We start from the raw sequence: 108,013 nt of genomic DNA on the forward strand, positions 1-108,013 counted from the left end.
ATGGAATTGGAACTGGAATTCCTAGGCTAGAATCTCATTACCATGGAAGCAAGACAAAATGGGTGTTACAAGAAATTTGTTGTTGTTGTTTATTACCTTCCCTTTACTATGAGGTCCAGCTTAATAAAATCTCACTGAAAACTCTAGGGTTTATTTAAATAAGAGAATGGTTTGGATCTTGAATTTGATCTAGTAAGCAGGAGTTCTAAGATCTGCTCCTCGCTCACAGAGGAGGAAACCATTGCCAAACAAAGAAACAAAAAACACCTGATCCAGAAGGTGGGGGAGAGGAGGGAAATCAACAAAAAATCTCTACCCCTACCCCATCAAATCAAATACATTCCATGACTAGAAGCAACACTTCCATTCATGGAAGGCTAACTTAGCACCCAAGTCACTATTTGGGACCAACAGTTAGGGGAAAATTGTAGCTGGGAACACTGCATTGGTTTAAATGCTGATGGTCCTATCCCAGCATATGATGAAATTATTGTGGAAATCACCACATTTTCTCACAACATTTACAACTAGGAGTTGTTTTTTTCATATGCAAAGTGACTAACCATATTGGGCAGAGCACTCCTCTGAAGATCTTTGGAGAAGAGGTGACCAGCTACCTAAGCCTTGTGTCATGAACTACTGACCTCTGTTTCATGTGCACAATTGTAGTTTTTCAGGGAAAATGCTACCCATTGACTTTTCTGGGGCAGGAGAAGTAGAAGAGGGCTTCCTGTTTCAATGGTACTTTGCCTGAGCAACAAGGTCTTCCTGAGCTCTGGTTATCTTGGGTCATCTCTCTTGGCTTTTCCTCTCATCCTGCCTTCTGGTTTGTTCTCTGTTTGCTCTTCAGACTTCTGATCCCAGCTCCTGACTCACTCCACTTTTAATGATCTATCTGATGGTGGCAGGAGACAACTTTTTATTTTCTCTATACTTTAGTTCTCCCTGCGCTGTCAGGAGTTCAGCCTACAGTCAAGTAGAACCCTGGCAGAGACACATGCCCAACTGGCATGTTCTCTCCCTCCTGTCAATCATTTGGGAGCTTCATAACCTATCTTCAGCCTGAACATCACAGCGACTGATGCCAACCGACACTGGCACACTTAGGGATCCGCAGAGTCTTCGCAACTTGCGTGACAGACCTCAGCAACTCAGCATTTTGGCTAATCTACTTTATTTACATATAAACACACACAGAGCACTGCAACATGGCTCCCTCTCTCTCTAGCATCAGACAGCAAAAAGAAAAAGAACAAAGGACAATAGTCCCACTTCATGGAACACAGTAACACAAACATCCTTCCCACTCTGTGGAGTCAAAACATATAACGTCATGTGAAAGACAACAATCCTTTGACTGCAATCACGGATCAGAAATTCTAACAGTCCTCCCTGCCCTGCAAATTGATCACAATTGGGGAAAATTAACTAGGCCTGCTGCATGGTGCAATGGTTTTGCTGAGTCCCAGGGGAATGAGAGGGCTTTGGATCCTGTGGTTCAAGCTCTCCCCATTATGTCACTTTTCATCCCCTACTGACAGTAGAGTAGCAAGGGTGAAAGAGGCTGCGGTCCCACTGTATTGAGGAGGCCTCTGGTGGTAGACCTCCTTCTCCAAACACAGTCCTCCTTCTCTGACCATGGAAATGGAGTCCTGCAATCTCCTATGGCCCCTAAGCCACCCTTCTTGGGGTCTTAGTCCTCTGAAGGACTAAACTGAATGGGAAAAAAATATTCAAAGGGAAAAGGGAATTTCGTTGGTGTTTTTTCTTATAAGTCACAACCCAACATCTTTGTGAAAAGTAAGCCTTCAAATTAGTGTTTCATTTCTAAACTAAAGACGGCACAGCTCAGGAGGTCTACTGAGGAATCCGTACCCTAATTTTAGATGTACCGAAGGATTGGTTATGGTGACTAATTGGAAAGGCAGTCTGTATGTATTCTAAGTTAATAATCCTATGCACACTTTCCAAGAGAGGAAGTCCTGAACACACTGTGATTTAGCTCCAAATAAAGATGCAAAGGATTGTGTTGTAAAGCACGGGGGGGGGGGGTTCTTACTACTTTACATGTCCTAGGGTTAGGGTTTGTCATAGCTGAATAGCTAAGCTCTGGTGAACCCTGTCTCAAAGTAAGCCCAAAGCAAATTGCACTCTTCACACCCATGTGATCTATGAACTGGTCTGTTGATTGTCAAGGCCAATTCCTGCAAGCTATTGACAGCTCTGAACTCAATATTCACTTCATCCGCAGAATTTGGATCAATCCCTACGTGCATTGTTCAGCTTATCAATTTACAGAACCCAATTTAGTAATTGCCTGAATAAATCCTCTAGTGTAATAAATCTGAGAAATTGTCATTCATAGCTCAGCAATAAAACTGTTTGCTTTGATGAGATATTATACAATTCTAACTCTGAGTAAGGCATGGTACATTAGCATTAGTACATCAGCTTAATGGGCATGTAGAGTCATAAAATGAATCAAACAAACAACGGGGGCATTAGAATGTGTTAGGGAATTTGCCACAGTGCAGCCATAACATGATTCATTGAGCAGATTTCTTTTAAAGCTTATTAGCGTCTTGGTAGAACAAGGATTTATACAAGTATTTATTTAACTGCCAAGAGGGTGAGAAGCAGTCTTCCAATGTAGCATAATAATTATCACTACAGTGATATTACAACAGAAACAGACAAACTGAGTGATAACACAGCTTAATCTCACATCGGAGTTTATTGTGTCCTTTGTGAGACGACTTATTAATGTATTGTTGCAGGAATAGCATAGGTCAGTGGCATCAGTCAGCAGCAAGCCTAAAAACTGCTTCCCTGTGGGGTGGAAGGGAATTATATTTTTACACAGCTGCCAATGATAGTGTTTGACTCCTAGCATATTACTACTGAGGAAGGAAAATGTATGGAGAAACTGGCCAATCTGTTCAATGGAATTAGTACCCTACAAGGCAACTATAGTGACATGCTTGGATTTAGGCTTGGATTTTGTGCATGGTAGCAACACAAAAATAAACCAACAAAACACCCCAGACTAGGGGTTCCTAAACTGTGGTTCATGGACCACCAGTAGTCCACAAATATAATCCAGGTGGTCCATTGAGTGTATGTGTAGAACACTTATATTCTGAATTAGATCAAATTCAAATTGTACATAAGAAAAGAAGCAATAAAAATACAATTAAAAAACCACACAGCATCAAGCACAGCACATTACAATTGCTACAACAGGCAGAAAAATAATTAAGTGGTCTTCCAATGGGGGGGGAACGTTTGGGAATCACTTAGAATGAAGAGCTGGCTAGTTCACATGAGGTATTGTTTGGGGCTCACATGCTGATTTTAGGGCTGCCATATTTCAAAAAGTGAAAATCCAGACACAAAAGTTGTTGAACTTTATTGGCAAAAAAATTGAGGTTTTTGAGCTATTTTTAAGGGAAATTGCCAAAACCTCCGACATGGATTGTCATACGTCTGGATTAACCCAGATATTTTTGCCCAGACACTGCTTCTGACTGCAGTATTCTGGCTATGCCCAGGAAATTCTGGACATATGGCAACCCTAGATTCATACTGTCCCTACAAGGACAAGGCTACAGTACTGTCTCTATTTATATCTGCAGAGGGCATTGAGAAAATTGTGGAGTCTTCAACATGGCAATCTTCCTCACATAATATGTAGCGATGAGCCAATGGAAAAAATCTGCATTACAGAATGGGACTAAAGATTCTGAGTGGGTTTTTATGGACAAATCCATATTAATCCTTAAAAATCCACACAGAATCGTTTAACATAAATATTAAGGTGGGGAAACACAAGGTGACGTGGGTTGTGAGTCCAAAGGCTGCTTGTCGTTCTTCTTTTTGTTGGTTTTTAAAATTTCAGCCACCTAAAACAGGCTAGCCAGTAGCACCACTGCACCCCATAAACTTCCCTGGGAGTGACAGGTCTTGATACTCAAGGAAAATTTTATGTACACTTTATGTATTCTATTTTCAAGACCTCCTTAAGAGTCTCAGGCAAAATCAAACATTAAGCATGGTGTCAAATGGCTGCGGCTTCCGGCACCATCTTGTGAGATGTCTGTGAGAACTTGCCAGAACCTGGAAGCTTCACCCACTTCTCCTTGCTTTGGAAGTCGTGGCAGGTGGGCAGGGCACACCCACCCACCCCTCCACAGGAGAAATGGCAGCAGAGGCAAGTTATTGTGAGAGCGCCACAAGATCTCATAAGGTCTCACCAAAAGCCACTGCTGCTCCTCACTTCTCCGGGGGCAGTGACAGTATTGTCTGATACTCCACTGCAGCCCCTACGGACATAGCCTTCCCATAGTTATTCATGACTGGTACAATCCAGACTTGATCGCTGCTGTAGGCTGTCTGCGGATTTGCCCTTCAGAAACTTCTGGTAGTTCAGAATATGGCAGTCAGATTATTGAGTGGCAGTGATTGCTGGCTAGGACCAGTGGGAGTTGTCACCCACAACATATGGGGGGCAGCACGTTAGCTAACTCTGTGCTAGCTCCTGTTCTAAACACACATATAACCAGAATAAAAGCCATTGAACTCGGGGGCAGGGGTCCAAACCAAAGTATTGGATACTAAACACACAGCTGAGGGCAAACAACACATTTAAAACACATCCAATGCACATTTACAGCACACAACTTCTCCCCAAAAGTTATGATAACTGTAGTTTTTTAAGGATGCAGGGAATTTGTAACTTTCTGAAGGGGAAACTGTGGTTCCCAGGATTCTTTAGGGGAAATCATGTGCTTTAAATGTCTGTTGGATGTGCTTTAAATGTATGGCGTGGGGGGGGGGATGAACAACATTGAAAGTAGGATAAAGTGTATAAAGTTTAAAACATTTTTCTTGCTTTTTCTTGGGGTTTATTTAAACTTATCTTTAGCTATAAAAGGCAGAAAATGAAGTAGTATTCCTAGTGCAATGCAGGCTTTGGGTTTTCTGACTGACCAAGTTTTGCTATCAACATTACTGGAGTTGTATTGTTGATTGTAAGGGGGAAACAATGTTGTAATTTTTCCAATCATTAAGTCTTACAGCTGTACAAATAGCATAGGAATGTGTATTCTTTTCCCTCTTGGCCTTAAAATTATGCATGCCCAGCAAATGCTGGTAACAATTGCTTCTTAAGTCACTGAAATTTAAAACCATTCAGTTTCCCTGTAAAGAGCTCCCGGCGCCTTTTGATGTGAAACTTGGATAAGCTTAAATGTGGAGAACTAATAAAATAATAAAAAGACCCCAGAGGTGTTTATAGATTTCAATTATCTCTTGCTTTTCTATCCCAGGCCTGGACTAGGTCGGAATGTGTTGCTCTCTCAAGTACTACTTGAGTCTAGGCTGCATTTTTATGCTGGCTGGTTTCACATTCTCCTAGGCTGCTTCTTTGTAGCTGAATCGCCTTAGTGGGGTTAGTGTACAGAGGTGCTAAGGACTCCCCTAGACAAAGCAGGCATGCTTCACAAAAGCAAAGGAGCAAAAGGAAACAAAATTGAATCTCTAGCACCCAGCTCCTGAGCAAACAGACAAAACTAATGGATCCCCTCTTGCTCCTCCCATCCAATTACTGTGATCCAGTAGAGAGAATATGGCAACATCAGTTCACACAAATTCTAATGCTCTTAATCCCTTCCATACATATAAACCTCACATTCACCAACATTGCTTCATTACCAAGCCACCCAGGCAGACTGAGTGTCGGAATGGACCCACCAGCTGCAAAAACCTGCCTCCTTCAGGTTTTAATCAGCTAATGAGGGATATGCAAATGACAAGCTTATGGGATTATGGCTTGTCTAACAGCAGTCCTCCCCACAGTGATACAGTACTAATACAGGTGTTAGTAAACTGGTTATTCGGCCCCAACTAATTTAGGTCCATTCATGCTGCGATTGTGCTTGAGGCCTTGTCATTTGTACCAATGTTTGCAGGCCCAGTGGGAGCTCTGTTAGTACTGTGGTGGGTCCGACATGAACTCCTGGTTGTCAGATATGATGTTAATAAATCCTATTGGTTTGGTATTTATGATGTTTCTTTATGGCCCCCCTGCCTCCTTTGCTTTGCCTGAACCAGTCCATGGGAAATAGCCATGGATCAGTCAAAGGGGAATTTAATTAAATGTTACTTACCATTTATATGGACTTTTCACATACTTCGTTGGGTAAAGGGTGAACCTTAGCAATAACTCATTTAACCTCCATTTTCTCTTGGCCACAAGGAGCCAGTTCTCAGTTGTCTGAGAAGGGGAATATAGTTAAAGTGGCAGCACTAAGGAGAAGAAATGTAGAGCAGCATTGGGTTAAAGAGGAATAACTAATTTAAAAAATGAGCAGCACTTTTGTAATACAACTTGGGCTGTTGATTTCAATTGCAGAGCACAGCTATCATTCATTTTGTTTCCTTAAAAAAGCTGGTGGCTGTTTAAAAAATGACAACACTGGGAAATCATTGTGGAAAACACACAAAAATAGATGTCAGAGGAAGAAATCTAGAAAGGCATACAATATAGTATGAAAGTATGAACTGTTGTCCTTCAAGTCTCATATATCACAACTTGGACAAAATAGATTGAGGTGAAGGAGGGATGTTTGGTGATCAGTAGGCTAACTGCTTAAGTCTGCAACCCTCAGTGTAAGTCCACTGAAACATTAGCCTGTTGAAATATTTGTTCATTTGCTTATTTTTTTAGGATTACTTAAACCCTGTACTTCAACCATAGAGGTCTTTAGAATCAATAAAAATAAAATAAAAGCAATTACAAAAAAGACTTTTCCATCATTAAAAATAAAAGTAGCATCAAGAAAACCAGCACAAATTACAGATTAAACAGAATAAGTAAAGAAACAGCAGATATCAAACTAGAAAAGGGTACTCATATTAGTGCAACACTTTTTCATATCTGATATTGGAAACAGCTGATAATCCCCTACAAACAGGCAAAAAACTGAGGTAATTTGCTGGTACATACAATTAATACATGTAACAGTATAGATGACTCTCAGAAGGATTCATGGTTGAAATCTATGGTGAGGAGAGGTAAAAACACAAGGGTATGTGAACAAGCAAATTTGTATATTTTATAAAATAGAATACTTGGTCCCTTCAAATGTTAATCACTTAAAGGCCTCCACCCTATCACAGGGACAGTGAAGCATCACCTCTATCGCTAACTGAGTGGCTCCTAACTATGTCCCAACCAATGTCCACATATTGAATGTGGACATCTAACAAGAAGAAGCCTATGTATGTGGACCTCTATCAGAGCCAGAACTCTTTGTTCATAACTGGGAAAATTATTACTTCACATTATTTTCCAGTGCAGCAAATAATTCCAATGAAAACCATAGAACCTTTGATTCTGCAGTTGCAGGACACCTCAATACATCCAAATGCTGACTTCGAACGCTGCTGCTGATTTTGTTTCATTGAACTCAAGAGGAATTATTTCCAAGTAGGCATGCATAAGATTGCACCATCAGGCATCTAACTTGCTTAGGTATACTTGAGAAGAACAATTGTTATTGTTGTAGAAAGTAAAAAGTATGTGTTCTAAGCTACAGTTTAAGCAATGAGTTGAAACAGCAGAAAGGGAGAGTTACCTTTAGAAAACCTTGAGGTCCAATCAGACAACTAGCATACTTATTGTATGCCTTTCCCTAACAGAATCCCACATGCTGGTATAAAAGGTCAAAGGTTAACTACTGGCTAACTCTGAGGGCAAGGTATTATTCAAAATTAGCTCCTTAAAACATTTGCTGGAGGACTTATCTGTTAGCCTTGTTTGGAGTCGGTATGTTTGCCAACAGGGAAAGTATTTAGAAAGGGTAGGGGATGGGAGGAATTTGTAGAAGAGCATTCTACAGTCTCTTGTCACTGTAACAACTGAAAGGCACCAGTAGTTTGGGATCTTCTTCCTAAAAAACAAACAAACAAAAACCACCACAGCATTGCAATCCTAGACATGCCAACTCAGAAATGAATTCCATTAGGTTCAATGAAACTTGCTCCCAGGTAAGTTCATATACAGTTGCAGTCTTAAGGAGTAGGATTCCCTGTAAACAAAGTTTTAAAGGAAGTTTTCAGTTCTGCTTAATATTTTATGGGCTTTAATAAAATAAGGGGTGGAAGGCACCTTCCATTAATAAAATGAGGAACTGAGAAGCAAGACCCAGAGCCGACAGGAATGCTGCACCCTGGCTGTGAGGGACCATTGCTGCCCAAGAGTCTGAACAACTAAAGGGATGTAGGCAGTAGGGTCTTGCCTAATAGCCTTACGCTTGGCTATTAAGCTTGGCTATATAAGCCAGATCAAGGAAATGGGCTTCCTACCAGTTACCATGAATTGGAATTGGGCACCCCAGCTGGAGTACTTAACTTTACCCTATTAGTCTTTATGTTTCTTGCATACCTGCAAATGGTAACCAGACTACACTAATTAGCTTTTTTGTAAGCTTATTGTGCAATTTATGCTTTAGTATGCTTTATGCAGCTTAGTCCTGTGCTTTATGCTATGAGCTGACTATGTGCATTTTGTGCTAATTCCTGCTGTATATGAAAAGAAAGTGTATGAATAAAGCCGAAGACATTTTGCCGCCTGAGGCAAACTATAGAATGCACCCCACTACCATGCCTCACTCCTTCAAAAAAACAGGGCTTGTCACATGCACCCAAGCACATGGAAAGAAAAGTCAGTGGCATCCTACTATGCATGCACTTACTTGGCTTATTTATTTGTCGTTTAGGACATGGGTAGGCAAACTAAGGCCTGGGGGCCGGATCTGGTCCAATCACCTTTTAAATCCGGCCCACGGACGGTCTGGAAATCAGCGTATTTTTGTTAAATTCCTGCTCCATGATTGCAGTCATGGGATTGTTGTCTTTCACATGATGGTATATGTTTTGACTCCACAAAGTGGGAAGTGATGGAGACAGGATGTTTGTGTTACTGTGTTCCGTGAAGTGGGACTATTGTCCTTTGTTCTTTTTCTCTTGCTGTCTGATGCTAGAGAGAGAGGGAACCATGTTGCAGTGCTCCGCGTGTGTTTATATGTAAATAAAGTAGCTTAGCAAAAATGCTGAGTTGCTGAGGTCTGTCATGCAAGTTCCGAAGACTCTGAAGATCCCTAAGTGTGCCGGTGTCTGTTGGCATCGGTCGCTGTGATGTTCGGGCTGAAGAAAGCTTTTGAAGCTCCCGAAGGATCAACCAGCAGGGAGAGGACATGCCAGTCACGCATGTGTCTCTGCCAGGGTCCTACTCAAGTGTAGGCTGAGATCCTAATAGTTTTTACATGAGTAGAATGTGTCCTTTATTTAAAATGCATCTCTGGGTTATTTGTGGGGCATAAGAATTCATTCTTTTTTTCCTTTCAAAATATAGTCTGGCCCCCCCACAAGGTCCGAGGGACAGTGGACTGACCCCCTGCTGAAAAAGTTTGCTGACCCCTGGTTTAGGAGAATGCACCACCAGCTCCACACAGACACACCCATAGCCAAAAATGTCCTCTCGGTTTACTGACCTAAATGCAGTGCACTACACAATCGTGAGAAAGGGAGGGCAAGCGAGCTCAAAAGCAAGACTAAGACACCCAAAGCGAAGCTGTTCACCTCCACTCCATACATTCTGAGCAAGAGTAACAGCAAAAAGTGGGGAAACCTGCTTATTCCCCCTCTTTCTGGAACGTGTCACTTCCTTCACCTCTTTAAACCCCTAAGGAGAACCAAGACTGCAACCACACATTTACCACTAGGTTTCTTTGGATGTAAATCCCTGCCCCCCAGCGATTGCAGCCAAACTTGGAAGCAAAACTCACTTTCTAAACAAATTCATACAGCACGATTAGCCCTCAGGAACTGCTTAGCCCCACATCTCTAGCCCATTTGCAAAGAGCGCTGCTTTGTTTTCCTGGCAGCAGCAGAGGTGGTGTATGTGTGTGATGGGGCAGAGAACTGGAGAAGAAACATAAAGGGAAGCCCAAGTGGAATCTCTGCAGCACTCCTCCAAGGTACTGTGGAAAATTAAGAATGTTGCCTCATAGCTGCCTACTCCTGCCATTAGGGAAGAGAGGCAGAACCAAGGGCACTTTGTCAAGGGCTCTCTCAGACCTGGAGCCAGCCCTGACTAGGCCTCCGAAACATCCTCTAGTGCAGCATGAGTAGCTACTTTTCAAGGAACAAAGGTGAGAAAGCCAGTGTGTGCACGCATTCACTTGTGTGAGCCTAAATGGGGTCTTTGGACTGGAGCCACAGAGTGCCAGTCAGGAATGCTTTTAACGTAACGTTGTAAGCATATGAAAAGTTTTGGAATTCTAACCTAAGCAGTCAGTGAAGTCTCTGAACAGAGGATAATAGGAAGCTTTTAAAAGGCAAACAGGATTCGAGGACTGACTAAACAGAGATAAATTGATCTGATCTTAACAAATAATTTAAGCTTTTCATCTTTTTCTTTTTGCTATTATATTTTGCTTCCTAGAAAACAACTTCTATGGCACCAAGAGATCCTCTAAAGTACTTATTCCTGAAGAATCAAAACAAAGCTAGAACATAGAAAATTGAGTTTTAAAAAGTACACTTGAGGTTGGGATATACAAACCAACGTGCAAATGTTTCTTACTAGTGAACATTGGGATAGGGTTGTTCATACATAAGTAATATATATTTGGGATCAGTGTTATTCCTATACTTCACATGAGCAGCACACAGCATAATTAGGAAAGACCTGTCAAATTTTTAATTTATTGATCTTGCTGTCAGCTGCATGACAACCATTCCTTACTCCTGGTCACATATTAAACTGGTGAATAAACGAAACACTAAGGCTGCAATCTTTTGCTCACTTACATGGAAGTAAGTTGTGTTTAATTTAGGGGGATGTACTTCTGTGTAAACATGCTTAGGATTGTGCTGTAAACTTTACTCAGTTTGCTGCTTCCAGAATGTACCTTCTTTTCCCCAAATTTTGAAATAAAATATGCTTAGATTTGCTTTTTAATGTTTTACAGTCATTTTCATGGGTTTAACAACTACAGTATAACCAACAATCTCTTAGTCAGGGACAGGAGTGAGAATATAGAATTACACTTGCTCTATTGGGGGGGGGTCCAAAAATCTCTTTCAAAGTGACACATCATTATAAAGAAAAGTATAACTATTCAGCCTAATCCTCAGCATCATCACTCAGAAGGAAATCCCAATGAGTTAAATGAAATTTGCTCTGCAGTAAGTGTGCTTATGATTGCAGCCTTACCTAAAAATGACTCCAAAAAATCCACTAGTTCAGGAGCCTCTTTAATTTGCCAAAATGAATAAATCAGGGTGTTTGCTTTTTACAGAATCCGATCTCTGCCAATCACCATAAAAACACGAATAGGAGGATTTCTAATATTTTTTCAGTAACGAACAATTCTTCAACCTTTATATACACTGCCTTGTCAAAGCCAAATTACTATGTTAAGTAAGCAAATATATATCCATGTAATATTTTATAGTTTATTAATATCCCATGGCCTCTAGTGCACCTTTGGTCGTTATCTGGAGGAAGATGGGTTTGAAATGAAAGGAAATAAATAAAAAATATCCAAATGGAAATACTGTTGCTCCTCAGAACGAACAGTTAAATAACAATTTATGCCATGTGCAGTAGTTGTAAACCGTCTCTCATTTCTCCCCACCTCTCTCCATAAACAAGAAGCTGGAAAATCTCTTCTCCCAATTCCCTTCTCTAAGTCCTAAGCTACTCAAATTGGGCATTTGTGACTACCTTCTAAGAAGATTATCAAGCCAGATGACCTCAAACAGCAGTGGCACCAATTAGCCACCATTCAATATTAATAAACAGTATGATGATAACAAATAAAAAGATTGATTCTTCAGATGCAGGAATCATTTTAATTAATTTAATCCTTGCTGAAAGATCAGCTGTGCACAGTGCTGCTTGCCAGCGGGCGCCATTTGTCCCTACCTCTCCCCATCACCTCAAGCCAGCGAATATGATCAGTAGCCAGCACTTAGGGAACAATAAGAAACAGATTGTACTGTCAGGCTTCATTAAAGATCATCATTAGTATTCCAATTTGGAAACAGTCAATCTATCCCAACCTTTTAGCCATTCTTTGGGGTTGCTTTTGTGGAGTTTGGTTCAGCTGCTGAACGTAAAAGGTGGCGGGGGCGGGGAATACCACCAGCCCGAGATTTAGAGAGAAGGATGGATCTCCTTGATGCCTGTCAGTCAAAAGCTTAAAGGTAAAACTCTGGGGATAGAAATATTATGCAAGTGTTTTTTAAACGATATCATGTGCAGCTGCTTGTCACTGTGAGAGATTGTACGGGCAATGAATTTTTTCTTAAACAAACCCTTAATGATTACGTGTGGGAATGGAATTGACATGGGTGATGCTTTCTTTTATTCCACTGCTGAGTTCTTTCAGGGCTGGAGAGCCTGAGATGGGCTGTGTGTATTTCATTTCGGTCTCGCAGCAATTGGCATTTTGAGCAAACTGTTAGAGGGAAAGAGAGAGAGCACAACTTGTGGTCTGAGGCAGTGCACGAAAAATGGGATGGGAAACCCTGATCCCATCGAAGATCTGTGGAGGGAGCTGAAGGTTTGAGTAGCTACACATCAGCCTCGAAATCTTACTGACTTGGAGAGGATCTGCAAAGAGGAGTGGGACGAAATACCTCCTGAGATGTGTGCAAACCTGGTGGCCACCTACAAGAAACGTCTGACCTCTGTAATTGCCAACAAGGGTTTTGCCACCACGTACTAAGTCATCTTTTGCAAAGGGATCAAATACTTCTTTCACTCATTATAATTCACATCAATTTCTGACTTTTGTCTTCTGGGTTTCTGGGGGGGGGGTTTCCTGTTGTTATTCTGTCTCTCACAGCTACAATAAACCTACCATTAAAATTATGGACTGGTCATTTCTTCGTCAGAGGGCAAACGGGCAAATGTAGAAGGGGATCAAATACTTTTCTCCCTCACTGTAACTATTCTCAAGTACAACAATAAATATTAGATGAAAGGTAAATACTGGAAGCAAAGATGGTATTTTACTGCAATCCTGAGCTGCGTGCACCCCAAATATCTAAATTAAGGTGGCAATGCTAAACATACTTACTTTGAACACAGACTTCTGAGTAAACATCTATAAGATTGTGCTGTAAGGGTAACACTCTGGGAAGCGAATGAAGGTTTGTTTCCTCCATGATTCACAAATTAGACCAGGGCAAGGTGGAGAAAATGTGTTGGATACAGATGGGACAAGTTAGTTAGATTCCATTGATTTCACTGAAAATTTAGTGCAACAATCTTAGCCTTGATCCAACCCAATATTAGGCATAAACCCACTTTTTATTCTTAAAAAAGAGAAATGTACCGTATATGTATTGGTGGGACTCAGAGAAATACCAGTGGAATAAATTCTGGTGGAAGTGCTATTCTGTGAACTGTTATAGAAGATCTATTGAAAGACTTAGTGCAAGTGTGCATCACAAAATGTTTTGTGAGAGATTGTGCAAGGCCTTATACTAACAGAAGATCACCACTGGATTTTCGTTTTCTTCCCTCGAACAAGGAACCTGCAGTAATTCAGCAAGAGTCTTTCTGCTCATGGAAGATACCGGGTATGTTCCGCTTACAGGACAGATCTGGAGTCAACCCATATATAGTCCATATGTAAACACACACACAAGTATGCACAACATACTTGTCATTACCACTTTACAATTTGATTTTAATATTTTCACTGTTATGCTAACATTATTGTAAGTTGTCTTGGAATTGTTAACAGAATGCATTTTAAATGAATCTGTAATATCATTATTATTATTATTATTAAAGTATATAAGCAGTTTAAGCAGCTTTCTTATTTTTTATCTTTCGCTATTTGCATTGATAACTGACTTTGAATATAAGGAGATCATTGCTTAGTTTAAAGGCACTTGTGATGAAAATTAACCTGAGTTGGAAAAGTTGCTCTATATTTGAATTCTGGAAGGAGCTCCAGCTCATAGCTGTCAACATTTCCATTTTTTAAAGGGAAAGTCCCTTATTCCGAATAGGATTCCTCGCAAGAAAAGGGAAAAGTTAACAGCTATGCTCCAGCTGATGATAGCCAGCTGTAGGGCCAAAGCTGGATAAGGCCTCACTGAAATCTGCAATGATATCATCTGCAGTAGAAGTAATCTCTTTCTCTGGCTCAATTAAGGAGGTGCATGTCAACACAAATCTGGATTTTGCCTAGCTGCATAGCCTTTGGACCATTACTGTTGGGGAGAATCAAGGGTAGGACCTTCTACTTGCTCATCAATTCTAAGCTCTTCTTGATACAGTGGTACCTTGGTTTAATCCATTCTGGAAGTCCATTCTTAAACCAAAGTGTTCTTAAACCAAGGCGTGCTTTACCATAGCAGCAGGGGACTCAATTTACACTCAACAGGAAGCGGAACATGTTCTGCTTCCAAGGCAAAGTTCACAAACCAAAACACCTGCTTCCGGGTTTGCAGCGTTCTTAATCCAAATTGTTCATAAGCTAAGCTGTTCTTTAACCAAGGTACCACTGTATTTTAATTCTTCTTTGATTTTCTGACATGGATGGGAATATGTCTGGGTGGTAGGCTCACTGACTTAACAGTGTCAACAATATGAAGTTTAAATTGCTTTAAAAAAAAAAAAGGTTTTCAATTCCTTGACACATTTTCCTTCATGAGTTTAGAGGGTTTGAGTCGTCTGTCAACAGTCTGTTTAGGCTAGAGCATTCTGGAATCCTGGTTTGGATAAAGGAATGGATCTGCCATAGACATTACAACAGGGCTGCTCAGCTACAAAAGAGGACTGATTTTCTTCCATTGACTTCTGTGAAAAACACGCTTGTTTGCAAATAAACATGACTGGGATCAGACTACGTGGCTAATAAACACAATTAGCCACATTGCCTGAACCTAGGTATGTTTATTGCAATTCTTCTTTCTTCTTTCTTTGGCTATCACTCCTAGCCGAGTAAAATTGTCTTCCGTAAACATGGTTTTAACAATGAGTCCGTGACTGTGGAGGCCAATTCTGGACCCACACGTCCTTCCACAGTGGGGACATTGGTTCCCGGGTAGGAGTTGATCATGGTGTGGATTTACCAAGTGTGCCTTCCTCTTAGCACGTTTCTCCCTTGCGTTCTGAGTTCGAGTGTCTTCAATGTCCATGACACCTTTGGTAAAGGCTGTTCTCCAACTGGAGCGCTCAGCCAGTGGTTCCCAGTTGTCAGTGTTATACTACTTTTTTATATATAAATTTGCCTTGAGACAGTCTTTAAACTTCTTTTGTTGACCACCAGCATTACGCTTTCCATTTTTAAGTTCACAATAGAGCAGTTGCTTTGGAAGACGATAATCAGGCATCTGCACATGACTAGTCCAATGAAGTTGATGTTGAAGAATCATTGCTTCAACACTGGTGATCTTTGCTTCATCCAGTACACTGATATTAGTTTGCCTGACTTCCCAAGTGATGTGTAAGATTTTTCGGAGACACTGTTGATGGAATCTTTTGAGAAGTTATTGCAATTAGCCCCACTGGCTTCAATGGTACTTAAGCTGCAGTCCTATGCACACTTACCTGGGATGCACATAAGCTCCACTGAAGACTCTCTTCCAAGTAAACGTGCATAGAATTGCACTGTTACTTCTTAATATGTTCACATAACTTTGAAGTCAAACTCAGACTACTTCTTCATTACTTGCTATATGAAAAGGGTTTCATTAGGAGGCAGGAATTCTGCACAGCTACTCAGAAAGTTCATTTAAGTAAAAAAAAGGGGGGGATATAAATTTTCCTGTGTGTGAAATTGTGCTTTTCTGCCCTTCTAAGAGACGTTTTAAATTTTTGTTTTTGTAAAAAGCAGCAGGGATGCATTGGGAAGATCAGACAAAAGATCAGCAGAACATTACTGAGCTGAAAAGACAATGTAAAGTTTCAAGTCAGTAATTTCAAGATGCCTTATATGCAATACTTTTTTCTCTTTAGAAAAGGTTTGTCAGTTTCACTCAATGTAACTAAGACTGATGCCCTAATCCTAAATATGTTTACTCAGAAGTAAGTACCATTGGTTCGGTGGGACTTACTTTTGAGTTGGAGCAATGAAGGCTGTATTCTGAGACTTTTCTGAGAAAGAGTCCTTCCAGTTATAGTTGAAAATATATTTTCTCAGGTTAGGACCGCACTGCCCTCTTGTGCTTCTAATTGGAAATTGCAGGCAAACAATACTAAAGTGGGGTGCTACCGTTTAAGAAACGCAGGACTGCATCTGACTAAATTCTACTCAGAGCTCAGCAGACCCATTAAAATTCAGTAAGTTATGTCCAATAATTTTAGCTGGACTGCTGTGAGTATGCCTAACGTTGGACACAACCCATGGCTTTGGAGCAGACGGTGGTTCAAGAATGAAGTTCATTGTCGAATCTGTGCTGCTCATGCAAGTATGTTTTTCATGGCATGCACATGATGACATCATCATCAAAACATCAGCTTGTATTTTTTTAAACATATAAATATGCAATAAGTGGGACACAAGTGGCGCTGAGGGTTAAACCACAGAGCCTAGGACTTGCCGATCAGAAGGTTGGCGGTTTGAATCCCCGCGATGGGGTGAGCTCCCGTTGCTCGTCCCAGCTCCTGCCAACCTAGCCGTTCGAAAGCACGTCAGAGTGCAAGTAGATAAATAGGTACTGCTCCGGCGGGAAGGTAAACGGTGTTTCTGTGTGCTGCTCTGGCTCGCTAGAAGCAGCTTAGTCATGCTGGCCACATGACCTGGAAGCTGTCTGCGGACAAACGCCGGCTCCCTCAGCCAATAAAGCGAGATGAGCACCGCAACCCCAAAGTCGGTCATGACTGGACCTAATGGTCAGGGGTCCCTTTACCTTTATGCAATAAATAAAAATAATCAATGACACTTCCACAGTCATTGCTGGTGAGGAAGCTGATTTTTTGGCCATGGATGCTTTAGTTGAGATTCCTGCATTGCAGGGGGTTGGGCTAGATGACCCTCAGGGTCCCTTCCAACTCTAGAATTCTATGATTCTATGGTGGGCAGCTTGTCATGTATTTAGTAATGTTTTGGTGGGTGGTCTCTATTGCTAAACCCCTACCTGCATTTGCTCCTCACCTGAGCAGAAGATGGCCATTTCCCCCTCCTGGTAGCTCAAGAAATATGAGCATATCTATTTCCACCAATTCCTGCATGCTGAAGGCATATCAGAATCTCAGCAACTGCGCTCTCAAGATTTCCCCACAGTACATGTAAGAGATTACCTTGAAGGTGGTAATTACAGTACGTAGATCAAGGTGTTCGTTTTTTTAAAAAAATAATAATTAGGAAACTTGTGCAAGACCTTTTTATTACTCTTGTGCCAGTCTTATACAAGTAAATATTTCTATTACACAAGAATTCAGTTTTTAAAAAATAAAAATGGACTTGGATATGTGCATGCATGCCCAGAATGGAAATAGAGAGAGTGAAGGAAGAATGGCCGAGGGAAAGGACAAAAGAACATAATGCAGATACTTTTCATCAAGTTCTGCCCACTGGTGTTTACAGCAAGCAGTAGAAGATCAACAACTATCCATGACTGGACAAAAAAAAGGAATGGGGAGAAGCTAATGTGCCAAATGTGCACACAGAAAAATCAGAGCCGAATGACCCATTTGTGTTTTTAGGCCCCCATCTGGAAGCACCCACACAATGCTAAGATTCTAGGTAGAGAGGTGCTGCGGCTGAAGCCATGCCAGGAATCTTAAATATGATGAAACAGACTGTGGCACAGGCTTAGATTCTATTCCAGCTACTCATCTCTAGAGTTGAAACAATTCTGGAGTAAAGCCCCAGGTTCCTGAACACTGGAACAAATTAAGTCTTTGGGATATCCATCCTTGTAACAGGAGCACGATCTTTGGAAAGCAATCTATTTCTATTTGGTCGGGTTTTTTGTGGTTGCTGAATGAATCATTCCTAAGTTTCAGAGAACTAAAAAGGGCCTTCCTCTTAAATCATGAGCAAGACTCTACAAGAAAAGTATTAGGATCCAAGTAATTCAAGAGCTTTATAGGTTATTTGCAACACCTTGAATTCAGACAGGAAGCACATTGGAAGCCAGTACAGTGGTACCTCGGTTTATGAACTTAATTTGTTCTGGAAGTCCGTTCTTAAACCGAAACAGTTCTTTGGACCGGGGCACGCTTTCCCTAATTGAGGCCTCCTGCTGCTGGTGCCCTTCCACTGTTCAGCTTCTGTTCTTAGGTCAAGGTAAAATTTGGTAACCGGAACACTACTTCCAGTTTTGTGGAGCTCTTAAACCGACTAATTCGTAAACAGGGCTGTTCTTAAACCGAGGTACCACTGTACAGTTCTTTCAGAGCAGGTTTAGTATGGTACCAAGGACAGAGTAAGGATGGGGAAGAAGTTTGATACACAGGCATTGTCCTGGCCACCCCACTCAGAATGTCTGCCTCTGAAGAAGGATCCCGGCAGCCCTTTTTGAAAAAGGTGACACAAGGAGGGAGGAGGTAGAGAAGCTGCTGGTAGTGCTGACACTGCTAATGTGATGGTGAGGCACATGGCCAATGGAGCTCATTTCGTTGAGGGAGCTGAGCTCGTTTCAATCCAGCGCCTCATGGGCCCGAACCCAATGCACCTTGTTCCTCCCTCTGCTTTTCAACATCACAATGTATCACTATATTGTTTGGCTGGTGATACATCACGATCTTGAAAAGCTGATATTTCCCAGCCCTAGTCCTTTTCAAAATATTATATAAGACTGTGGTCCTATACACATTAATTTGGATCTTAAGCTGCTTCTGTGTGGTGACTAGAATTGGGGGCAACTTCCACTACATGAGAATCTTATTTCAAATTCCCAACAAAATGGAGCTGGGTGTCATCTGCGTAACAGTGGCACTATGTTACAAAAACAAGTTCAGGTATCTTAATTTCTTATTTTTCCCAACGCAAACACAACTTTTCTGTTAGAGCATTTTTTTAAATGTGAAATCAACATATTAACTTTATTTGACCTATTTACACCTATTGCTATCCATGGAAGTGCAGGTCAATTCTGTGTCCAGGGCAGCTGTCTACCAGCTCCACTTGCTACACTGGCTGAGACCCTACCTGCCCACAGATTGTTTCGCCAGAGTGGCACATGCTCTGGTTATCTCCCGCTTGGACAACTGCAGTGTGCTCTATGTGGGTCTACCTTAGAAGGTGACCCGGAAACTGCAACTAATCCAGAATGAGGCAGCTAGAATGGTGACTGGGAGTGGCTGCCTGGACCATATAACACTGGTCCTAAAGGATATCCATTGGCTCCTAGTATGTTTTCAAGCACAATTCAAAGTGCTGGTGCTGACCTTTAAAGCCCTAAATGACCTCAGTTCAGTATACCTGAAGGAACATCACCACCATCACTCAGCCCAGACACTGAGCTCCTCCAAGGATCTCCTATTGGTTCCCTCACTGCAAGAAGCAAAGTAACAGGGAACCAAGCAGAGGGCCTTCTCGGTAGTGGCACCCTCCCTGTGGAATGCCCTCCCTTCAGATGTCAAGGAGTTTTTAATGTTTGATGCTTTATTATGTTTTATATATTCTGTAAGCCACCCAAAGTGGCTAGGGACACCCAGCCAGATGGGTGGGCTAGAAATAATAAAATTGTTGTTGTCGTTGCTGCTGCTGCTGCTGGTTGGCTTGAAAACCAGTTGTGTCTTGTGCAGCTCTAACTGCTTTGCATTTAACATGTGCCTCAGAGCACAAGGAAGCAGGTGGAAAGAATGGAAAGAGCTGTGCTGTGCAGGGACTGGCCACAAATTGCAGGGAAGTGTACCTAAAAGAAGCTGCAAGTGGATAAGTTGCATCTCTACTAGGAGTACTCATAGCACTGGGTAGATACCCATATTCCCATAAGACCACAGGCTTGAACAAAGATTATTTGGGCTGCAATTCAAACTTCCCGCTACCCACTGCTAGTGGAGCTTCGTGGAATAGAGGGGTCACCACCACTTCTGCAGTCCTGCTGTGAACAGTGACCAGGGAAGAAAGTTGAGTGCAGTAAGACTGTAGCACCAACCAGGCCTAATGCTGTCACACAACAGCAGTGACACCAGCTTGAGATCCAAAGGAACCTGGGCTCACTCAGCCCTGCCTCCAGAATGCCCCGTGTTTGGGCTTTCCACTTCCACCAAGAAGCTCAGTGGGTGGAAACAGGAGTGTCACACTGATGAGAAGCCAGCCTAGCAGAGAGAGCTATGTGGAAGGACATCTCCACCCAGTTCAACCCCCCTCCAGTCCAGGACAAGGGGGTTTGGATTTCTCTACCTGGCTGCAATCCAAGACTCACTTGTTTCAGAGAAAGCCCCAATGAAGTCAATGGGAGTTACTTCTGAGCAGACATGTACAGGATTGCACCACTGGCACAAGTATCTGGCCTAAACTAGTTTTGGATTATATCCTGTTTGGTTATACAGCTTCCTGTTACAATGTACATGAGCTCAGGTTTTATGCACTGCTCAACTTTGCCTTAGTGTTTCTCCTTCTAACATTGAAAAAGAACTATCGTAGTAGCCAGATAATTTGCTGCCCCTGAAAACTGCCCTGAAGTAAGAAACATATGAAATTGCCTCATACTACCTTTACCTTTACCTTTTTACCCAGCTCATCATGTTTCTAAAAGGTTTTGGACCCTTCCAACCCACTCCAAACTCTACCTGGAGACCTTTTGTTTTCAGAGCATCCACCACTGAGCTATGGACCAACCCTGGCCATTGATGATGCCGTTATTCTAAATCTCTTTTTTTTACTTAATTTACCCTGTGACATTGAAGAGTTCTGGAGTAATCTCTCATGTTCACCTTGTTGCATTTTTTGGTTTGTGCATTGGTTAAGTATAGCCAATATTTGAATATAGTTGATGTTTGAGTTCACTGTTTCTAACTATGTATTTTTTTACACCTCCACATATAAAACTGGTTTTCAAAATGAATCTATAGTATAACAGACTTGCCATTTGCATTAATGGCAAGGATCATTTTGATGCTTCAGACCCCTTTAAGATAAATATGGAACTTTTCTCCGATTAGAAAGCCTTGCAAATAGAATCCTACTGTGCTGGCACTTGAAAAGACGGTGAGTTTGTATCAAAAGCCCTCCTTGCGTTTGTTAAATCTTTGCTCCCATATCATGATATTCTATCTCCAAAGAAGTTACTTTTTCTGGTGCTCACCGGCAAAATGCAGCAATAAAGGGCAGCCTACCTTTCGTATTTGAAGCTTTCCTTTCCAGCTACAATGATCTGGGCATCGCATGGCGAGGAAAGAGAACAGAGGAAATAAACCAGCAGAAATTTAGCATCTTAAAAGAACAAATGTTTATAATCAGTTTGAGTGCTCAGTGGATTTGTGAAATTGTTTGGGATTAACAGGCTATTGATAGCTCATAAAACAATATTTAGCTTTGTCTGGGGAACAGCAGTGGAGAAAGGTGTGGGCACCTTGTCAAACGGGACCCATTGAGGGAGGATGATGGGTTAAGTGTGGGGGTCGACGTGGCAGCGTGGGTGCCCATTCTTCAAGGAGAGCTTGTCAGTTGTTAGTAAGACTAATGAAAAGAAGGACGCCAGCATCTGATGGCTGGGGTAGTATTGATGCAAGTTAGCTGACTAATCAGATTGAAAAAGTCCCATGGTATTTATGTCACTTTAATTTGCCTCAAACAATTGAAGACGACAGAACTCTATTAAGGAAAGCTTGATCCAGAACTAAAGCTAAATAAATTAGGGTCTCAGTTTAATCAAATTATCCTTTTACTGGCCTTGGATTAACTCAGAAAGACAGCGTCGGTCTAGGGACTTTTGATTGGCTGGCTAATTTTTAAGAAGCCAATATGAAGAATGAGAGATTTTACACACAACTACTACATATAATACTTCAAACAGTCCCCTCCTTTTTCTTTTAAAAACTGGAAATAATGCATGTGAAAAGAGAATTAGTATTTTTGTAAGGAAGAGAGAGGCTTCAGCTTTTTCTAAAGTATAATTTGCTTGAATTAATTCAATTTAGTTGAATTAAATAAGCTTAAACTATAGCTTTCCCCACTTTTTGTAAGGAGCTGTTGCTTTCCCATTAAGGCAACAGGAATTCATCAAAGCAATATAAAATGTATCCAGACTGCCACAATCCCAAGACTGTAACAAAAGTCTGGTGAAACTTTCTCTTATCTTTACAGAAGGCTCTTTTACATTTAAAGTGTAGTATGATTAAGAAAACAAAAAGTAACCACAAGAGATCGAAACTAAATGTTGTCGGTGTTTTCATAGTTCATTTTACTGTAAGTTTTGCTTTAAGATGATCAATTCATTCTGGGTTTTAAGAGCCATGCTTGCTAGATACTACAGTGACAGTGCAATCCTATACATCTCTAGTCAGAACTACGCTCCACTGAGATCCATGGGTCTTGCACTCATTAAAATTTATATAGGGATGCATTTCAATCCATCATTTATATAGATTTCTCTATCTGAGATATTCTTTCTATGCCCATATGCCTATATAACACACTACAATATTCAGGAGATAGGGAAGAAAAGTCTCAAAGTAGCAATTAAATGTTAGATGTAAATTGCTCCACAGTCAACCCCAGGCAATGGATAGCACCTATAATTAGACATTAAAACTAACTCAAAATGCTAAAACAAGTTAATAATTGCACACCTCCAAACATATATATTACACCATGAATATGAATTTGGAATAATATAGCAAACAACAAAACATTTGGCACAGCTAATCAACTGCAAAAGAGAACCCAATCAATCTACACAAATCAACAGGCAGACAATTAACACTTGTCTTCCCAGCACTACAGGACCAGTATCCACTAGGAACTTGATTATCACTGTTGTAACGGGTGCTGCACTCCCGCCCCCAGCAAGTAATGGAAGAAAAATTATTGGCTAGCAGGGGTGAGTGACATTTCAGAATAGGATCCAGGCACCTTCTCCGTTCTTCCTTCAACCTCTCCCTTCCCAAAGAGATGGGAGTGCAATGTACTCAAATGCACACAACTATCGTGATTCTCCCATTTCCTCTCTGTGATTAATATGAACTCTGTGCTGGTTTGAAATGTAGGTAAATTCCTAGAAGGTACCGGTAATTGTGTATAGGGTGTTAGGGGAGGGGTAGTACGTCTAGCAGGGGACATGCCATGCTCCTTCTGAGGTAGTTTGTCCACCTTTGGTCCCCACCCTGCACTCAGCTCTCACCTGTGACTCCTAGAAGCTGTCAGCATGCAACAGCGGCCATCCTGAGAACAGTTTTGACTGGTCAGTTAAACCAGGTGAAAGTAGCCGATGAGTCTCAAACCCTTGGTGCGTTAGGGACTTCCCCTGCATGTGAAGACAGGCTCCAGAGGATTGAGAGGATGAGACCAATAGTGGACCCAACAGTCAAGAAGGCGGTTTCTGCACATGCTGTAGAGAGGAAAGTGAGGGGCAGATGGGACTCATCAACCTGGGAAGCCCATCTAAGAGAAGGAAAACTCTGATCCTATACCTCTGCTGCTTTCTGGGATATCTTTGGGAGAAGAAAAGGCTACAGAGTAAACCCTACAAAAATCTGGAGTGAACTCCCTAAGATGGTTGGATGGCGTCCTGAACACCTCCTTTCTGCAACTCCTGAAGCCTAGCTGGTGCCAAACATATTGCTTTGCTTTCGTTTGGACCATACCAGCGAGGTTGAGAGTGGGATCTTAGCAGCCCAGAACCTCCATATCCACTGCCCAGGCTTGCACCCAGGGAGGTCACTTCAGTACTGCTAACACAGTGGTTTGGCTTCACCCCTGGAGAGGTACTCCATTGTCTCTTGAGACATAAGGATACCATCAACAACAAACCCTGTGATGACAATGGCAGGATAATCACATTCTTGCATGCTTGCAACACAATCCTCAACTGGGCAGGCCACCACTTTCAGCAATAGGGGTCGCTGTTTGGTAGTACCCAATTGGTTAGCTGTCAGATTCTAGAGCTCCCTATTGGTGGCTCTTAGGTAATTCCAAAAATACAGAGTCCATTAAAAAAGCACAGTATTCATCCATAAAACAGTAACATAAATCTCCATTGCTACATATTGGGTATTTCAGCAGTTGAACGTACAGCTTTATGGCCATGCTGCAGTGTAGTGCTTATACGACTGTGAATAAAAGGTGGCTGGGCTCATCGTCCCGGGGTTTGGGGTGGGGGGAGGTGACAAAACTGATTTCCCATAAGTGCCCCCCCTTTATTTCCATTACAAGTCCTTGAGTCTGTACTCTGAATAGTGACACCAGGGACCTAGAAGGTGCAGGGCTTGTCAGTCCAACCCCTGTGCAGACTCATCAGGGCTGACCTTAAGGCAAGTGGAACAACTGGGCCAAATTGGGCCCTGTGGGCCGCTCCTAAGGGCAATCTAGATGGATTTTATTTATATCTATGAGATTTTGCAGACTTTGGCTGTGAACTGGGGCCCTATAAAAAAAACCAAAATTGGGCCCCACTTCTTCCAATTGGGCCCCCACTGGCTAGCCCTGAGTCTCATAGTTGCTGGGCCTGAGTTTCCCTGCCCTTGCATGAAGTCTTGGGTTTCCAATTTTGGGAGAGGGGAGACTGCGGCACAGGGGAGATGGCAGGCTGGCAAGGCCCCCTAGATTTAGAGGCCCAAGTTGCCCTGCCCTCGCATGAAGTATTGGGTTTGCAATTTTGGGAGAGGGGAGGTTGCCTGCTAGGGAGTGGGCAGGTTGGCGGGCCCCCCTAGATTTAGAGGCCCTAGGATTCAGCCTACTTAGCCTGTACATAAATCTGGCACTGGCTATATCCTATACAGGAACAGGGCCGTCTTAACCGCTGGCACTAGGGGTGCACAGCACCAGGGTGCCAGGCTTTGAGGGACACCAGGCCGAGAGTCTGGGGCCAAGCGTTGGATTCTGGGGAAGAGCCACCGACAGTCGAGCGGAGCAGAGCCCGTCGGAGCGTTGCAGGCTCTTCTGCTGCAAGCGGCTCTTCCCCGGACTCTAACACTCGCCCCCAAACTCGCACCAAGCCACAGCAGCAGAAGAGCCCATGGTGCTCCAACAGACTCGGATCCGCTCGGCTGTTGGCTCTTGCCCCAGCTGCATGGCAGCTAACTATTTTGGTGCCACGCCCAGAGCCCCGTGTAATGTTGTGGTGGGATCCGCTGCACACCGACAGCACCGAAGGCAGCAACAAAACCCAACGAATAGGAGCACACGGATCCTGTCCAGAGATGTTGCCTCCGATGCCGCTTGCATTCCCCATCGTTCTGCACTGGCACCCCACGTTGGACGGCGCTGGGAGTGTGCGCCGACAGCAGAAAAGCTAGCAAAGGAACCCGCAGCTTGGCGCATGCAACAGGATGCGTCGCACAGTGGCCATGTTACATGGCACTACGTGTAATGTGCGCGCAGCCAAAACAATTAACTGCCATGTGGGGGGGAGGCAGCGGGCGGACAGCACAGCGACTGTGTGTGCTGCCCGACATTTTGTCCCCCCCCCCAGCATGGAACCGCACCCTTCGTACGCCCCTGTGCGTGGGGTGCTGGCACCCCTTTTGGTTGGCACTGTGAGTCCCTGTGTCCCACAACCGTTCTAAAGGTAAACAACTATTTTCTTTTTAAAAAGCCAACGACTTTGGGGTCCCCCTCCCCTAAAGAAAGGTCAACAACTCTGGGCAACCTAGGGGCGCCGGATGGATCTTTGCACCCCAGCACTGCATATGCTTAAGACAGTCCTGTGAATGAGCTCAGTAGAAGGCAGTTCTCTCCTCCTGTTCTACTTAGAGTGTCTCCTCCTTTTCTCTTTACAGACTGTAGTTTCAAGGATGGGACTGGGGCAATGACAAGAAGATCGTCACCTTCACTTGAGTTGACTGTGTGCTATAAGCCTGGTCTCATACTGCTGGGTCTTCCATTTTAGAGTGTACATTCAAGAAGGGGAGGGGAGGGAAAGTGCCCTGGTGCAGGAATTCCTTTCCTCTTCTTATATGGCATTTTTGAGGGACGGGCAAAGACAGTGCCATCCTGTTTCGTCACCCGATATGAATGGGAAGGTGCCGTCCCAACTCAAGCATCCCTTTTTACATATATAAATTTTTAATTTATTTTACAAATATAGAATTATAACAATCCAAATTACATATCCCTATTTAGAGAGTTCTCCAAATCTCTGGACTTCCCACCTTCCCCTCCGTGGATCCTACTGTCCACCTTCTCAACTGCATAATATTTCATAGTCTATATTTCATATCTTTCCATATTATCCATAATATTCGCTACATTACAAGTGTTATTAAAATCCTGCTCAGGTTTTCATCTGCTTACAGTGGTCTCCTAGATAAATTATAATTTTCCCCCATTTTTCATTGAAGTTTGGTTCTTCTTGGTTTCTGAGCCTTCTGGTCAGTTTTGTCATTTCGGCATAGTCCAACAGCTTAGTTTGCCACGTCTCTCTGGTAGGGACTTTGTCTTCTTTCCATCTCTGGCCTAGTAGCATCCGCATTGCTGTTGTCACATACATGCAAAGTCTTTTCTGTTCCTTTGGAATGTCGGTACCTACAATTCCTAATAAAAGGCTTCTGGGTTTGTTTGTTTTTACAAAAGTTATTTTAAACATTTTCTTTCAATTCATTATGTTTCTAGTTTTGCTGTGCCCCACAAACCAATCATAAAACACCAAAAAAGTCACACGAACCAGCACTGCAGATTAACACCGATTAACCATAGCTGTCAACGTTTCCCTTTTTTTAAGGGAAATTCCCTTATTTCGAATAGGAATCCGCGCAAGAAAAGGGAAAGGTTGACAGCTATATTAACAGCAACAGAAAACCCTAAGGTATTTGTTTCTGCCACACAGCTTTAAAATGAAGTCGTAGTATATTTATATAGAGCAGTGTTTTTCAACCACTGTTCCGCGGCACACTAGTGTGCCGCGAGATGTTGCCTGGTGTGCCATGGGAAAAATTCGAAAGATTAAAAAAAAAAGTCAAATTTTCGCCCACTAGGCGGGCGCGGACTGTGTCCACCCTATTTCCCATCCGTCCTGGGTGGGGATCAGATCGGATGGGATCGGATGAGAGCGGACAGACGGTCCGCTCTCATCCGATTCCCCATAGAGAGCAGCGGGGCTCTGACATCTCCCTCTCCGCACACAGTGGTGGTGTGCCTCGTGATTTGTTTCATGAAACAAGTGTGCCTTTGCCCAAAAAAGGTTGAAAAACACTGATATAGAGTATATAAGGGATTTTTTTTTTGTCATGTTTACCAGTCGAAAAGCCGACGTCGTTCATTGGACGAGCTCTTTCAAGCCGCTGTTTGCGGTTCAATGTTATTTAACCGCAAGCTAGTTAAAGGCTTGGAGCGGGGAAATTGTTTATTAAACCGCGAAATTTTAGCAATTTATGCGTGAGATTGGCCGCCTCAGGCCTTCCTTTCAACGGTCATCTCTCTCGTCGCGGACTTAAACCATGGAAACAACCCCCTCCGCTGCCCGCCTGACTTCATAATCCTCAAGAGTTAGGGATGCAGGGCAGTTTATCGGGGCCTCCCCTCAAATCCCACCGCGGGTACAAAAGTAAAACAAACACTCGCGCACTTATCAAGTTTGGCTCACTAGGCCCGCCGTAGACTCCCCCTTTCCTCCCCCGCCTTCGCACACGCCCCGCCTTCTAGCTGCCGGAAGCGCCAACCCGGAAGTTTGGGTGCTCCCGGTAGCCGCACGTGCTCCAGTCCGCCTCGCCGGGAAGAGGGGCGGAGTTCCAAGGACCCTCCCGGCCGACCATGAGCTCCCGGGCAGCTGTGGTGATTGGTAGCTTCCTTCTTTCCTCCGTCCGAAGATCCCGGCGGGGCTGAACCTCCAGGCCCTGCGGCTCATCCCTCTTCTCGTTTCCTCGCAGGCGAGATGCAGGCGGGGGATGGTCCGGACAGCGAGCCTTGCTCGTCTGACGACGGCGGCGGCAGCGACGGCGCCTGGGAGGAAGACGACGAGTCGAAGGCGCCCGCGCTGGCCTCGTGCCTCTTCTGCGACAGGTTCGGTTCCGTTTGCCTCGTGCCCCCGGGTCGGAGGGGAGTCTCCGCCTCTCCACCCCGACAAGCCTCTCAGCTCTTGCTTTGATCTCAGCAGTGGCTCCAGCAGCTCTACATCTTTTTCTCATTCCCCCTCCCCCGCAGGAGCTTCCAACAACAGTAATTATATAGGTCACGGAGCAAGCTGCCTTTGCTCGGACCATTGGCCCATCCAGCTTTGTCTGCACTGATCGGCAGCAGTTCTCCAGGGTTTCGTGCAGGAGTCGTTCCCCCAGCCCTGCCTGGAGATCCATTGGGTGGAATCCGGGATCTTGTGCATGCAAAGCGGGTGCTCTGCCAAGAAGTGAGATCCCTTGCAAATCCGAATGAATACCTGTAGTTGTTAAACTTGCAAGGAAGAAATCTTATCAGAGCAAGATGTCGTCTTACAAAACGCCTTCAGCTCCCGGAGATATAATGGATGTCAAAGCATCCTGTTGTATTTTTTAAGCCGCCCCCCCTTTTTTAGTAGAGGGGTGCTGGTGCTGTCTAAGTCAATAAAAAAGAATCCAAGGAGTGCAAAGATCTAAGTTTTATACTTGTTGCTATAATGTAGATGGGGGGCTGAAGTTGTTGGGGATGATGGGAGTTACACTGCAGTAACATCTGAAGGGGCACAGGTACCTCCATCCCTGATGTAAAGGCAAACTGGTCAGCTTCTCTGTTCACTTTCGTGGTAACTGCCAGCATTATAACTCTAATGACTTCCACAAAGTTGGATGGGTTTGTGCAGGGGAATAGCTGTTTAACAGTAAAAATGGGAATAATGATTGCTCTGGGAAGGGTTTGTCAAGCAAGAAAGGAGCACAGGCAGCAGCCACCTGCTGAACTGTATCGTTCTTAAATGCCACTAGTTTCCATCCATCTCTCCTTGCTTTTTTCCTGTTAATTTTTGAAGTTTTTACTGCAATACAATAATATGTTTCCAGTTTCTATTCAGCATTTATTATTCACTTTTATACTCCTGGGCTCAATCTACTGATAATTGTCCAAACCACTATCTACGCAGCTAGATTTTTCCCCACTTTTCGGGAGCTTGTAGTTTGTTTTCTGTTGCTGTCAAAGTCGTATTTAAAAAGCTTAACATAACATTTGGACAATTTCTACAACATTTAAACTGTGTTTTCCAAGATTTTTCAGTTCAGCTGAAGATACTTTTTGCCATTGTACATCAGATCATGGGTTCAATATTGGAAATCTGGCTCATAAACACAGTAAGTTTATTTTGTGTTTTGCTGCAAGTTTACATTTTACAAATTGATGAATGGGTCTTAACCTGTGAAATAAAACCCAGATTTCAGAGCACTGGGAAACGATTTTACGTATACAGTGGTACCTCAGGTTAAGTACTTAATTCATTCCTGAGGTCCGTACTTAACCTGAAACTGTTCTTAACCTGAAGCACCACTTTAGCTAATGGGGCCTCCTGCTGCTGCTGCGCCGCCGGAGCACGATTTCTGTTCTCACCCTGAAGCAAAATTCTTAACCTGAAGCACTATTTCTGGGTTAGCGGAGTCTGTAACCTGAAGCGTATGTAACCCGAGGTACCACCATACTTTAAGTGTCCTTAGTTAAACTGTTTTAAGTGCTTGAATGAATTTCTTACTGTTTTCTGTTTCAGTATGATTGAAATAATTCTATCCAGTGAAGCAGAAAGAGAGAATAAGGGAAGCTGAATAGCATTATTTGAAGCATCTTAATCTAAATAAAAGATTGGTTCATTAGCACTACAGTATAAGTTGCCAAACACAGAAACATGCAAAATCTACCATGTAGGGTGTGACAAGCAAGATTGTTGGTGTTAGACATTCAACAGATCTTGGAGGCTAAAGATGAGCAGTCTACAGTTCCATGTACACAAATGGGTTTGTCATCAAGTCTATGTGGATTAGCTCTGTATACATACTGGAACTTTTGAGCCTGAGAGAGATGTCTGGATCTGGACTACAAGAAAATTGCTTAATACTATTGTAAATGGTATCTGTGAGCTATGAAATACCTTTTGTGTGGTGGCAAACTGCCTGCTATTACAACAGAAAACACTCAAATGTATTGTAAGTGTGAGCCAGTAAGAGAGACTTGGCAGTCTTCTATAGGGTGATATTAAAAAAAGTCTAGAGGTCATAATATGGAATAAAATAGTTCAGCAGAAAGAAACAACCATGTTTGAATTCCAGTGGTAAATAGATTAAAATGTTCACCGACTTTTCAGCTTGACCAAACACACTACTTCTGTTTTCCTCTCTCTTTTCTAGGACTCGATTTCTATGGTTACATCAAGCTAGTGAACTTTATTAGGCTGGAAGTAAGTTACCGAGTATTATCTGACTAAAGTTAAGTTATACTATGCTATGTCTCTTCAAGGGGACACGGGTGGCACTGTGGGTTAAACCACAGAGCCTAGGACTTGCCGATCAGAAGGTCGGCGGTTCGAATCCCCGTGACTGGGTGAGCTCCCGTTGCTCGGTCCCTGCTCCTGCCAACCTAGCAGTTTGAAAGCACGTCAAAGTGCAAGTAGATAAAAAAGTACCGCTCCGGCGGGAAGGTAAACGGCGTTTCCTTGCACTGCTCTGGTTCGCCAGAAGCGGCTTAGTCATGCTGGCCACATGACCCGGAAGCTGTACGCCGGCTCCATCGGCCAATAAAGCAAGATGAGCGCCGCAACCCCATGACTAGACCTAATGGTCGGGGGTCCCTTTACCTTTATGTCTCTTCAAAGCCATGCTAGTCAGCATTGGTTTAAAGTTTAGAAATAGGTTTATGAGGAAACGGTGCACTTTTTTCTAAACATGCTATTACTATCCATTGTTTACATATTTACAATTTGTCTAGTTAAATTTGTATATGTAAAATATATTAAGGCTCCAGATTTGGGTATGGTAAGATGTGCTGTGGGAAGAGAGAATGGGTCTGTTAAGCTGTAGAATGTACTGCAAATGTGTATCATATATACTGTTTTTTGTCATTTTATGCTACTGGTAGGGCTTGAATACAGTTTTAAGAACCCTCAGGGACAAAAGAAAAGAATAAGGGAAAAATTTGATAAAACCAAGGGTTAGGATTTGCTGAAATAAGTTTGGAAATTGGGATGTAGAAAGGGGAGGTATGGGGAAGTCGGCGAAGTAAGGTTTAAGAAAAAAGGATATGAAATTATACCTGTTTGTTTGTGTGTGTGTGTGTTTGTTTGTTTTATGTATTGTTTGTGTTTATAAAAACTGTGTAAAACCAATAAAAAATTTTATATAAAAAAGAACCCTCAGGGACAGCAAATTCTGATGTCAATTTCCACAAATCCCCTTATTCCTGCTGTAGTTCTTCCCTCACCAAAATGGGGGGCACCATTTTCGGATCCACCTCAGGTGGGTGCCAAAATGGATTGGGCTGGTCTAGCGTACAAATAGCAAGAAAGATTCAGCATTTTGGAACACTACAGTTACTTGCCCAAGCTTTCAGTTAATACTTGTTAGAGTTAAGGTTTGATACCAGACTTTCCATTATTTTCCTTCTGTGGTGACTATAAGGATATTTTTACAACATTAAGTATAGTTTAAACATGTTAAGAACGTTATACAGAATATTCATTTTTTATTTCAGAAACCAACTGTAGAGTATTTTAGTTCTATCAGTACCCCATTTCCTTGGGAGGAAGAAAAATATCTGAAGCCTGTCCTGGAAGATGATCTCTTACTCCAGTTTGGTAGGGTTCTTTTTAATTTTAAATGTGTATACTTATAGATGATGAAAATGTGCAACTTTATATACTGATGGTTTAAAGGGCGGGTATATTCTAGGCCAAGAAAAACCTCTCATATCTTCAGATGAACACAGATGGCATTCTGTGTTTAGATTGAGCACCTTAGAGGAAAGATGGGATATAAATAGACTTACAAAATGTAGTAATAAATATAGCCTTATTGGCGTACAGAACAAGTCATGCAGTTATTTGGATCCCAAACACTCAGTAACTCTTAATATTTGCCCACTGTGTGATAAATTCTCTTGGTTCATTTCCAGATATAGAAGATCTCCTTTACTCCCCTGACATCTTTTGTTCTAATGGACTAACTGAGACGTCGTCTCCCATTGAGCGTTTGAAACATGCAGAGCACAAAGCAGAGCTGGCAGAAGCAGCATTGGCCAGAGCCCAAGAAGATCTTCAAAAAATGAGGTATGGCCAGAGAGCCTTTTACTCTAGTATCTATTAGACTGAAGCATCTTTTAGCGCTTAGGCCACTAGAAACTCAGCAGGATGATGCTTCATCTGAATGGATTAGAAAGAGGTTAGTACGTTCCTTATGAAATTCGGATATATGTGTTGACAGAGAAACCGAGTCTCTGGCTAAGTTGTTGAGAAGCAGGCTTCTGCAAACAAATAGTACAGCTGCCATTCCTATTCCACAGTGTAGGGATGTCACAGACATGGCAGTTCCTGCAGTACTCTTTCTATTTTGAAAGTTAAAAATTCTTATAAATGGGGGATTTGGAAGTAACATTCGGCGCTTACTGTTAGAGAAGAAGAGGAAGAAGAAGAAGAGTGAAAGTGCTTGCACAAAATTTAAAATAAAATATAAATAAATAAATGGGGGATTTGCACATCATGTTTCCTGAGGTGTTATGTGGAGGGGTAAGATGCATTTTACTTTATTTTTAGTTTTTAAAAGATCTACCTCTCCTGTTTATCCAAGGGAGAGCCAAGGCAGCTAAGATAAAGTAGAATAAATGGAGCAACAGGTATAATCCCTAAAAGCCGATTCGGCAAAATTAACACAAGTAGGGAAATACCTTTTTTGTAGAAAAAGACCAGGCCTTCACCCGCTGCCTGAAGCAGTATAGTGATGGGGCCTGATGGATTTCCTTGGCAAGGTATTCCATAGGGTAGGAGCCACAACAGTCCCTACCTTTAGCTGGCCTACCAGCCTTGTCTTCCAAGTTTGAGGGATTTGCAGCGGGACCCCAGGTGGCAATTGGAACATGCAGGAAAGAACATACAGTAGAAGGCAGTTCCCAAGTTGTTACGGGGTTTAAATATTTAGACCAGTGCTTTTAACTAAGCCTATAGAAATGCCATGATAGAATCAAAACACCTAGCTCATGCCAGCATTTTGACTTTTGTGATTTTGCAGTAATTGAAGTGTCCAAATGCTTTTTCAAGAATCGCCCCGCATAGACTGTCAGAATTACATGTGTCTAAACTGCCGGTCACTAGAGCATGAACCATGAAGGCAAAGCCTGTTTTGTCTGGAAGGACTGTGCCTGGCACAGCAGCCAAAGCTTGAAAAAGGACACCCTTAGTAAATAACTCCATGTGCAACAAATGTGAGATCTGGATTGAGGAATACCTCCCTATCTTCCAAATATGCATACCTGGTCATTCAGAGAAAAAACTTCATGCAGAATTGGCTGTGAACTCAGTGCTGAGTCACACAGTCAACCTACAAATAGTTCTGTTTTGTCTGCATTAAGTTTCAACTTCTTTGCAGCCTATCCAGTCCTTCAGAGTTACAGCACAATTCAGCCTTGCAGCTCCTTCCCTAGGATCAGATGAAAATGAGAGGGCGAGTTGGGTATATGCTGAGGACTTTGCAACCCAAATCTCTGGATTTGTAACACCAGGCCCACCAGACAGATTCCTTACTCTACTGGCAAACTGGAGTCCAAGTCAAAATGGATCTGAACAATTTTGTCTGCAAAGTTCTTCACAAACAGATCACAGTTGGCTTCCATGGCTTCTTGTAACTTTCGGAGGACCATGATGTGAAAGGCTCTGCTAGATGGCACTGAGCAACATCAGCCAGGCACCATAAACATAGCTCGTCAGTCAGCCAAGGAACTTTTGGGAATCATTTGGGGGGGGGAGGCCTTAGGAGCGCCTGCATTAATCCGTGAAGCACAGAAGTGATCAGGCCATCAGCAGAATGGCCAGCTATAATCCCTCAGAGGCATTAGAAATCCCTTTCAATCCATCAGTCTCTAGGGGTTGACCATTTTAATTGGCCTCCCACCTCTGTGGTTAACCGGATTCTAAACCAGCATGTCTGCTTTACACCACTGGAAGAAGCTGTTTAAAAACGTTCTACTTGAAACTCCAAAATTAAGTGTTTTGATGAGGTATTTCCTAGTGAAAGGTGTAGTTGCTGTTCCTACAATCCATGGTTTCAATTCATAATGCACTGATCACAGCTACTCTAGTCTCTTCTTCAACTTATTGCCCCCTTCTCTTGCAAAAACCCTGGAACTTAATGGAGAAATTAATTCTACAAAGTAATTATATTCACCAACACAGAGGAATTGTTGGAGATTTAGAGCTCCACTGGCAGACTTTATACACATATATAGGAAATATCTGATCATTTAGAACACATCACAGAATCTAATCAGGAAAAGTAGTAGATATTTATTATTTCCACAACCTAAAAAAGTTCTATTAGGTTATTTAAAACCTTTCATTTTAGGCATTGATTTGGAAGTGGTAGCAGATCTTCTCACTGCTTTCAGATTTGTTCAGCAAATAAATTGGGGGGCAAGGGGAGTATTGCCACATCAGGTTCAGAATGGCTTTACAGAATCTGGACTGCTGCAGTAATGTCTAAACGTTTTTATAGAAAAATGAACAATGAAAAAGCAAATAAGCATTTAGAGTGATGGACTGCCCATCCCTAAAATGTGGACCTTCTCTCTACGGAGAGGGAGGTCCATGGATGGTGAATGAGATTCACTTTTACACGCCTTCACGTGGTGGGCATGGAAATGGCCACCATACTGTCATTAGTTCTCCAGTGGTGGTGACAGCAAAAAGATGTTTTGGAGTAGATCAGGGGGGCATTGGGGACCCCAAGCCCTCCCATGTTCTTTGGATCCAAAGACCTCGGGCAACATTCTCTTGGGGTGGGGGTATGCCAGTCCCTTGCCATCATCTGTCGTAGCTGCATAAAATCAGCAGGGCTTTGAATTTGGCAGTTTTTCTGCCACAGATCCTTTGTCCCCTGCTGCTGTAGGATTGCGCTGTTAAAGTGAGTGAGCTGTTCTTCCAGCTGCATACTACAGTCACTTTGAAAACATGGTACTTTTATGGCTGCCTTTTCTTTTCCCATAGCCGATTGCTTGTCCTTGAAAGATCATTTTCTGTTTTATTGCTAATTATTTTCAATTATACGTAATAAGGACATCTTGTACTATACCATTTGGGTAATTGGGGGATCTGTATCCCTGGCTTCTCTGCTTGTTTGCCTGCCTTTTAAGAACACCTTCAAAAGTGCGTCCTCCTTGGTATAGTTGTGGCTTTTAAGGTTAACGATAGCATCTACTTTAAATGGCTTGATGTGGAAGGCTTTTTATCTTGAAGGTATCTTGTGAAAATAGCAAGTCAGGATTCCAAATCATGAGTTCTAGGGAATCTGAAATGTGGAAAAATACTGAGGCTAGCATGCAAAGAGAATACAAATTTTGTACGCTGCAGCGTCTTGCACAGCAGCCAGCAGGGGGAGCTTCAGCATGCTTCAGATCCACGATAGCCCCGTGAAACTTGCATGCTATCTCTCTTCACACACCCTCCCCGCATTCCTTTTTATGGTCTCCTTAACGTGTCTCAAGGGTATGTTCCAAATTGATTACAGACAATTTGCCCAGGATTTCGTGATGAACACAGAAGTCAGAAGTGGCGCTATTGCGGACCTAAAAGAGGATGAGGAAGATGTTTACTTCAGCTCATATGGCCACTACGGGATCCATGAAGAGATGATAAAGGTCAGCAAACCAGTAGAAGCATGTCTTTCTCGCCATAAAGATGGAAGCCATGGGGGTTTGTCCATAAGTACACTGCAGCATAGTTAGCTGCATTTTTAACCCTGACTGTACTTCCTGGTTGTTGCTCTGTTCAAAGCAAAGGTAAAAAATAAAATTAAAAATTCACAATAAAAGCATGAAGGGGGGAACACTACGGAAGAATAAGCACCCAGGCTCAAGATGCAAAGGGGCATGCACAGTCTAGCCTCCCTTTACACTGTCCAGAAAGCCAGTCGTAAAGGTTTGTGGATTCCCTGCAGAGGGATGCAGTGCAGCACCAAAACAATTTGGCCAGGAATGAAAACCGTCAACTCTGTTTATCTCCATAATGGAAGATACTTTGGATATAATTACTTTTGGCTCATTTGGATATGGTAGGTCCTTGTGGCTATAAAAGTAGATGGTTGAAACGGAAAGATGAAAGTACTGATGGCCTGAAATGTACTTTGTTCATGAGAACAATTCATAGCTTTGTCAGAAATGTTTTTGTTCAAGAGATTAAAAAAAATACCCTGTGTGTGTGTGTTATGCTACCCCGTTATCAGAATTTTATTTCGTGGGGGTTTTACAATAAGATACAACAACATATCTATTCTCTATAATTGTAATATAGAAAAATCCACGTAGGATTAGGCAGCAGGTGAAACTTGTGGGACGTAATCCCCTGAGACCAGTCAAGTACAACATTCCTTGTTTTCCTAGAGTGGACATGCAAGGGAATTTTTCGTCCAGCTAGTCGAAACTTCCTATTCCTCCCGGCCTGGAGCACCCTTCCTTGCATGTGACTAGTGGGTGGCTGTGACCTTTCCACACCTGGTAAAAGGCCAAGGCATGCTGCCACTCTCTCTCCTCTTTACCATCTTCCTTTTGTCCTGCAAACTTCTGGACTGCTAACTGCAGTCATTAGGTCAACCCACATATGGGGTAAACCTCTTTGTATATGCTTTTAACTTTAAGCTTGCCTTCAGGGATCACACTGTGCTCTGCCTGATCGTGAGTAAATTTTCTTTTTATTGCTTATGAACAAGACTGTGGTGTCTTTATTCTTTTAGGAGGGATTCAAGGGCTCTTACTAGGAAATTGGAACACATTTCAATCTGGACAAGCCAGATTGAATTGCGTATTGTCTTAAGAAACTCGCGTGAGTTTGCAACTAGTTTTCTGCTCCATAAAGGGGAATTCACTCTGCTAAGTAAAGGAACTTGCCTATGCAAGTTAGGAAGGATATTAATAAGCAATATATCCTCTCCTGCCACCCTGAACATTCCCACAAAACTGAAAGCACTTAACATGCTAGGTTCTGTTAAGTCACTAGAACTCTAGATTCTGATCTATGTTATTCTTTGCTCTTATACTACTCAGTTGTATACTACAATGGAAAATATTCCACCTCTTCCTTCTGGGTCTTGTAGATCCCTGCTTACACAGTTCATTTATGTGCAGGGCCTATTGTAGGTTTAGATCTTCAATATATACGAAAAAGATTGGGGTAGTGGAGCCTGTCACTCTCTAGGTGCTGTTGAACTCGATCTTCCATCACTCCCAGTCAACATTGCCCATGGTCAGGGCTGATGAAGAGTGCAGAGCAGCAACATCTGGAGGACCCAGGTTCCCGGCTTATTATTATTGTAGATCAGGGAATGCTTGAAGGCAAGTTAGCATGGGATCAACATTCCAGAAGTCTGAGCTGAGGTTGTCATCGGTATCTGGATGACATGCAGCTCTTTTGCATCTGTCAGTTCCAAGACAGTGAAAGAAGCCCTGAGCAGATGTTTTGGGCACCTTGGAGATAGATGGTGGTAAACAAATGTACAAGACAAAGACATCGTGGGTCAAGAAATCTGCTGATCTGGGTGGTAGAACAGAAGTGATCCTGGACAGGCTTGCGGTCCTCCTAAAGGGCTAACTTACATAACCTGGAAGGCTATTGGATAGACCACCTGTACTCACATACCTGCCCAAGCCTTAAGGCTGGCATCAGAGGCCCCAATATCAGATCCATCGGTGAGAGCTGCTAGGCTGTCCCTGCAACTCTGAAATATCCTTCCTGAGAAACATGTTCAGTACCCTTACTTGCAAGTCTTTGGAAGAGCTCTGAAGTCCTACAGTGGTACCTCAGGTTAAGAATTTAATTCATTCCGGAGGTCCGTTCTTAACCGTAAACTGTTCTTAACCTGAGGTACCACTTTAGCTAATGGGGCCTGCTGCTGTGCTGTTGCCGTGCGATTTCTGTTCTCATCCAGAAGCAAAGTTCTTAACCCGAGGTACTATTTCTGGGTTAGCGGAGTCTGTAACCTGAAGTGTCTGTAACCTGAGGTACCACTGTATTTATTACAGTCTGCATATAGATAACTTTATGTTGCCATCTTTTAAAAACTGTTCAGTTTGGTGTTGAAGTATTAATCTGTTGGTTTATCTAATGGTTATTTTTGCTACTTCCGTTTTGTTTATTATGTTTTAGTGTTTTGTGATCTTACTGGATTTTTAAAAAAATTGACTATACATAATACCTCAAGAACCGCCTCTCCCCATATAAACCTGCCTAAACTCTGTGTTCATCCTCTGAGGCCGTTCTTCATGTGCCTCCTCCATGTGAGGTCCAATAACACGGGAACTGGCCTTTTCTGCAGTGCTCCCCATTTTTGGAATGCTGTTCCCAGGGAGGTTCGCCTGGTGCTTTCATGATATATCGTTATGTGCCAGGCGAAAATGTTCCTCCTCGACCAGCCCTTTGGCTGATTAATATTCTACAGTCTTTTTACATGTGTGTGGGAAGGGGAAGTTATTGTTTTTGTTTAAATTACTTGTGTTTTTATCTTGTGAAAAACCTTGAGATCTTTTGATAAAATGCAGTATATAAATCTAATAAATAATATGTAAACCACCTTTCGAAGATGACTTAGCCTGAAAGGCAATTCAAAATATCCATTCTATATAGCCCTTTATAAGGCTTCTGAGGACTGAGCGTAAGACCTTTTTCATGCAAAGCATGTGGTCTGCCATTGAGCTACAGCCTTTCATGTGCAATTAAGGGGTGATTAAGCTCCACATGGTCTCAGATGTGTTAATTTAGATGTGTTAACTCAGTGTTAATTTTATATATATATCTTGGAGGGGAAAGCAGGATTAAATGTTTATACATGCCTTTTCCATTGTTTGGGAGGGCGGACTTGTTAACACTGGATTTGTCAGACTATCGTTTATATGTTTGAAATGGAAAATATTGCTTATGTTTTAAGCACTTCCCTATTTGTTCTGCACAAGGACCCAGGTTTGCCAGTTTTTTTTGGTGTTGCAGCATTGCAAATAGTCTGTTTTTCTACTTGAATTTGGGCTTTAACATATATAATGGATTCCCTGTCTTTCCCCCTCCCGCTTTTTACTGTGTAGGAATATTATTCCTTCACAGAAGTAGAGGGGGCAGTGGTTGATGAAGGGGGGAAAGAGGAGTTAACAGTGCCCCAAAATAAATGACTAGAGGTTTCATGGGCAGCCGTGCATGTAGTGAAGACAGCAGTTGGAAATCTATTGATTAAGTTCAGGTAGCAAAAAGTAGTGAGGGTGGAAGTCTGAGAGATTCACAGTTGACTGCTCTTGTGACAGACAAAGAGAATTTTAATCTTAGGCAGTCTCACGTAATAGAGTGTCCAAGTAGTTGATGCAAATAAGTAAATAGCTCCTAATCCTCAAAAATGAGCATTAAAAGAGACCCAAATGAATCACTTCACTTCAGATGTTTGCAGTAAGCAATACAGAAATGCTCTGTTTTGTTTTGTTTATAACTTGCACCTTCCACCCAAGTTGAATCCTCAAGATGTCTTACAATCAGTGATACGAAACAATAATTAAACAACAATTTGAAATTGGCAAGGACCATAACTAAGTGGCATAGCTTAGTTATGGGACTGTTTGCACACAGTACCTGGCTTCTGCAGGTTGGACTGGGGAAATGTCTTACCCGGTCCTTGGGGAGCTGCTGCCAGGCAGCATAGACTCTTGAACTAGATTGCCTTATACCAGGTCAGGCAACTGGTCAGTTTTCCAGCAATAGTATAAAGTACATAGCATCAAGAACACCACAATGCGCTATAAAATGCACATTCAACCAAGGTTCTTTTTACTTGCTATCTGCATATGCCCAGTGAGATAGATATCATAGGGCAGTAAGTTCCATAAACCTTGCACTGCTGATGGGAAGGACCAGTTCCACGTTTCCATTCTCTGCATTTCACATGGCACAGAGATGCATAGCATGGCCTTTCCTGATGGCTGCAGCTCTTGACAGCACCTGGGTTCATGCAAGAGGTGGTCCTTTTAGATATCTAAAGCCCTATATAGGGTGTTGGGAACCTGTGGCTCTCCAGATGTTGCGGAACTACAACTTCCATGAGCTCTAGCAACCCTGGCCAATGGTCAGTGATGATGGGAGTTGTAGTTCAGCAACTTTTGGAAGGACAAGAGTTCTCCACACCTGCCATAGAAGATTTGTAACCTAAAGGTTGCTTGTTTTTTCAATATGTTAAAATCTCTATAAACAACCATTTCATGTTGCATTCTCAAATTCTTATTTATAAATTTACAGAAGCTTACAGATATAGTAGTCTAGCTCTAGTTGTTATTTTGCTTTTACAAACTCATGCTCTGGAATATTGGTTGCTGCAGAGAATTGTACTTTCAGCGTTTTAGCATTGCATCCAGTGCTGCAGTGTCCAATTTGTATGCAAGCAAAGGTTCTTGCCTTTTTTTAGCTGTTCTCTGCGCACTTTATACTCCCTTCTCTTCTTTTTTTGACCGCTGTCATAAGGAGCTAAAAATAAAAACCTTTGCTTGGCTGATTGGTTCTCTAGCCATTTGCAGGGATAGTAAAGCATATGGCTTGCTGGCAGTCTTTCTCCCTGCCTACGCATATTAAAAGGAGTGATGTTAGTTGGTTGCAGAGACAAGCTACATAGCCAGATCACGTACCGATGTACTACATCAATTCAGGTGCGCGAACTGGAAAAACACCAGTATATCTCTAGTCACGCTGAGTGGGCACTGGAGGCTTTTTCTGAGCTTGGCATTTTGTAGAGTGACTTGCACAGCTTCTGAGATTCACTTGGCTATGTACCTTTCTTGGTTTATATGCATTTGCTGAAAATAAGATTTCTCCAAGAACAGCATGCTTTGCTACCTAGAGCTGACCAGTGGCCTTATTTACAAATAGAAGCCGTATATTACTTTTCTCGTTTAATATGACTTCAATCATTCATACCCCAGGTACTAATATTCAATAAGATTTGTGTTGGACTGCACTCAAGAAGCAATGTGGGGGAAGATATATATGAACCATACATTAAATATTTCCTTATGAGTAAAAGGGACGGGTTATATCTTGGTACAACAAAACTTCAGTATTTCATTTATACCCACTAACTTTGCCAATGCTGTCATAACAGGGTAGACATGAATTTGCTACTTCCTGATTGATTTATTTTTTAAAAAGGACCGTTAAACATGTCTCTGCTTAGAAAATTCCAAAACTTGGTTTGTTTGTTTTTTAAAAATGGAATACGGTAGGGGACATTGGAAAGGTGACAAAAGCATTTTATTCTACTGTAGTAAACTGTATGTGTGCTCTGAACACATCTTTTTTATTTTAAATAGGATAAAGTACGCACAGAAAGCTATCGTGACTTCATATATCAAAACTCCCACATCTTTAGAGATAAGGTAAGTGGGCGAGCTTTAAAGCTCTTAATGTTCTTGCAGTATGGGACTCTCTGCGGTAATAAAAGCCTCTTGGATTGCATTCTTTCTAGAATTGGGAGACTGATGCTTTGACAGGGCTTTGATTCAATGTACTTGGGTTCTATTACACAGAGAGTATTATTATACTGCTGGAGGGTGCAGAACACTGATAAGAGAAATTGCTGATCAGCATTGTCATTGTTCAGTGTGCTGTCTTTGAGTGTTCATTAATTATGATGGCATCGTTTTGTTAAACCTTTCCTTGTCTACTGTTCTTTAAGTGGCATCTGAAATAGGCCACATATACACTTATTTACAGTAATTCAAGGTAATTTCTAGCCTGTATCTTGCATGATAAAGGCGTCATGGCCATCCCTAAGGAATTGGGTTCTGGAAATAGTTCAGATTCCATTGTTTTCTTACGACTGATACCCACATAAATTAGGCTTTCCTGGGCAGTGTATAAAAATCCATTGTTGCTGTTATCTGTCTTTGCTGGGGACTGTATTCTGCTGTTATATGGTGCTACCAAGGAACAAGGATAAGTGCATGAAAGAGAAGAATGCTCTAAATACGTGGCACAATCTGTTCCCCCTAAACACATACAGCAGGGACCCACTGCTGGGCCTTTTCCATTGTCTCCTTCATTGGCCCTTGGCAGAGCATATATAATGTCAGTGACGTGCCCTCAATGAAACGCCTGTCCATATATTCCATACAGACACATATTGGCACTACACTTCTATGCCCCGGTTAAAATACGTTAAAGAACAGATTCCTGATTCCCCCCCCCCCATAATGCAAGTTAATTTATTTGGGAACATTTCAACAACATATTTATTCTGCGTTCACAGTTTTTGCCTGGCCTTGTTAAGCAACCAGAGTCCTTGGATGGGGAGCAGTTTGTTGTCCTCAGTCTTGTGCTTTGCCTCTTTGAGAAGTCCACTCCTGTCCTCTGCCTCGGAGCTGGAGAGGGAGCAAGGTTCATCCTCATAGTTGTGTGGATTTCTAGTGACAATCTCATGTTTCCTTCTCCAACTGCAAGCATTTTAATTTTGCCAATGTTGTAAAATTGGCAGAAGGAAGTAAGCAGACCAGTTCCAGCAGCCACCCATTCTACTTTATCTGCCACTTCCATAATTAAAAAATATATATACTGAGTAAGTCTGAATATATTTCAGGTGAATTAAGAAACATAGAAGTAGCAGTGCCAGCTATCTTGGGGCTGACCAAAGGTGTGAAGAACAGCTTGCCTACCCATTGGTTTAAGGACTGTCCTTGGGGGGGGGGGCGTTGAGAGAGGGTTTTTTGATACCTGTCAGAACAAAAACCTGGAACAACAGTTTCTCTGTCAAGACCCTGTTGATGTTTTGTCACTGACCCTACATAAATAATGATTAACATTACCATATTTGAGGGTAGCCTTGCATTCAGAAATGTGAGGCTAAATGTTCAGGGATTTCATGCATTTAATAGGATGAAATTGAATGTAATTTTGAACTTTTCAACAACAAACTTCTCCCCAAAGCCAGTCTTTATATACTTGATTGACAGATGACATGGGTTGCTTTACCTTTTACATGGTGATGCATCCAGTTGCAGTATCATTCTCATGATTCTTGAGGCAGTGTATCATCAGCTACCATTAGCTGTTGTAAAAAAACAAACATAAAGGATTGAATGAGATACCGTGCTATACAGTGGTACCTCAGGTTAAGAACTTAATTTGTTCCGGAGGTCCGTTCTTAACCTGAAACTGTTCTTAACCTGAGGTACCACTTTAGCTAATGAGGCCTCCTGCTGCCGCTGCGCCACCGGAGCACGATTTCTGTTCTCATCCTGAAGCAAAGTTCTTAACCTGAGGTACTATTTCTGGGTTAGTGGAAGCTGTAACCTGAAGCGTATGTAACCCGAGGTACCACTGTATATTGATACATGTTGTATTTATATTTATAATGGAGTGTGTAAAGAACAAAGCAGTATATAAGCAAGAAGATAAACTAGCCAGACAGTTAAGAGTGCTGCAGTCATAATACCTAACCTAAATATCTAGGTACTTCTTCAGATCTTTAATCTACACTTGGAAGTTCACTGCTGTAAGCAAACTGCTGCTTTATGCCTAACCCAAATGATCTTCCTCTCTGATTTTTTGTGATTATTAAAAAAAAAAAAAACCTCATCATAGCGTTTGCTATTCAGCTTGGAAATCGCTCTGGTAAAAAAAATCACTGAAGGGTCTATAATGAAAAAAAGCTGACAGGCCTTTAATTACAGACCTGTAAATGGCACCACTGGAATACAGTCAGAGCCCTCCATCAGATGTTGGCAGTCTGAATAATTATCTGGTGGCTGAACACTTGTGTGTCCGGTTATCTGGGCATCTGTCTTGTATTCCCCCCCCCCATGCTCGCCAGCTCAACTTGTTTTCAAATGAATATAGGTGGGTGTTCTGTGGGAGGAATTTAGTGTTGCACTCTTCTAATCGTTTCATCAGCGCAAGCATTTCTCCTTTGCCAGGCAGAACAATCCTCCCTCTCCTACATGTTATTCTGGGGGTTCTTCTGGCTCTCCAGAGCATATTTTGGGGGAGGCACATGGGAGGGAGTAAACCCCATTGCACTAGCAGGAGCCCTTACACTGGTTTCTCCTAATGTGCCAGGTTAGTTGAATTTAGGCCTGTGTATGGACATGCACATACATATGTATTATACATAGTCATGTTAACTCAGTATTGGACCACATATTCTACATAGATGGCTTGAATTTATCATAGGAATGATATGCTTTATTGTACTGTCCCAGTATGTTGGACAAGTAACATTCTTACCTAGCCATTCTTACCTAGCTGCACTGTGGTTCTGGTATTGCTGATTTTGAATGTTTTGGAATTGCAACGAGATTTCAGAGGCACCATAAGTATATTATTTGCCTGGGGGTTGTGTGGGTTCAACCTGTGAGACATTGAGATGTGTTTTTTGAATATTGTTTAATGCCAAGGTGTTCAGATTTCTCAGTATAGCTTGCGACCTGTTTCAATAGCTGCATACGACCTGTGTGGCAGGAAGTGAAGAACCTGTAGATGTCTGAATGTTGGGAGACTAAAATTCCCATTATCCCTGACTGCTGTCCATGCTGGTTGGGGCTGATGGGAGTTGGGAGTCCACTTGGACGAATACAGGTTCTCTATATCTGCTATGAGGTGTACAGTGGATGCTCGGGTTGCGAACGTGATCCGGACGGGAGGCACGTTCGCAACCCGCAGCACCCGCGCTTCTGCACATGCGCAAAGCACGATTTAGCGCTTCTGCGCGAGCGCCAAAACCCGGAAGTAGCCCATTCTGGTACTTCCGGGTTTGACGCGGTGCGCAACCCAAAACTACACAATCTGGAGCGTCTGTAACTCAAGGTATGACTGTATTCTTTGCTCTCCTGAGAATTTAATCCATTGTGTTTCTTATTTACTTTTTACTGGAAACTTGCACACTTTCACAAATAGGATTTGGGGCTCCATACTTGTAGCATTGCCAAGTATTGTCACACTAATTCTTTCTTTCTTTTTTCTGTTAGATTGTCCTGGATGTTGGTTGTGGAACTGGAATCCTTTCCATGTTTGCTGCCAAAGCAGGTGCAAAGAAGGTGATAGGAGTAGACCAATCTGAAATTATCTATCAAGCTATGGACATCATTAGGTAAGAGAATTTTAGAAACTTGAATTCCCTGCGTTAATATTCTTCACTATGTACGCACCCATTTTTGGGTGCCCATCTGCATTTAAGAGTGTAGCACTTTATATTTTTAAGTAACACTAATTGTCCCCTGTACATTGCTTGGCTTACTGGCAAGGGATGCTGTTGCGTAGTTCACTTTCTGTACTGTCAGCAAAGCCTTTATTTAAATTCACCATTAAGTCATGGGCGGCAAATTATGGGATCCAGGGACATGGCCCAATGTTTAGGTGCCTCTAGCGCTCACTCTAGTGCCTTTCCTCACTTAATGAGGAAAGGAAAACAACATTTGCACCTAAAGTGGCAAAACAGCTGCCTTTCACAACATTGCAATTAGACTTCAACCCTGTTTTTTATATTGCTTGTATTCTAAACCCACTTTGGGATATTGTAAAGACCTTGGCAAATAAGCTCATATATGGACATCTGATTGCATGTATTTCTAGCTCTAAAGGTGCAAGATGTAGAAAGTACTACTATTGCAGTTAAGGCAATTAATTTTTTCAGATCCTGTTCAAATTGGTGGGTTTGAGCACATTACATGATGTGTGCAATACCTCTATCATGGAACTGCAGTTTTTACAAAGAGCAGTTATCTAGGCTTATCCTTTTTCCGAGGTGCTGCAGGCAGCTGTTGCATTAAGAAACTGCCATTTGGACTAATTTTTTATTCCTTCATTACGGAGTACAGGAAGACCTTGCTACACTTTGTATCTGAGATAATTATGAAAATACCTGTCAGCGCAACAGTTTTGGAGTTGTTTGATTTGCATGCCATGGTAGGGGCAAAAGTGGGATTAAAAGAACTAATCTTATGACAGTGATGAATGATTTCTAGGAGTACCCAGTGAACAGTTGCTCTAAGGTTACATCTGCTGATCGTAAAATTGTTTCATTTGTCTCTAATTCACATTAAAACAATTTGTAAGAGTCTTGTTACAGACTTTCAGAGTAGCTGTCACAGCCACCTATTTTGAATACATAGTATGCATTCAGAAGATCTTATCTTGGCTTAAGTTGAGATATATGAGTGCACCTTCCATGCCCCCATTGAATCACCACACTTTCCCTATTGTGTTCGTGAGTGAACAAGCCCAGAAGTATTCAATCCATACTGGGAAACTATGGTTAATGGCTTCAGAGCAAGCCATGATATGAAGCCATTGTTAAATTGTTTTCATATCCTGGCTTGTTCCAGGGCTGTTGGCCATGATTTTATTGTTCAAACTGAGGATTTCCTGGAATGTCTGCCTAAGCTGAGAAGTGATTGGCAGTGAAGGTTGGTCAATCCCCATTGATCAGTAATCAGTCACCAGAGGCCAAAGTGCCTTGAGTGCCGCCATGAATATACTTTAATTTACATGGAGGGCAGAGACTGGGTTCATAGTTTTGCATGTACAGTCCCCCTAGGTGCTGTATCATTGTTCACTTCTGCGATGCCCTGTGTCACTGGCTATGTGTAAAATAAATCATTTTGATATCTCACATGGTAAAAAGTCCATTGCTAAATTCCTGAGCATCATTACTGCCGTTTCCCCCCTTATCGTTATTTTGTGGGTCTGTTAGGGTAATGCTATTGTTGGAGCACTTGTGAATCTTGACCAGAAGGCGTGTAACATTCTCAACGTTGTGCTTGCAGACTCAATGGACTGGGAGATACTATTTCTTTGATCAAAGGAAGAATTGAAGAAGTTGATTTGCCCGTTGACAAAGTGGATGTTGTCATATCCGAGTGGATGGTGAGTGCACAAATATGTTCTCTTAGATTTTATCAGCAATACTTGATCTGATTTTAGTGAACTTTGTCACTGTGCGTTTAAATTATATATATTGTCAGATGTTTTGGCATTATGTCTGGATATGCCAAGGGGAGGGCATAACTGTGGAGGCAGTAATGCTTTTGAATGCCAGGAGGCACGAGTACTCTTCTGCTCTTCTCCTGCCTGGTCACTGTGAAATTAGGATGCAGGACCAGATAAGCCACTGGCTTCATCCAGCAAAATAGTCTTATGTTCTTAATGAACAGCCGATATTTTAATTGTCTGTTCATATGTGTTCAGCTTCTACTTATACAAATTAGCCTGAGAAACTGATGCAAATTATGCGTGATTTTGTGTGTGTAAACAATCCAGGAAGTGTGGCTTTGTGGACCCACACACAAATTCATGTTCTAGAGCTTTCTATTAACATGACATGCTGCATTTCCATAACACAATGGGTAATGCAGTGTAAAAGGAACTCTAGAAACCAGGACAGAAGCGCTGTGATTGGGGTGAGATCGATACCAAATTGCATCCATAGTTGTTTCATATAACTTTCTTGTTTGAACAGCCTGGTAATTATAATTGTGATGGCGTATACATCTGGAAAAACTTCTCAGAAATAGAAATAGTTGGTGAGTGTTAGAAAAGAAGTCTTGCTATTTTTATAGATATATTTGGGCATCAGATCTTGCTTCTCTAATGGTATTTCAGCATGGAAATTTGAGACTTGCATAAAGCCAAATATCCTTGGAAAAATAGAGAGACTTGTGGTAGCAGGCAATGTTCTGATCCATTTATTTGAGGAAGATGCTTCTTCAAAACAGTGGAATGAAGTGGTGCATCATAATGAAAAGGTCAGAAGTATTTTTTTGGGGGGGGGGGTGGAGAAGATCTACTTGCTTCCTTCTTCAAACTTAAAAGTGAATGAATGAATAATCACTTGCCAGCAAATGTATTTATGTTTCTTGGATGGCTAGCAGCCCTGTGATGATAAATATTGTAGGCTGATTCCATTTTTCATACCATACATAATTTATGGAAGTCTAATAAAAACCTACGTGACCTACTTTAAAACCTAACATCTTTTGAAGACACTGTGTTGATATACTCCACAGTGTTTTCAAAAGATGTTAGGTTTTAAAGTAGAGCTTTCCTGCAGAAATTTAGGGAATAAGGCTGCTTTTTGAACATAAGATTCTGTGTTGTAACAACATTAGACTGGAATAGACACCTGCTTATGTATTTGATTATTAACTGTTTCACTTCTGTGCTATTCTAGCTTTTCTGTTTTACTTAAATACTCCCATTGCACACTTGTACCTGAATACAAATCCTTTGTTTGCTGGCGAGATCTCAGTGATTGTGTTCAGATGTACTGCTAAATGTTGGTTTAGCGCTATCCTCCTCTCTAGTTCATGCACTCTCTCTACCCTCATGGCTGAGAGGAGAAGTTTGGAAGCTTTTGCTATTACTTTTAGCTAACTACAGCCTGTTACCTCCAAACCAGAAAACGTTGTTTAACACTGTGATTGGTCTCATAACCCATGGTTTGAAGCAGGCTTCTTCAGAAATTGACCACAGTTGGTTTTGAACTTTGTTTTCTGGTTTGAAGGAAGCAACAAGCCATAGCTAAGCAAAATCTGAACTTTTCCAAACTGTACTGGCAAGAGTGCAGGAACCTTGAAAGGAAGAAAGACTTGCATAGCACTAAACTATGGTATAGTTTTTTTGTCTATCTTAGTGCTAACAGAGGTATTTTAATTATCTTAAGTTGCTTGTACTGTATGTGAGAATCTATACAACATGAACTTTTTTGGATGAAATCCTTTCCACAATTATTTGGGAATTAGTCCTGTTGGAAATAGGACTTTTTACACGCAAAGGATTGTACTGTTAAGCAGCTATGTTAGCAAATGAACAATAATGTTAAAAATCTGCTGCTTTTAGAATACATGGCAACAATACTGTTAGGAAAACAGATATGAAATAATTGGGGCTAATATTGTAGCAATAGTTTCAAAGGCTTTACTCGTGCACTAGAATGGCATTTAGAAGCGCTTAGAAGCATGTGTCAGTGTTTACACACAATGCGAATATTTTTGTGCTAGTTGGAAGCTAAGAAATGTGTCTTGGGTATCGTTCATATTGCAGGAGCAGTGGACTATATATCTTAGGTGAGCAGGCTTTGTGAACAAGGCTGCTTTGTATGCAGTCAGAATTGTGCTTCTGTTCCCTCGAGGTACAGAATTTTAAGAGGTAATGCTGTTTTACAGTAATTAGGGTAATTCTACATTCAGTAGTTAACTGAAATGAGAACGGCTGTGCAATATGCTGGTGCTAGTTTTTCAGAACATTCATTTTATCAGTTGAGGGAGATGATTCCATGTGTATGTACACCTGGGAGGAAGCTTTTCAGCACAGGCTTCACATTTCACCCCATGTCTAGATTCCTTAAACATTCCTACTGGAAATAATGAGTGCAGATAGCAGAACAAGCAGAATGCCTTAGGGTAATGGGCTGATTCTACCCCCCCCCCCCCAATTTTTTATCATGCTAGTCTTGAAAGGGGAGACTTTACCTTTGGAAGCATGTTGTAGAATCTAGGACAGTTTGCACCTATGTTTGATGCATCTCTCAGGAGGGCATAGAGTTGGCAGAGTCCATGACTTTTGTCATATTTGAGGTAGACCTCCTCAAGCAAGTTCTCCCATGGCAAAGGGGTAGGCAGTGCCAGGCAGCAACAGGGATGGGCAGTGGCACTTCTCCATCCTCTTGGTACGCCTGACAACGAGAACTACTGTACAAGACATAAGAACATAACCAAAGGGATGCTGGATCAGATGAGGATAACTATCCAGCATCCTATTTCCCATAAAGTGCAAACAGATGCCAGTGGGAAGCCCACAAGGAGAAGGGCAAATAGGGCTCTACCACTGTTACTTCCAGCAACCAAGCATTCAAAAACTTTATACCTCTGGTCCTGGAGGTCCAAATAGCCACCAACTGCATCTTTGTTTCCTCAGGGTGTATGTGGCCTTTGAGGCAGTTGCTGTCTTTTAAGATGGAGATGACTAACCTATCCCTTCAGCTAATAGCCAGGGCAGATGGGAATTAGTTCAACATCATCTGGATGGGCGCAGGACGACCACTCTTGCTTTAAGAGTGGCATATGTTTCCCCCATGGCTTTTGTTATCACTGCAGCATTGTTTCAACTAGGATGGAGGTGGGGAACCTAAAGTTGTTGGACTCCAACTCCCATCAGCCCCAACCCAGTATATCAGTGGTCAGGAATTAAGGGAGTTGGTTTCCAGTAACTACCTAGAGGGCCATGGGTTCCCCATCCCTGAACTTGGAACAGATAAGCAGGAGGAGTAGGTTAAAACTAATTGAAACTGATTTGAACTAAACAGTCCTTGGGATGTGGATTTCTTATATAGACAGTGTTAAAATGATGACCTTCAATATATTTCAGCTTCTGATAATGTCGGGTGTAACCAGTTTCTTTTGAGAGATGTGATTTCTTGTAAATTGTTATAGCCTACTTCAATTTTGCCTATTGTGTCTTTTATGATATGAGCTTTCATTTGAAGCAAGAGGCTTTCCTTCCTTGACAAAAAGACCCCCTCCCAATTCTATTTAAAAGTCAAATTGGGCACAGTAACCTTTTTTCCACCAGCCAGGACAGTCTAATTTGATTTAAATTTTCCTGCTTCTTGATGTAGAACAATTTATAACTACAGGAATACGCCTCAAACAATCCTTTTTATTGCTTACAATAGTGTGCTTCTATAAAGAGAAAATGATTTCCTCTTTTTAGTTCATCTGATTGGATGATATTCTGCTAAGTCATACTTCATAACTTACATCCATAGATTTCATTGGCTCTACTGGAATAGGAATGAGTTGAATATCACCCAGAGTGAACATGTCAATTGCATGCCATGGTTTTGCTGCTCACCTAAGTCATTAATATTCTGCTCACATATCTGTTCAGTACAGAAGCCTTTGCTGTAATTAATTTTGAAGGTGCTAATGCGAGGTTTTTATTTTTTAAAAAATCCTGAACCTTGTCAGTGTAGAATCAGGAGAGTGCCTGAGTATCATAGGAGAAAATGTCAGGTATAATTCTCTTTCCAGATGGCACCCCTACAGGTGAGGCAGCAGCCTGTGAAATTACATTCTAAATTATACCAGAGATGAGCACCACACATAGAGCAATGCATTCAGAGGTTAGTAATAAATGACTTGATTCAATATGAGGGATAGTTTGTTAGTGAGATGCAAGGATGTGATATTTCATGAGAAGTAAAACTTGCAGGACCAAATGCCAGTGAGAGAACACAATGTTTATTGAAAACCAGAATAGCTGTAGTTTGACTCACCTTTTCATACAGCACCTGACAGCATAAAAACATTGTGTTGCAGCCAGTAGTGGTTTTAGGCTAGTGGGTAAAGAAGATCAGTAGGTGATCTGAGAGGCCAAAAATATATGTGGTGGGAGAGCTGGCGGTTCATTACCCCTGCCATAGATTATAACAATAAAAGTCAGAATCAATTAAAAAAAAACCACCCCAAAACAAACAAGCAACAAAAGATCTCTCAATGCAATAGTCATAAACAGTCATTTAACCAATTAAAGATCATTTGCGCTTGTGTACATTCTTGCTGGGTTGGATAAAGTGATGCACATTTGGTCAAAAATCCTAATTTTGCATATATGCTCACATAGTATGAACTGATGGTGACTGACCAGGAATGAGACCTTGGAAATGAAGAGGATAGCTTCATGAAGATTTAGATCTGGATCATTAGGAAAGGGATTGAAAATAAAATAGCCAAGACCAATGCCATTACACAAACCTATGGTGTAAATAAGTTCTGATCACCTCACCTGAAAATCATAGAATAATAGACTTGGCAGGGATCTTGGGGGTCATCTAGTCCAACTCCCTGCAATGCAGGAATCTCAACACGCCATCTCCCATCCAATATAATACCATACCAACTCCTGCTTAGCCTTGCCAATGTGCAAGCAGTTTTATTGCTGCACTGGGTGAGTACTGTAGAGCTGAAAAGGGTTTAAAAAAGGGCAACCAAAATGATCAAGAAGCAGTTTGAATAACTCCCCTACAACATTCGGGGCTCTTTCGTTTAAAGAAAAAATGTTGGGGGGGGGGGAGACACAGGAGACATGATCAGAGGAATTTAAGATGATGCCTGGCATAGAGAAAGTAGATAGGGATAACTTTTTCTTTTTCTCCCATGATCCTACAACTCTGGGACATTCAATGATGCTGATTATCTGAATATTCAGTGTATAGTGAAACTATGGAGTTTGCTTCCACGAGAGGCGGTGGTTGCCCAATGGCTTTAAAAGAGGATTAGACAAATTCATGCCTACTAATGGCTGTGTTCCGTCTCCACTTTTAGAGCCGCTATGCCTCTGAATGCTAGCTCAGTTGTCGGGAATAACTTGTGGGAAGAGCACCGTTGCACCCAGGTCCTGCTTCCAGGCTTCCCACAGGCGATCTGGTTGGCCACTGTAAGAACAGAATGCTGGACTAGATGAGCCTTTGGTCTCATCCAGCAGGGCTGTTCTTACACTAGCTGAGGGCTAGTGTTTCCTCTATGTAGCAGGTAATACTTTCTGACAGCATAAACATTGTGCACACTCACAGTCCTCTGACTTGCCACTTTGGGGGGAACAAGAGGAACATATACTGAGCCTCTGTTCTGCAAAGGCAGGTAATCTCTTCAGAGACCTACAATTTTATTGCAGTTTGGAATGTGGATGGGGAAACCTACACTAATGGCAATAGTAGTGGGAATTTATTTCACAACACTGTGTATTGCACAGCACTAACTGTTAAAGCGCTTCTGGAAGTAATTGTTAAATTACAGCAGGCATCTGCAATAGAGTGGAGAACAGAATAACTTTCAAAGGGTCCTCCAGTACTTGTGCTTTGAAAAACAAATTTTAAACTGAAAAATGTATTCAAACATGGAACCTGATTAAATTGATATGTAGCATTATCTCCTTTTCATTGTGGTGCTTTTTTCTCTCCTTCCTCTCATTTTCCCAGGGCTATTTCCTTCTCTTTGAGTCAATGCTGGATTCTGTCATTTATGCAAGGGACAAGTACCTGGCAAAAGGAGGCTCAGGTTAGTTCTAGAATTCTAATAAATAATCAAGCTCTGGGGAAACCTAAAAGATTTAGATTCTGCTATGCATGACTAAGAAAGTTCTTACCTGCGATGAAAAATGTTTCCATTAGTGGAAGCTCCAAGGCATTCATCTCATAGTATGGGTAATACAAAAGCATTAATGGGATACTTGGGCCTTAAACGAAATAGCGTTTTCAAGAGCACTTTGACTTCTTCAAGATATTGAAGTATAAACCTTGAAAGTTTATCTTTAAAAATCAGTAAATAGTACGGCAATAAGGTATTCAGAAACGTGAGCATTGAAATAGCTGCATTTATCTAACTCAGTGGGGTAGCTGACTAATCTGGCTAATTTCTGAGCATGTAATGTTAAACCCTGGTTTAGCACTCCTCCCATACATTTGGGAGGAGGAGTTTGGCAGTGTTTGTTTCACTTTTACTGAAGCTTGGCTTGTGATTGTCTGAAGCAGTATACCTCTGAATACCAGTTGTGGGTAGGGAGAGCTCTGTTGCACAAAGTGCTGGACTAGAAGAAACTTTGGCCTGATCCAGCCTGGTTTTATTGCAAAAACCAACTCTAGTAACTTCAAACCATGGTTTATGAAGCTGCCATGTTAAATTTGCCAGAGTTCATTCTAAACTAGGATCCCTGGTTCAAGCATAACAAGTGAAACTAAACTCATACAAAGCCTAGTCTTCCGAACACGTGAGAGAGTGTGTCAGGAGTATAATGTATGCAATCTCTATACTTAGGTTGTGCTCATAGCAGCTCATCCACAGGACACTAAACTGTGCTTTTGGCATTGCATGTAGATGCAGCTACTGTATGACTATAGAAGCCCACTTTGCCCTTGAAAGGATGACACCATTTACCATGTTGACTAGTTGCCTGGGTTAAGAAAGAATTAGAGGAGTACTAGGGATCTCATGCCTGGTAATCTGCTTTGGTTATCTTTTCCATTCATAAAACCGTCTTGTGTGCCTTAAAAGTGCCACATAATACTCTTGTTGCTCTTGCTGTGAGAGGCTAACACTGTGACCCCTCTGGAAGTTCACTTGTTTGAATAAAGACCCGATTTTCCTTCTGTGGTGTATTCAAGGAAGTGGGAACCAGAGAAGATTGTATGATGTGGTGTTGCTGTTTTATGTATCTCTTTAATTCTGGGTTTGTGTTTACCTTTTCATGCCACCCTGGAAATGGAAAGATGAATTAATACATACGTATGCAGGGTTTTTGTTCTAAATTGCACATTGCTACAGAATCACCTGCCGTAGTCATATAATAAATTTGATAAATTATAGAAACCTAGGCATGCCATTCCATATCAATAGTAGTCTATGGGTGTTCTAATATATTTCTTCCCTTCTAATTTTTAGAGTCCCATGCATTCATCACATTTTATTTTACACTAGTCCTTTTTCAGTGCCTAATACGCAGGCTTTTATGAAATTGAAATCTGAGTATATTTTAGATTTTGTTCTTTTTTCCTGTACACTTCTCTAGAACTCCAAAAAACTTTGTTGGAAAACCAGTCTCTGTATTAATGATAAAAAGTGATCAACATTGGCAGTGCTTGTTTCATACTGCAAAACCACTGGCTAGCTTTCTCTTCCTAGTTTATCTATAGAAACAGTTCAAAACAAGCTGAAATTCTGACCTGTGAGTTTCTCCTTTGAAATACCTACATTCTCTACTGCTGTTTCAGCTGTTCTTCTCCATGACTAGGTCAAGGACTCAGGCAGAATTTTATGCCCTTTCAAGTTGGAGCAAACACCTGTTTGTGTTGTTTCCTGGTGGGAAATTGGTTTCGTATTAGAGACCTAATAAGCACTTAGATGGGACGTGGGTGGCACTGTGGGTTAAACCACAGAGCCTAGGACTTGCCAATCAGAAGGTTGGCGGTTCGAATCCCCACAACGGGGTGAGCTCCCGTTGCTCAGTCCCTGCTCCTGCCAACCTAGCAGTTCAAAAGCACGTCAAAGTGCAAGTAGATAAATAGGTATCGCTCCGGCGGGAAGGTAAACGCCGTTTCCGTGCACTGCTCTGGTTTGCCAGAAGCGGCTTAGTCATGCTGGCCACATGACCCGGAAGCTGTATGCCGGCTCCCTCAGCCAATAAAGCGAGATGAGCGCCACAACCTCAGAGTCGGCCACGACTGGACCTAATGGTCAGGGATCCCTTTACCTTTTTAAGCACTTGGATATAGTTTGGCCCAAACCAAAACCCGCTTCATATGTATTTTCATTCCTTCTTCCTGCTTACAGAGTTAGATTGTGGAACATCTAATTCTGACTTTCTGCAATAGGAATTGTTGAGTCATCTGTGCTCACTGATCCACCTACTAGCAATATGCACAGCTGGATGGCTTAATTATAAATGGTGCTTAGCCAGGGGAAATATTTTCAAGGCAGACTGCAGCATTTAAAGCATCCTCGGAATTTGGACCTTTGCCCATCTTGTAGAATCATAGAATCATAGAGTTGGAAGAGACCACAAGGGCCATCGAGTCCAACCCCCATTATAAAGCTGCCAAATATTGCTGCTTCATGTTTTATATTTGGCATGTCTCTGTCCAAAATAACAAAAGAGTTGCTCTTTTACTCTACTGTCAAACCATGGGAAATATTAGTGGGGAAAGCACTGTGTCTGTAAGTAAGCACAGAGGGGAAATAGTAATTTGAGTTGCTTGAGAGAAACACGGATGGTACAACAGGTTGAAGTTCAATAAAATTGAATTATTTTCTACAGCCTGCTTGCTTTTCCTCTTGGGTGAATATATAGTTTGAATATATAGTTTTGCAGAACCTGAAGAAAACAATCCTTACTCAAGTTGCAAATGGTACAGCTGTGCATTTTTAAGTTTTTCCATCTCCAGTTCTTAGCACTAAGCACTAAGACATTGCAGCCAGGAAATTAACATATTGTCTAAGACAGGATTAGGTAACTGGCAGCTTAAGAAGCAAATCTGGCATTTTGTAGTAGTGGTGTCATTTCACAGCCCCAATGGGCTGTTCCTGTTTGTCTGTCAGTGGAGCTGTAGGAGGAGGAGGTGGTAGACATCAAGTTGCATTCACAGAGGACTTCGATTGAGTGGGTGCTGCTGTTCTATGTGTCCTCTCTCTGTTCTACTTTTCAAGCAAGCAAGTGATAAGTATAGCTTTAGGGAGGGGAATATTGCTGGGCCAGCATAATGAAGGTTATCTCTGTCCCCTTCTTCGTAGTTAGCTGCCAATGCAGTGTAGAATGATGTAAATTGGTTGGTAAGAACTATTTTCCCTCTTCTAGTGAGCTGAAAAACTGTTGGTTTTTCTGTTCAGTAGAAATCTAAGAATAGTGGAATGGATGAGAATTTACTACCATGGATTCACTTGACATAGGAGCTGTCTCTTTTGAGTATAGTCTGGGTATTACTGATTGTCTGGCAGGTTATTTGTGAGCTGTTATTGATATAGGTTAATTAGAAATGATATTGCCGATGTCTCAGTATTTGATGCAACAAATTTTATGACTGCATTTTTGGATTATACAAATGCTTGTGATGCATAGTGTGATATGAGTCAACAGAATTTCTATACATGGAATTAATAGATTTAATAGAATTTGTTAGAGATGTCAAAAAACAGGAAAGAAGGCCTGTTGGTTTATAGTAAAGCAGGACTTCCAAGAAATCCATTATCCTAAGTTACTAAGAAAGCGGTTGACTGGTTTTAGGAAGTCACTTGAGTTGAAGTAGTTTCCTGTAGCGAAGAGGGAAATGGTAGCAGATCTTTGGGAAAGGATAAGTAAATACACTATGGATTGATAATGTAATAGATGCGTAATATCCCAGTACTTTTGAACCAGTGGCTTGAACTGAATACTAATGTTGACATAAAAAAATCAAATGACATTCAGGTATAGCTAGAAAACAGTTATTCGCTGCCAGACCTTCAATTTTATTATGTGGCGGTTTGTTTGTGTTGGCTAAGGAAATGGATTGTATTGAAAAATGGTCACATTTTCGATCTGGAAGGCCATGATATTAAATTCAGCAGGCATGCATGTCTTTGGTATGGGAAAGCTAAAATCTATAAGAGTTATGTGGAAGGAATTTGTACAGAGTGGGGAAAATATTAAAACCTGTTAGAAGGAAAAACACTCCTATGGTTATTGCCAACTGAAGCAATTACAATCAAGAGCATCAACATGGATGGACAGTGGGCATCCTATAGATACTTGCTAGATTTCACAGGGAATGAAACCAGATTGAAACCTATGGAAGAACTAAGGAGCCATGTTACTGATTGGTTACAGTAGTATCAACTTTATATGTTTAAATTAGATAAGAAAAAAAATTTTAGACCAAAGCTCACAATTTGAAAGAGTTATTGCAGAATTAGGAAAAACTATTCTCTAAAATGTACAAACTTTTATTGGAATGGGAAACAAAAGACGAGCTGGTTAAAGCCTCAATGACCCACTGGGCAATTGATATAGGGTATAATATAGAACTAAACCTCTGGAAGAATCTTTGGCAGAAAGAGTTGAAATTCACAGCATGCTATATGTTGAAAGAGAACTACAAGAAAATGATTCATAGATGGTATCCAACCACAAGTAGACTAGCTAATATGTATAAATTGGAATCAGATTTGTGTTGGAAATGTAAAGAAATAGAAGGAACTTTTTTACATATGTGGTGGGCATGCAAAATAAGAATATTGGGAAATGATATATAATGAGATCAGGGAAAATGTTTAAAACAAGGTTTCCCCCAAAACCAGAGACATTCTTGTTAGGAATGGTGCAGACAGAGGTGCCCAGGTCTCAGAAAAACTTAGTTATATATGCAGCAATGGTGGCTCAGATCCTTTTAGTCCCAAAATGGAAGGTGAGGGAGGTTCCTAGTAAGAAAGATTGGCAACTTTAGATGTTAGAATATGCAGAGTTATCAAGTCTAACAAGTGAAATAAGGGAGCAAGAAGAACAGATATTTAAAGAGGAGTGGAATTTTTTGCTGAGTATGTAGAAAATAAGTACACAGTTGAAAACGTTCACAGTATTACAGTAAATTCAACAGTATAATATATTGCAGTGGGATATAAGATTGGAGAACTTAATTAGATGGATATACAATATATGCAGGAACGGTGGGTAAATTAAAAGAACCTTGGAAGGAGAGGGAGGGAAGTCATTGAATGTATGGTTATAATGAAAGATGTTCATTTTGAAATGCATAATCTGAAAATGTAATAAAAATTATTTTGGAAAGAAAACAGTTCTTCACTTTGGGGACAGAAAAGATTGATGAGTGAAAATAGATGTTAAGTGCTTAATATTTATACTCCTTTCTCACTCCCAGAAAAATACATTAATAGTTCTGTAGCCTGATAGTCCAGTTCATTTAGCAGTATTTTAAACAGAGCTCTTACACCTTCAGGCACTTGTATCTGATGCTCTAATGCCAACTAGTTTAGAAGGTTAATGGAGGCTTTATAGATGGTTTCATTTGTTCCTCTATAAATCAGCCAGCAGGTGGGGTTGAAACAGCAGAACGTCCACAGTAGATGCAATTTACTTTTGCATCATGTGTAGCAACAGACCGATAATTCTGTCAGACACCATTGAGATAAAAATATGCTACATTAATTTTACGGTGGAACTTTTTCAAGAGTTAGACTAGAGGTCCAGTAACCTCCTTGCCTGATGGAAGGAAAGATGGAGATTTATAAGGAATATGCTTTGATATAGTCTAGTGCAGGTTATTATAATCCATGGGATTTGACACGACAACAGTGTATGTGTGTGTATGTAACCTGATTAATGGGAGTGGTACTGGCATGGCTTCTTTTTATTTTTGTTATTGTTAGTTATTAATGACCTTCCATATATCTTGGGCATGTACAAAATATAATAAAAACTAAAAGCAAGGAAAACACAAAAAGGTGTATCACACAAAAAAAGGCTTTTCTTCATTGCCCTTTAATTTCTGTTCTCCAAGACATAAGCATAGGCTGCCTTCAAACTGAAAAGAAAGGAAGAAATGCCTAGAAACTTCTCAAATGGTAAATGTGTCCAAAATGGTGAAAGTTCTGCCAAAACAGAATATGTTGGGGCTGGGGAACATGATACTCAAAATTAACTGGCTGTCAGATAGACATGCATTTATCAACTTTCCTTGTTCAATACAATGCCACTAGCTTAACTGTATAGCTCATTTAGCAGAATTTTAAATAGGACACTTCCTCCTTTGGGCAGTTGTAGCTCATGAGCTGTTTTGCCAACTAGTTTAAAACAGTTGTTCACAGTACCTTTCATCATAGTGTTTCATATATTCCAGAGAAGTTAAAAGTTTACATTGCACCTTTGAGGTAAAATAGATACTGCAACCTTAGTGTACAAGCTGTGCTGGCTGAAGAATATTTAGGTTTCATTTATGCTTGGAAGGTACAGCAGATGTGTGCAACTTTATTAAGGCCCCAGAACAAAGAAAGAAAAGTATCAATACTTCCCACCTGTGTTTCTGTGATCATCTTTTCATTACCGCTTTAACTTAGCCAAGTGCTAATCATTTATTCCAGCCATAGTTTCATTTGACTTAACTTTGTTGTCACAGTTTGGGCTAAGGGCTGGTTGCTGTGTCATCTTCTACCTCAAGCTTTCCAAAAGCCTGATCCCTAAAATAGGGGGCTTCCAGGCTGGAGCTAAAAGTATTTTATGAGAAAGGTGATTGGTTATATTTGCTTTTCCACCTTCAAATGATAATCATTTACAACTATGCCTCTAGCCCTGCAGTTACTACGATCTTACCCTTTTAATGTCCTTACATTTGTGAGGCATTGCTGAGGGATAAAAGATTTCCCATCTTGCTTTGCTCCCCGTGTGAGCTGTTACTAATGACAAATGATTTGGGGGCAGTGAGTCGAGAAGGACACAGATGACAAACCTATGAATTTCTAAAGTGCGCTTCTCTAAGAGATGTCTGATCAGCAGTTTAATATTACGTGTGGTGAGAAATAATTCAATCAGATTAAAAACTAAGTAATGGAATATGTATGAAATAAAAGGTTCTTGCATAGGAGTGGTTTTACTTTTGTAAGTAGCATGGGGTTTAAAGAAATCAAAATGACCCATCACGGAAGTGGGTTATTCAAAATATGTTGGCTCCCTTTCCTACTGTGATTTTAGATGGGTAAGGTAAATAATAATTTTAATACTTCTTGGGCTGGAACATTTCTGATAAAGACAATTTTTTAAAAAGCAAGCTTTTCATGGAAGCATTGTAAAACCATAATGAGCATCTAAATAATGGCCTGAATGCCATAAGCCACAAGCAAAGAAAGCTCCATGCCTTCTGCTGAACTGAATTCTGAAAGTTGGCTGTCAAGCAAGACGTGAGTTGATGAATGGGTGGACCTAGTGGTAGTGTTAAAGCAGAATCACCAACCTCTTATGAAATGGGGCATACTGGACTGCACTTAAAAGGGTGGAATTGGGAAAAGGTGATATATCTCCCATGTTGTGCTAATACAACTGCCTCAGCTCACATAAATAAATGGAAAAATCTACAGTTTCTATTGGATGTTAATTTCATAGTGTTATGTTTTTCTTCACTTTATGCTTGCAAAGTACTTACTTTAAAAGAGTGCTTCTTGGATTTAATTTAATAAGCTGCACAATTCAAAACAAGAAGTGCTGATGTAAGTTTTCTGTGGCTAATGTGCTTCTTGGTCAGGAGCATTAAGGGCACAGGCCAGATCACAGCTTCTGAGCATGCTTATTGTGGTCTGATTTGTACCCTTAACACTCTGTTTGGTTTTGTGACCCAGGGACGTGTTGGCCGCAGTGGGCATGTATTGGAGCAGAGTTTGGTTGCTTTCCTTTTGAACAACTGCTATTTAAGTAGCCTTCCATCTGAATAAAATTGTTTAGTGTAGCTCCTGAACAAGAAACACAAAGAAATTCTGGTGCATATGTTTAATTGGTGCTTGCATACCTTCTGGTCCACTCCACTTGCCTGTTGCATTTTAATTTTTGTAACTAGCCTTCACTTTCATGTCTCTCTTAAAGCTGGATATACAAAGAACAACAGAATTAAACTCATCCTAGGTTGGGTTTTTACACATACAAAGCAGCACATCATCTGATAGGCCTCATTTGTTTGGTCATTATGTTATCTAAAATATGAATGTTATAAAAGGGTGGTATATTTGTTAGACATTGCCCTGCATTTTGGATGATATAGGCATTTTTCATTGCTAGGAAGCTTACAATATAAATCAGATAAAATGCATCACTCCATTACCTTCCTCTGCTAATGTGGTAGCACATTTCTGGTGCCACTTAGCGAGTTTTCCTGTGTTCCCCTGCTTACCAAATACAGCACCGTCATTTTGGAAAGAGATTCTTGACTTAACAGTGCTTTGTCTACTGTAGCACAGAGCTACTGCTGATAGTCCAGGAACAAGCCTAATATATAGCAAGGGAAGATCTTAAAAAAATAAAAATAAAAAAATTCAGCAATATTGACTGAAACAGCAGTCACTGTATACTCCATGTGCCCATTTGTGTGACAGCTGTCATGTATGCAGAGCCGTTGATCTGTCTCAGGTTCTGCTTATCACCACTTACCCCAGTTGTTGCTATGCCTTTGTTTCTACCAAGACAACAATGAATCTCATGAAATGGATTTTTTAAAAATAGGTTTTTCCTCAAAACAGTAGATTTGTCTGTTTTTGCTTGTGGTAAATTTCCTCGTATATTTCAAATTAAAGTCAAATCTAATATAAAAGGGAGCTTTTGTTTGTTGTCAATAAATTATTTGCAACGTCTCTTTGCAGTGTATCCTGACATCTGCACCATCAGCCTGGTGGCTGTCAGTGACCTCAAGAAGCATGCAGACAGATTAGCTTTCTGGGATGATGTGTATGGCTTCAACATGTCCTGCATGAAGAAGGCTGTCATTCCAGAAGCTGTTGTGGAAGTGTTAGATTCAGGCACGCTTATATCTGAAGCTTGTGTCATCAAGGTACTGTAACAAATAATCTAAATTTCTAGAAAGGAATGTATAATTATTAACCCAGTGCAGTATGTAAGCTTTTCTTACATGGAATATGTTTTGTTTCCCCATGGCCGTTCAGTGTTAATAAAATATGGAGTCCATGATACTAATATTTTGGAATTTGTGCACATCTTTATGGATTTTGCAGCCTTCTTGTAGTAGTTTTTCTCTCTTCTTTCCCACCACAAAACTAATAAAGACAGAAATAAAATAAGGAGCTGTAATGGCTCCCTGCCCATTGTTCATTCAACATCTATACGTCAAAAGTGATGTGCAGTTCTCTGTTGGTTCCATCTGGAACCTGTTAAATGTCTCAAGAGGCTGTCTTTAAAACTTAACTCCAATTTCTGTTTGTCTCCCCATCTTTTATTTTCACCACCTGGTTATGCTCTGTTTCTGGTATGCTTAATTATAGGTTTTGGAGCTGCATTAATTATACTGTAATTAATTATGCTATAATTATTAGTTACATTGTTTGCTAAAATCCTTGAATATTTGCATATTCAGTGTTATGAACGAAGTCTGAGCGCTGAAGAGTATTTTCATTTCATTTATTACACCTTTCCTCAAAGGACTTCAGAGTGACATACATAATTTTTCCTCACAATACCCTGAGAGTTGGACTGGGCTGAGAGACAATGACTGAGTGATCTGAACCCTGGTCTTCAGGTCCTAGTGCAACACTAACAAGTACACTACACCATTAATGGTAGAAGAAACGAGATGATTGGTTAAGAAGTATATTGCTTTCCATGTAAACATATATTGTAGCACCTCTGTAGATAAATATTAGAGAAAATCACACAAACATTGCTGCATGTACCACTTAGGTGTGCTTAACTGAAGCAATTGGGGAAAGTTCCTTTCTAATCCCCTCCCCTTTCTAACTATTATCTGAAAAGGCAATCTTATATTTTCATAAGAACAGCATTGTTGCTGTGTGAAATTGAATGCATTCAATTCTCTGATAATGTACAACCCTAGACTAACAGCCTCAAGTTTCCCCCTCCCATCTAGAGCACAATAGGCTACATTCCTCTTAAAAAGAGAGAATATTTATTACACAAAATTATTCAACCACAATTTTAATTTGTAACACCTCCCTCTAAATGTTGTACAGTGGTACCTTGGTTCTCAAACTTAATCCATTCTGGAAGTCCGTTCCAAAACCAAGGTGCACAGGAAGTAATGCAAAATGGATTATTCCGTTCCAGACTTTTACAAACAACCCCTAAAACAGCAATTTAACATGAATTTTGCTATCTAACGACACAAATTAATCCATAAAATGAAAGCAGTAAACAATGTACTGCAGTCACACAATCAATCAATCAGTAGCTGAACTGGGTTCCACACGGTCACAAAAACGAAACAAAAAAGCTGCAAAAACAAAAATGCAAAATAAATAGGAAAAACAGACAGCGTAATACTCAAAACATAATACTCAATACCTCAACGTAATACTCAAAACGGAAGTGTGGCACTCAAAACAGAGCACATTCAGCTTCTGAAAAAGGTTCGCAAACCGGAACACTTACTTCCGGGTTTGCAGTGTTTGGGTTCCAAGTTGTTTGAGTATCAAGGTGTTTGAGAACCAAGGTACCACTGTATAGTAGCCCTCATTGCCTTAGATTTGTTCCTGGAGAAAAATAGGGATCCTGTAGTTCAGGCTCCCTGTGCATCTTTAACAGATTTAAAAGAGTGACAAGCCTGTTTTGGTTATGACTACTTTGAGATGCTGTTGTTGCTTAACAACCTACTTTTACATTGCAGGCTGGAAAATAATTGCTTGAGTGGAATTGATAGATAAAACTTCCAAATAAGTCTTTAAATGTTGACTATCCATTTTTCTGTATAACATGTATTAATGAATTCACCAAGAATGTCATCCTGAGTAAACAACCAAAATCAATAATTGTTCCATAAAGCTGATGATTTTCAGATATTGAGGAAATTATAAAAATGTACCTAGTTAATCATATGATGACTAAGAATGTATATGTTTCACCTCTGAATCTGGCATTTATTACCCTGAATAATGGTTTTGTCATACTCCACTCAACCTCATGAAAATCTGACAGCTTCTGTGTCAGATTTTGATTTTTGTGTATTTTAAAGGGATTTCTTTTCTGTAAGACAAGCAGTTACTAATAGTCCTATTCAGTAACCTCTTTGTTTAGAAAAATCACATCCCAGTTTCAAGAATTTCTCATAAGGCATCAAAAATAATATAAAGTTGAGCGAACATATAGCAGTAATGTATTAAATGTTCCAGAGTAACACAGAAAATCATGCAAAATAGGCATAGATGTAATAGTGTGAACCAGCAACTGATAAAACATACAGCTAGCCCAAAATTACTAAGGTAGTCAATAGTAGGAAACAAGCCCATATATGAGCCTTTCTTTTAAAAAATATGCAAGCCTTCAGACATTTCCAAGAACTCTGTAGTGTTGTGACCTGACAGTCCAGTTGGCAATGAATTCCATAGCCATGGGGCTGCCACGGAGAATGCTCTCAGCTTTGTAGCCACTGGATTTCACCACTCCTGATGGTGGACAAACAAGAATGGCTGAGCAACAGAAGGTGTTTAAATGTCCCTCATTGGCTGACATGATTATGACACCATAGCTCTGCAGTATTCCTTTGTTTGCCATTTCCAAGGTTAGTAAAATGATGGAGTTGCCTTTCATATCCCTACCATTATCCAGGATATGGAACATACATTATATTTGCATATTATTCAGTTGGCCAAGAAGGGTTAAAGAAATTGCAGACAAATGTACCAATTTTGATTTTTAACAAAAGAAGGTGTGTGTGTGTGTGTGTGTGTGTGAGAGAGAGAGAGAGAGAGAGAGAGAGAGAGAGAGAGAAATGTCCAGTCATAAAAGGACTTGTGAGTCCTGCTGGGAGCCCAGTTGCTGTTCACGAGTCTTTTTCAAATAAAACAAGTATCCAAATAAAAGGATGGGTATCCAACAAATAGGGGACGCGGGTGGCGCTGTGGGTTAAACCACAGAGCCTAGGACTTGCTGATCAGAAAGTCGGTGGTTCAAATCCCCGCGATGGGGTGAGCTGCCGTTGCTCGGTCCCTGCTCCTGTCAACCTAGCAGTTCGAAAGCACATCAAAGTGCAAGTAGATAAATAGGTACTGCTCTGGTGGGAAGGTAAATGGCATTTCCGTGCGCTGCTCTGGTTTGCCAGAAGCGGCTTAGTCATGCTGGCCACATGACCCAGAAGCTGTACAGCGGCTCCCTTGGCCAATAAAGTGAGATGAGCACCACAACCCCAGAGTCGGCCACAACTGGACCTAATGGTCAGGGGTCCCTTTACCTTTACCTAGCCAACAAATATGTGTGAAAACACTATGTGGGAATTTGTAGGGATTAAAGCTAGATTGCTGTAGTAAATCTGAGGATTGTGCCTCACCTTGATTTGATTTTTATGTGCCCTATTATTAGGACTCTGATGATGCCATATATAAGACTCATCAAGCCATGAAATATGCTAATCCACCTTCAGCTTAGAATTGCTTTACATGTGATATATCTTCAATAAATATCAGTTTTATATAGGAACTTGTATGTACTTGACATAGAGAGCTCATTTTTCTGCCGCTTCACATATAAGCCCATTTTTTTCTGAATGGAAGCATTATCCCTATGAGAAACATATCTGTAAAAGAAAGCATCCTGACAATTTTAACTTTCTGGTCGTAGGCTGAAGAACATAGAGTCTAACTGCATCCTAGTGAGACTTCAGAGTCCTACCCCCAGTTCATCTTCTGCAAACAGCATTGCAAGCAACCTTTGAACCTTAAGAGTTTCATTTATCATGTGCTTTTAGAAGACTGCAGTTATAAAGCTAGTGGGAGTCCTGAGCTTGCACTTAGAGGCTAAACTTTCCAGTTTTTTGCCATATACACCTGGTAGGCAACTAGTTTCCATGTAGGTTGCTTTTGAGAATAAGCTTTATTTCAGGTCTATTATGCAGAGATGATTAAAACAGTCTCCATAGATTCCACTCAGATACTAGGATCCTGCTTTGTTCTCACACAAGACTTTGCACTTTCTTGCAGCGGATAGATTGCCATGTTGCATCGGTTTCAGAACTGAATTTTTCATCAGACTTCACTCTGAGAGTAACAAAGACTTCAGTGTGTACGGTAAATGTTTTATTTCAGCATTTCTTGGGGTTTGGTTGCCGTGCTTTTGAAACCTTCGGTCAAAGCCTTCATTTGCAAACTAGCTAGCTATCCACCATGGCTACGGGATTAAATGTTGGCATTACCTGGTAGCCTTTGGTGTGTTCCAATCTTGTCAAGCTGTATAATGTGTTCCTTACACCAGCAGCTATGCCATTCCTCTTAAGTCCTCTCCGGGGCCAGCCATGTAGAACGTTATTCCCCCTTTATTCCTGATGTAGATCTTCACTCAGCCCTTCTGCGCTGGTAGAAGAGGGGCACCAATTTGTGGTCACCTCAGGTACCAGGGACCACCTCAGGTACCAGGGACGCGGGTGGCGCTGTGGGCTAAAGCCTCAGCGCCTAGGGCTTGCCGATCGTAAGGTCGGCGGTTCGAATCCCCGCGGCGGGGTGCGCTCCCGCTGCTCGGTCCCAGCGCCTGCCAACCTAGCAGTTCGAAAGCACCCCCGGGGGCAAGTAGATAAATAGGTACCGCTTACCAGCGGGAAGGTAAACGGCGTTCCGTGTGCGGCTCTGGCTCGCCAGAGCAGCGTTGTCACGCTGGCCACGTGACCCGGAAGTGTCTCCGGACAGCGCTGGCCCCCGGCCAATAGATGTGAGATGGGCGCACAAACCCCAGAGTCTGTCAAGACTGGCCCGTTCGGGCAGGGGTACCTTTACCTTTACCTTTACAGGTACCAAAGTGTCTTGGGTTGTCCCTGTTTCTCTTTCATCTTCCTTATTTTTTTTACATTCTAATACTTTTTTACTCTTTTTCCTGCGTAAGCTTGTTTCACCATTCCTTCCTTTCCACTTGCCACAAGCTTATCTGCTATCTCCTTTTAACAATTTATCCTCCACCCACCTTCTGAACTCTTTGTGACCCCTTTCATATGGAGTTTCTCCCTTTCTCACTATGAATTGTAATTTTTACACCCACTTTTCCAGTAAAGCGGTTTCTGCATGTTGCCTTCACATATATCATTGCTTGTATCTTCCTGTTTATTTGTGTGGGTTTGGGATATGGGTGGTAACTTCATTTTCGAACCAAAGCATGTATTTGTTGCTTTTTATATACACTTGCGTTCTCCAGCCTTAAAAATATAGTGATACAGGTGAAATGTTTGGTTTGGAAGTTTCTAGTTTTGGATCAGAGATTTGTGGTGTTGCGCAAAAAAACAAAACACTTTGTCAAGTATTGTGTACTTCATCATGTAAGATTATTGACATCTTATGACCAGAATTTCCACTCCTTTTGTGATGGAGTATAGCAGTTTAGTTAGAGGCTGACAGTCCATCCATCACATCAGGCTGCCTAACCTTGCAGTAAATGAACAATAAATCCATTATATGTATTGGAGATTTTGAAGATGCTTTAAAAGTGTATTTCTTCAGCTGGACAAATATTCACCCTTGATTTTCTGTATGTAGAATTTTAGTTTGGGTTAAGATACAAGAATAAAGATTTAATGTCATAACATTTTTGGTCTTAAAACTAATGTGGCTGTTTTTCCCCTTTGAAGAAAGATGGGTTAGAGTCTCAGTTCAGAGTCAAACTACATCAAGAGAAGTATAGTGTCCAGATCAAGCGAAGTAATAGTTCCACTCTATTATGCCTTGCTCAGTCCACACTTGGAATACTGTGTCTAGTTACTGACACCACAATGTGTGTTTTCTATTTGATTTAGTCCAGAAACTTAAGGGAAGAGGAAGTTGAGCGTTGTTCTTCAAGGCAATATTTCTATTTTTAGAACCATTTGGGGAGAGTTCCAATCAATCCATGTTGCAACTATAAATTCCTTAGCTTTACATCGGGATATTTATGGGTCAGGCACAGTCTACAACATTGGAAAGTAGACTTTGGCATATATCCAAAGATTCATGTTCAGCCACTCTTAGAACTTTAATATACAGTCACTGACCCAGGTTTGCAGGTCACTGTGAAATTCCTACCCATCTTGGAACAGGCAGCTATTAACATTTTAACACTCCCTCCCTCTTCATAAATCTGCCTGTTCTCCTCTACCCCCTGCTTTCTCATGACCCAAACACCTGTCATGTGCAATGGAGCTCTAGGCCGCCATTATTGCGGGCCTGATCCTCTGTGCCATTCCCCAATCCTTATATGTCAACTTCCCATCTCTATCATAGATACAAGCAAAGTGTAAGGTGTGTGTTTAGGCAAAGTGGGTTGTGAAGCCTGTGAACAATTTTACTCAAAATAACCATTTCAGATTTCCGTAAATAATTGTATTTTGGCTGTTCGAGCCATACAACCATTTTATTCTTCAGTGTCTTTTTGGCAATTCATTTCGGACCAAGCTGACCATGTGTTTGCATGTTCTCACCATAGGTCAATTTGAAATTTCACATATATAAGGAAACGTGCAGCCCATCCCATTTCACCACCTGAGGTGAAACGGGAATGTGCCTCTCCCTGCCCCCCTGCCACACCACGCCTCACATGAGAGGAGGAGCATTCCTCAATGCTTTAATACTCATCTTCTTTGCCCCGGGGCAGAGAAGATGAGCGGCACTGTCATGCGCTGGAATGCTCCCGGTAAGAGGGAGCATTCTGCAAGCAGTTGAACAGGCAGGGCACCGCCTCTTGTGCTTCCACCACTTTACCCAACCTCATGGGCTCTGTAAGCAAAGAGCAGAAATAGAAGCGCATCATGTGCATGGATATCTGCCCCCCCAATAGGTACTCTTAAAATGTCTGATAATCAGCTTTAATATATTGCTACATTCACAGAGCTTTTGGGATTAAGCAGGCTAAAAAACTAAATTAAATTGCCCAAGTTTACTTGATTGAAATCACAGTATACATACTAAAATTAATGCGCTTGATAGATGGTTTCCTCCCTAGCACAAAACAGGTATTGTGAGAAGCTTTTAGTTAATATCAGTTATTAAGTTCAGTTAGGGACGAGGGTGGCGCTGTGGGTAAAACCTTAGCGCCTAGGACTTGCCGATCATGAGGTCGGTGGTTCGAATCCCCGCGGCGGGGTGCGCTCCCGTCGTTCGGTCCCAGCGCCTGCCAACCTAGCAGTTTGAAAGCACCCCCGGGTGCAAGTAGATAAATAGGGAGCGCTTACTAGCGGGAAGGTAAACGCCGTTTCCATGTGCTGCGCTGGCTCATCAGATGCAGCTTGTCACGCTGGCCACGTGACCCGGAAGTGTCTTCGGACAGCGCTGGCCCCCGGCCTCTTAAGTGAGATGGGCGCACAACCCCAGAGTCGGACACGACTGGCCCGTACGGGCAAGGGTACCTTTACCTTTATGAATGTCTTATTGTGTTCTGTTTCAGTATGATTGAAATAATTGCTGTTGATAGGTTCTTGGTGGTGTTAGCGGTGATCTAAAATGTTACTTATTAAGTTTTGCTATATGGCTAAGGCTTCAGTCCTCCACCCACTTACCTGGCAGTAAGCCCTGTTGAATATGATGAGACTTCTGAGTGAACATGTAGGGTTCACCCTAAAAGCATGGAATCTGTCTCTGAGGGCCCTTTAAAGACTGCTGAGAGTTCTGCCACATGATTGGCTCGTTTCAGGGTTGGGAGTAGTAAGGATAGGCAATGCAAATTTTAACCCTGCTTTCTCTTCTGATTCAAACTCAGGTTCTTCCACACATAACTTCCGGCTCACCCACAGAGGAGGTGGTAGATTGGATAACTCCACAGATATGCAGGAACTTATTTGCTTGTAATTTTAAAAGCTAAGGACTGCCATGCTCATTGCTGTCTTGGATGCATTAAATGTTGTTGTGTTAGCTAGAGGGAAACGGTGGTGGTGGTTTGAAAAAAACAGGATTAAGCATTCACCCTGACAACTTAACGTTATCCTGGGGGTGGAGTGTTGACGTCAGGGGTGCATGGCACATACTTATGTTGGCCCCTTTTACACCGAAACTCTCATATACTCTCCAGTGGGAGGGAAAATACCCTCCTACCTCAATCTGTATTGTTGAAATTGTGCAAGCCAGGCAGCTACTAATAGACCCAAATCTCAGGTATCACCACTATAGGTCAATTAGGTTATAGCAATAGACTGCTGAGATTTAGAGCTAGGTGAGCAGGAATCTAGTTATCTGACTGCAAAGTTCAGCAATTCACTACTATACGAGGGTGGAGAGAATTTCTCCGCCATTTATTTCCCCTCCATGATCTTTGCAGACCCCAACTTGGAAGTGATGAATTGAAAGAGGAACTGTTTTCATCAAGGAATAAAAGCTAACGCTTTTCCATATGAGAAGCAGTTATACAAGGCTGAAGATGATTTAATTTTCAGACAGTATCAAACTTTGAATAGTATGGTACAAAGACTACTTGAATAATACCTAATATGCTCAGTTATTCTACTTCTGAGATTGAATGAGGCTTTGTACAGGGTACAATAAACGAAGTAAATTTTCTTCAGTACCCCCCTCCCCCTTTGAAGAGTAAGAATCATTCAGTAATCTTGAGGTACTGAGTTGTTTTCATTTAAGAAATATCATTTTAAAAACAAAAGTGGTATTTCTGCACCAAGAACATAGTGATTGTCTGTCTCCCTCTCCCTCTCTGCTGCATGGCTTACAAGCATTTCATCTCCATGCTTGGATAAACTCCATCAAAAGCACATTATCCTCCTACTTCTGTGGCCAGCTGCCTAATTGTATCTGCTCTAGCTGCATGCTGTTGGAACACGATACTGACGAGGAACAAAAATGATAAATTACTCCCTGCAGCTGATAGCGATGATGGTAACTTTTAATTTCCTCTCTCCTAAGTGAATTGGTCAAATTGCTTTTAACTGGTTTCACAGGGGTTTGTATAAATCAGACAGGGATTTACAATTGGGAACAGAAGTGTTTTCCTAGAGAAGCGGCGCAGGTAAATGAAGAAGCAGATTTGAGATTTGCTCAAATCTGCGCTTTGCTTTGTTCTTAAAAAAATAAAAATGAGCCTGAAATACAGGATAACGAATGAGTAAACTGTGGGTGTTTGACCATCTTCAACAGACACTGATTTATTTATTTATTTTTAGAGAGAGAGACTGCTTATTTTGTGGTTTCTGTGAATAAAATTGTGCCCGCTGTGGCAACAGAACAAATAATTAAGGCACAGAGCTGCAATATATTTGATTTGTGTGAGAAATCATGCACACACAGAGAGAGAGACACCTTGTACTTGCAGTTCCCAGATTGGTTACATTATGGCTACTGATGTCTGATTATTTACATGTTCCCAGTAATATATTTGGGAGAATTTCTACATTAAGGCAAACTAGCCTGGCTTATATTTCAATGTCAGCTTGGTCTGTGAATTGATTTCACAGGTCTGCATACAGGCTTAATGATCACATTTGCAGCTCTGGTGCTCCTCCTTTTCCCCTCTGCATAGCTGACTTGGTTTATGAGCAGGAGAAATTTGGTGTGGGGGTTTTTTTTTATTTTGGTGAATTTCTACATCTCATTAACCTCTTTGCTCTTTTTTGCTTGCCTACTTTTCAAAACAACCGCCTTCCCCTCAACATGCAGAGCAGTTCTGTCTGTTGATGGGATGTTGAGAACAGAAGGCAGAATAATTACTCTACTGCGGTGTATCTTTAACAAAAAGCATCTTTTCGCAGTGCTCAATAGGCCAGATCTTCAGTTATATACGGCCAATCCCATTGTGTTTGTTTTCAATTTCCTACTGGTTACTGTTCAGAGAATAGTGTTTGAATGACTCTAGTGGAGATGCTGGAGTCTATTGTGATTATTTCTCTGGGGGCCTATATATCTGTTGTCAGACGAAGTGCTGTGGTGGGGAAGGAGGTAAAAGCAAGCATAAGTCACTTGCATGTAAAACAAAATAATACCTGAAGTAACTGTTTCTAAGAGTCAACACCATTTTCAGTTTTATTGCAGTTTTTATCTTTATATTCTATTTTCTACGCTGACCTTTCTGCTTTAACTTAAAATTTTTTTATTTTGTATCTTGTCTCAAAGCTGTTCGTATAATGTTGGATAAAAGGTCAAATAAATAAAAATGATTGCTCTGCTAAATTATGAAGCTACCTAATCTCTCAAATGTATATAGCAAGTCTCAATTAGAATGGTTCTGCAGAAGATGAACTGTGGGGAGGTACACTGGTCTTTCGTTCCGACAGCCAGTCTGTAATATTAAGAGATAAAAGATATATGCAACTTTTAAGAAGGAAGACAGAAAACTAAAGTGGGAGGAATGGCATAACATTAGTTGTTCAAGCAAGCCTTCCCCTTTAATAAAAAACCCCGAAAGATATTTGTGTCTCCGACTGTGGCTTTGACATACATCAGACAGTTCCACAACCGGGAAAGAAACAGAATATAAAATACCATAGAATCCAGCAATTTGCACAGAAAGAGGAAACTTGAATAGCAGACATTCAACCAAGTTTTACTCAGAGTAGACCTGTTGAAATTAGTGGGCCTAACTTAGTCATGTTCATTATTTTCAGTGTGTCTACTCCAAGTAAAATATAGTTGAATAACTCTCAATGTGTTTTAAAATTGCCCACTCATGTGGTAGGAAAATTAAAACACAGGAGTGTATACAGTGTTTCATGAACAGAAGACAGCTTGCACAATGTATATTTTCCCCTAGAGTCCCCTCCCAGCCTTTCCAGAGACTTGGGAAGACCTAAGAAACATTGCTGACGGTGATGTGCAAAGTGCAAGACCTCTGTGCCAGATTTGGGGGAATTCCCTTGCCCCCTGCAGCCCTATGGAACACAGCCCACAATGTGGGGTGACTCTCTGGAGAGGCTTTTTAGGGGTGGCGGGGAGAGGGAAAGATCTGTTGCATGATGTGATATAAGGCAGCTTCCCAGCTTCCTGTATGACAGTAGAGAGCACTTTGCTAATAATGCAAAGGAGGGGAATGCGTTTGTTCCATTGCCTTGGGTGATGAGGAAAGAAACCCAAATAGTTAAAAAGCATAACTTGCTTATTCAGTATTTCTCCATTCACACGATGCCCCTGCTGGATGGAGAAAAGGGAGGAGTCTGCAGCCCCCTGAAAAACCGCAGTGCAAGGCTGAGGAACCCTCTAGGGCAGGGGTCTGCAACCTTTAAGACAAAAAGAGCCACTTGGACCCGTTTCCGAAGAAAAAACAACAACTGGGAGCCGCAAAACCATTGTGACATTTAAAACAAATATAACTCCGGAGCCACGATCTGACAGCGGGCGGGAAGGTGACGTCGGGACGGTGCGTGACTAACGCACACACACCCCCCATGCGACGTCACAGCCAGTACAGCGCCCGCCACAGTGAGGAGTGTTGGGGCGCACAATGCGCCTCCTCCCCTCGCTAGTATCCACCCCGGAGCCGCAGCAAAGATGTAAAAGAGCCACATGCGGCTCCGGAGCCGCGGGTTGCAGACCCCTGCTCTAGGGCCATGAGATGGGTGGGGTAGGGAGATGGAAAGGGAAGGGGAAAACAGGTGAAAATTGTCTCCCTACCCTTTCTCCAGTGGGAGGCTCTGCTGAATCTGGGCCTCTTTCACTTCATGGGAGGGACACACTGTGGATCCAGCCTGTGGAATATAGAAGCATTGCAGTTGCTTCGTCGGGATTTAGCATTCTGTTAGGTAAGGTAAAGTACTGCCTAAAGTCCTATGAAGTAGGAGTCCCCTTGTGCTCTGAAATAGGTGCATCATTTTAGTGCTTTGGATTGGGTAGTGCTAGAACATGACTGAACACTAGAACCATTCCAGATTGCTGTATTCACTTATTGGTGTATTCTTGAAGGACCTTGTCACCGTTTGGTGCTTATCAATACCAATTGCAATTTAAAACTTCCCAGTTACTGAGGAAAACTTGTGAACGATGCTTCATTCTTGGTGGCGGTGGGGTGTTTGACAGATGTCCTTCACGAGCAGCCTTTCATCCATGTTCTTGTACAGAGAGTGCTGCCCACATGCAGATGCAGATTTCTGTTTGAAAGTTGCATCAGTCAGCAGCAGACAGTGGGGAAAGGAACCATGAGGTGCTCACTAGCCATGGTTACTTGAGGGAACATTTTAGAGTTTGTATCTATTTTAGAGTTTGTATATACTGAATCCATGCTTATTGACTGGGGTGGGATTGAGAGCATAATTAGGCTTTGTGGTGTTTAGCAATATGTAGGCCGCTTTCCATTGTTCTTGCAACTGGAAGATGGTCTTAAATGGACTTGTATGTAGCATTTCCCTCTTGTGGTTTAGGCATGTAGCAAAAACTAGGGAGTGTGCTGTCACAAGAGGTAGTGAGGCCTTTAGAAGAGGATTAGACCAATTCCTGGAAGATAAGGCCATCAGTGACTACTAACCCTGATGGCTGTGTTCCACTTCTACTGTTGAAGGCGGTATGCCTCTGAAAGCCAGTTGCTGGGATCACAAGTGACGAGAGCTCTGTTGCACTCAAGTTCTGCTTGGGGACTTCCCATGGGCATCTGGTTGTTGGACTAGAAGGGCCTTTGGCCTGACCTTATCCAGAAGCTCTTCTTACTTCCTTCTGATGATCTGATGCATTTTCTGCAACACAGTTTGATGCACCAGAGGCAAGGGCTCTCTTAAAGTAACCAGACAAATGAATGCATTTTTTGGACAGTTTTGGTTGGCTTTGGTAGTCTTTTCATTTCTACTTTGATTCTGAGCAGTGTATTTGCAGTAGCTCCCCATTCTCCATACCCCGGAAACACAACAATATTGCTTCTATTACAGTAATGAAAATGGAAGGACAAACCTTAACTGAATAAAGGCCACAGCTTTAACCCTTGATACTTGCTGGCCTTAAACAACATGTTAAGGAGCCGTTGTATTTGCTGAATGACATCAAAGTGGTTGAGTTTTCAGTTTGTTTTGAATGCCCCTGCCCAAGCAAGAACTTGGTATTACTCAATATATTATTTCCAGCAATTATATTGATGATATCAAGAAACACTTCAAGGATAATGAATGTGAAGATTGCTGACGTTTGTTTATTTTTAAATTGCAGGCAGTTGCTGGATATTTTGATATATATTTTGAGAAGAATTGCAGTAAAACAGTGAGTACATGTTCAAAATTAATTTAAAGATATATATTTTGTCAGCTTTTTGCCTTAAGGTGTTTTGGAATAAGTCTGTTTTGCTGTTGCAAGCATTTAATGTATGTGTGCTAGATTAATGTAGCATGATATTAAGTCTTGTATGTCATCACAGATTTTTGAACTCTGTCACTGCAGGTATTGTTCTCAACTAGTCCCTGTTGTACCAAAACACACTGGAAGCAAACAGCATTTTTTTTGGAGAACCCAATTTCTGTGGAAGAAGGTACAGTATTTTTTCCCCTAGCTTAATATAATTTCTATAATAGTAGATTCTTCTTGACATGCTTTCAGATTTGTTTCAAATGCTGATAGTAAACACTTGGGAATTTCCTGCACAACATCCAATAATAATTTCCCTCCTGCCTTATACTATATGTGAAAGTTCTTGCTTTTAGTTCACCAAAATAATGTGACTAGAGGCTTACAAGGACTTTGCCTCATGCAGTATTGCATTATGAATGCTCTTTCACTAGATAGATGAATACACATACTCTGCACATAGGCAAGTAGAACAAAAGAAAGAGGACTAGGTAAAAATATTTCTCCCTCATATACTAGCTTTCTACATGCAGGGACTTTTTACATGACAGCAATCAAAACTGCAACCCCTGTCATCTAGCCAGGAGTTGTAAGAGTCCAAGAAAGATTTTGGTACCTGATTTCCCCAATGAGTAGTGATGTTTACATACCATTTCATAATGACTTGTTCACATTACATATGCAGAGCAGGTCACTGTTTGCTTAAATCAAATTTGACCAGAATATGGACTAGGCCATATTACTTAACTTGTTTCTTGGTTGAGCATACACTTCATGTACAAGTAGTGTATATTTACAGAGTCTACCCACATTCACACACAAGGAAGTGTGTGTTGGGCCATAACTTCCCAAGGGAGAGAAGGAAAATGCATTCATATGCCGTGGTTTCAGGGGTGGTGAAATACACAATATGCACACACAGTTGTTCTCCATGTGTAGCTTCTGCAGTGGAACTGTGCTTCTGGCCACGCCCCTGATGGTACTGGTTGCACGGCTGGGAAAGCAGCGTAGGAGCAGCTGTTCATATGTAGACTTGTCTATTTTATTAAATTTCCCCTCCCTCCCTGCAGAGAGCACTGCAGCCAAATGTGGCATGACCAGTGCAGTATTCAGGGTCAGGAGCAGGGCCAGCAGTAGACATCCACTGCCCACTTGTCCACATGTAGAAGCCGTGCATGAAGTAAGAATTAATAAGGCCACTGTAGCCTCTTAGTGAAGCAGGCCTTAGTTGCTTTTGATCTATGTGTAGTCCAGGGGTAGACAATATGGTACCCTCCAGATGTTGCTGGACCACAATTCCCATGATGCCTGACCATTTGCCATGCTGGTTGGGGCAAATGGGAGTCTGAATCCAACAACACCTGGAGGGTACCTGATCTAACCTGAAGAACACAAGACTCCCTTTGAGTGTAGTCTCTTGGGCTCCGGAAATGGAGCAAACAGTCCAGGAAGATGCACTTTCATGTATTGAGGCAGGCATACATGGAACTATCTTTGCCCAGTGCCACAACTCCGAATGTGTGCTTGAGTTGGATGTGGCAGTGTTAGGCTCCTAACCAGCTTTTTTCCACAGGTCATTTTAGCTGACCTTTCTTGCTTGTTCTACATTAATAAATGTGCAGTGGCATTTGTCAGAACACGCTTAACATTAAAAAATAGGTGTCTAATCTACTATAAGAACTCTGTTAACTAAGGTCCAGTGACTTTAAGAACAATCTTAGACCCTGAGCATATGGACCTAATAAGTGCATGATCTTTCTATACCAGTGATCACAGTAAATCTGGTTATCAGTATTTCCTTGTCATGTGTTCCAGAATCCATACATAATTTACTCTCCACCAGAACTTCTGCTTTTGTTTAACCCTTCAGGGTGGAGTTAAAAAGGGAGTGAAGGGGGAAATGGGGTACAAAGAGGGTTGCAAAAAAGTGGGTGTAGGAGAAAAGGGATTGAAGATGAAAGCAGCCTTTCCTCAAAGTCTAATTTCTTCTGATTTTCACCTAAAAACATTCCCAAAACCTCACTAGCCAAACTTCCCTTCATTCATTTTTGCACTGTGATACCACTTTCACTCTTCAACCCAATGTCCTTACCCAATTAACCCAAAGCCTCTCTTTTTCACATCCTAGTTTTCCTCTTGGTTCCTAGGAATGCTTCTAAGAACAATTTGTGTACTGGTTTTAGCGTTCCTAAGCTCAAACTGGTGTTAGTGTGCTGTTTATAGATTTTAATACTTTGCAGTAAACGTGCTAATTTCCTTTTGAGACAGTAAGCTAGTCTCAAATATTATAAAAAAATAATTCTGATTTATCTCTCTGATTTATCTCTCTGGTCCCTCTTGGGGTGCCAAACATGGGGATATGTCCAAATCTCAATGTCAAAAGCTCCCTCATATTGCAGGCTTGCATGTAAGCAGCACACTTCATTACCAGCCCATTCATCAGTAAAGTGTATATGTCTTTATAATTTAAAAACAGTGGGTGGCATTCATTAATTTCAGTGTGTCTACTCAGAACTTGGAACTTAGTTGAACACAACCCATAGGGAAGAAGACTGTCAAGGCTACTTCCCATATGACTTTTGCAGTAGTTGCCCATTTGACAGAATAAATCAGGTGACATATACATTAAAAATGTCCATCCGTGTGTACATATTTTCTCCTACCTAGAATATTAAACTACCAAGGCTGAACTGGTCTTCAGAAAAGTGTTTTCCTCTGACGAGTTTTGGCTGCACTGCTCTGCTGTGTACAACCTTTTAAATTGCTGTGGAAAACAACAAACATTTTATTTTCACTGCAAGGCATTATCAAGAACATAAAATGCAACCATGTGCTGTTTTATTGCTAATGGGTTTTGTGTGGTTTTTCCCCCTCTTTTTTTGGTTCAAGTTAATGGTTTTTCTCCCGTTCAGAGTAAGTCAGTGCAAAATCCTTTTTTTTTTTTTAAGATTTCAAGAAAAGTTATATTAAACATTAGGTTGAGATCGCAGCCTGGTAAGTCAGAGATGCTCTCAAGCATTTCCTTTCTATTTTGGCGAGAAATAAAAAACTTTTAAGAGCTGGAAGACTTCTAATTTGTGGTAGGCTTCAAAGCTAAAGACAGTTCTTGCATAAAAACACCATTGAGCATTCATGAGGTAGCCTTGTGAAATCTATGGGGCATATCTATGTCAGTCAAGAATGTACTTCAAAAAATGCCCTTCAAAGTGGATAGCTCCCCTTGTCTATAACATATTAAGGCTGCCCTTTCTTCTGTCATTTAGCTATGCAGCAAGGTATTACGAACAAATGGAGCATGGTGACAGCATTCTGTTGTACCTCACTGTGAATCGCCATCATATGCTGGAACATCACTCATTCATATCAGTTCCTACCACTCTAGTTAGAAAAATCTTACTTTGCAAATCTTACTTTGCACTATGCAGACCAAATCTTGGCTGCTTTAATGAAGTTCAGTGGGACTTGCATCCTTTCTGGACAAAACTCCCCCCCCCCTTTAAGGTCATGGCTTCCGTAATGTGCAAGAGATGCCTTTTTAACTTAACACACACACACCAGCAAGGATAATACGTAAAGTACAATACTAGAAGCTTCTCCTTTGCTTGTCAGCTCCCCTACCATTCCTCCATTAACCCCCTTCCCATCCCATGCCACCAAGTTTCTCAACCCCATTTCTGGAGCCACTTCTCTCTTCTAGTCTGCAGCCCCACTTTGCACCCATTTTCACCTTCATCCTCATGTCCTTGCCACTGTCTCCCCCACCTTTTGTGCCACTCCACCTTACTTACTAACCACCCCCTAGAAACCTCCTATATCCTCTTCCTTCTCCTCCTGCACATTGCACCTATTAAGCATACTTTTCACCTCCCATTTTGGGGTGAGACAACCATTTGTTTATTTTTCTTCACTGGTCCTCATAAATTTTGAAGTTCAAATCGGTTAAAGTTTGTTTTTTGCAGTATTTGGATGTGCCTTGTTTCATTTGATTCTGCTTCACTGATAAGCTCCTTTGAAGATTTCTATAGCAGCTGTACTTAGAAGGGACGCGGGTGGTGCTGTGGGTTAAACCACAGAACCTAGGACTTGCCGATCAGAAGGTCGGCGGTTCGAATCCCCGCGACAGGGTGAGCTCCCGTTGCTCAGTCCCTGCTCCTGCCAACCTAGCAGTTCAAAAGCACGTCAAAGTGCAAGTAGATAAATAGGTACCACTCCGGCAGGAAGGTAAACGGCGTTTCCGTGCACTGCTCTGGTTCACCAGAAGCGGCTTAGTCATGCTGACCACATGACCCGGAAGCTGTACGCCGGCTCCCTCGGCCAATAAAGCGAGATGAGTGCCGCCACCCCAGAGTCTGTCACGACTGGACCGAATGGTCAGGGGTCCCTTTACCTTTACCTTTACTGTTGTCCCATTGGTTTTTTGCTACTGTGTGCTTCACGTTGGGGCCATTTCCATGATCCCTTGGATTTCACAGGCCATAACATTTGAAAAGGCTACTATAACCAATCTTTTCTGCTCAAGGCAGAGGAGCTCCTCTGGATCCCCAATGGCATTTTCTAGCCTTTTATTGTTGGGTGCAGTGAAATGTAGTCATGCCAATCTATTTTCTCCATTTGAGTACTGTTTCTGTACTTGCATGATAATCCCACAAACTTTCTATCTTGTCTGAGAGCTGTAATTGAGTCCTAATTGTTGTAATTGGAGATGGTCTTCTCTTTCCCCCTTTGTTTGCACTGGGAATGGTTGAATCATCTTGTGCATCCCCAGAGAGTCTGTTAATTGGGTGTCTAATAAATATTATAAACAAATAATATCACCTCATATGAATAGTTTGTCCCATAAGAATGTTGTAGTGTCACTGAGTAGCCCTTCGGTTTAAGCAAGAGGTTCAACAATACATGAGCAGAAATGCTAAAACATGCTCAGCCATAGAGCAGTGCCTTTTTAAGAGGAAAAAAAACCTACTAATTTTGTATGGTGCAGAAACAGCACACTTCTTGTTCCGTTCCTGTTTGCTGTACTTTTTACTATGCAAAGCCAACTTAAGTGTTCTCCAAGGGAAGAATGACAGTACTGCAGTAGAAAGATAATGCATTCAGTCTTGATCAAACCATGACATGACTTGTGCCTTCCTTGCATCTTATTGAGCATAGGTGATGCAGCTCAGTCTCTGGAAGCCTTTTCTGCAGGGCATAAGAGCAGTAGAGCTGTTGAAAGCACATCAGTCATTTTATATCTATATGGCATTGATTAATTGGTCTGATCTTCCTCTCTGTTATGATTACACAGCCATTGCTTTAGTTTAGCGACGGAAATGGCTGGGCACAAAAGATTTAACGTGGCCTGTTGGGGCGAGGAAAAGGAGAATATCTTCCTCATGACAATGAATTAAACTGATTGTCTGGGTTGCTTAATGCAATTAACATGGTTATAAATAACTGGGGGCTGCCTTTAATGAAAGCTGTGGTAGGTTGTTATAGAAATGTTGCCTCTTACAGCTTGCCTCAAGGTATGCATCACTAGAGCTGCTTAAATAGCAAATTTAATTCATTTTTATGCAGTTAAACTTAGACTGTGTGTTCTGATAAAACCCCCCAGGGGGTAGAATTATAACTACAGTAGGATCTGGCTGTCCACCTTTTTAGGGACATTTTGGCTGGCTTTTGTGTGCTGCTGTCAGACATAGGATATTTTGGCACATATTGGGCATATTAATCAATTCTATACATGTGTGTTTTAGACCAGCCTCTTTTATGTATACGCCAAATGATTGTGAAATCTTGTCTATACTGTCAAAATTATTTTGAGTTAGATTTTGCATCATTCAAATTAATTTTTTATGAACTAGTACACCTTCAGTTCTCAGCTCTCATTAGTTTTCTGCTGCCTTTGGGGTGTGGGGGATAGAAAGGGTTGTTTTTTTTAGGGCCTCAATTCCTCTGCTGCTCTTTTCTTTTGGAATTGTTTTTTTAAAAAAAGGCCTCAGTCCTTCACTGTTGCATAACTGGTCATACACAACAATGAATAAGATTAATCCCATCAGCTCAATGGGTTCAGATGTGCCTTGCATTCCGACGCATGTATGGTCTTGCTGTTCTTGAATGCTTATGATGACTTCACAAAAGGCCCCTGTCAGCAATATTAACTAGCACAGAGATTTAATTCTGTATTTATGCAGTTATTGAATGTGCTTCTCAGAGCTTCTGACAAAGGAAACAATGGTGCTCCATAGAGCTAAAAAGGTCAGATTAGTTATATTCTTGAATTTATGAAGACTCCAAGTACAAAGAGTGCCTGCTACTCAAGATAATACTATAATAAAGCAATCCTGCAACTTTAAAGGCAATTATTTTAAAAGGCGGGGGGGGGGCTGGAAAACATCACATGTGGTACCAAATAGGCTTTTCCCCTTCTTCTTACTTTTTCTCATCAAACCAATCTCTAGTCCTGTTCACATGACATTAATAGAAGATCTTTACTTAGGAGCTGATATTTTAATACATGAAAGAGTCACCCGGTTCCAAAATAGGGATAGCTCTTCTAAGGGGATACTCCCACCCATTACATGTATGCATATTTTTGTTTTACACTAACAATTCAGATCAAACCATGATTTACGTAGGCTTTCTCCAGTCACTCAAAAATGGAGAGCACATACCGTATGTTTTTATGCCAAATGTACATTACCTATTTTCATAACAAATTACTGGACTACTTGTGAACAGAATTTAAAAAATCAAACCATGTCTGCTGCGTTAGTTAATCTGGCATAAATTATGAAACTATTGTTTATACTTTGCCAACATGCTGATTTTTTCATGCATTTGTCCCTTATGAAGACGCATGAGGCATCTGGATGGGATATTTTAAGGTCTGCTTATTTAAAATAGCCATCAGTAATCATTTCCCCTGCAGTGATTTTAGTAAAGGTTCACCTTTCCCAAGGATTCATGCATTCATGCAGTTTTGAACTACATACAAATAGCAACGTTATAAAGGTAACTGAGTATGCATGAATGTATTCACGAAATCTCCAGGCTCAATTTGCAAAATTATGTTTTGTGACATAAGGAGACACAAAGATTCATTTCTCTACCTGCTCTCTCAGAAGATGGAAAGAGTTATGAGAAAGGGTTGGATTGGCTGCAGAAGGAAAAAAACAGGATTTCCTATGGACCAAATGTTTTGGAGAAAAAGTTCTAGAATACGTTCTTTTATTGCATTTATATTTCAAATTTAAAAACGCAATTAAAAAAAAAGATACAAGGAGGGGTGTTGCTTTATATAAAGGGAACAGATCGAACTGCTACACTATTAGAAGAAAAATAAATAGGACAAATAAATTAGTCATTTCTGACAGTCTTCAGTGCCTGAGCACAGATAAGACTTTGCTAATTTTTCTGTACAAGGAGAGGCATAAAATATGCAGGAAGTTGCACTTCCTCGTTTGAAGAGTGAATAGGAAAGCCACTTTGGGGGAACGCCAATATGTGCCTTAATTCAGGCTGCTTTAAGCTTAGTGCCACCATTCCATAGAATATATCTATACAGTCCTATACATATGTCATTTCAGAATTAATTTCTGCTGAGTTGAATGGAGCTTGCTCCCAGTTAAGTTACAGCCCAAGGCTCCAAAATTCTCTTAATGCTATCGTGTTCATCAGATAAAACCTTTCATTTCATTGCTCATCTAGACTTATGTTATAGAATTAATGTGTTTGGTTATAAAAACAAGTTTCCCTCATCCCTTGAAGGTACAGTGGCTCTCCATTTTGTACAGTCTGCTATAGTTCCTCTTAACGCCAAGTAAACACTTGCTCTTACATAAAATGTGCTGGTGCTGTCTTCAAAATTTATACTAAACTTCTTCTCTTTCTTTTTTATACTAGCAGCTTTATGTTCATCCCCTAAATTAATAAAACAATTGAAAACCTCTAAAGATACATAAAAGGTGATAATGATGATTTTGCTCACTGCTGAAGCACATTTGTCTCTGGGGTGGAATATAAGCAACTGCTTAATAGCAAATTAAACACACTTCGAAGGATTGGGACAAACAAATTCGGCTGAAACATCCAGGGATAATATTTAAATTAGCAGGATCTTTTTGGTACATTGCCAAAATATCTGCACTAAACACCTACTGAAAGAGCTGGCAAATCTTAAACAAAAACAGTCAACAATTTACTTTGTAATATAAAATAAATACTTTTGGTTCTTTCTTAAATACAGGCAGTTCTTCAAAATACCCTTTAGCCAAATACTATAAAGTCCATTTCTAAGTACTCATGCAATTACAAAGCATAGGACAGACTACTGCAAACAGATGGATTTGCCTATCTAATGCTGTGATGTTTTGGCTGTGGTTTGGTTTGTTTTGTTTTGTTTTTTTAAAGCATGGTTGTATGGTTGTTAAAATCTTCAGTTTGTTAAAGTACCTGTGCCTCCATCTCCCATTAGATAACCTGACAGAGACTTCACAGAAGGTTATCAAGCGTGATTGCTTTTTGTTTCCTCGACAAAGGTTTTAGGATGGTTGCTAGGTGCCAATTTGGATATCATGCGTTTATGTTTAAAGGTCAAAGGCAGCACAAAAGTATGTAGCCACTTAGCTGCCTTCTTACCTGCTGTCTCTGCCCATCCCTTAGCCCCGTCTCTGTTTTAAAATCATTAGAAAGCTGTCAAACAAAATATGTCATAGTTTCCAACAACTGAAGGGATATCAAAGCAATGGTGTTGCATTAAGTAGATTCCCTAAACCTATCTCTGAGCAGGAGAGAACCAACTTTATGGTTTTATGTGAGTGTGTGCAGAATTTTCATTAGGGAAATATTTTGGAAGTGGTGGGCATCAGTCTGGTAATCAAAAGGCAGAAGGACTTTTCCAGTGCTGTAGTGTTTTAAGGGTGACTCTTTTCTTCCTACTGTTGCATTAATAGGATGGTGAAGTTTTCAAAAATATGCTACCCAGATATTCAAAAACATGCCACCCAAATGTGATCTCAATTGTCATGACTTGTTACCATATTATAACAAGTTCCTTCAATGAAGCAGGTGCCACTGTGCATGCAAATTTAGTAACACTGTGTGTAACCATTTCCTTGGTAAACTAGTAAAGTTGCTTCATTTGTGCATTGTTTTGTAGGTGAAGAACTGAAAGGAAAGATAACAGTCCACAAAAACAGAAAAGATCCACGTTCCCTCATCATAACACTTTCACTGAAAAATGTGAAGCAGACATACAGTCTTCAGTGAGGACTACTCCACAGCTGGCTTTGAAATGTATAAAATGAATAAAAACAGTGGTTGTTTGGATCAACAACTTCGAAATACGTTTTTCTGGAAATGATAGTGCTAGAAAGTGTGTACCCATAGACTGTTGGTTCTTCTCTGCAGGCCATTTCATACAATCCAAAGCAGTTAGAAGAAGAAACCATGAGGGAATTAAGTTTATTTCAAATCTGCTATCATGGACGTAAGCAGCGCAACTTTAAAAAATACTTTTGACCTGTTAATGAAATCATACTAAGTTGTACTCAGAGTAGATTCAATGAAATAAATGATTTCAATGGGTCTACTCTGAACATGGCATTGTTGGATACCGTTCTTGGATAATTAAGTATTTAGAAACATAGTCAAGGTTCTTGACAAGGAATCTTGTGGAATTTACTTCTTGCAATGCCCCCCCCCCCAGTTTTAACCTCCTTTAGATGGGCAAAACATTATTTTTCCTCAAGTATTTTTATATTACAACTGAAAAAATAAAGTTTTTTGTATTGACACTATAAATTTATTATGTGTCTTGACTATGAGATTTTTGTATTGAGCCACCTGTTGAGACTTTGAGGTATCAGTCTTGTCAATTCTTTGTTTTGCTAACTTGTCACACTTGATATTATATGCCCTTCTACATACAGAATAAAATCCCATCACCCATTAAGACTGTCATACTTTAAATCTGTAAACTGTAACAAGACAAATGCGCATGACATACTATTGCCTTTCTGCCGACACTCCAACTGATTCAGAATACCGCAATTGCCATTCGTAATCAGTACTGCTGCTTACGGTACATTGATTTGAGCTAAAGACCAGCCTGGTTTTAACATGCACCTGGATTCTTTGGCTACCTGAAATAAAGAATAGCAAAAATGGGCACATAGGTTTTTTAAAAAAGTCATGTGCAATCTGCTGCAATACCATGAAAGATAGGTGAGCATTCTGTAACTCTTTAGAAAAATACTCTTTTCCTCTTCACTACTAGATGTTTGAGGCTATGTGCGTGTCTTTACAACAAATGGTGCAGAGGGCAAGATGGCAGCATGAAACAGGCACCTAAATAGGTTTAGTGTGAATTTATCTAATGCATTTCCTGCCCTCCAGCATGCAGTCAGAAGGAATGACTGCCCCTAGCCTTTTGGTAATTATCCTTGTCACCTCAAGGACACTCGGATATCCATTTAGTCACTTTCTCCTTCATTCTCTATGTATTGCAGAGAATTCAAGTGAGATACTTGAGTGTGTTTTGAGATGAACTTTAGAGCAGGCTGGAGGTTCTTCCTGTTTCAAAGATCTGCATGTGACCTGCCCTCCACCTTGACATGTACACAGAACTGGGAAGCAGGGAAATGCTAGTCGTAGCCAAAGGGGTAAAGGTAAAGGGACCCCTGACCATTAGGTCCAGTCATGGACGACTCGGGTTGTGGCGCTCATCTTGCTTTATTGGCTGAGGGCTGGGTCATGTGGCCAGAATGACTAAGCCGCTTATGGCGAACCAGAGCAGTGCATGGAAACGCCGTTTACCTTCCCGCCGGAGCAGTACCTATTTATCTACTTGCACTTTGACGTGCTTTCGAACTGCTAGGTTGGCAGGAGCAGCGACCGAGCAATGGGAGCTCACCCCGTTCGCAGGGATTAGAACCGCCAACCTTCTGATCGGCAAGCCCAAGGCTCAGTGGTTTTATCCACAGCGCCACCCGTGTCCTAGCCAAAGGGGTACACACCCTCATTTAAAGTGTTCTTATCTGTGATTGAGGGAACTGCAAAGGTCATCTTATTTAGCAGGAAATCCACTGCTGCAGCACACCCAATAGGAGATTTTAAGCAGAGGCTGCTGCATGCCCACTTAGAAATGAGAGACCACCACTGCAGTCTTCAGAGATAAGTCTTCTCCAATGTCAACACAGCCAGTGCAGTTGGGAACATTCTTACTAATGTTTAATCTAAATCGTTTCCTGTTTTAATGTGAATCTCTTGGTTTAGATCCTACCCTCTGGAGCAACAGAAAACTGGTTTGGCCCATTTATGTAATAGCCCTTCAAATATTGGAAGAAAACTGTCATGTTGCCTTTTAAATATGGTAATCTCTTCTCCAGGCTTAACAGCTCCAGCTCTTCACATCCTTGTTCTCTATCCCCAAACCATCTGTGTTGTCATCCTCTAAATATATTCCAGTTTGCGGATCATCTCTGTGCATTTGCAATCATTGGCTGGAAATATGAAAGGTGGCTAAATTTGCTTTCAAGGAACAGCTGTATAGAACACTTCTTTCCCTCCTGTCTTCATAAGGCTATGGCCTGGGCCATATTGGGAATTAACACTGCAAACTGATTCTGCATGAAGTTCAGTCACCAGGGATAATTTTGTGATGTTCCACCAAGAGTGCTTAACTGCCCTTTCATTTCCCTCAAAGATTGTTCTCTCAAGGGTGTGGGCCAGTACATTTTTGTCTAACAAACTGTCACTAACTCTCCTATTTTTAGAACTTGCTTTTGCATCCAAAATCTTTGCCCCTTAATTTACCAACCTCTTTCCCATCAGTTCATTACTAAAGAAAATTGTTCTTTTAATAAATTCTTACAAGTGGTGCTAATACTTAAAAATAAGATCTCAAATTAATCACATCACTAAATAGTTTATTAATGATGCAAAGCCACATGGGCTATTAAAGCTAAGAGGTTTGTCATTAGCTGATGTAACTACAGTTTGTGCAGACTGTTTTTATATTTAATGATTCCTTTAACTATTTAAGGCAATGATATGACTAGCCATTGAAGATGGAACGTTTGCTATATATAGGCACCAGGTCTGATAATCATGAAGAGTGCTATAGGGTAAACTCCTGTAGCTAATAATTAAAAGTTACTCAGAATGGGCAAATACTCCAGTATAATCATCATAAATCCCATTATTATCTGCATCTACTACCATTTTGCAATGGGCTATACAAAAATAATTTTCAAAGCTGTTTTTGGGGACATATTTTCCAAAAGCTAGCTATGTTACACTGGGGAGAACACAGGAGCCCTATCACAGAGAAGAAGCAAGAAAAAACTATTGGACTGTGAGGTAAGCTATTACTCATCAGATGCCTTTTTAGTTGTTGTTCCTGGATAAATTAGAATCGGTTTTATACATGTGGAGTTTCCAGAAATTCAGAAGTATTATCCAGAACTGAGTTTGACCCAACCTCTCCTGGTTATTTTTGCTAAAGTATAAAATAGGATTTATTTCTGGGTGTCAAGTGTATATAAAGAAATAAAACACGCTTCTAAGGAACTAGAAAACAGTATTATCCCCACAAGGGAACTTTTCCATTTATAATACGCCACTAGATGATTTCGGAGTGTGTCAGCAACTGAGCTGCAAAACTGAGCATAGCTTTGTCATTGAACAAGGGAAAGCCATTAATATGGCGGCTGCTCTGTGTCTTTTCTTAAGAAATGAGCCACCTATTGGGGCCTTTAATAGATTTGGGGTTTTTCCCCCATCTCACACTTTCTTAGTTGTCCTTTAATTCTCTAGGACATAGTGTGTTTACTTTAATGAGATGCAAGGCCTGTGATCCAGCAGGAAGAGTGCTTAATTTTAAACTCGACAATGTTCTAATGGGTAAAGGAATGCAGAGAAGCATGACAGATCGTTTCATACAATCGCTGCAGCCGCCTGATTCAGATCCTTTAAAAAGAGAGGGTTATCCTTATTCCCAGACGATGTCAAAGTGGTATGATTATATAAGAGTGCTTACAGATGGAGAAGTTGGACTGCATGGTGGGGGGGGGCATACTGAAGAATGCAAGGCTACCTGGGCAATGCTAAAATGGGGGGGGGGGGTGAATCCCACAGCTGACGAACTTCCCAATCGTTGCTGCCTCACTCTGGCTAGCATGGAAAGTGGTGGAACTTTCTTGTTTGCTCTGTCCACCACCCTGTTGCTAATGTTCCCTTTGATATTAACATAATAGATAGAAAATCACTACACTCTTTCCAGGACTGGTGTAGGATTCTGCCCCCCTTTTCAGAATTGTGTCATGGGAACAAGGGTTTGGGATCCTGCAGATCGAAGGTGTTTGCCACATCCACCCTTTCTTAACACTGTGAAAAACTGCTGATGGTACAGTTACACCTGCTGAGCTTTCTGGGGCCTCCTTAAGAGCACAAGTGCTGCCTCCACCCGCAGAGTAATACTTACACCATCTCACAATACGTATTCCTTAGGCAGACTTTGACCTGCTTTAGAAGTGCAGCCTCTAGTATCATTCATAAACAAGGGACACTTGAAATACATAGGATCTACAGATGCTACTAAATGAGAAAATTGGGATCAAGTGTGAGAAGTCATCTCGGCCTACTTTCCTTGCTACAGGAGGTATCGAGCAAAACAGGGAAGCAGAAAAGGAAGTTGATAAACTCCCATGGGCCTGTCAGTGTCTTGGACTAGGTCAAAGCCCGGCAAAAGCAATAGTCACCAAACATGGTCCTTCGCTCACATGTGAGTACTGCAAGGCTGCCTCTGCAAATAGGCAGAGTGACCAGCTGCTTCAGGCAGCAAACCCTACTTTGTGCGTGCTGCTGCTTCCTGACATTCTTCCTGAGCACCCTAGTTTGCATTGCACCACTTGAGCTGAAATGCTGATGTCACGGAATTATAGAACTGTAGAGTTGGAAGGGGCCACAAGGGTCTAGTCCACCCCCTTGCAATGCAGGAATATTTTTAGCCAACCTGGTGCTCAAACCCACAGTCCTGAGACTAAGAGTCTCATGCTCTACCAGTTGAGCTATTGTCTTCTGTCAGTTTTGAAGCAAGAGGCAACTTCTACCCCAGTCTGCTTCTGTATATGAAATAGAAGACAATCAACTTGCCCTTCATCTTAGGCAACAAAGGGTTGTATCCAATGTAATGCTAAGCTGAAATCACTTAGCAATATACTTTTTCTGATAGCAAAACATTTTGCGCCATCAGGACATTGTTGCACAAGAGAATGCATAGGCAAGTAGCTGCTAACTGTGTTGTACAATAGCTTGTGCAATCTGTTACACAATTCATTTCTGCTAGCAGAATTGTTGTGTTGGATTCCTTGGTTGTGCAACATTAAAGAACCTTTGCACTAGCAGAGAACATTGGATGCAGCCCAAAATGTCCTCAGCTGGTCCTAGGGAAAATAGCAATAAATTGAGTTCCAGATTTGGGGACTTTATTCAAGATAATCTGCACCATGGGTTGGAAAACCTAATGGCATTCTGCCATGCTAAGATAAACTTGCCTAAGCAGCTGGGGAAAGTGAAGGCGATGCCGTTAAGGTTTTTACTAAACACTTCCAACCATCTCAGATAGATGCTGGTAACAGTGGCAGCACATGAAATGATCCATTATAGCAACTAAATGCAAGTACCATGGAATGAGCTCAGTGCTGCTTTTGACTTTCCACTGCTGCTGTGCCTACTGCTGTTGGCAGTGGGTAACCAAAGCAAAACACATACAAAAAACCCAAGCCACTTAATGGGGCCCATACAAATTAAAGAGGAATAAAAATTACTCAACAAGTTAATTTGATTTTCCACTTGGGTACGACTCAAACTCCCATGGAAATGTGTATAATGTAGTGGAATAAAGCTCTAGAGAACAAAATGGAGTTGGTGCACCCAGATACTTGTCTAATATATCCAAAAGTGGTTTCCATTGTGTTTTATAGTGGCATCACCGATATTCAGACACTGACATTTGTTTTAAGATGCTTAACACTGATCATTTTTATGTGGTTGGTGCAACTCAGCATTAAGGATACTGTTCTGTCAGCACAAGCATTTCTGCATGTCTGGTGGAATGATCTCCACTATTCTCTCATCCCTCCAGAGCAGATTTGAGAAGGGGCAGGAGGTGTGAAAGGGGGAAGTCCCATTGCACTGCTTTCCTCTAGCTCAACTATCTAGAAGAAACTGGCCAATTATTGAAATATACATTTGTTAAAAAACCAGAAGCTTTTCTACTAGGTATTGTAGGTACGGACATTAATAGACAAGATAAAAAGTTATTTTTATAATGGCTGTAATTGGCACAGAAATGGAAACAAGAAGAGTTGCTGACAAAGGAGGACTGGCAGATAAAACTGATGGACTACGCAGAATTGGATAAGGTGACAGGAAGGATTTGTAACCAACGGGACCATAAGTTCTTGAAAGACTGGAGTAAATATGCGAAATATTTGAAAGACAATTTTAGTAATTTGACTACGCTTGTAGGACTACAAGAAGTTGTGTAAGGAGAATAATACGAAATATTACAAAAAAGGATTTAGGAATTAGCTTTTATTGAAGATTTGAACTCTTAAAGTAATATGGACGATAACAAAATGCAGAATTAAGACATAAAGTTTGAAAATCTTTGATTGTGGTTGATGGAAGTACTAGGCTAAAACATAGCCAAATGGGCATATAAATTGAGAATACATGTTGTGTTTTTATCTTTTGTTTGTTTATGTAAAAATCAATAAAAATATTTAAAAAGAAAAAAGAAACTGGCCAATTGTATTTTTTACTAAGGATTACACCTATATTAAACTCACAACATGGCTACTAAATTGTAAAGGTGTTCAAAAACTGAAGAGCTGGCAACCAGGAGAGGGGGTAGAAAGAAAGGTTAAGTCTACTGGTTCTTGGTTCATTAACAATGATCTTTCACTCTGCATTTAAATGGATTTTTCCCTATTGCTGTCTGCAGAAAGACTGGCAGTTTGGAAGAACACTCACTCTGAAATGCCAAACCAAATTTCTTAACTTCTTCTCCATCTCGGCTTTCTGATGTTCTGTGGCAGTGATTCTCTTTAGGAAAGGGGGTGGACAAACTCACATGCTAGATACATGGACCGTAAGATATGATTGTGTGGGGCAGGCCAATTATGGGTCTCTCCTGGCATTTGGGAATAACGGGGGGAAGGCTAATGTTGCATCATGGTTATTGAACTTAACAAAGTTCAGTTGTATATACAATTGAGCTTTTATTGAACCTCTCGATGAAGTGTGCAATGAACTAGTAATGAGCAACTTAGGTGGGGGAGGATCTCTTAATAGCATTGACCTTTGTCACATTACTGGATAGCCTTAACCCACTGTCCATTCAGCTGGAAAATTGGATTGGGGGAGTGCATGTGGTGGAACTTCTCTGCTATTCAGGAACTGTAGTAAAGCTATGCTTTCCCCATGTGAGTGAATTGATTCCTGCATTGGAAACAGAAACATAAGGAAACTACTAGTGGTGGTTCACTCCTTTTGTCTGTAAGCCACCTAACCAAAATTTTAAAAGAGAGATTTTCTAAGGTATTCATAGCTCCTAATTTTTCCAAAACAACTGTAAAACCTCAGATTCATTACCTTATAAGATGAGCTTTCCTCAAGCAGCAGTGAGGAACTGATCTGGAACAACCAATGTCCCCTTCCCCAATGAAACAAGTTGTGGGTTAAGCATCCACCATCCCTTGCTCCCCATCATCCCTTATGATGCTGCTTTTCAAACATAAATCAGTGTTTTTCATTCAAACCAGTTAAGCGCCTTTAAAAAGGCAAAGGACCCCTGACACCCTTAAGTCCAGTCGCAAACGACTCTGGGGTTGCGGTGCTCAACTCACTTTATTGGCCAAGGGAGCCAACGTTTATCCGCAGACAGTTTTTCTGAGTCATGTGGCCAGCATGACTAAGCCACTTCTGGCGCAACGGAACACCGAAACCAGAGCAGTGCATGGAAACGGCATTTACCTTCCTGCTGGAGCGGTACCTATTTATCTACTTGTGCTTTTTTGGCGTGATTTCGAACTGCTAGGTTGGCAGGAGCAGGGACCGAGCAACGGGAGTTCACCCCGTCGCGGGTATTCAAACCGCCATCAATATATATGTGGGATATGTGCAAAAAGGAGTAAATATATAACCTTTAAGAGTATTTCACAATCAATTATCAAATTGAAATCAAAAGTGATGGGATTGATTGTTTCATCAGTAGACTATTAAAATATGATGTTGTTTTTCTCAGTGTTCTTCAGTGATGCTCCTGCTAGGCAAAAATTCTTAGACAGCACAATTCTTACGGCACAATTCTAACCATTTCTAACCATGTGGAGTACAGTAGGACTTAATTCCACATAAGTGGGTTTGGGATTGCAGCCTTGAACATATAAATCAGAAGCTTTCTTAGAAAATCCAAATCTGTTGGTTGGAACCACCTTATTCCCAGTGGCATAGTGTGGGTTGCCAGTGCCCGGGGCAAGGCAAGTGTGAGGGAGAGGCTGTGCTATTTTTAAAATTTATTATTACTACTTTATTCTTTTTTCTTTTGAAATTTTGCGCCCCTAACTACACCAATGCTTCTTCCTGTTCCCCCATATTTTAAACCCCAGGTTTTATACTGGCATTCATATGGCCCTGTTGTTATGCTCTATTATTTAGAAATGCTTTCCATTATTATACCACAATGTCAGTTTTCCAGGGTAAGCAGAGACATAAGGCTAATTTACCTTATTTCCTGCTTCTGAATCAAGCTGCTAGCACTTTTCTCCCTGCTATCGCTATTTGATAAAGGTTTCCCTGATCACCTCTTGAAGTTCAAATTTTAAACGCCTTGGTGTGGCAGGCTGTTTCCTTTCAGCATTTCAAACCACTAAAGTGTGATACAATTCAACAGTTAATATTAAACCTGCCTAAGAGAAGGTTGTTTTAAAAGTCTCTCTGAGCAGATCCAGCGCTTTGGGAAGGGCAGAGGACAGTATCCCTTGCATCTGGCTGCCCAAACATCAATCCTGCTATTGCTGCTGAAATGATTCTCTGCTACTCCCCGATTGTGCAGGCATGAATCAATGGACAGACAAGAAGATAGTCTTGCCAGACAGACTGTATCTAGGATTGGTAGCAGATACACAGGACTGTCTCAGGTAAATCCAGATGTGTGGAGAGCGAGCATGCTCATGAAATAATCTTGTTGGCTTTTTTATATTTAAGGGGGTTAAAGCAAGCATCTAGATAACCGAAAAGGATATGTGGTATTGTAGCCAATGATCTCTTAATCAATTTCACCATCATTGCAATCCTGTGAACCATCTGTCCCTTGGGAATCTGCCAGCATATTAAGCATTATGTCAGACTGACTTATCTGGATGGCCAAGCAGTGGAAGAGCAGAATGAGAGAACCAAGATAAGAGGCCTTAACAGCTTAGGTATTGTAGATGCAATGGAGGAGAAATATTCTGTTTTCGTTCACTTGGCCTGTGCTGTGCTGTTTGCATCTCTAGTGGGGAGAATAACTGAAGAGTATGTGTCCAGATTTTTTCCTGCATTTTCTCTACCTTTGCAAGCAGCTTCCATATTTTAAGAAGGTTCCCCCCGCTTATGGTTTACACTTCCGCTTTTGTACTAAGATGCATGAAAATTAATTTAGCCAAGGACATGGGAGTGCAAGTCCAGGTATATATCACTAGATGGCCTTCATCAAGAGATTCCTAAATGTCAGAACATACACACAGAAATATATAATTAACATTCTGGTTAATTAACATTTTATTGTTTTAACCATAGTATGTTATTTGATCAGTATCTTGAATGTTGGGCTACTGAGGTATCTGCACAATAGAAACAGAAAGAAGTTGGTTTTAATATTTATAATTCTGATATACTTCCTTTCAAAATGTTGTAATTTTTGAAAAGTTGTATGATATTTTCCAGGCTTAACTATATTTTGTCTGCACTTACCCTCCTTATGCTATATTTCTGTATGTATGTTCTTCATTTTATATCTCCCATGATAAAGGACATATTTTATATTATGCCTTTTCCCCTGTTAGAACTCAAGGTGGCTTACAGATAAAAACAAGAATCAATAAAAACATAGAAAAACAACAACATAAAAAACTATTAAACATTGATAGAATTAAATCTCTCTCTCTCTCTCTCTCTCTCTGTGTGTGTGTGTGTGTGTGTGTGTGAGAGAGAGAGAGAGAGAGAGAAATATCTATATAAAACATACAAATAATTACAATAAAAACAGCCTGGGACCAGCCCCTCCATTAAAAGCAGCTCCCAAAAGCCTGGTTGCAACAAGAGTGTCGTTGTCTGCTGGTGGAAGCACAGGAAGGAGGGAGCCAGTGTAGCTTCTCTAGGGAGGAAATTCCAGAGTCTGGGAGCAGCCACCAAGAAGGCCCTCTCCCACATCCCCACCAAGCATGCCTGTGAGAGTGGTGGGACCAAGAAAAGGTCCTATTTTAACTTCAAAAACATTGCAGTTCAATCAATTAACTCCAAGATTTTGCATTTATTGTTTAACTCTGGGCCCATTGTTGATTGGGTGCTGCCCTCTTACTGTGCTTTTTCACATATGTGAGAAGCAACTATTAAGGTGGCAGTCCTGTTCCCACTTACCTGGGTATATATAAGCCCCATTCAACTCAATGGGACTTACTTCTGAGTAGACATGCTTAGGATTGCACAGAAACTAACCAGACCCACCAAGAAGTGGCTTCTCTGAATTCATCCCTTGCTCTTTCTTCATCTAAATGCAGCTGTCCTCCTCACTCTTACTTGGAAAATGGTCCATTGTTGAGATATTCCAGAATTATACCTTTAATGTCCTGCTGCTGTCTGAGAAATATGCTAGTGAAGTGGATGGCAGTTGCAGGATCTGTATTCAGTTGCTTTAACTTCAGAACAATGGGTCCTTTGTCCTTGGTGCTCGCTTTTTCAAAAATTGCACTTGCACAATGGAGGAAAAAATCCTGCCCAAAATAAATTTGACAGTAGCCAAAAAGCTCAGCACTACAAATTATTAGCCATTGTTGAGAAATCAAACTCCTTTCTGTTGGAAAATGTGTGTGTGTGTGTGTCCTACTGAATTTCAGTCTTAAGGACTTATTTCACGTTCCACAAATTGAGGAATGAAACCTGTCAGTGTAAAATAGGTCAGCACTTGTTCTGCTGCAAGATAAACCACACTTCAAAGTGAGCCAAGCAAACCATTTTCCTCAGGAGGACCAGGCTGAACTTACTGGTACTTGGAGATAGCTTCGTTCTCAGTAAATTTCTGGGGCACAGTAAATTTCTGGGGCAGAGATTATTGCTTGTCAAGGCGAATCTGGATTTTAGTGGTCATATAGCTGGTCAAGAAAACTGCAGGCGAGGCTTGTTTCCAAGGGTTCACCTTGTTTTACAGCAGCGGTGAGCAATCTTTGGCCCACCAACTGTTGTTGGACTCCATGTACCATCAGTCCCAGTCAGCACGGCCAATGGTCAGGGATGTTGTGAGTTGCAGTCCAGCAACGCCTAAGGGAGAGTTACAGCGCCTGCTGTGTCTGTAGAGGCCAATATAGGAGAGAGATGTTTTGTTGCTGCTGGGGCAGATGAAGGTGTCTGGTTGTGCTGATGTAGGTGTGCCACAGCATTCATTCTTTCTGCGTTTCTCCCGGCGGTCATTCCTCCTCTGGTCGCTGCTGTGGATGCACAGCTGGACTGATTGTCTCCAGGCTCTGCAGCCATCTGCAAGGAATTCCCACACAGTGGGGTTGATGTTGCCAGCCTTCATGTCACGTAGCCTTCATGTAGGGTAAAAAAACCACTTGTATTCTACTGCCCCGCAGTTCAGTGCACCAGTACACCATAAATACTGTTTATTACTGAGATTTGTTTATTTAGATAAACCCTTATTCTGAGCTTTTACTTTTATTCTGTTTCAGCCTTGAGTGGAGAGGTGGAATAAGGGTTCAGTTTAGTTTGACACCCTGACTGACATTTTTTGCTGAAACCATAGATGTCTATAGGGTGTGTATTCTAGAAATATGATACAGTGGTACCTCGGGTTAAGTACTTAATTTGTTCCGGAGGTCCGTACTTAACCTGAAACTGTTCTTAACCTGAAGCACCACTTTAGCTAATAGGGCCTCCTGCTGCTGCCGCACCGCCGGAGCACAATTTCTGGTCTCATCCTGAAGCAAAGTTCTTAACCTGAAGCACTATTTCTGGGTTAGCGGAGTCTGTAACCTGAAGCGTATGTAACCTGAAGCATATGTAACCCGAGGTACCACTGTATAGTGGCCAGCAGAAATCCTTGGTGGCATAGAGGGTACATGGTCAGGGGACAATAGATGTTAGCAGCGTGACTGCGTGGCCAGTGATGCAGAAACTTCCTCCAGATGCGTCTGTCCCTCTCACAACCGTGCACCTGATCCCCTTGAGCTCCCAACTTCCAGTATTATTAAATGAAACTTCCCTGACAGAAGCCAAGTCCCCTATTCACAGTCTTCTTACCGTCTAGATTCATAGCTGTGTCAGAATTCAGAATGTGTATTTGAACATTCCAGCAGCTGCTGTGTAAATAAATGAAAGCAACTGGAGACAAGAACACAAGGCTAGGTGCACATCCTGCTTCCACCGTTTGATGAGTTAACACAAGCTGCCACAGAGAAGCCTAACCACACAAGCAATTAATGCTTTAAAGATTTACCAGACCCTTCATTATCTGGGGATAATTTCAACTGGAATGAGAGAGAACTTTTATCAGAGAGCTCTTATAAAGGTAATGATTTCCCTGTCCAAGAGACTTGGCTCTTTATTAACTGAAAGTACCCATGCTAGGAAATTTTGTGCAGTTACAGAAGAAGGGGGCACTCGTATTCAAGCCAGCCAGCCATATTTAAAACCACGATTAGAACACCACCAGCAGCAATTCAAAATTAAATTCAACCAATCTAACACCGCAGCTCACTGTGGCAGGCAACACAATCATGTGCTATATACTTTATATCACATATAATAAATTGCAGAAAGTCAATTTTAACAGGAAATTGGTAGGTCATAATAATCTGATGTAATTCAGGAAAAAAGATTACCGGTAAATTAATGGACTTTCATAAGCCAGCGTGCATTATTTCTTAATATGAGCATTATATTAAAAACAGGTTAATGATTTGTTTCCATATCTAAGAAAAGTTCAAAAATATAGCTTTTCATTTAAAAAAGAGAGAGAGCTGGGAAAGTACAAAGAAATGTGTCACCTTTAGCAAAGTCTGTTTTATCTCCCCATGCTTTGATGGCTTTGTTCTGCAGTAAAAGGAGCTACTGAAATCCAAGAAACAGCCTTGCGCGACTGATTGCATGCTAGCCTTATTTCCCTTTCCATAATCCAAATGGTAAAAACAAGCAAGAGGAGGAATGGTCATGCACCTCTGTTTCTTTATTATTTTATTTATTCAATGTATTGCTCATCAGAAGTAGATTTTGCTTAAGATATAACTGGCTGAGATTAGTCCTGAAAATGATCAGCCAGAATGAGAGAGAGAACGCAAGAGATGAGCTGTAACCTCAGCCATGCAATATTTCCTAATTCCAGGGGTGTGCAGTATTGAAATCATCTAATGGCCCAGCTGTATGACTGGCAGGTGCCATTGCTGGACCTTGTTCACAGCCGCCATCTGTGGTGCGGCAGCACCTGCCATTGGCATGGCTGGTTCCATTGTCTGCCTTTCACTCCAGTCAAGCTTGTTAAGAGCCATGCAATGACACTTGTGTGGCATTGGAGAGAGATGGTGCCATTGCATTCTGAAGGGCCATTAACAAAACCTTAGGAAAACCATGCACTCGGTATTTTCGGGGGGAAATTATGCTGCAGCTGAAGCTATGTGGTCAGTGTGGCATGCAGGGCAAAGTGATTCAACTAGCTAGCAACCCATCTTCTTTGAAAATGAAGTTCCATGGTAGCAGGCACCGTTTGTGGGCTTATCTAACTGTTCTGGCTCCATTCACAGCAGAACCATGCAAGACCCTGGTGTGTTAAGAGATGCAGTTCATTCTCTTGCTTGTGCTGAAAAGTTTGATTCTTTAGAACAGGTGTGGGTGGCAATCTGTCATTGGACTCCAACTTCTATCAATCTTAGTGAGCATAGTTGTGGGAATGTTGAAGAAGGCAGGAGAGGATGTATTGATTAAATATTATCCCTCCTCACTCACACTAGTGAGCAAGCAGCAGAGCACATTCCCTTGCAGATTGCTGGAAGCAAGTTGATGATTCGTTAGAATTCTGTAAATTAAGCAATCTAGTCTGGCTTGTCCAGTCTGGCTTGTTCCTGGTAAATTCCCCCTTTATTTCCCTCTTAAAATAAGAATTACACAGCAGTCTTCTTTAAAAGTAAGAGTAAAATTTACTTACATTCAGCTCACAGCAGTAATCTGAAGGCAGGCTTTATTTTGTGGTTACAGTTACTTTTGTAGAGAAAAGAAGTCTGAGCTACGAAAAAGGGAAGATGGCTTTGTGGCCCTTTTACATGGGCAACTATGGTCATGCCCATCTACCTGGTCACACACAGGGGGAGGAGGCACCAGAATAGGTATGATAGGAAGTCCTCCCTGTCTGGGGCCACATCCCCCTGTGTGTGCTCTCTAGGCAACAGAAAAATGTTGTACTTGACTGCTTCAGTGATGATACATCCCCCAATAGTCAATGGCCAAGGGCTATGGGAGTTCTGCAGCATCTGAAGGCCCACAGGTACCCCATCTCTGTGCTCGCGCTCTCGCTCTCGTTCTCACTGTAGTCTGCCCTTTGAGAATGCTCAGGAATGAATAAAATGAGAACACTAAGAAGAGAGTGAGAGAAAGAAGAGAAAGAACTGTAGAAAATAAGCTAACAAATAATGTTGTGTTTGTTTAATCCAATATCAGATATTTCTGGATGCAAAGAAAAGCTGCTTTTCAAGAGACAAGAAAACAATTCCAGGAGAACTTTGCTGTTACTGCCCAATGTTTCAGAAATACTGCCTAATGGGTCACTATCAAAAGCCCCTTGTGGTGATCATGTGTAGTATGCTAAATACTGACAAAGTGAGTCAGATGGTGGGACCCGAAACAAGCAGTGAGGTTACTTGGTTTTCACTAAGTAACTGAGGCTGATCAATCTGCACTAGTTTTTGAACATTGGATTTGTAGATCTCAGCATTGTGATAGTTAGGATGCTGCTTCAGCTGCATCTACAAAGGGCGTTTAGGTTTGGGCTATTCAAATATTTAAAATGTCCTTATGCATGTTTGACTTGCCATTCTAAATGCACACACACAATTGATGCAGTCAATCCATTAAATCATTTCTGGGTTATTTGATTTAGTACATCATCATCATCATCATTAAAATGTCTATACAGTGGTACTTCAGGTTACAAACACTTTGGGTTACAAACACAGGGTTACAAACTCCGCTAACCCCGAAGTAGTACCTCGGGTTGTGAACTTGCCCTAGGATGAGAATGGAAATTGTGCACTGGCGGCCCGGCAGCAGCAGAAGGCCCCTTAGCAAAAGCATGCCTCAAGTTAAGAGCGGTTTTGGGTTAAGAATGGACCTCTGGAATGAATTCAGTTCATAACCTGAGGTACCATTGTACTTCCCTTCATCTGAGGATCACAGGGTAGTAGACATTTTAAAAATCTGTTGTAGCCTACGCACATCACTTTTTATACATATGTATTATTATCAGTGTACATTTTTATATGTCCTCTTAATTCCAGTTGCAGACAGCTAAACATGTACAATCCTTGATCTTATTAACATTTATGCGTGTTTAATTATGGTTGGGTAATGCCCTAACTGTTTTTGCTTCTGCCTTTTCAGCAGTTCTCTCATATCGTCATAAAACTTGAAGGAATCAAAACACCAGCTAGTTTTAGAATCCCATTTTCTACTATTCACTCCCAAATGCCATTCAGTCCAGATTACAGCATGCCAGCACCACAGAGCAGGTGTGCTGCCGTACAGCGCCAAAACAGTGATCCAAGCCATATGCTAAAGCAGGGAGGGGGAGGAGAATGTGTGGTCCTCCAGGGTGACTTGACTACATCAGCTCTTGACCATGGGCCTGGGACGGACAGGAGTTGGAATTGACTGGGGCTGACATCAGGAGGGTCAGTTCCCCACCCTTGAGATAAAGTGAAGTTTGTGAGTGTGTGAGTTATAGGGTTACTTTTCACCCTCCCAGCATCTCAATACTATTGATCAATTATTCTCCCTGTTTCCCTCCACTCCTGAACTATCAGGCCTCCCGCTGCAGTTTTGCATTTTGAAACCTGAGCTTTCTTTTCTGTAACTCCAACATTCATACGATTAGGATTCTTTCCCCCTGCATTTATTTATTTATTTGCTTATCTGCAAGGACTTGGAGTGGGGGGCAAGGTACCGATGGGAGAGGAGGGGGAGATGCGAGCTGATCCAGGACAAGATCAATTACTATTTTTCATCTTTGACAAAGTAATTAAGGCTGTAGTGACTTGTTAATTCAATCCGAATGGCTGCTGTGGTGATAGATGCAGATTTACAATCAGTTCTGCTTCAGCGTAGGGAAATGATTATCCACTGCAAACAGGAGGCCTGAGAGCAGGGAATCACTCCAGGGGGATGTGTTTCCTTTTTTAAAGAGACTGCAGGCTGCGCTACAGAGGCAGAAAAAAGCACATATGAAGGGAGGGGTGAGAGACAGATGCCCTCATCTTCTCTAACACCCACATTCATATTACATGTACAGTGGGTTGGAAACCATATATGCAAAGGATTACTGTGCATACAGCTCTCACAACTGGATCCCTGAAGCCAATATGTGAGATGATGTGTGTGCAGCGCCCAGTGCTGGATTGGGGCCATGTGCGCCATGCCAGACAGATGGTCAATGCTATCAGCTTTGACAGGACTTGCTCCTGCATCCTTTCATCCCCTCCCCATCCCAATCACAGCCAATAGCACTAGCCTTCTGACTGGTGGGGCTCAGTGTGCAGAGATACAGAAAATTCCTTATAGAATGAAAGCTTGATCCATTTACTACAGAGAGCAAATCCATATGGCCAAGCTGGCAAGTTGAGGCTTGAGGACAGATTGAGTTTGTCTGTGCAGCATTCTATCTACCCAAGAGTAAAATGGTGATGTTATTTGCTGCTTCTTGAACACAACACACATTTAAGCTTTATTCACACTATAAATGTATATTGGCTTTAGATCACTTAATTGTCATGGCTTCCCCAAAGGAACCCTAGGAATCATAGTATGGAAAGGGTGCCGATGACTCTGTTCCCATCCCAATTCCCTAGCCCTGCCCCTTTCATGATACAATTCTCAGGACTGTCTTATAGAAGGAGTGATTTTTCAACCAGGATAAGTTCATAATATATATTCTGAATGTTTAACCAGATTTGGGGCAGATTTACTTCAGTAACTATTCCCCTGTGCCGTGAGCTGGAAATATTCTAAACTCACTGCAGGTCCAGCAACCTCAATACCACAGAGAGCATGCAAATCCGTCAGAGATCTACTCATCCTATATGTCAAGCATGTGAATTTACACTGCGACACGAAGTCATGCAAATCTACACAAAGTTTGTCAAATACAAACAGTTGTTTCTTAAAAGGGCATTTTGCCAGTACTTCATCAAAACAGTGAATGACAGCATGGGTGCCTGTTTCCAAATTTTACTTCCTGCATAATCTCTGTGGAATAAAATAGACCATGGCACCCTGTTTTAAACGCCTTTGGATCAGGCAGCTTTCTATGTACCACACACTTAGGAAAACACAGCAGATTTCTGTGCAACCAGTTTGAGGAACATCAGTGACCGAGCGCACTGCATGGGCTGCCTCAAAGATGGAACTTCTCAAAGCTAACTGATGTCAAGGTAGCCCCAAGGTCAAATTTGTGATGCAATAATAAGAAAGGCTTTCATACATTTTTGATGGGAATATCAGAAGTCTCAGGATTTCTGGTGGGTATGCTGAGCCAGGAGGCCAACATGGTAACATGGATCCAGTGCTAGCCTTTTAAATCTTTGTTTCGTGGGAGGAATAAGGCCGTTTTGTTTGAAACTTTGACAACTCACCTCCTGTTGCAACTCTCATGGAAGTTGCACACTTTGGGGAAAGTGACAGGCAGTTTGATAAAGGGAGGCGGTGTGGCAGGATATGGCAGCTAGCATTGGCTGACAAATTAACACAGCGATGCAAACTGTCTGGGGGTGAAATTGAGTGGGACACTTATTCTGAAGGCTGGATGAGCCTACATTAATTCTAACCCTAGGGAATGCAGATCCAGCCAGCCTGCCAGCCAGCCAGCTCGTGTTCCTTTTGGACAGACACCTTGGTATAGCTGGGAATTTATGCCCTTGGTCAATGTTGTATTGTTTATTCTTTCTGCTTACTTGAAGAAAAAAATGATGTTTGCTTACATGGTAGTCATGGGTCTTTTTTTTTCCAAGAGAAAAAAGGCGTGGAGATGTTCAGGGTGTTAGGAGAGGATATATTGTTTATTAATATGCTTCCTAACTTGCAATAGAAAGTTCCTTTACTTAGCAGAGTTTACATTCCCCTTCTCACATACAGCAGAAAGCTGGTTGCAGGCTCGTTAGAACCTCTTACTATTATGCAATTTAATCTGCTTCAGATTGAATTGTATGTTCCTGGTAAGATCCCCTTTAAAAATCCCTCCTAAAAGAATAAAGACAACACCGTCTTATTCATAAGCAATAAAATGAAAATTTACTCATGATCAGGCAGAGCACAGTGTGATCCCTGTAGGCAGGCTTTAGGCTTAAAGATACAAATTTATACTAACAGGTTTATCCCATAAGGGAGATGACCTGGGTGACTGCTTGGCTGGCAGCCAGCAGTTCATTCCAGGAAGTTCTCAGGATGGAAGGAAAATGGAAAAGCGAGAGAGTGGCAGCATGCCTTGGCCTTTTACCAGGTCTGGAAAGATCATGCCCACCCACTAGTCACATGCAAGGAAGGATGCTGCAGGCCAGGAGGAACAGGAAGTTTTGACTGGCTGGACCAAACATTCCCTTGCATGTCCACTCTAGGAAAACAAGGAATGTTGTATTTGACTGCTCCCAGTGGATTACATCCCACAAAAAGAAGGACCCTTTAGTCTGCAACTTATTTTGTCAGGAAACATGTTTCTGATGGCGTGGGGGGGGGGGCTGGCACATGGGCACTCATGTGATTGTTTCCAGGGAGGGCAAAGGAAACAAACAAATATAACTAGCATCAGCTAACAGATGTGCCATTTATGGGAAATCTGGTGATTCAGTGGTACAGAGGCCTGGGTAGATCTGGCCTCTGACAAGCTTGCAATCCAGATTCATCCTTCCACTGTTTTGCAATAGGTAGAACTGCTGTTTATCTGTGGGTAGCCCTTGCATCCAGACAATATTTAACACTTATTGTGTTTATATCCCTTTTTTATTATTCAATGAGTTTAAGATGGTATACTGCACATGGTTCTCCCCTCCCTCATTTAATCCTCACAAGCTTGTGACTACTGAAGCCCTCAGTCCGTTCTCTGGCATCCTTCACTCCCTCCCCCCTTAATTAATTGCAGATATCTGGAATTTTAACATAAAAACAAAAGGTAGAGTCAAAGGAAGGAGTGCTTTCTAACGAGGGTATATAGAAAAGGGTCTTCCTGAATGCTGGAAAAGAATTGTATATTTAACTTTAGGAAGTGTGATGTCTGAGTTCCATGCATTTCAAGTCTCCAGGTCAAATTCTTACTCTTATTTCAAATATGTTCTCTTAAATAGGCCTCCCAGTGTGGTTTCCCATCCAGGTATATTATCATATTCACCCAGTTTCAGGAAGGCTGCAGCATCAAGGTTCCAATTCTGGGCCCAAATGCTGGGAATTCTAAAGGCACAAAAAAATGAAAACATTGAACATCAGCCAAATAGACATTGAAGGCAGGGATTGATTTTTATTATTATTATTTGCTGCCTCTTTTCTTCTAAGGAGGATCTGACCCTCTTCATGTCATCAAAACAGAAGAAGTGCCCATCTCTTCCAGCAAGCTGCTTCCCATGGTGGCCAACTTTCAGCCAAAATTTCTATAAGCAGTCTGTACAGGGTTGCCTTCACAGTACAAAGCCACTGCTGCTTCGTTGGCCAACTTCCCATGCTCCTTCTTGCTCCCTGTTAACAAAGAGGAAAGAAATGCCAGCAGTGTTGGTGCAGATCTGCCATAAGTGTGTGGAGGGATTTTTTAAAGCGACGTAGACTATATGGAGAGGTAGTCCACTCGCTTCCCACTCATTTCCAGGCCAGGACCCTTTCAAGCTGGCACGGAGATCTATCTAGCCCTGCAATAAAAAAAGAAAACCGTCCATCCCACGAGGGTTAAAAATAATAATAGCCCCCCTCCACCTCTTTCCCCCTTTTCTTCCTAATGTCTCAACAAATGAAACTGGTTTGTAAAAATGTTACATGGGGAAAAAAATACGAGAGAGACATTGCACACACTTTTGTAAATTAAAAAAAATTAATAAAAAAGGTGGAAATTGACACTTTGTAGCTGAGACGCAGAGTTTACTAGAAATTGGCCCTCTAGCCGCCGTCTCCCCTTCTCCCACTTCTACCCGCCTCCACTGCACCAAAGAGCATGCACAGATTGCTCTCTCCTCTTCGAGGCGCAACTGCGGCTGTGGCGAGGGGTGCAAGGGGAAAGGCTCCAGTCCTGGTTTTGCTGCTCCCCTGTGTATCGGATGGGCTCGTGCAGACCTAGACGCCTCCTTCGGTGGTAGCAAAACAGCACGACTTTGACTCGCTTTTGTTTGCAGGAATTTACGCTGTGCGCTTCAAGTGCTTCGGTTTAAATCCGCAGGATTCTGAGTCACTGATGCGCCAGTCCCTAAATCTCTGCTGCTGCTGCTCCTCCTCCTCCAACTCCCGTTGCGGACAGTCCCGCTCGTGAACTTGACTGGAAAGAGGCAAATCCCAGATAGGCAGCCCTCTTCGCTCTGCAGCAACGCGGAAACAAAAGGCTCCCTGGACGCAGGAGGCGCTTTGAGCACAGACCAAGCGCTGAGAGTCCTTCTTGCCGCGGTCTTTGCTCTGAAGCTCCTCTCTGCAGCGGGCTGGGATGACGCGAGTTCGAGGCCCCCCTCGGCAACGCAGTTGCCCGCCCTTCTTGCCCTCAAAAGGAAGAAAGGTTTAAATAAAGAGGGAGGGGGGAGCTGATGAGCAACGGGCAAAGGTTGTGGAGAGTTAAAGAACGGGAGGGAGCGCTTACCAGGTTTAGCTATTTATAACATCCCTTCAAATCAAGAAGATCAATGAGTACGAAATTGTTGGCGCCTGATGTCCGCTTTATTAAATATGACGCAAATAGACGCGCATTGGACCACCTTAGAGAGTGCGGAGAAAGGGGCTTGGGATACTCCCTGTTAACTCTTCCTCATGTAGAAAATAATCTGATGAATAATACACTGGATGTCTCCGCACAAATGAAAGCTAATTAGATTACATTGGAGACAAAATGAATCTATTTCCATCTACATTTCTTTAAGCGCTACAACCGCTTGCTTTGGTTCTCTTGTGGAACCCCCGCGTTGTAGTTGGGTGAGTTTGGGCGCTGCGAAGATTAGTTTTGAGAATACTGAGAGAGGGGAGGCTCGGGGGGTGTAATTTAACCACTACCGAGATCTTCTTGCATAGGAAAACTAGCTCTATATTATTCTTCAGCCAACTTCTAATGACGTTAATGGACTGGTTTGACTTCGGTAAAAGTGTGTGAGAGAGGGGCGGGAGGAAGCTCTGAAAAGTTAAATGTTATGAGCATGGAAAGTACCCTGTAACTCTCTTCCTAGTTCACTTAGTTAATCACCCATTTGCAATTATGTGAATTTCCACTTCCAATTCATCGACGTGGCTAACAAAATTCTGCTAGTGTGTTTTTCACTGGAGACAAAGATTGTTGTTACTACTTTATTGTTCCACTTTCAAATTTAATAAATTAACAGTGCGCTAAAATGGCCAGAAATTTATGAGCAGATTCCTGTAGTTCGAACCCTACCTTATTTATTGAAGTCTCCTGCTCCGGACAGTGAAACCGTGACAAACACTAGTTTTTTAAGATGGATGGCTTGACTCTTTTAATTTAGTTCATGTATTTTAAAGGGATTACTCTAATGGGGGGGGGGGTCTGGGTGACACCAAAAGTAAAAAAAACCCTCTGTTCTGTAACCCACAGCTGTATCTGCAATTGAATTGAAACCTTGGGCACGATTCAGCTACAGCTTGGTGCTTTTAAATGGCGTTGATTTCAATAGGATAGTTAAGCTCTCAGAGGCAAATAACATTGGATTCAATGGGACTTACTCTTGCTGAAAGCTGAAGTCCTATACACTCTTACCTAGGAGTAAGCCCCACTGAACGCACTTCTGAGTGAGTACAGGACTGCGCTGTAAGAAACACAGTAAGGGAAACATTTCAAAGCAAGATACAAATTATTTTATTTATGTTCTGATAAATACTCCCACCACCACTGGTGTATATGCGTGAGCGGGCCACATTTTTCTTAATATTTTTTTTAATCGTATATTTTGATTCACGATTTTTATTTTTTTTAAAGCACACAGCAGTGCCTTCGGAAATAAGTCCTACTGTTCAGTGCGGTTGAGTCTCAAGTGTGCCTGAACTCCTCAAGTGTGCCTGACTCCTAAAAGGCCAAGAGAGCTGCCGGCCCAACTTTTTAATAGCATACCTGATGCTGCAGCTCTGAGATAATGTGGGTTAATAGAAGTTTGCTAATGTCTTCAGTTGGAATCCATGCTAGACATCTGAAGGGCATCGAACGAAGCAGGAAATTGCTTGTATTCTTAAATTGCAAGTGTGCGTTTCATAATTTTATACACAGAGATACATAAAAGGCGGATGAAATATTCTTTTCCACAATGTGCACAAGGCCACTATGCATACATACATACATACATACATACATGTTCAAAACTCACGCTGACCCTAAATGCGTTTGCATTGATTTTAAGGGAAATTGTTTCCTCATAAGAGTGACTTGTTAGGACCGCAGCATGTACCCTGTACTGTCCAGTTTGGGAAGCGTGCAAAAATTATAATCGTGTTCCTTTTGCGGCTGCTGTTCTGTAACTAAAGCTTTTACTTACACATCGAAGCTACATGGGAAACAATGAGCCAGAGCTGCTTAGAGAATCTCGGGAATTCTCTAGGATGCGCAGAGTTGTCCAAAGGGCGCTTCAACTTTGCGCATGAAGATT

General features: G+C 41.4%; 1 protein-coding gene across 1 annotated transcript; it reads left to right on the forward strand.

The window, feature by feature from the left end:
• Positions 1 to 27,778: 27,778 nt before the first annotated feature.
• On the forward strand, positions 27,779 to 85,837 carry PRMT3 (protein arginine methyltransferase 3). The gene is made up of 16 exons (XM_082237526.1): positions 27,779 to 27,924; positions 28,013 to 28,145; positions 29,313 to 29,395; positions 30,437 to 30,486; positions 31,776 to 31,878; positions 32,196 to 32,349; positions 35,795 to 35,924; positions 41,610 to 41,675; positions 45,261 to 45,382; positions 47,058 to 47,157; positions 53,267 to 53,345; positions 62,169 to 62,356; positions 66,468 to 66,554; positions 75,558 to 75,608; positions 75,786 to 75,873; positions 84,832 to 85,837. The coding sequence occupies exons 1-16, from the start codon at positions 27,897 to 27,899 to the stop codon at positions 84,939 to 84,941; spliced, it is 1,572 nt and encodes a 523-aa protein (XP_082093652.1). The 5' UTR covers positions 27,779 to 27,896; the 3' UTR covers positions 84,942 to 85,837.
• The last annotated feature ends 22,176 nt before the right edge of the window (positions 85,838 to 108,013 follow it).

The sequence above is a fragment of the Podarcis vaucheri genome (assembly GCF_965113315.1).
Source record: "Podarcis vaucheri genome assembly, chromosome: 1".
Taxonomy (NCBI): Eukaryota; Metazoa; Chordata; class Lepidosauria; order Squamata; family Lacertidae; genus Podarcis; species Podarcis vaucheri.

What these genes read in the sequence shown, in the direction of transcription:
- PRMT3 (XM_082237526.1), top strand. Translation starts at nt 27,897, where the DNA reads ATGAGCTCCCGGGCAGCTGTGGTGATTG. An exon ending in TGAACTTTATTAGGCTGGAA is followed by an intron (nt 30,487 to 31,775) that starts GTAAGTTACCGA and finishes TTTTTATTTCAG; the next exon opens with AAACCAACTGTAGAGTATTT. An exon ending in CCCAATTTCTGTGGAAGAAG is followed by an intron (nt 75,874 to 84,831) that starts GTACAGTATTTT and finishes ATTGTTTTGTAG; the next exon opens with GTGAAGAACTGAAAGGAAAG.